Below are 144,179 nucleotides of genomic sequence, written 5' to 3'. Positions count from 1 at the left end.
GCAACCTGGATCTGTGGGGCATGCCCAGGGCCCAGGAGGCCACATCTAGCTGTGAGAGGGCTCACTCAGCTTGGGGCCAGAATCCAGGGCTGGCCAGGACCTTGGGGGCCTGGATCCCATTAGTCTTTGTGTTGGGCCTGGGAGGAGCTCAAATCAACCTAGCCCCCACAGAGCACAGAGCCAGGTCAGCCCAGGTCACTCTGGGTTAGGGCCTGGTGTCCTGTGCAGGGTGTGCCGCCCTCCAGGAGGGACAGTGGGCGGAGACAGGGCCCAATGTGTCCTCTGCACCACTCACCCAGCCTTTCGGGGATTGCTGCCTTCTCTCCTCCCTGCAATCTCTGGGTTCTCTATGGGACAATCGGGCTTCTGATGGGAGCAGGGTATCCAGAGAACCCCGGGGAGGCTGAGCATGTCCCACAGGGGGCAGCTGCACTGGGTCCTTGCTGGGGGCCGATGGTGTGGGGGTGGATGTTGTGGGGTAGGGATATGATGGTGGTGGTATATTAGGAAGGTACAAATATTATCCTTGAATCAATATTAAAATATTCGCATTAACCAAAGACCATACTTTATTCAGATTTCCTTAGTTTTTGCTAAGTTACCATCCCTCATATCACATTCCATTTGTACTCATGTTTTCTTAGGCTCCTCTGGATTGTGAAGTCTTTCAGCCTTTCCTTGTTGTCGTTGAACTGGAACACTTTGAGAAGTAGAGTATTTTGTAAAATTTACCTCAGTTGGGAAATGTCTGTTGTTTATCTCATGATTGAACTCTTTTTGTGGATTATATACAGATATATAATGCCATTTTTAGTATATCATATAAAGGATAGATATTATCAACATGATTTATCAGTCTTGGTATCGATCTGATCATCTTGCTGAGGTAGTGTTTGTCAGCTTTCTCCGTAGTAAAGTGATTCCTATTAGTATTATTAGTATTATTACTATATTATCATTTTTATATAAATATTTTCATATTATATTTTGTAGAAGGAAGTTACTATGTGTATTCCATACATAAGATTGGGAGGCTATGCTAATCAACTTGAGGATGGAATGTCTGCACAACTTCTTTGAAATTCTTCTACATGGGAGATTTCTCTTCCTTCTGAGTTTGTTTCTTTTAAAAGATGTCATTTATTTATTTGAAAGAGAGAGGAGAGATAAACCATGAGTGAGAGAGGCAGATGGAGAGGGAGAATCAGGTTCCCTGCTGAACAGGGAGCCTGCCTTGGGACCTGGATCATGATCTGAGCCTAAGGCAGAAGCTTAACTGACTGAGCCACACAGATGCCACTTTTTCTTTCCTTTTTTTTTTTAATAATAAATTTACTTTTTATTGGTGTTCAATTTGCCCACATACAGAATAACACCCAGTGCTCAGCCCGTCAGTACCCATCATGGATTCACCCCACCCCCGCCCTCCTCCCCTTCCATCACCCCTAGTTCATTTCCCAGAGTTAGGAGTCTTTATGTTCTGTCTCTATTTCTGATATTTCCCACACATTTCTTCTCCGTTCCCTTATATTCCCTTTCACTCTTATTTATATTCCCCAAGTGAATGAGAACATGCAATGTTTGTTCTTCTCCGATTGACTTACTTCACTCAGCATAATACCTTTCAGTTCCATCCACTTTGAAGCAAATGGTGAGTATTTGTCCTTTCTAATGTCTGAGCAAGGCCCACCTTTTCTCTCTTCATCTTTTGAGTCTCCTATGATATGAATGTTATTGATTTATAAGTGGCTGGCATCCCTACGTCTGTCTCTGTGGTCCATAACCTTTCTTGTTTTGAAGGCTTCCACTTGGGACAGCATCTCAGTTATAGCATTTTTAACATTGGCCTGACTAGATTTTAGTTCTTTTATTTCTACAGTAAGGGATTCTCTAGTTTTGTTCTGTGCTCTTTTTCCAGCCCAGCTGCTATCTTTATAATCATTGTTTTAAACTGTAGTTAGACATCATATATGTGTATTGATGAACTTCCTGGCTGTGAGTAGAACCTCATGTTATTTTATGGAGGTGAATTTCTCCATCTCATTATTTTTTCCAGAAAAGAAAGAAGGAAGAAAAAGAAAAAACAAGAAAAACAATAGCAACTGCCCCCCCCCCCAAAAAAACCCCACCAGATTATTTTGGCCTGCTTGTTAAAGATTCTAAATCCCGAAGTAAAAAAAGCAATTAAAGTACCATGAAAGTAAATATAAGAAATATATAAGATACATACATAAAAATTAAAATAAGGCAATTTATAAAATGGAATCAAAGAAAATACATGAAAATAAAGCACAAAGTACAAAGGAAGCTAGACCCTACTTTCCAGGCAGAGCTGAAGCTCTGCAGCCTCTGTGGTCCGACAACTTGGTGGCAGCGAAGGGTCTGTGCAGTGTCTCGGGATGGGTCTTGGTGCTGATTCTCAGGTGCACATCTGCGTGGTAGATGCACCTGTGGGGTCAGAGGCAGGGTGGGCGTCAGCGCCTCTGGCCTCCAGTGGGTGGCGCTGTGCTGCTCCCTGAGTCTCCCTGCTGATGGGCGGGATGCGGGTGGGGACGCTGGGTCCTCTGGCGCTGGGGCTGAGCATCCCATCCCCCTATCTGCAGGGGGCCTCGACAGAAGAGCCCCCAAGCCCCCGGGTCTCTGCTGCTTCTCTCAGAACCCTGCTTTTACTCTGCCTGCGTCCGAGCTTCTTTTGGTTTTGTTTTTTTATCTCAGACTGTTGTGCCCAAGATTGCGAATCTGAGAAACCACCGAGAAGCCGACACCAATGCAAACACACGAGGGTTTATTTACAAGCTCGAGCTTGTGTCCAAGTACACCCGACATAGCGGAGCAGGGACTTGGACCCCAACATGGGTTTTAGCTTAGTTTTAAGGGCTCGTCTCAGGGACCTCCAGGAGGGCTGGAGCAATTCCTCAAGTTCTGTTTACATTTTGATATGGGGCCTTCTAGGGCATTGAGCTCTGTTCTCATTCTAATAGGGGCTTCCTGCCCTTGGCCTGAACTCAGTTTTGATTCTATTGTGGGGATTTCTAGGACATTAAGATGTAAACAGTAAAGGTTCCACAACTGGAAGGGGAACTCACACTGTCCCTATATGCTGAAGACGTGGTACTACAAACAGGAAACCTGAGAGCCTCCACCAAAACCTGTTAGAAATAAGGAGTGAGTTCAGTAAAGTCAGGGGACACAAACTGACCCTACAGAGCAGAGTAGCCTTGCTGTGTCCTGACAATGAGCACTCGGGAAGGAAATGAAGGACGTGACTCCCTTCTCAGAAGCATCACAGAGAATAAATAATGAGACAGAACCAAAGGAGCACAAGACTTGTGCACTGAGCCATACCAGTCACTGGGAGGCCTTCCTGGGCTCGTGGGGTGGGAGCCTCATCTTGTGAAAATGTCCACAGTTCCTGAAGCGACCCTCAGTTTCAATGTCATTCGTATCAAAATCATGGTGGCAGGTCTTAGAAATAGGAAAAAAAAACCCATAACATCTATCCGCCCCCACAAATGACCCTGGACAGCAAATCAGTATTGGAGAAGCAGGACAGAGCGGGACACAGCACTTTCCTATTTCAAACGATGTCACAGAGACACAGGATATAGCAGTGTTGTTCTGGGACCCCTGGCTGGCTCTGTTGGTTAAGCATTCGACACCTGACCTCACCTCCCGTCCTGATCTCGGGGTCGTGAGTTCTAGCCCTGGGCTGGGCCATGGACGAGGTGTGGAGCCTACTTAAACAAACCAGACCCATGGGGGGTGGTCCCGGCATAAGCTGAAGGAGCAGAACAGAGAGTCCAGAAGGAATTGTGCTCTGATACCACTGATTTTTTTAACTTAATTTAATTTAAACCCAATAATTAACGTATAGTGTATTATACTTTCAGAGGAAGAATTCAGGGATTCACCAGTTGGAGATAACAGCAGTGCATGTGACATCACGTGCCCTTCTACATGCCAGTCTCCTGTTATCCCCTTGCCCGTCCCCTACCCTCCAGCGACCCTCAGTTTGTTCCCTATAATTAAGAGTTGGTATTTCCTGCATCTGTTTTCATCTTATTTGTTTTTCCTTCCCTTCACGGATGTTCATCTGCTTTGCTTCTTTAATTCCACCTATGAATGACACCACACGGTCATTCTCATTCCCGACTGACTTATTTCACTTAACATGATTTCTCTAGTTCTATCCACGTCATTTCAAATGGCAAGATTTCCTTCTCTTTGATAGCTGAGTACCATTCCTCTCTCTATGACCATCATCTATCTCCCATCCTCTTTATCCATCATCTGCCTGAGAGCACCGAGACTCCTCCCACAGTGTGGCTACTGTGGACCCGGCCTTTGTGGACATTTGGGTGCTGGTGTCCCGAGTCTCACTGCATCTGTATCTTTGGAGTCAGCACCAGGCCCTGCACCTGCTAGTCGCAGGGTGGCTCTATTTGTAACTTCCTGAGGAGCCTCCACACTGTTTCCAGGGCGGCTGCACCAGCCCGTGGTCCCGCCCACAGTGGAAGAGGGTTGAATGAGTTTTGCAGGACATGGTAAAAGTCTGGTCCACATTTCATTTTGCAGTCTGTGGGCTCCAATTCCTTGTCCTTAAGTATTTCTAGGGAAGCAGGGTGTTGGGCTCTATTTCAGTGAGACGTTTCCGATGCTAACAGGCCACAGCTGGAGCCTGGAAGGAGGCAGGTGCTGCGCCCTGCACCAGCAAGCTGCCTCCTGCACAGCCTCCTGCAGCGCCTAGTGGCCCGAAGGGGGCGCCGGAGCCCAGGCCCCACCCAGGGGGCCTGCATGTGCAGTAGGCCTCCTCTGCCTGCACTAACAGGAGCCAGCCTGTGCTGGGAAGGCCTGAGGAGGACATGGGGACGCGTCCACCCTGATGAGCCACAGCCTCCTCAGGATGCGCAGGAATCTAAAGGGGGACATTGGGCCACGTTCACGCTGATAGGAGCCCCAGTATCCTCAGGACACGCGGTGAGGCTTCAGGAAGATGTGGGCCCGCATACACCCTGATAGGAGACCCTGGGCTGCCTCAGGACCCACGGGGATGATTCAGAATATTGTGGGCCCACATCCATGCTGACAGGAGCCCCTGGGCCGCCTCAGGATCCGCGGGGAGGCATCAGGAAGATGTGGCACCGCGTCCACACTGACAGGACCCACTGGGCCACCTCAGGACCCGCGGGGAGGCTTCAGGAAAATGTGGCACCGCGTCCACTCTGGTAGGAACTCCCAGGCCCATCAGGATATAAGTTGAGGCTTCTGGAAGCTGGGGGCCGCATTCAGGGTGACAGGAGCTGCGGCCTCCTCAGAACCCTCGGTGACAATTTGGGAGTACGTGTGGTCACATCCACACAACAGGACGCTGACTTCCTCAGGACCCCTGGTGTAGTCTTCAGGAAATATGGGGATGCGTTCATGCGGACAGAAGACCCCAGCCTTGTCAGGGCCTCTGGTGAGGCTTAAGAAAGATGTGGGTGCCTCATGCACACTGACAGGAATCTCTAGCCTCCTCAGGACACACTGTGAAGGTTTGGGAAGATTTGGGGCCACATCCATGCTGACAGGAGCCCCCAGCCTCCTCAGGTCTTATGGTGAGGCTTGAGGAAAATGTGGGGCCGCGTCAACACTGACAGGACACCCGTCCTCCTCAGGATCTGCACTTCGGCTTTGGGATATATGGGGCTGGGTCTATGCTGACAGGAGCCCACAGCCTCCTCACGACCCACGGTGAGTTTTCTGGGGGACGTGGGGTCATGTCCAGGCTGACAGGAGCCCCTGGCCTCCTGAGGACCTGCTGTGAGGCTTCCAGAGGATGTGAGACATAGTCCACAGTGACAGGAGACCCGGCGTCCTCAGGACCCGCTGACTATGACTCAGGAACACGTGGGGCCATGTCCGCACTCACAGAGCCCGGCTTCCTCAGGACCCCCTGGAGGACTCTGGAGGTGCCGTTGGGGGCCACGTCCATATCAGAAGGGACTTCTCAGAACCACAGGGTAAGTGAATGGGTAGAATGAATGGTAGGGTCAGGGGAGTGGAGGCAGTTGGTGGTTAGCCTTAGGTTAGATGTTAGGTGTTAGTGATTATGCTTATGGTTATGGATTAGAGGTTAGAGTGAGGGATAAAGTAAGGGTCAGTGGTTAGGAGTTAGGATGTGGGTTAGGGGTAGGGGCAGGATTTAGTGTTAGTGTTAGGGTTTAGGCTTTAGGGATTAGGGCAGGAGGTTCGGAGTTGGGGTTAGGGTTATGGTTAGAGTTAGGGTTGTGATTAGGTTTGCAGTTAGGGTTAGGGATTAGGGTGTGAGTTAGGGTTAGGGATTAGACTTAAGGGTTAGAGTTAAAGTTAGGGCTAGGTTTAGGGTTAGGGTGAGGGTTAGGATTAGGATAGGGGTTAGGGCTAGGGGTAGTGTTAGTGTTTAATTAGGGGTTAGGGTCAGTCAGGGTCAGTGTACGGTTTTGGAAAAGGGTAAGATATAGGGTTAGGGATTGGGTTAGGGGTTGGTTTTAGGGTACGGGTTAGGGTACAGTTTGTGGTATGAGATAGGATTAGTATTAGAGGGTTAGGGTTAGGGTACAGATTAAGGTTAGGAATAGGATTTGAGTACATTAAGTTAAGTTTAGGTTTAGAGGTTAGAGTTAGGGTTAGATTTAAGGTAGGGGTCGGGGTTAAGGGCTTAGAATAGGTTTAGGATTTAGGGTGAGGCTTGGCAGGAAGGTTTGGTGCACGTGTTTTGGTCTTGGGTTTGTGTTTGGTTTTCGATTAGTGATAGTTCTTGTTTAAGGTTTAGGTTAACATTAGGCTGAAGTGTAGGGTTAGGCTTATGTCTGTGTATGGGTAGAGTATCGGTCTTGGCATGTGCCTGCACTGGGACTCCTAATATCTTGGGCAGTTTAGTTTTATGAACTCTATTTATGTTTTGGGTTAAAGGTAGCCTGACTCCACCAAGTCTGTGGCCTCCCCAGAGAATCAAAATCCAGGCTTCTGCTTGGGTGAGAATAGGCATGGCAGTCTTCTACTGAGCTGAGCTAAGGAGGGGTTTTGTGGCTCTAAATGCTCTTTATTTAGATTTTCAGTTGCCTTTCTGATTTTATCTCTAGTGCGCTCATGTTTCATCAATACTACCAATTATTATTTTAAAGTTTTACTTGAATTCCTCTTTGTAAACATAGTATGATATAGTTTCAGGTTTACCACATAGTGATTCAACCCTTGGATACAACGCCTGGTAGTGGTCAGAGGTGACTTCCACTATCCCAAACCCCTGATTCCCCTTCCCCCCCACCTTCCTCTGGTATTGATTAGTTTATTCTCTGTGGTTAAGAGTGTGTATCTTGGTTTGCTTCTCTCATCCCCCCCCCTCCGCCCCTTTGTCAGTTTGTTTGGTTTCTTAAAATTCACATGTGAATGCAATTGTATGGTATGTGGTATCTGTCTTTCTCTGACTGAGTTCATTTAGCATAAGTCTTTACAATTCTCCCACGTCATTGTAAATGGCTTCATTTCATCCCTTCTGATGACCCAGTGATGTCGCAGTGTGTATATTTACCACATCATCTCTGCCCATTCATCTGTCGATGGACATTTGGGCTGTATCCACAGATTGGCTGTTGTTGATAACGCTGCTACCAACACTGGGCTGCGTGTCCCTCTTTGAATCTACTAAACTACTTTTGTATCCTCAGGGTAAATACCTAGCTGTTTAATTTTTGAATCAGAGGGTAGCTCTATTTTTAACTTCTTTTTTCAAATTATTTTTATGATAGTCACACAGAGAGGCTGAGACACAGGCAGAGGGAGAAGCAGGCCCAATGTACCGGGATCCCAATGTGGGATTCGATCCCGGTTTTCCAAGATCACGCCCTGGGCCAAGGCAGGCACCAAACCGCTGCGCCACGAGGGATCCCCTATTTTTAAATTTTTGAGGACCCTCCACACTATTTTCCACAGTGGCTGCACATTTTCGCATGCCCAGCAGGAGTGTAAGGGGGCTCCCCCTCATCCATAGCCTCACCAACACCTGTTGTTTCTTGTGTCGTTAATTTTAGCCATTATGACGGCTGTCAGGTGACATCTCATTGTGGTTTTGGTTTGCTTTTCCGTGCTGATGAGTGACGCTGATTGTCTTTCTGTGTGTGGTGGCCATCTGGATGTCTTGACAGAGACAAAGTCCATTCATGTCTTCTGCCCATCTGCAGTTGGATAATTTGTGTTTAGGATGCTGAGATTTATATTTGCTTTATGTATTTTGGATACTAAATCTATATTGGATGTGTTGTTTACAAATGTCTCCTCTCATTTTGTATGTTGCCTTTTAGGTTTGGTTGTTTCCTTCACTCTGTGGAAGCTTTTTCAATTTGATGAAGTCCCAGTAGTATTTTTGCTTTTGTTCCCTCACCTCAGAGGCATATCTAGAAAGAAGATCCAATGGCCAATGTCAACGACGTTGCTGCCTATCTTTTCTTCTTTGATTGGTTTCAGGTCTCACATTTAGGTCTTTCATCCATTTTGAATTCATTTTTTATATATATGGTGTAAGAAAGTGGTCCAGTTTCATTCTTCTGCATGTGGCTTCCTGGTTTTCCCAACACCATTTGTTCTTATCCTGGGGTCAGGGTTAGGGTTTGTTGAAGAGACTGTCTTTGTGCCATTGGATATTCCTTCCTGCCTTGTTGTCGATTAATGGATCATAGAGTTACAGGTTTGTATCTTGTTTCGGATTTCCATTCTGTTCTATTGATCTAAGCGTCTCCTGTTGGGAGATCCTTGATTGCTGATTCAATTTTGTTGCTGGTTATCTGTCTGTTCAAGTTTCTTATTTCTTCATCATTTTTGCTATGTTATATATTTCTAGGAATTGATCTATTTCTTCCAGGTTCTTGGTTGCTGGCATATAATTTTTCATAACGTTCTCTTATAGTCATTTGTATTTCTGTAGTGTTGGTTGTTATTTCTCTTTTCTCATTTGTGATTTTATTTGGGTCCTTTCTCATCTTTTTATCTTTTTTCTTTTTTTAAGTTTTTATTTATGTTTTCATGAGAGACACACAGAGGCAGAGGTATAGGCAGAGGTTAAATGAGGCTCCATGCAGGGAGCCTGATGTGGGACTTGATCCTCCAGGACCCTGGGTTCATGACCTGAGCCAAAGCAGATGCTCAACCACTGAGGCGCACAGGTGCCTTGCTGATTCAATTCCTTTGCTACTTATGGGTCTGTTCACATTTTCTATTTCTTCCTATTTCAGTTTTGCTCGTTTGCACATTTCTAGGGATTTGTCCATTTCCTCCAGGTCTCCCAGTATGTTAGCGTATAATCTTTCATAGTATTCCCTTATAATTGTCTAATTTTTCTGGTGTTGATTGTGATCTCTCTTCTCTCTTTTGTGATTTTATTTATTTAGGTTTTCTCTTTTCTCGTTGATAAGGCTGTCTAGGGCTTGATCCATTTTATTAATTATTTTGAAGAACCAGCTCTTAGTTTCATTATTCCCTTCTACTGTTTTGTTTTTTCTGTATTGCTTATTTCTCCTCTCATCTTTATTTTTTCCCTTCTTCTGCAGGCTTTAGGCTTTGTTTGCTATTCCTTTTCCAGCCTCTTTAGGTGTAGGGTTAGGTTGTGTATGGGAGACATCTTGTTTTTGAGGTAGGCCTGTATTGTTGTATACTTCCCTCATAGGACTGCCTTTGCTACATCCTAGAGGTTTGGAGAAACATGTTTTCATTTTCATTTGTTTTAAATTTCCTATTTAATTTCCTGGTTGCTGCATTCATTCTCTAGTAGGATGTTCATAATCTCCATGTATTTTTAGTCTGTCCAAATTTTTTCATACTTTTGACTTAGCGTTTCATAGCATCATGGTCCGAAAATGTACATGGTGTGATTTCAGTCTTCTTGTACCTCTTGTACCTGTTGAGGGGTGATTTGTGGGCCATGATATGATCTGTTCTGGTGAATGTCCCATGTGCACTTGAAAAGAATGTGTATTCTGCTTTAGGAAGAAATGTTCAGAGTATATCTGTTGAGTGCCTTTGGTCCAGTGTGTCAAGGTTATTGTTCCCCTGTAGATTTTCTGCATAGATGATTGGTTCATTGCCATAAGTGGGTGTTAAAATCCCCTGTCATTGTATTATTATCAGTGAGTTTCTGTTCGTTTGTTGTTAATTGGTTTGTATATTTAGTTACTCCCATGTTGGCAGCATAAATATTTAGTTGTTTGATCTTGATAGAGAGTCTTTTTAATTATGAAATAATGCCCTTCTTCATCGCTTCTTAAAGTATTTGTTCTTTCTTTTTTGAAATGTAAATATTTTATTTATTATTCATGAGAGATACACAGAGAAGCAGAGGCAGAAATATATGCAGAAGGAGAGGCAGGCTCCCCAAAGGGAGGCCGATGTGGGACTCGATCCTGGGATCCCAGGATCACCCCCTGAGCCGAAGGCAGATGCTCAACCACTGAGCCAACAGGTGTCCCCCAGGGTTTCATTTCAAATCTAGTTAGTCTGATATATAAGAAAGCTGGTCCTCCAGCTTTTGTTTGATATCCATTACATTTATAGATGGTTTTCCATCCCCTGACTTTCAATTTCCCGGTGTCTAAAGGTCTAACGTGAGCATCTTGTAGGCAGCATACAGATGGATCTTGTTTTTTTAATAATGATTTTATTTATGAGAGAGAGAGATAGAGAGGCAGAAAATTAGGCAGAGAGAGATTCAGGCTCCCCACCAGGAGCAGAATATGGGACTTGATCCCAGACTCTAGGATCACACCCGGAGTCAAAGGCAGAGGCTCAACCCCTGAGCCACCCAGGCATCCCGGATCCTGTTTTTTAAGCTACTCTGATACCCTATATCTTTTGATTGGATCATTTAGTCTATCAGAATTCATAGTGATTATTGAAAGATATGAACTTATTGCCTTTGTGTTACCGGTAGAGTTGGTGTTTCCAGTGATGTTCTCTTGTCCTTTCTAGTCTTTGTTGCTTTTGGTCTCTTTTTTTCGCCCACTGGAACAGTCCCTCTTAAAATTCCTTACTGGACTGGTTAAGTAGTCCTGAACTCCTTTATATTTTGCCTGTCTGGGACAATCTGTCACTCTCCTTCTATCCTGAATGACACCCTTGCTGAAGAAAGAATTCATACAAATTGGACTCCAATAAAAAGAAATTTAAAAACATAAAATAAATTTTTGCTATTATGATTGTGGAAAATGGCGTTTAGGTGGAAAACTAGAAGCTGAAAGGGAGGAGGACAGATTTCACCATCCATAGCCTTCACAGGGACCTGGTATCCTTTCCTAGGAGGGCCCCCCCCCTCCGTACGATGCTTCCTTCCCCTCTGTGCTCCTTGTTGGAACCCATCAGGCACATCTCCATACCTCCGGGACCTCTGCAGTCGTGGTTTATACTGCCTTCCATGGATCCTATAGGGGACCACAGCGTCATGTATGGAATCATGTAGCTGCTTTTTGACAACAATGGGAGGATTCTGACTTTTGTTGGTTTTGGGGTGTGTGTGTATATCACATGCAGCTATCATGTGAATCTATCGGATCCTCTGGCTGGGTCACCCAAATGCCGAAATGGTTGGCACAACATTTCTGTTGCTGGAGCTGGGCGGCTAGCTGGGGTCTCCTGGCCGACCCGGTGCTCGCTCGTGCAGTGACTTTCCACTGGAGGGTCAGCAGAGCTGGAAGGTCCAGCTCGGCCACATTCTCATGTCGGGCAGTGGGGCCCGCCATGTGCTGGCTGATTCTCTTCTCCCCGATGCCTCTCCAGTAGGGAGCCAGATATCAGGGCCACCCTGGGGAGGCCCTCAATGCCCCAGGCACACAGTCACAGGGATGATGGGTGGAGGAAGGGCCCCGGAACACAGCCAGCCCAGGCCCGCTGGACAGAGGGAGCACAGACCTCCAGGTGGCTTTGCACAGATCCTGGTGACCTGAGGCTTCCTGGCTGTCACTCTGTCCCAGCCCCTCCTGCCCTGCGGGGCACAGCCTGAGTCCCAGTAAAGTCTGTCAGGTCCTGACCCTGGCATCTGGCTGCCCCTGGAAGGCACATGGGGACATCAGCTGGGTATGCATGGTGGCGCCCCTTTCAGGGGCTGATGGGGCCTGGTTGGTGCCCCCTCCTCCTCTCTGGGGGTCTCTCCAAGCTCCGTGCACAGTGTTCTGGGAGACACAGAAATGGGCTGGCTGTGCATTTTCGCACCACAACACTTTATTGACTTTCTACAGCAAACGGGCTCAGCGCTGAGGGTGCGTGCCTTCCCATGGTGAGAGAGACCTTTCTGTCCTTTAGGGGGGAGGGCAAGAATGACACAGGTTGTGGGTGTGGGTGCTGGAGTCCCCCACCTGGGAGCATGTGTGGAATCTGGGTGGGGGCGTGTGTCTTGAGGTTTCAGCCTGAGAGACCGTTCTGAGGACAACAGAGCTGACCTGGACCTGCAGCTCATGGGCTCCTGTGCAGGGTCCCCACAGGGCAGCTGGACCCCAGCCTCGGGCTCCCTGGGGCCCCAGCACCTGGAACAGCCTGCCTCATGGTGTGGGTGCGGGTTTGGCCCACCGGCCTACCCCTGCTCTCCCTACCCTGGGGTGTCCCATGATCCAAAGAGTGCCCTAGGTCAGCGACCTGGTTCTGTGGGGTACACCCAGGGCCAAAGAGGCCACATCCAGCTTTGAGAGGGCTCACTCAGCCCGGGGCCAGAATCCAGGGCTGGCCAGGGCCATGGGGGGCTGGATCCCATTAGTCTTTGTGTTGGGCCTGGGGGGGGGGGGGCTCAAATCAACTGAGCCAGGTCAGCCCAGGTCCCTCTGGGTTAGGGGCTGGTGTCCTGTGCAGGGTGTGCCGCCCTCCAGGAGGGGCAGTGTGTGGAGGCAGGGCACGTTGCATCCTCTGCACCACTCATCTGCACCCACCCTGTCGGGGGCTCCATGTCTTTCCTCCTCCCTGCAACCCCTGGGTACTCTATGGGACACCTGGGCTTCTGATGGGATTAGGGTATGCAAAGAAAGCAGCGGAGGCTGAGCATGTCCCACAGGGGGCACCTGCACCGGGTCCTTGCTGGGGGTAAATCATGTGGGGGTGGATGGTGTGGGGGCAGGAGTATGATTCTGGTGGAGTGTGGGGGTTGGTGTAGGGGGGATGGTGTTGTGGTATAGTGTGTGTGGGAATTGTGTGAGGCTGTGTGGGTGTGAGGGGGATAGTGTAGGTGGGATGCCATTGGGGATGATGATGTAGGGGGATGATGTGGGAGTGGGGAATGAGGGGGGCCTGCGGACACAGGGTATCTCTTCCTCTAAGATGCACAAGGAAACGTCTACAATTAAAGGTGACCCCAGTCTGGGATTTGTTGTGACACCTGCCCCTGGGGCGCGGTGTGGTCATTGCAGGGTCTTGGCTGCACTGGGGGCATTATCTGGGGGTCATCATATTATGTGTGTTTACAAATTGCAAATTGTCTCAAATTAAATGCATAGAATTTAGAAATATATAAAGCACCGAGAGTGGGTGCCACTCTGACCCGTCCGACCCACATGGGGTCGATGTGTGTCCTGCTCCAGCCGCGGCCATGCCGCTTGGCCCCCAGGTCCGGTTCCTTCCCCCCACGTCCCCCACCCCGTCCCCTGCTTCTCAAGGGGCTGTCCCTCTCCCCAGTGGTGTTCAGCTCCCATGGCAACCCCTGGAGGCCCCATCCTAGTGGCCTCCTCATCCCTGAGGCCCGGGGGTGTGGGCATGGGAGAGATCCCAATCACCCTACCATGGAGGGGTGTGTTGTTGGCTGCTGTTTCTCCCCCCTGGCCTCAGAGTCCCCATTTTCCCTACCCAGAAGCCCCCAGGGCCCCAAAGCCCCCTGGCCCAGCAGCCTCACCCGGCCCTAGCAGTCATAAAACATGATGTGGCTGCCGAACGTCCTGTTGACCTCCAGGTCTACCTGTGTGATGTCCTAGGAGGAGACCAGGGCCTCCTCCTTCATTTCCTGTGGGAAAACCAGGAAGGAGGAGCAGGCGTCGGGAACACAGACCCCGACAGGTCACGAGCTGCCGTGCTGGACTGGAAGCCCTGTGGTCACCATGGGAGTGTGTCCTGCCGAAACCTCCTACCTTCCTCTGGGAGGCCAGTGACAGCGGGAGTGCTCACCGTGCTCGTGGGACCTGTGTGACAGCCTGTGCCCAGCTGTTGTGTGCGGGGAGGTGATTGAGTGTCACCCTGGGTGGGAGGGGATAAGGGTTCAGCCAAGGTGGGAGGGAACACGGGGGTGTTGTGACCAAGATTGCGAATCCCAGAAACCACAGAGAAGCCGACACTGATGCAAACACATGAGGGTTTATTTATAAGCTCAAGCTTGTGTCCAAGTATACCCAACACAGCGGAACAGGGACTTGGACCCCGAGGAGGGTTTTACCTTAGTTTTAAGGGCTGGTCTCAGGGACCTCCAGAAGGGCTGGAGCAATTCCTCAAGTTCTGTTTACATTTTGATATGGGGCCTTCAAGGGCATTGAGCTCTGTTCTCATTCTAATAGGGGCTTCCTGCCCTTGGCCTGGGCTCAGTTTTGATTCTATTGTGGAGCTTTCTAGGACATTAAGCTGTAAACTTTTGTTTTTTTCCTGTAACTGAAGTAATGTAAATTTCAGCTCTTCTTCACAGGGGCCTGGGATGGCTGGGCATGTGCTAACACTGAATTTTAATTGAAATGACCTTAATTCTCTCGGCCTCCATGCATCCTGTCCCATCCTATCCTAGCTAGGCCTCTTAGCTCCTTCCCCCTTCCCCAGAGCTCCTAAGAGATCAATTGCAAATGATCTCAGCGTGGCACCCTTGTTGGGGGACAGGCCCAGTGATTTGGAATCAGGAAACCTGGAGTGCGGGCATCCCAGCTGTGCAGCGGGATTCGGGATTCCATGCTGCAGACTTATTCCCTAAGGCTATCTTGACAACTGTACATAGACTGTACATATGACTTTGTACATAGAAAACCTCTCCTTTGTCTTTAAAAGATGAGAAGTGAGTCAAAGCGTTTTTTCTCTGCCCATCTGATTGCTCAGATTCCAATGTGAAACGTATTTCCTGTTAATAAGGATAATTTACTACTATCCGTAGTACTATGCTTAAAATATTCTGACACAAGTAGTTCAGAGGGATGAGGGTTTCTCATCTCTTTCTTCACAGTTCAGTCACTCATCAGGAAATGCATCTCTATGGATTTGGAAAGAACTGAGAGACATTATTATCAATGGTCCAATTATTGTGTGAAGGATTCTTCCCTGAGATTCTTCCCCTGTTTCAACTGACACTGAAACACTGTGAACTCTTTGGAAGACAAATGTCAAGGAAATAAATGTTATGCATTGCTAACTTTAAATGCACTTGCAATATGGTGTCTATTATACTAGAATTATTTTTATCTGATTTTTGCTATTTATTATCCGTTCCTGCTTTTCAGGTTGAGGAGGCATACGTGTTCATAAGTGTCTTTCTTTCCTTCTGATATGAAATTCTTACTTTGTTTCCATCAAAGGAACTCTTTAAGAATAAGGCAAAAGTTAATTCAACTATTCTTAAAATGTCTTCACACTTGGAGCCTGATTCATTTAAGTCAATTTTCAAAATAAATCTTATTTATTAGGAAAAAAACAAAGATTTATAGGGAAATTGAGAAGATATTACAGTGCATTCACATGCACTTGTACTCATTTTCTCCAATTATTGATATATTACTACGGTAGAAATATTAGCTAATGAATCAAATTTAAAATAGTCGCATTAACCAAAGACCATAGTTTATTCAGATTTCCTTAGTTTTTGCTAAGTTACCATCCCTCATATCACATTCCATTTGTCCTTCTGTTTCCTTAAGCTCATCTGGAATGTGACAGTCTTTCAGCCTTTCCTTGTTGTTGTTGAACTGGAACACTTTGGGAAGTAGAGTATTTTGTAAGCTTTCCGTCAGTTGGGACATGTCTGTCATTTATCTCATAATTGAACTGTTTTTGTGGATTATATACAGAGTTATACTGCCATTTTCATTATATCATATAAAGGATAGATACTATCAACATGATTTATCAGTCTTGGTATCGATCTGATCATCTTGCTGAGGTAGTGTTTGTCAGCTTTCTCTGTAGTAAACTGATTCTTTATTATTATCATTAATTTTTATTATTACTATTAAATTATCAATATTATTTTAACTTTTTCATATTATATTTTGTAGAAGGAAGTTACTATGTGTATTCCACACTTAAGAGTGGGAAGCTATGTCATGAACTTGACGGTGTAATGTCTGCACAAATTGTTTAAAATTCTTCTGCATGGGCGATTTCTCTTCCTTGTGGGTTTGTTTGTTTCTTTTTCAAAGATGTTTTTTATTTATTTGAGAGAGAGAGAGGAGAGAAAAACATGAGCGAGAGGGGCAGAGGGAGAGGGAGAAGCAGGTTCCCTGCTGAACAGGGAGCCTGACTTGGGACCTGGATCATGATCATGATCTGAGCCTAACGCAGAAGCTTAACTAACTGAGCCACACAGGTGCCACTCTTTCTTTCTTTCTTTCTTTCTTTCTTTCTTTCTTTCTTTCTTTCTTTCTTTCTTTCTGTTTTTTATAATAATTTTATTTTTTTATTGGTGTTTAATTTTCCAACCTACAGAAAAACACCCAGTGCTCATCCCATCAAGTGCCCCCTTCAGTGCCCATCACACATTCACCACCACCGTCCGCCCTCCTCCCCTTCCATCACCCTTAGTTCGTTTCCCTGAGTTAGGAGTCTTTATGTTCTGTCTCCCCTTCTGATATTTCCCACACATTTCTTCTCCCTTACCTTATATTCCCTTTCTCTATTATCTATATTCCCCAAGTGAATGAGAACATACAATGTTTGTCCTTCTCCGATTGAGTTACTTCATTCAGCATAATACCTTCCAGTTCCATCCACGTTGAAGCAAACGGTGGGTATTTGTCGTTTCTAATGTCTGAGCAAGGCCTACCTTTTCTCTCCCTTCATCTTCTGAGTCTACTATGACATGAATATTATTGTTTTAATAAGTGGTTGACTTCCCTACTTCTGTGTCTGTGGTCCCGAACCTTCCTTGTTTTTAAGGCTTCCACTTGGGACTGCATCTCAGTTATAGCATTTTTAACATTGGCCTGACTAGATTTTAGTTCTTTTATTTCTATAGGAAGGGACTCTCTAGTTTTCTTCTGTGCTCAGTTTTTATTCTATTGTTGGGCTTGCTGTGTCCTGACAATGAGCACTCAGGACAGAAATGATGGACGTGACTCCCTTCTCAGGAGCATCACAGAGAACAAATAATGAGACTGAGTCAAAGGAGCACAAGACTTGTGCACTGAGCCATACCAGGCTCTGGGAGGCCATCCTGGGCTCGTGGGTGGGAGCCTCATCTTGTGAAAATGTCCGCAGTTCCTGAAGCCACCCTCTATTTCAATGTCATTCCTGTCAAATCATGGTGGCAGATCCTATAAATAGGAAAAAAAAACCCTGTAACATCCCTCCGCCCCCACAAATGACCCCGGACAGCAAATCAATATTGGAGAATCAGGAGAGACCGGGATGCAGCACTTTCCTATTTCAAATGATGTCACAGAGACACAGGATAAAGCAGTGTGGTTCTCGGGCCCCTGGCTGGCTCCGTTGGTTAAGCATCCGGCTCCTGACCTCACCTCCGGTCCTGATCTAAGGGGTCGTGAGTTCTAGCCCTGGGCTGGGCCATGGATGAGGCATGGGGCCTATTTAGACAAACCACACCCACGGTGGGTGGTCTCGGTATAAGTTGAATGAGCAAAACTGAGAGTCTAGAAGGAAATGTGCTCTGATACAAATGATTTTTTAACTTAATTTAATTAAATTAATTAAGTAATGTATAGTGTATTATACTTTCAGAGGAAGAATTCAGGGATTCACCAGTTGGAGATAACAGCAGTGCACGTGATATCATGTGCCCTCCTTCAGGCTGGTCCCCTGTGATCCCCTCACCTGTCCCCTACCCTCCAGCGACCCTCAGTTTGTTTCCTATCATTAAGTGTCTGTATTTCCTGCATCTGTTTTCATGTTATTTGATTTCCTTCCTACACAGATGTTCATCTGCTTTGCTTCTTTAATTCCACCTATGAATGACACCACACGGTCATTCTCTTTTCCGACTGACTTGTTTCACATAACATGATTTCTCTAGTTCTATCCATGTCATTGCAAATGGCAAGATTTCCTTCTCTTTGATAGCTAGGTACCATTCCTCTCTCTATGACCATCATCTATCTCCCATCCTCTTTATCCATCATCTGCCTGAGGGCACCGAGATACTTCACACAGTGTGGCTACTGTGGACTCGGCTGTTGTGTACATTGGGGTGCAGGTGTCCCGAGTCTTACTGCATCTATATCTTTAGAGTCAGCTCCAGGTCATTCACCTACTGGTCGCAGGGCGGCTCTATTTGTAACTTCCTGAGGAGCCTCCACACTGTTTCCAGGGTGGCTGCACCAGCCCGGGGCCCCGCCTACAGTGGAAGAGGGTTGAGTGAGTTTTTCAGGACTTGCTAAAGTCCAGTCCACATTTCATTTTGTGGTCTGTGGGCTCCAATTCCTTGTCCTAAGTATTTCTGGGGAAGCAGGGTGTTGGGCTCCGTTTCAATGAGATATTTCCGATGCTAACAGGCCCTAGTGCGCACATGTTTCATCAATACTACCAATTATTATTTTAAAGATTTACTTGAATTCCTGTTTGTAAACACAGTATGATATAGTTTCAGGTTTACCACATAGTGATTCAACCCTTGGATACAACGCCTGGTACTGGTCACAGGTGCCCTCCACTATCCCCATCCCCTGATTCCCCATCCCCCCCACCTTCCTCTGGTATTTATTAGTTTATTCTCTGTGGTTAATAGTGTGTTTTTTTGTTTGATTCTCTCATCCCCCCCTCTGCCCCTTTGCCAGTTTGTTTGGTTTCTTAAAATTCACATGTGAATGCAATTGTATGGTATTTGGTATCTGTCTTTCTCTGACTGACTGAGTTCATTTAGCATAAGACCTTTCCACTTCTCCCACGTCATTGTAAATGGCTTCATTTCATCGCTTCTGTTGACCCAGTGATGTCGCAGTGGGTATATTTACCACATCGTCTCTGCCCATTCATCAGTCGATGGACATGTGGCCTGTATCCACAGTTTGGCTCTTGTTGATAATGCTGCTACAAACACTGGTCTGCGTGTCCTACTTGGAATCTACTAAACGAGTTTTGTATTCTCGGGGTAAATACCTAGCTCTGCAATTTTGCAATCATAGGGTAGCTCTATCTTTAACTTCTTTTTTAAATTTTTTTTATGATAGTCACAGAGAGAGAGACAGAGACACAGGCAGAGGGAGAAGCAGGCTCCATGAACTGAGAGTCCAGAGTGGGATCCGATCCCGGGTCTCCAGGATCACGACATGGGCCAAAGGCAGGTTCCAAACCACTGCACCACCCAGGGATCCCCTATTTTTAACTTCTCAAGGACTCTCCACAGTGTTTTCCACAGTGGCTGCACCTGTTCGCATGCCCACCAGGAGTGTAAGGGGCTCCCTCTTCTCCATAGCCTCACCAACACCTGTTGTTTCTTGTGTTGTTAATTTTAGCCATTCTGACGGCTGTCAGGTGACATCTTATTGTGGTTTTCATTTGCATTTCCCTGATGATGGGTGACGTTGAGTGTCTTTCCCTGTGTCTGGTGGCCATTGGATGTCTTGACAGAGACAAAGTCCATTCATGTCTTCTGCCCATCTGCAGTTGGATAATTTGTGTTTAGGATGCTGAGATTTATATTTGCTTTACGTATTTTGCATACTAACTCTTTATTGGATGTGTTGTTTACAAATATCTCCTTTCATTTTGTATGTTGCCTTTTATTTTTATTTATTTATTTTTTATTTATGATAGTCACAGAGAGAGAAAGAGAGAGAGGCAGAGACATAGGCAGAGGGAGAAGCAGGCTCCATGCACCGGGAGCCCGATGTGGGATTCGATCCCGGGTCTCCAGGATCGCGCCCTGGGCCAAAGACAGGCGCCAAACCGCTGCACCACCCAGGGATCCCTATGTTGCCTTTTAGCGTTGGTTGTTTCTTTCACTTTGCAGAAGCTTTCAATTTGATGAAGTCCCAATAGTATTTTTGCTCTTGTTTCCCTCAACTCAGAGGCATATCTAGAAAGAAGATCCAATGGCCAATGTCAAAGATGTTGCTGCCTATCTTTTCTTCTTTGTATGGTTTCAGGTCTCATATTTAGGCCTTTCATCCATTTTGAATTTATTTTTTATAAATATGGTGTAAGAAAGTGGTCCAGTTCCATTCTTCTGCATGTGGCTGCCTGGTTTCCCAACACTATTTGTTCTTATCCTGGGGTCAGGGTTAGGGTTTGTTGAAGAGACTGTCTTTGTGCCTTTGGATATTCCTTCCTGCCTTGTTGTCTTTTAATGGATCATAGAGTTACAGGTTTGTATCTTGTTTCGGCTTTCCATTCTGTTCTATTGATCTTAGGGTCTCCTGTTGGGAGATTCTTGATTGCTGATTCAATTTCTCTGCTGGTTATCTGTCTGTTCAAGTTTCTTATTTCTTCCTTTTTCATTTTTGCTATGTTATATATTTCCAGGAATTGATCTATTTCTTCCAGGTTCTAGATTGCTGGCATATAATTTTTCATAATGTTCTCTTGTAAACATTTGTATTTCTGTAGCGTTGGTTGTTATTTCTCTTTTCTCATTTGTGATTTTATTTGGGTCCTTTCTCATCTTTTTATCTTTTTTCTTTTTTAAATATTTTTATTTATGGATTCATGCGAGACACAGAGAGGCAGAGGTCAGGCAGGGGAAAACTGAGGCTCCATGCAGGGAGCCTGATGTGGGACGTGCTCCCCCAGGACCCCGGGATCATGACCTGAGCCAAAGCAGATGCTCAACCACTGAGGCACCCAGGTGCCTTTCTGATTAAATTCCTTTGCTATTTATGGGTCTGTTCACATTTTCTATTTCTTCCTCTTTCAGTTTTGCTCATCTGCGCATTTCTAGGGATTTGTCCATTACTTCCAGGTCTTCCGCTTTGTTAATGTATAATCTTTCATAGTATTCCCTTATAATTGTCTTATTTTTCTGGTGTTGATTGTGATCTCTCTTCTCTCATTTGTGACTTTATTTATATAGGTCTTTTCTCTTTTCTCATTGATAAGGCTGGCTAGGGCTTGATCCATTTTATTAATTATTTTGAAGAATCAGCTCTTAGTTTCATTATTCCCTTCTACTGTTTTGTTGTTTCTGTATTGTTTATTTCTCCTCTCATCTTTATTTTTTCCCTTCTTCTGCAGGCTTTAGGCTTTGTATGCTTTTCCTTTTCCAGCCTCTTTAGGTGTAGGGTTAGGTTGTGTATTGGAGACATCTTGTTTCTTGAGGTAGGCCTATATTGTTATATAGTTCCCTCGTAGGACTGCCTTTGCTACATCCTAGAGGTTTGGAGAAACATGTTTTCATTTTCATTTATTTTAAATTTCCTCTTTAATTTCCTGGTTGCTCCATTCATTCTCTAGTAGGATATTCATACTCTCCACGTATTTTTGGTCTGTCCAAATTTTTTCTTACTGTTGACTTTGCATTTCATAGCCCCGTGGTCCGAAAATGTACATGGTGTGATTTCAACCTTCTTGTACCTGTTGTACCTGTTGAGGGCTGATTTGTGGGCCATGATATGATCTGTTCTTGAGAATGTCCCATGTGCACTTGAAAGGAATGTGTATTCTGCTTTATGAAGAAATTCAGACTATATCTGTGGAGTCCCTGTGGTCCAGTGTGTCAAGGCTATTGTTCCCCTATATATTTTCTGCATAGATGATCAGTTCATTAACATAAGTGGTTGTTAAAATCCCCTGTCATTGTATTATTATCAGTGAGTTCCTGTATGTTTGTTGTTAATTGGTTTCTATATTTAGGTACTACCATGTTGGCAGCATAAATATTTAGTTGTTGGAACTTTTTTTTTAATAAATTTATTTTTTATTGGTGTTCAATTGCCCAATGTACAGAATAACACCTAGTGCTCATCCCGTCAAGTGTCCCCCTCAGTACCCGTCAAATATTCACCCACACCCCCGTCCCCCTCCCCTTCCACCACCCCTAGTTCCTTTCCTAGAGTTAGGAATATTTATGTTCTGTCTCCCTTTCTGATATTTCCCACACGTTTCTACTCCATTCCCTTATATTCCCTTTCACTATTATTTATTTTCCCCAAATGAATGAGAGCATACACTGTTTGTCCTTCTCCAATTGACTTACTTCACTCAGCATAATACCCTCCAGTACCATCCACGTTGAAGGAAATGGTTGGTATTTGTCGTTTCTAATGGCTGAGTAATATTCCATTGTATACATAAACCACATCTTCTTTATCCATTCATCTTTCAGTGGACACAAAAGCTCGTTCCACAGTTTTGCTATTGTGGACTTTCCTGCTATAAACATCAGGGTTCAGGTGTCCCAGCGTTTCATTGCATCTGAATCTTTGAGGTAAATCCCCAACATTACAATTGCTGGGTCGTAGGGCAGGTCTATTTTTATCTCCTTGAGGAACCTCCACACAGTTTTCCAGAGTGGCTTTATCAGTTCACATTCCCACCAACAGTGTAAGATGGTTCCCTTTTCTCCACATCCTCTCCAAAATTTGCGGTTTCCTGCCCTGTTAATTTTCCCCATTCTCCCTGGTGTGAGGTGGTATCTCATTGTGGTTTTGATTTGTATTTCCCTGATGGCAAGTGATGCAGAGCATTTTCTGATGTGCATGTTGGCCAAGTCTATGTCTTCCTCTGTGAGATTTCTCTTCATGTGTTTTGCCCATTTCATGATTGGATTGTTTGTTTCTTTGGTGTTGAGTTTAAGATGTTCTTTATAGATCTTGGAAACTAGCCCTTTATCTGATACGTCTTTTGCAAATATCTTCTCCCATGCTATAGGTTGTCATTTAGTTTTGTTCACTGTATCCTTTGCTGTGCAAAAGCTTCTTATCTTGATGAAATCACAATAATTCATTTTTGCTTTTGTTTCTTTTCCATTCGTGGATGAATCTTGCAAAAAGTTACTGTGGCTGAGTTCAAAAAGTGTATTGCCTTTGTTCTCCTCTAGGATTTTGATGGACTCTTGTCTCACATTTAGATCTTTCATCCATTTTAAGTTTATCTTTGTGTATTGTGAAAGTGAGTGGTGTAGTTTCATTATTCTGCATGTGCATGTCCAATTTTCCCAGCACCATCTATTGAAGAGACTGTCTTTCTTCCAATGGATAGTCTTTACCCCTTTATCGAATATTAGTTGACCATAAAGTTAGGGTCCACTTCTCGGCTCTCTATTCTGTTCCATTGATCTATGTGTGTTTTTGTGCCAGTACGACACTGTCTTGATGACCACCACTTTGTAGTACAACCTGAAATCTGGCATTGTGATGCCCCCAGATATGTTTGTCTTTTTTAAAATTCCCCTGGCTATTCGGGGTCTTTTCTGATCCCACACAAATCTTTCTTTTTAATGATACTCACATTCAGAGAGAGAGAGAGAGAGGCAGAACACAGGCAGAGGGAGAAGCAGGCTCCATGCACCGGGCGCCTGACATGGGATTCGATCCTTGGTCTCCAGGATTGCGCCCTGGGCCAAAGGCATGCACCAAACCGCTGTGCCACCCAGAGATCACGATTCCACACAAATCTTAAAATAATTTGTTCTAACTCTCTGATGAAAGTCCATGGTATTTTGGTAGGGTTTGCATTAAAAGTGTACATTGCCTGGGTAACATTGACATTTTCACAATGTTAATTCTGCCAATCCATGAGCATGGAATATTTTTCCATCTCTTTGTGTCTTCCTCAATTTCTTTCAGAATTGTTCTATAGTTTTTTGTTGTTGTTGTTCTATAGTTTTTAAGGTATAGATCCTTTACCACCTTGGTTAGGTTTACTCCTCGGTATCTTATGCTTTTGGGTGCAATTGTAAATGAGATTGACTCCTTAATTTCTCTTTCTTCAGTATCATTGTTAGTGTATAGAAATGCCATTGATTTCTGGGCATTGATTTTGTATCTGGCAATGCTACCAATTGCTGTATGTGTTCTAGCAATCTTGGGGTGTAGGATTTGGGTTTTCTAGGTAGAGAATCATGTTATCAGTGAAGAGGGAGAGTTTGACTTCTTCTTTGCCAATTTGAATACCTTTAATGTCTTTTTGTTGTCTGATTGCTGAGGCTAGGACTTACAGTACTATGTTGAATAGCAGTGGTGAGAGTGGACATCCCTGTCTTGTTCCTGATCTTAGGGGAAAGGCTCCCAATGCTGCCCCATTGAGAATGATATTTGCTGTGGGATTTTCGTAGATGGCTTTTAAGATGTCGAGGAATGTTCCCTCTATCCCTACGCTCTGAAGTGTTTTGATCAGGAATGGATGCTGTATTTTGTCAAATGCTTTCTCTGCATCTAATGAGAGGATCATATGGTTCTGGGTTTTTCTTTTGCTGATATGATGAATCACATCGATTGTTTTACGAGTGTTGAAGCAGCCTTGTGTCCCGGGGATAAATCCTACTTGGTCATGGTGATTAATTTTCTTAATGTACTGTTGGATCCTATTGGCTAGTATCTTGTTGAGAATCTTTGCATCCATGTTCATCAGGGATATTGGTCTGTAATTCTCCTTTTTGGTGGGGTCTTTGTCTGGTTTTGGAATTAAGGTGATGCTGGCCTCATGGAACGAATTTGGAAGTACTCTATCTCTTTCTATCTTTCCAAACATCTTTAGTAGGAGAGGTATGGTTTCTTCTTTAAACGTTTGATAGAATTCCCCTGGGAAGCTATCTGGCCCTGGACTTTTGTGTCGTGGGTGGTTTTGGATGGCCGCTCAATTACCTCCCTGGTTATTGATGCCTGTTTAGGTTTTCTATTTCTTCCTGTTCCAGTTGGTAGTTTGTGGCTTTCTAGGATTGCGTCCATTTCTTCTAGATTGCCTAATTTATTGGTGTATAGCTGTTCATAATATGTTTTTAGAATCGTTTGTATTTCCTTGGTGTTGGTAGTGATCTCTCCTTTCTCATTCATGATTTTATTAATTTGAGTCTTCTCTATCTTCTTTTTAATCTGGTTGGCTAATGGTTTATCTATCTTATTAATTCTTTCAAAGAACCAACTCCTGGTTCTGTTGATCTGTTCCACATTTCTTCTGGTCTCGATTTCCTTGTGTTCTGCTCAAATTTTAATTAAGTCTCCTCTTCTGTTGGGTGTAGGATATATCTGCTTTTTTTTTCTAGCTCCTTTATGTGTAAGGTTATCTTTTGTATTTGAGTTCTTTCCAGTTTTTGAATGGATGCTTGTATTGCGATGTATTTCCCCCTTAGGACTGCTTTTGCTGCATCCCAAAGATTTTGAATGGTTGTATGTTCATTCTCATTAGTTTCCATGAATCTTTTTAATTCTTCCTTAATTTCCTGGTTGACACTTTCATCTTTTAGCAGGATGATCCTTCACCTCTACGTGTTTGAGGTCCTGCCAAACTTCTTGTTGTGATTTAGTTCTATTTTCAAGGCATTATGCTCTGAGAGTATGCAGTGGATGATCCCAGTCTATTGGTATCGGTTCAGACCCGATTTGTGTCCCAGTATGTGGTCTATTCTGGAGAAAGTTCCAGGTGCACTTGAGAAGAATGTGTATTCAGTTGAGTTTGGATGTAAAGTTCTATATATATCTGTGAAATCCTCTGGTCAGTGTATCATTTAAACTTCTTGTTTCTTTGGAGATGTTATGCTTAGAATAACTATCAAGTATACAATGGGCTAGATTGAAGTCACCAAGTATATGGTAAGTATTATCAAAGTATTTCTTCACGTTGGTTATTAATTGGTTTAAATATTTGGCAGCTCCCACATTTGGGGCATATATATTGAGGATCGTTAAGTCCTCTTTTTGGATAGATCCTTTAAGTATGATGTGTCTCTCTTCATCTCTCATTACAGTCTTCGGGGTAAACTTTAGTTTATCTGATAGAAGGATGGCTACCCCTGCTTTCTTTTGAGGACCATTTGAATGGTAAATGGTTCTCCAAACTTTTATTTTCAGGCTGTAGGTGTCCTTCTGTCTAAAATGAGTCTCTTGTAGACAGCAAATAGATGGGTCCTGCTTTTTTATCCAGTCTGAAACCCTGCGCCTTTTGATTGGGTCATTAAGCCTCTTCACGTTCAGAGTTACTATTGACAGATATGAGTTTAGTGTCATCATGATATCTATTCAGTCCTTGTTTTTGTGGATTGTTCCACTGAACTTCTTCTTAAAGGGGAATTTTAAGAGTCCCCCTTAAAATTCCCTGCAGAGCTGGTTTGGAGGTCACATATTCTTTCAGTTCCTGCCTGTCTTGGAAGCTCTTTATCTCTCCTTCCATTTTGAATGAGAGCCTTGCTGGATAAAGTATTCTTGGTTGCATGTTCTTCTCATGGAGGACCCTGAATATATCCTGCCAGCCCTTTCTGGACTGCCAGGTCGCTGTGGAGTGGTCTGCTGTTACTCTAATGCTCCTCCCCATAAATGTCAGGGATTTCTTGTCTGTTGCTGCTTTAAGGATCTTCTCTTTATCTTTGGAATTTGCAAGCTTCACTATTAAATGTCGAGGTGTTGGACAGTTTTTATTGATTTTAGGGGGGAATCTCTCTATTTCCTGGATCTGAATGCCTGTTTCCCTTCCCAGATTAGGATTGTTTTCAGCTAGGATTTGTTCAAATACATATTCTGGCCCTCTGTCCCTTTTGGCGCCCTCGGGAACCCCAATTACAAGTAGGTTTTTCTTCCTCAGGCTGTCGTTTATTTCCCTTAATCTGTCTTCCTGGTCTTTTAATTGTCTGTCTCTTTTTACCTCAGTTTCTCTCTTTGCCATCAACTTGTCTTCTACATCACTCCCTCATTCTTCCACCTCGTTAACCCTCGTCATTAGGACTTCTAGTTTGGATTGCATCTCATTCAATTGATTTTTAATTTCTGCCTGATTGGATCTAAATTCTGCAGTCATGAAGTCTCTTGAGTCCTTTATGCGTTTTTTCTAGAGCCACCAGTAGCTGTATAATCGTGCTTCTGAATTGCTTTCTGACATTGAATTGTAATCCAGATTTTGTAACTCTGTGGGAGAGAGGATTGTTTCTGATTCTTTCTTTTGAGGTGAGGTTTCCTTCTAGTCATTTTGCTCAGTGTAGAGTGGCCAAAAACAAGTTGAATTGGGAAAAGGAGAAAAAGAGACGAGAGAAAGAATGAAAGAAAAGAGAAAAGGAAAAAAGGAAGAAAAAAAGGAAGAAAGAGAATAAATAGAGAAAGAAAAATAAAGAAAGGGGGAAAAAAGTCTGGGGGAAGCAATCAGAAATAAAAAAAAAAGAACATGGGGGAGTATCTTCTGTTTCTGCATACTTTAAGTCCCTTGACTTCCCCTGGAACTTGTCCGTCTAGCTGGTCTCCTGGGTGAGGGGCCTGTTGTGCTGATTTTCAGGTGTTAGCACTTGGGGGAGCTTCTCTGTCCCCTGCCTGGTGCATGGCTCAGTGGGGGTTGTTTACCCCGTGAGGCCCCAGGAGGAACAACCCCAGTGATAGCAGCCAGCTCTGGAAACCTGGATTCAGCCCCTGCAGTAACTCCTGAGCAGACAGTCTGCAGGGTCTGGAGGCTCTGGAGCTGGTTTCTGATCTGCTCAGCTCTGGGCAGGAGCGTCTTTGCTGTCCTGGGCCCTCCCGGCTTCTGCCTGTCCCGCGGAGGCCGAATCCTTGGCTGTGTCCCAGCGCCCTGTGCTCCAGGGCCTGCGCTATTGGATTTGCACTCCTGGCCATGAGGCTGCCTCTCCCTGGAGCTGCCGCCCAGCCCATCAGAGCTGCTCCCGGCCTCGCAGCCCCCTCAGGGATCCACCGCCTGAGCACCTCCGAGTTGCTCTTGGAGCCGCACAGCCCCCTCCGTACGGAGCCTCTTCCTCTGCTGGAGGCACCGCTGCCAAGCTGCTCCCGGGGCATGCAGCACCCTCTGTGCAGAGCCGCTGCCCGAGCCCCTCTGAGCTGCTCCCAAGTCAGTGCATGTGCCCTGCAGCCCTTAGGGAGTTTGGAGCACTCTCCTGGGAGTGCAGGTGTCTCTTAGTGTCCCAGGGAGCCCGAGGACATCCCCGCCCTCCTGGGGTCCTGCTCTGACTCCCTGCAGGCACCATTCTACCCAGGAAGATTGGTGCAGAACCTGCTTCTCCGAGACAGAGCTCTCCTGTCCTGGGGACACTCGCCCCGGCCTTAGCCCGGCTCCTCATGGGGCCCCTCCCCCTTGGATGCCTTTTGTTTCTTTATTTCTTTTTCCCCGTCTTCCTACCTTGATAGAAGCGCGAACTTTTCTCACTGTAGCATTCCAGCTGGTCTCTCTTTAAATCACAGGCAGAATTCGAAGATTTTCAGGATGATTTGAAGGTTATCTAGGTAATTTGGAGGTGACAGGTGACTTGGGGACCCTACTCTTCCGCCATCTTGCCCCTCCCCCTGTATGTTGCCTTTTAGATTGGTTGTTTCCCTCACTTTGCTAAAGCTTTTCAATTTGATGAAGTCCCAATAGGATTTTTGCTTTGTTTCCCTCACCTCAGAGGCATATCTAGAAAGAAGATCCAATGGCCAATGTGAAAGTTGTTGCTGCCTATCTTTTCTACTTTGTATTGTTTCAGGTCTCACGTTTAGGTGTTTCATCCATTTTGAATTTATTTTTTATATATATGGTATAAGTAAGTGGTCCAGTTTCATTCTTCTGTATGTGGCTCCCTGGTTTTCCCGCACCATTTGTTCTTATCCTGAGGTCAGGGTTAGGGTTTGTTGAAGAGACTGTCTTTGAGCCTTTGGATATTCCTTCCTGCCTCGTTGTTAATTAATGGATCATAGAGTTACAGGTTTGTATCTTGTTTTGGCTTTCCATTCTGTTCTGTTGATCTTAGGGTCTCCTGTTGGGAGATTCTTGGTTGCTGATTCAATTTCTTTGCTGGTTATCTGTTCAAGTTTCTTATTTCTTCCTTTTTCATTTTTCTGTTATATATTTCCAGGAATTGATCTGTTTCTTCCAGGTTCTAGGTTGCTGGAATATAATTTTTCATAAGGTTCTCTTATAATCATTTGTATTTCTCTAGTGTTGGTTGTTATTTCTCTTTTCTCATTTGTGATTTTATTTGGGTCCTTTCTCATCTTTTTATCTTTTTTCTTTTTTAAAGATTTTATTTATGGATTCATGCGAGACACAGAGAGGCAGGGGTATAGGCAGAGAGAAAATGAGGCTCCATGTGGGGAGCCTGAAGTGGGATTTGATCCCCCAAGACCCCAGGGTCAAGACCTGAGCCAAAGCACATGCTCAACCACTGAGGCACACAGGTGCCTTGCTGATTCAATTCCTATGCTAGTTATGGGTCTGTTCACATTTTCTATTTCTTCCTCTTTCAGTTTTGCTCATTTGCACATTTCTAGGGATTTCCCAATTCTTCCTGGTTTCCCAGTTTGTTAGCGTATAATCTTTCATAGTATTCCCTTATAATTACCTTATTTTCTGGTGTTGATTGTGATCTCTCTTCTCTCTTTTGTGATTTTATTTATTTAGGTCTTTTCTCTTTTCTCGTTGATAAGGCTGACTAGGGCTTGATCCATTTTCGTAGTTATTTTGAAGAACCAGTGTTTAGTTTCATTATTCCATTCTATTGTTTTGTTGTTTCTGTATTGTTTCTTTCTGCTCTCATCTTTAATTTTTCCCTTCTTCTGTTGGCTTTAGGCTTTGTTTCTTATTCCTTTTCCAGCTCCTTTAGGTGTAGGGTTGGGTTGTGTATTGGAGACTTCTTGTTTCTTGAGGTAGGCCTATTTTGCTATCTACTTCCCTCTAAGGACTGCCTTTGTTACATCCTAGAATTTTGAAGAAACATGTTTTCATTTTCATTTGTTTTAAATTTCCTCTTTAATTTCCTGGTTGCTCCATTCATTCTCTAGTAGAAAAGTCATAGTCTCCACGTATTTTTGGTCTGTCCAAATTTTTTCTTACTGTCGACTTTGTGTTTCATAGCCTCATGGTCTGAAAATGTACATGGTGTGATACCAACCTTCTTGTACCTGTTGTACCTGTTGAGGGCTGATTTGTGGCCCATGATATGATCTATTCTGGAGAATGTCCCATGTGCACTTGAAAGGAATGTGTATTCTGCTTTAGGAATAAATGTTCAGACTATATCTGTGGAGTCCCTGTGGTCCAGTGTGTCAAGGCTATTGTTCCTCTGTTGATTTTCTGCATAGACGATCGGTCCATGACATAAGTGGGTGTTAAAATCCCCTATCATTGTATTATTATCAGTGAGTTCCTGTATGTTTGTTGTTAATTGGTTTCTATATTTCGGTACACCCATGTTGGCAGCATAAATATTTAGTTGTTTGATCTTTTTTTAAAAATAAATTTATTTTTATTTTTTTTATTTATTTATGATAGGCACACAGTGAGAGAAAGAGCGAGGCAGAGACACAGACAGAGGGAGAGGGAGAAGCGGGCTCCATGCACCAGGAGCCCGACGTGGAACTCAATCCCGGGTATCCAGGATCGCGCCCTGGGCCAAAGGCAGGCACCAAACCGCTGCACCACCCAGGGATCCCAAATTTATTTTTTGTTGGTGTTCAATTGGCCAACATACAGAATAACACCCAGTGCTCATCCCGTCAAGTGTCCCCCTCAGTGCCCGTCACCCATTCACCCCCACCCCCCACCCTCCTCCCCTTCCAGCACCCCTAGTTCATTTCCCAGAGTTAGTAGTCTTTATGATCTGTCTGCCTTTCTGATATTTCCCACACGTTTCTTCTCCATTCCCTTATATTCCCTTTCACAATTATATTCCCCAAAGGAATGAGAACATACACTGTTTGTCCTTCTCTGATTGACTTACTGCACTCAGGATAATACCCTCCAGTTCCATCCACTTCGAAGCAAATGTTGGGTATTTGTCGTTTCTAATGGCTGAGTAATATTCCATTGTATACATAAACCACATCTTCTTTATCTATTCATCTTTCGATGGACTCCATGGCTCTGTCTGCAGTTTGGGTATTGTGGACCTTCTGCTATAAACATCGGGGTGCAGGTGTCCCAGCTTTGAATTGCATCAGAATATTCGGAGTAAATCCCCAACACTGCATTTGCTGGGTCATAGGGAAGGTCTATTTTTAACTCTTTGAGGAACCTCCACACAGTTTTCCACAGTGGCTGCACCAGTTCACATTCCCACCAACAGTGTAAGAGGGTTCCCTTTTCTCTGCATCCTCTCCAACATTTGTGGTTTCCTGCCTTGTTAATTTTCTCCATTCTCACTGATGTGACATGGTATCTCATTGTGGTTTTGATTTGTATTTCCCTAATGGCAAGTGATGCAGAGCATTTTTTCATGTGCATGTTGGCCATGTCAATGTCTTCCTCTGTGAGATTTCTCTTCATGTCTTTTGCCCATTTCATGATTGGATTGTTTGTCTCTTTGGTGTTGAATTTAAGAAGTTCTTTATAGATCTTGGAAACTAGCCCTTTATCTGATACGTCTTTTGCATATATCTTTTCCCATGCTGAAGGTTGTTTTTAGTTTTGTTCACTGTATCCTTTGCTGTGCAAAAGCTTCTTATCTTGATGAAGTCACAATAGTTCATTTTTGCTTTTGTTTCTTTTGTCTTCATGGATGTACCTTGCAAAAACTTGCTGTGGCCATGTTCAAAACGGGTGTTGCCTGTGTTCTCGTCTAGGATTTTGATGGACTCTTCTCTCACATTTAGATCTTTCATCCATTTTGAGTTTATCTTTGTTTATGGTGAAAGAGAGTGGTCTAGTTTCATTCTTCTGAAGTTGGATATCCAATTTTCCCAGAACCATCTATTGAAGAGACTGTCTTTCTTCCAATGGATAGTCTTTCCTCCTTTATCGAATATTAGTTGACCATAAAGTTCAAGGTCCACTTCTCGGTTCTCTATTCTGTTCCATTGATCTATGTGTGTTTTTGTGCCAGTACCACACTGTCTTGATGACCACAGCTTTGTAGTACAACCTGAAATCTGGCATTGTGATGCCTCTAGATATGGTTTTCTTTTTTAAAATCCCCCTGGCTATTTGGGGTCTTTTCTGATTCCACACAAATCTTAAAATAATTTGTTCTTACTCTCTGAAGAAAGTCCATGATATTTTGATATGGATTGCATTAAACGTGTACATTGCCTGGGTAACATTGACATTTTCACAACATTAATTCTGCCAATCCATGAGCATGGAATATTTTTCCATCTCTTTGTGTCTTCCTCAATTTCTTTCAGAAGTTTTCTATAGTTTTTAGGGTATATATCATTTACCTCCTTGGTTAGGTTTATTCCTAGGTATCTTATGCTTTTGGGTGCAATTGTAAATGAGATTGACTCCTTAATTTCTCTTTCTTCAGTTTCATTGTTAGTGTATAGAAATGCCATAGATTTCTTGGCAGTGATTTTGTATCCTGCAACGCTACCAAATTGCTGTATGAGTTCTAGCAATCTTGGCGGGGGAGGGGTTTTGGTTTTCTAGGTAGAGTATCATGTCATTGGTGAAGAGTGAGAGTTTGACTTCTTTACCAATTTGAATGCCTTTAATGTCTTTTTGTTGTCTGATTGCTGAGGCTAGGACTTCCAATACTACATTGAATAGCAGTGGTGAGAGTGGACATCCCTCTCTTGTTGCTGATCTTAGGGGAAAAGCTCCCAGTGCTGCCCCATTGAGAATGATATTTGCTGTGGGATTTTCGTAGATGGCTTTTAAGATGTCGAGGAATGTTCCCTCTATCCTTACGCTCTGAAGTGTTTTGATCAGCAATGGATGCTGTATTTTGTCAAATGCTTTCTCTGCATCTAATGAGAGGATCATATGGTTCTTGGTTTTTCTCTTGCTGATATGATGAATCACATCGATTGTTTTACGAGTGTTGAAGCAGCCTTGTGTCCCGGGGATAAATCCTACTTTGTCATGGTGAATAATTTTCTTAATGTATTGTTGGATCCTATTGGCTAGGATCTTGTTGAGAAATTTTGCATCCATGTTGATCAGGGATATTGGTCTGTAATTCTCCTTTTTGGTGGAGTCTTTGTCTGTTTTTGGAATTAATTTGATGCTGGCTTCATAGAACGAATTTGGAAGTACTTCATCTCTTTCTATCTTTCCAAACAGCTTTAGTAGGAGAGGTATGGTGTCTTCTTTAAATGTTTGATAGAATTCCCATGGGAAGCCATCTGGCCCTGGACTTTTCTGACTTGGGAAGTTTTTGATGACTGCTTCAATTTCCTCCCTGGTTATTGGTCTGTTCAAGTTTTCTATTTCTTCCTGTTCCAGTTTTGGTAGTTTGTGGCTTTCCAGGAATGCGTCCATTTCTTCTAGATTGCCTAATTTATTTCCGTATAGCTGTTCATAATATGTTTTTAGAATCGATTGTATTTCCTTTGTGTTGGTAGTGATCTCTCCTTTCTCGTTCATGATTTTATTGAGTCTTCTCTCTCTTCTTTTTAATAATACTGGCTAACGGTTTATGTATGTTATTAATTCTTTAAAAGAACCAACTCCTGGTTTTGTTGATCTGTTCCACATTTCTTCTGGTCTCGATTTCCTTGAGGTCTGCTCGAATTTTAATTAACTCTCTTATTCTGTTGGGTGTAGGATCTAGCTGCTGTTTTTTTCTCTAGCTCCTTTATAAGTAAGGTTAGCTTTTGTATTTGAGGTCTTTCCAGTTTTTGAATGGATGCTTCTATTGTAATGTATTTCCCCCTTAGGACTGCTTTTGCTGCATGCCAAAGATTTTGAACGTTTGTGTCTTCATTCTCATTAGTTTCCATGAATCTTTTGAATTCTTCCTCAATTTCCTGGTTGACCCTTTCATCTTTTAGCCTTATCGTCCTTAACCTCCACGTGTTTGAAGTCCTTCCAAACTTCTTGTTGTGATTTAGTTCTAATTTTAAGGCATTATGGTCTGAGAATATGCAGCGGACGATCTGAATCTTTTGTTATCAGTTCAGATGCGATTTGTGACCCAGTATATGGTCTATTCTGGAGAAAGTTCCATGTGCACTTGAGAAGAATGTTTATTCAGTTCAGTTTGGATGTAAAGTTCTGTAGATATCTGTGAAATTTATTTGCTCCAGTGTATCATTTAAAGCTCTCCTTTCTTTGGTGATGTTGTGCTTAGAAGACCTATTGAGGGTAGAAAGATCTAGATTGAAGTCACCAAGTATAAGATAATAATTATCTAAGTATTTCTTCACCATCGTGATTAATTGGTTTAAATATTTGGCAGCTCCCACATTCGGGGCATATATATTGAGGATTGTTAAGTCCTCTTGTTGGATAGATCCTTTAAGTATGATTTAGTTTCCGTCTTCATCTCTCACTACAGTTATCGGGGTAAATTTTAGTTTACCTGATATAAGGATGGCTACCCCTGCTTTCCTATGAGGACCTTTTAAATGGTAAATGGTTCTCCAACCTTTTATTTTCAGATTGTATGTGTCCTTCTCTCTAATATGAGTCTCTTGTAGACAGCAAATAGATGGGTACTGCTTTTTTATCCAGTCTGAAACCCTGCGCCTTTTGATGCGGTCATTAAGCCCATTAATGTTCAGAGTTACTATGGACAGACATGAGTTTAGTGTCATCATGATATCTATTCAGTCCTTGTTTTTGTGGATTGTTCCACTGAACTTCTTCTTAAAGTGGAATTTTAAGAGTCCCCTTTAAAATTCCCTGCAGAGCTGGTTTGGAGGTCACATATTCTTTCAGTTCCTGCCTGTCTTGGAAGCTCTTTATCTCTCCTTCCATTTTGAATGAGAGCCTTGCTGGATAAAGTATTCTTGGTTGCATGTTCTTCTCATGGAGGACCCTGAATATATCCTGCCAGCCCTTTCTGGACTGCCAGTTCTCTGTGGAGTGGTCTGCTGTTACCCTAATGCTCCTCCCCATAAAAGTCAGGGATTTCTTGTCTGTTGCTGCTTTAAGGATCTTCTCTTTATCTTTGGAATTTGCAAGCTTCACTATTAAATGTTGAGGTGTTGGGCGGTTTTTATTGATTTTAGGGGGGAATCTCTCTATTTCCTGGATCTGAATGCCTGTTTCCCTTCCCAGATGAGGAAAGTTTTCAGGTATGATTTGTTCAAATACATATTCTGACCCTCTGTCCATTTTGGTGCCCTCTGGAACCCGAATTACACGTAGGTTTTTCTTCCTCAGGCTGTCGTTTATTTCCCTTAATCTGTCTTCCTGGTCTTTTAATTGTCTGTCTCTTTTTACCTCAGTTTCTCTCTTTGCCATCAACTTGTCTTCTACATCACTCCCTCATTCTTCCACCTCGTTAACCCTCATCATTAGGACTTCTAGTTTGGATTGCATCTCATTCAATTGATTTTTAATTTCTGCCTGATTGGATCTAAATTCTGCAGTCATGAAGTCTTTTTAGTCCTTTATGCTTTTTTCTAGAGCCACCAGTAGCTGTATAATGGTGCTTCTGAATTGGCTTTCTGACATTGAATTGTAAATCAGATTTTGTAACTCTGTGGGAGAGAGGACTGTTTCTGATTCTTTCTTTTGAGGTGAGGTTTTCCTTCTAGTCATTTTTCTCAGTGCAGAGTGGCCAAAAACAAATTGTATTGGGAAAAGGAGAAAAAGAGAGGAGAGAAAGAAGGAAAGAAAAGAGAAAAAGAAAAAAGAATAAAGGAAGAAAGAAGAAAAAAGGGAATAAAAGGAGAAAGAAATAGAAAGAAAGGGGGAAAAAGGGTGGGGGAAGCAATCAGAAATAAAAAAAAAACATGGGGGAGTATCTTCTGATTCTGTATACTTAAAGTCCCTTGACTTCCCCTGGAACTTGTCCGTCTAGCTGGTCTTCTAGGGGAGGGGCCTGTTGTGCTGATTTACAGGTGTTAGCACTTGGGGGAGCTGCTCTGTCCCCTGCCTGGTGCAGGGCCCAGTGAGGGTAGTTTACCCTGTGAGGCCCTAGGAGAAACAACCTCAGTGGCAGCAGCCAGCCCTGGAAACTTGTATTCAGCCCCACAGTAACTCCAGAGCAGTCCATCTGCAGGGCTTGGAGGCTCTGGGGTGGGGCCGCTGGTCTGCTCAGCTCTGGGCCGGAGCATCCTTGTTATCCTGGGCCCTCCGTGCCTCTGCCTGTCCCAGGGGAGGTCAAATCCTGGGCTATGTCTGGCACCCTGTGCTTTGGGGCCTGTGCTGTTGGATTCGTGCTCCTGGCCACACAGCTGTCTCTCCCCAGAGCTGCTGCCCAGCCCCTCTGAGCTGCTCCTGGTCACGCAGCCCCCTCAGGGAGCCGCCGCCTGAGCACCTCCCAGTTGCTCCTGGAGCCACGCAGCCCCCTCTGCACGGAGCCCCTTCCTCTGCCAGAGACACCGCCGCCAAGCTGCTCCCGGGGCATGCAACCCCCTCCACGCAGAGACCTGCCCGAGCCCCTCTGAGCTGCTCCCAAGTCAGTGCATGTGCCTTGCAGCCCTTAGGGAGCTTGGTGTACTCTCCTGGGAGTGCAGGTGTCTGTTAGTGTACCAGGGAGCCCGTGGGTATCGCCGCCCTCCTGGGGTCCTGCTCTGAATCCCTGCAAGAGCCATTCCGCCCAGGAAGATTGGTGTAGATCCTGATACTCTGGGACAGAGCTCTCCTGACCGTGTGGTACTTGGCCTGGTCTTAGCCTGGCTCCTCATGGTGCCCCTCCCCCTTGGATGCCTTTTGTTTCTTTATTTCTTTTTCCCCGTCTTCCTACCTTGATAGAAGCGTGAACTTTTCTCACTGTAGCATTCGATCTGTTCTCTGTTTAAATCTCAGGCCGAATTCCTAGATTTTCAGGATGATGTGAAGGTTATCTAGGTAATCTGGTGGGGACAGGTGACTTGGGGACCCTACTCTTCCGCCATATTGCCCCTACTCCTGTATGTTGCCTTTTAGGTTTGGTTGTTTCCTTCACTTTGCAGAAACTTTTCAATTTGATGAAGTCCCAATAGTATTTTTGCTTTTGTTTCCCTCACCTCAGAGGCATATCTAGAAAGAAGATCCAGTGGCCAATGTCAAAGACGTTGCTGCCTATCTTTTCTTCTTTTAATGTTTTCAGTTCTCACATTAGGGACTTTCATTCATTTTGAATTTATTTTTTATATATATGGTGTAAGAAAGTGGTCCAGTTTCATTCTTCTGCATTTGGCTGCCTGGTTTTCCCAACACCATTTGTTCTTATCCTGGGGTCAGGGTTAGGGTTTGTTAAAGAGACAGTCTTTGTGCCATTGGATATTCCTTCCTGCTTTGTTATCCATTATGGGTCATAGATACATGTTTGTATCTTGTTTCGGCTTTCCATTCTGTTCTATTGATCTAAGCGTCTCCTGTTGGGATAACCTTGATTTCTGATTCAATTTCTTTGCTGGTTAACTGTCTGTTCAAATTTCTTATTTCTTCATTTTTCATTTTTGCTATGTTATATATTTCTAGGAATTGATCTATTTCTTCCAGGTTCTAGGTTGCTGTCATGTAATTTTTCTTTTTTTTTTAATTTTTAAAAAATTTTTATTTATTTATGATAGTCACAGAGAGAGAGATAGAGAGGCGCAGAGACACAGGCAGAGGGAGAAGCAGGCTCCATGCACTGGGAGCCCAATGTGGGATTTGATCCCGGGTCTCCAGGATCGCGCCCTGGGCCAAAGGCAGGTGCCAAACCGCTGCGCCACCCAGGGATCCCCTGTAATTTTTCATCATATTCTCTTATAATTGTTTGTATTTCTCTAGTGTTGGTTGTTATTTCTCTTTTCTCAGATGTGATTTTATTTGGGTCCTTTCTCATCTTTTTATCTTTTTTCTTTTTTAAAGATTTTATTTATGTATTCATGAGAGACACAGAGATGCATAGGTATAGGCACAGGGAAAATGATTCTCCATGCGGGGAGCCTGATGTGGGACTTGATTCTCCAGGACCCCGGGATCATGACCTGAGCCAAAGCACATGTTCAACCACTGAGGCACACAGGTGCCTTTCTGATTCAATTCCTTTGCTAGTTATGGGTCTGTTCATATTTTCTATTTTTTCCTATATCAGTTTTGCTTGTTTTCACATTTCTAGGGATTTGTCCATTTCTTCCAGGTCTCCCAGTTTGTTAGCATATAATCTTTCATTGTATTCCCTTATGATTGTCTTATTTTTCTGGTGTTGATTGTGATCTCTCTTCTCTCATTTGTGATTTTATTTATTTAGGTCTTTTCTCTTTTCTCATTGATAAGGCTGGCTCGGGCTTGATCCATTTTATTAATTATTTTGAAGAACCAGCTCTTAGTTTCGTTTTTCCATTCTACTGTTTTTTCTTTTTATTTCTGTATTGTGTATTTCTGCTCTCATCTTTATTTTTTCTCTTCTTCTGTAGGCTTTAGGCTTTGTTTCCTATTCCTTTTCCTTTAGGTGTAAGGTTAGGTTGTGTATTAGAGACTTCTTGTTTCCTGAGATAGGCCTGTATTGCTATGTACTTCCCTCTTTGGACTGCCTTTGCTACATCCCAGAGGTTTGGAGAAATATGTTTTCATTTTCATTTGCTTTAAATTTCCTCTTTAATTTCCTGGTTGCTCCATTCATTCTCTAGTAGGATGTTCATAATCTCCACGTATTTTTGGTCTGTCCAAATTTTTCTTACTGTCGACTTCGAGTTTCATAGCGTCGTGTTCGAAAATGTACAGGGTGTGATATACCTTCTTGTACCTGTTGTACCTGTTGAGGGCTGATTTGTGGCCCATGATATGAACTGTTCTGGAGAATGTCCCATGTGCACTTGAAAGGAATGTGTATTTTGCTTTAGGAAGAAATGTTCAGACTATATCTGTTGCATCCCTGTGGTCCAGTGCGTCAATGCTATTGTTCCCCTATTGATTTTCTGCATAGACGATCGGTCCATTGCCATAAGTGGGTAGGTGTTAAAATCCCCTGTCTTTGTATTATTATCAGTGAATTCCAGTACGTTTATTGGTAATTGGTTTTTATGTTTAGGTACTCCCATGTTGGCAGCATAAATATTTAGTTGTTTGATCCTGATAGAGAGTCTTTTTAACTATGAAATAATGCCTTTCTTCATCACTTCTTACAGTATTTGTTCTTTCTTTTTTGAGATTAAATATTTTATTTATTTATTCATGAGAGATACACAGAGAAGCAGAGGCAGAAACATAGGCAGAGGGAGAGAGGTTCCCCAAATGGATGCCAATGTGGGACTCAATCCTGGGATCCCAGGAACACACCTTGAGCCGAAGGCAGATGCTCAACCACTGAGCCTCCAGGGGACCCCCAGGGTTTGGTTTCAAATCTAGTTTGTCTAATATAAGTATTGGTCCTCCAGCTTTCTTTTCATAACCATTAGCGTGATAGATGATTTTCCATCCCCTGACTTTCAATCTGCTGTTGTCTATAGGTATAAGGTGAGCATCTAGTAGGCAGCATACCTACGGACCTTGTTATTTTAATAACAATTTTATTTTTGAGAGCATGAGAGAGAGAGAGAGAGAGACAGATACAGAGACAGAGATAGAGGCAGAAAATTAGGCCAATAGAGAAGCAGGCTCCCCACCGGGACCCCAATATGCGACTCGATCCCAGACTCCAGGATCACACCCTGAGTCAAAGACAGAGGCTCAACCCCTGAGCCACCCAGGCATCCCAGATCCTATTTTTTAAGGCACTCGATGCCCTCTATCTCTTGTTTGGAGCATTTAGTATCAGCATTCAGAGTGCTTATTCAAAGATATGAACTTTGTGCCTTTGTGTTACCGGTAGAGTTGGTGTTTCTGGTGACGTTCTCTGGTCCTTTCTAGTCTTTGTTTCTTTTGGTCTCTTTTCCCCCACTAGAATAGTCCCTCTTAAAATTCCTTACTGGACTGGTTTAGCAGTCATGAACTCCTTTATATTTTTCCTTTCTGGGAAAATCTTTCTCTCTATCCTGAATGACACCCTTGCTGAAGAAAGAATTCATACAAATTGGACTCCAATAAAAAGAAATTTAAAAACATAAAATAAATTTTTGTTATTATGATTGAGGAAAATGGCATTTAGGAGGAAAAGCAGAGGCTGAAAGAGAGAAGGAAAGATTTCACCCTCCGTAGCCTTCACAGGGACCTGGTGTCCTTTCCTAGGAGGGCCCCCCCCCCCCCCGTAGGATGCTTCCTGCCCCTCTGCGCTCCTTTTTGGAACCCAGCAGGCACATCTCCGTGCCTCCAGCACCTCTGCAGTCATGGTTTATAGCGTCTTCCAGGTATCCTATTGGGAACCACGGAGTCATGTATGTAACCATCCAGCTGCTGTTTGACAACATGGGGGGATTCTGACTTTTGTTGGTTGTGGGGTGTGTGTGTGTCTATCACATGAATCTAAAACGTGCAGCTATCGGATCCTCTGGCTGGGTAACCCAAATGCCGAAATGGTTGGTACAACATCATTCTGGTGCTGATGCTGGGTGGCTAGCTGGGCTCTACTGGCTGATCCGGGGCTCGCTCCTGTAGTAAATTTCAGCCGGAGGGTCAGCTGAGTTGGAAGGTCTGGCTCGGCCATATTCCCATGTCTGGCAGTGGGTCTTGCCGAACGCCGGCTGCTTCTCTTCTCCCCGATGCCTCTCCAGATGGGATTCCGACCTCAGGGCCGCCCTGGAGGGAGCTCCTGAGGACCCGGGTGCCCATGGCGGGGAGCCCAGAGGCTGCCTGTGCATGGAGGTTGGGGTAGGGACGGGGCTGGGGTTCCTCAGACCCTGTGCTGCCTGGCTTTCAGGCCGAGCCCCATGCTCACCCAGCCCCTACTCACTAGGTTGAGGAGGGTGTCCTCCACACGCTGCTGTGATAGATCCAACACCTCAAGGTGCACACGCTGAGTCCACCTTGTGATCGTTGCCCAGGTGCGCGAGCTGCAAGTTGGGACACAGGAAATTTAACAAAAATCCCCTACCCCTGGACAAGCAGAGCAGGACTGATTCCATTTTGTGCTACACCCGCCACCTCCCCTATGACCCCCACATGACCAGCTTATGGCTTAAGGCGCTGCCCCACCCAAGTCAAGCTGCTGGGCACACCCTAATTGGAAATCGGCTCATAACAATATAACCCTACTTTGTGTCCCCCAAAACTGCGCACCGATTCTGACCAAGGTAATAGGTCAGCTCAAGTGGATACTATAGTGTAAGGTATAATACAATCAGCCACCTGCGTGTGGACTGACATGACTGTGCAAATTTCTGCATCTCCCACGGTCCACTGACCGTATAAAGCTGCTATGTCTCTTAGTCTCGGGGTCCAAGTCCCTGCTCCACTGTGTCGGGTGCACTTGGACCCATGCTCCAGCTTGTAGAGAAACCCTCGGGAGTTTCCACCGGTGTCAGCTCCTTGGTGGTTTCTCAGATTCGCAGTCTTGGGCACAACACAAGGGCCTGCTGTCCTGACATCCCTTCCAGGGCCACGCTGAGCGCCCCACAGGCCCTCTGTGCCCCAGGCACACTGGCATGGGGATGTAGGGAGGGTAGTATGTGCCCCGGAACCAGGCCAGCCCTGGCCTCCTGGACAGAGGGAGCACAGACCTCCCAGGTCGCTTTGCACAGACCCTGGTGACCTGAGGTTCCCTGGCTGTCACTCTGTCCTAGCCCATTCTGGCCTTCGGGGCACAGGATGAGTCCTAGTATAGTCTGTGGGGTCATGACCCTGGCGTCTGGCCGCCCCTGGAAAGCATGTGGGGACATCAGCTATGTGTGCCTTGCGGTGCCCCTGCAGGGGCTGTTTGGGGCCTGGGTGATGCCCCCTCCTCCTCTCTGTGGGTCTCTCCATGCCCCGTGCACCGAGTTCTGGGAGACACAGAAAAGGGCTGGCTGTGCATTTTTACACCACAACACTTTATTGACTTTCTACAGTAAACGGGCTCAGAGCCGTGGGTGTGCGCCTTCACCTGGGGAGGGAGACATTTCTGTCCTTTATGGGAGGACAAGAATCACATGGGTTGGGGGTCGAGTGCTGGAGTCCCCCACCTGGGAGCATGTGTGGACTCCGGGTGGGGGCGTGTGTCCTGAGTTTTCAGCCTGAGAGACGGTTCTGAGGACAGCAGAGCTGAACTGGACCTGTAGCTCATGGGCTCCTGCGCTGGGTTCCCGCAGGGCAACTGGACTGCAGCCTCAGGCCCCCTGGGGCCCCAGTATCTGGAGGAGCTTGCCTCCTGGTGTGGGTGCGGGTGGGGCCCACCGGCCTACCCCTGCTCTCCCCACCCTGGGGTGTACCGGGATCCTCAGGGCTGCCCTAGGTCAGCGACCTGGATCTGTGGGTCACGCCCAGGGCCCAGGAGGCCACATCCAGCTGTGAGAGGGCTCGCTCAGCGTGGGGCCAGAATCCAGGGCTGCCCAGGACCATGGGGGGCTGGAACCCATTAGTCTTTGTGTTGGGCCTGGGGGGGGGCCCAAATCAACCCAGCCTCCACAGATCCTTGTGCCAGGGCAGCCCAGGTCCCACTGGGTTAGGGGCTATTGTCCTTTGCAGGGTGTGTCGCCCTCCAGGAGGGAGAGTGGGCAGAGGTAGGGCACAGTGGGTCCTTTGCACCACCCACCTGCACCCACTCTGTTGGGGACTCCGTGCCTTCCCTCCTCCCTGCCACCCCTCTGTGCTCTATTGGACACCAGGTCTTCTGATGGGAGCAGGGTATCCAGAGAACCCCAGGGAGGCTGAGCATGTCCCACATGGGCACCTGCACTGGGTTTGCTGGGGGCCGATGGTGTGGGGTAGATGGTGTGGGACCAGGGGCATGATGGTGTTGGAGTGTGGGGGATGGTGTAGTGGGGATGGTGTTGGGGTGTAGTGTGGGTTAGGATTGTGTGGGGCTGTGTGGCTGTGAGGAGGATAGTGTTATGTGGAATGCCATTGGGGATGATGATATAGGGGGATGATGTGGGGGTGGGGAATGAGCAGGATGGCATGGGGCCCTGTGGACACAGGGCATCCCCTTCCTCTAAGATGCACAAGGAGATGTCTACAGTTAAAGGCGACCCCAGTCTGGGTTTGCTGTGACACCTGCCCCTGTGGCGCCGTGTGGTCAGTGCAGGGCCCTGGCTGGACCGGGGTCATTATCTGGGGGTCATCATACTATGTATGTTTTCAAATTGCAAATTGTCTCAAATGAAATGCATAGAATTTAGAAATATATAAAGCACCGAGAGTGGGTGTCACTCTGACCCGTCCGACCCTCATGGGATTGATGTGTGTCCTGCTCCAGCCGTGGCCATGCCTCCTGGCCCCCAGGTCTGGTTCCTGCCCCCAACGTCCCCCACCGCATCCCCTGCTTCTCAGGGCGCCATCACTCTCCCCTTTGGGGTTCAGTTCCCATGGCAACCACTGGAGGCCCCATCCAATTGGCCTCCTCATCCCAGAGTCCCCGGGGTTGGGGGCATGTGGGTCATCCCCATCACCCTACCATGGAGCGGTGTGTTCTTGGCTGCTGTTGCTCCCCCAGGCTTCAGAAGCCCCGTTTTCCCTGCCCAGAAGCCCCCAGGCCTCCCCTGGGGCCCCTCAGCCCCCTGGCCCAGCAGCCTCACCCGACCCCCTTAGCAGTCCCAAAACAGTGTGGCTGCCGAACGTCCTGTTGACGTCCAGGTCTACCTGCGTGATGTCCCTGGAGGAGACCAGGGCCTCCTCCTTCATTTCCTGTGGGAAAACCGGGGAGCAGGAGCCCGCGTCAGGGACACAGACCCCGACCTGTCACGAGCTGCCATGCTGGGCAGGGAGCCCTGGGGCCACCATGGGGATGGGTCTGCTGAAAGCTCCTGCCTTGCCCTGGGAGGCCGGGGATGGCGGGAGTGCCCACCGAGCCCATGGGACCTGTGTGAGGGCCTGTTCCAAGCTGTTGTGGGCGGGCAGAAGACTGAGGGTCAGCCTGGGGGGGAGGGGACAGGGGGTCAGCCCAGGTGGGGAGGGGACATGGAGGTGTTGTGCCCAAGATTGCAAATCCGAGAAACCACTGAGGAGCCAACACTGATGCAAACACACGATGGTTGATTTCCAAACTCGAGCTTGCGTCCAAGTACACCCGGCACAGCGGAGCATGGACTTGGACCCTGAAGTGGGTTTTAGCTTAGTTTTAAGGGCTTGTCTCAGGGACCTCCAGAATGGCTGGAGCAATTCCTCAAGTTCTGTTTACATTTTGATATGGGGCCTTCAAGGGCATTGAGCTCTGTTCTCAGTCTAATATGGGGCTTTCTGGGACCTTAAGCTGTAAGCCGTTTTTATTCTTTTTTTCCTGTAACTGAAGTAATGTAAATTTTAGCTCTTATTCACAGGGGCCTGGGATGGCAGTACTTGTGCTAACAGTGAACTTAAAGTGGAACTGCCTCAATTTTGTCAGCCTCCTCACAGACAAGTTACTGAAGTTTAAATCTCCAAATTTTAGGGGCTGCCCTGGTGGAGACCTGTGCTCTTCCTGCCCCGGAGTGTGTCCTCACACTCCTGGCCTTTGCTGGTCTTCCCAGGAACGCGTCCCCATGACTGCACAGGGGTTTTCAGCTTATGGCCACACAGGGCAGACAGCTGGCCCGAGTCCTGCTGCTCTCAGCCGCATTCCCACTCCTGTGCCTGGGAACAGTTGGTACCACCATCCTTGGGTCCCATGGGATCCTGAGCCCACCCTGTCGCTCCAGGGACTGTCCCTTACTTCTCCACCTGAACACCTTAAGGCTGGTGTGTCCCCCACTCTAGGAGACTTCTGAAAGTTCACATTTTGTGTTCTGCTGCATATAATACTGTGAGTAGAACCATCAGCTGGCTCCCTGCCCTTGTGGGATCCGGGGCAATGTCTCCCCAAGATAAACTGATTGATATTTTTTAAGATTTTATTTTTCTGTAATCTCTACAGCCAACATTGGGCTTGAACATGCTACCCCAAGAACAAGAGTCCCATGTTCTTACGAACCACACTGAGCGAGTTAGGCTCCCTTTGATTGATTGATACATGTTAATTGAAGCAGGGGTCTTGCATGTGTCAGGGCAGAAACTGAGCTCACGCTTTGAGGTGTGGTGGAGTCATTTGGACCTTGATCAATGTTAAAGGAACCATAGCTTCCCTGGGAGCCCAGGGAGCAGGGACCACATACGTGAAAATTTGATAATTTCCTTTACTGTAGTAGTTATCTTACTGACTATTTATTTAAAGTGCTATTCAATGGTAAATGTCAATCTAGGATTGGGATACAGTGAGAACGTTCTAGGATTCGGAGGTTACTAAAGCTCCCCGTCAAGGACTCAATATTCCAGTTCGATGCAGAGATAGGCAAGGAAGCAAAGAGTTATGAAACATGGCACTGGGGTGCCTGGCTGGCCTGGTTGGGGTATCTTGAACTCAGTGTTATGAGTTTGAACACCGTGTTGGGTATAGACAGGACATAAAATTAAAATATTTAACAAATAATAAATGGATGACCAAATAAAGCTTGATATCAAAGGTAAGTGCTTGCTTATGTCTCACCTGCGACCTATTATTGATCACCCCACTTGCACTACTTGGCCCAGATGACGTCCTCCACAAGGGACAGTCCCGCCCGAGTGGAAGTGGGTGTCTTTCATTGTAAGACCTGTGGTGCCCCTCGTTCTGTAGGGAGAGAGGAGCCATGAAGGCAGAGTTCGGGGGATCAGCATACACCTAGAAAATGATTGTTTCTGAACCCTGTAGCCAGAGCTCAGCCTCCTTTTAGGACAGGATATCATAAAGAAGCCTCTTTGGTCATTGGTTTGGATGCAGGGTGGAGGGTAAACTAGAATTAGGAAGAACAAAGGAGGAGGAAATCCAGAAGCTGAAGGAGAGGAGGAAAGATTTCACAATCCATAGCCTTCACAGGGACCTGGTGTCCTTTCCTAAGAGGGGCCCCCCCATTGAAGTATGCTTCCTTCCCCCTGCTCTCCTTGTTGGAACCCAGCAGGCACATCTCCATGCCTCCAGCACCTCTGCAGTCGTGATTTATAGCATTTTCCATGTATCCTACTGGGGACTATAGCATCGTGTATGTAACCATTCGACTGCTGTTTGACAACATTGGGGGATTCCGACTTTTGTTGGTTTCGGGGTGTGTGTGTGTCTATCACATGCAGCTATCACGTGCAGCTATCGGATCCTCTGGCTGGGTCACCCAAACACCGAAATGATTGGCAGAACATCATTTCTGGTGCTGGTGCTGGGCAGCTAGCTGGACTCTCCTGGCCGACCCGGGGCTGGCTCGTGCAGTGACTTTCCGCTGGAAGGTCAGCTGAGCTGGAAGGTCCGGCTCGGACACATTCCCATGTCTGGCAGTGGATCCCACTGAGCGCCAGCTGCTTCTCTTCTCCCCGATGCCTCTCCAGCAGGGAACCGGACCTCGGGGCCGCCCTGGGGGGATCTCCAAGGCGCCAGGTGCCCATTACGGGGAGCCATGGGGCAGCCTGTGTGTGGGAGTAGGGGTGATGATGGGGCTGGGGTTCCTCGGTCCCCTGTGCTGCCTGACCTTCATGCCGAGCCCCATGCTCACCCAGCCCCTACTCACTAGGGCGAGGAGGGTGCCATATACAGGCTGGTGTGAGAGATCCAGCACCACAAGGTGTGCACACTGAGTCCACCTGGTGAGGGTGGTCCAGGTGCATGAGCTGCAAGTGTGGGACCCAGGAAATTTAACAAAAATCCCTTACCCCTGGATAAGCAGAGCAGGACTGATTCCATTTTGTGCTACACCTGCCACCTCCCCTATGACCCCCACATAACCTGCTTATGTCTTAAGGCGCTGCCCCAACCCAGTCAAGCCGCTGGGCACACCCTAATCGGAAATCGGCTCATAACAATGTAACCCTGCTTTGTGCCCACCAAAACTGCACACCGATTCTTACCAAAGTAATAGGCCAGGTCAAGTGGATCCTATAGGGTAAGGTGTAATTCAATTGGCCACCTGCTTGTGGACCGTCACGACTGTGCAACTTTCTGTGTATCCCATGGGCCACTGGCCCCTTTAATAATCATTGTTTTAAACTGTAGTTAGACATCATGTATTTATATTGATGGACTTCCTGGCTGTGAGTACTACCTCATGTTATTTTATGGAGGTGAATTTCTCCATCTCATTATTTTTTGCCAGAAAAGAAAGAAGGAAGAAAAAGAAAAACCAAGAAAAACAATAACAACTGCCCTCCCAAAAAAACCACCAGATTATTTTTGCCTGGTTGTTAAAAGATTCTAAATCCCAAAATAAGAAACAAAATTAAAGTACCATGAAACTAAAAATGAGAAATATATAAGGTACATACATAAAAATTAAAATAAGGCAATTTATAAAATAGAATCAAAGAAAATAAATGAAAATAAAGCCCAAAGTACAAAGGAAGCTAGAGCTACTTTCCAAGCAGAGCTGAAGCTCTGCAGCCTCCATGGTCCGACACCTTGGTGGCAGCGAGTGGTTTGTGCGGGTTCTGGGGATGGCCATGGCGCTGATTGTCAGGTGCACATCTGCCTGGGAGATGCATCTGCGGGGGTCAAAGCGGGGTGGGCGTCAGCGCGTCTGGTCTCCAGCGGGCGGCGCTGTGCTGCTCCCTCACACCCGGCCCAGATGGGCGACAATGTGGGTGGCTCTCTGGGTCCTCTGGCTCTGGGGCTGAATATCCTGCCCCCCAGTCTGCAGGGGCCTCCACAGAAGAGCTCCCAAGCCCCCGGGTCTCCGCCGCTTCTCTCAGAATCCTGCGTTCACTCTACCTGCTTCCGAGCTTCTTTTGGTTTGTATTTTTATCTCAGACTGTTGTGCCCAAGATTGCGAATCCGAGAAACCTCTGAGAAGCCAACAGTGATGCAAACACACGAGGGTTTATTTACCATCTCAAGCTTGTGTCCAAGTATACCCGACACAGTGGAGCAGGGATTTGGACCCTGAGGTGGGTTTTAGCTTAGTTTTAAGGGCTGGTCTCGGGGACCTCCAGAAGGGCTGGAGCAATTCCTCAATTTCTGTTTACATTTTGGTATGGGGCCTTCAAGGGCATTGAGCTCTGTTCTCATTCTAATAGGGGCTTCCTGCCCTTGGCCTGGGCTCAGTTTTGATTCAATTGTGGGGCTTTCTAGGACATTAAGCTGTAAACAGCAAAGGTTCCACACCTGGAAGGGGGACATCTCACTGTCCCTATATGCTGAAGATGCGGAACTAGAAACAGGAAACCCCAGAGCCTCCACCAAAACCTGTTAGAACTAAGGGGTGAGTTCAGTAAACTCACGGGACACAAACTGACCCTACAGAGCAGAGTAGCCTTGCTGTGTCCTGACAATGAGCACTCAGGAAGGAAAGGAAGGACGTGAAGGCCTTCTCAGGAGCATCAAGGAGAAATAATGAGACTGAACCAAAGGAGCACAAGACTTGTGCACTGAGCCATACCAGGCTCTGAGAGGCCGTCCTGAGCACGTGGGGATGGAGCCTCATCTTGTGAAAATGTCCGCAGTTCCTGAAGGCACCCTCAGTTTCAATGTTATTTCTATCAAAATCGTGGTGGCAGAACTTAGAAATAGGGAAAAAAAAAACCATAACATCCATCCTCCTCAACAAATAACCCCGGACAGCAAATCAGTATTTGAGAAGCAGGACTGAGTGAGACGCAGCACTTTCCTATTTCCCCTGTTATGCCCCCACCCCTCCAGCGACCCTCAGTTCGTTTCCTATCGTTAAGAGTCTGTATTTCCTGCATATGTTTTGATCTTATTTGTCTTTCCTTCCCTTCACAGTAGTTCATCTGCTTTGCTTCTTCAATTCCACCTATGAATGACACCACACGGTCATTCTCTTCCCCGAGTGACTTACTTCACTTAACATGATCCCTTTAGTTCTATCCACATCATTGCAAATGGCAAGATTTTCTGCTCTTTGATAGCTGAGTACCATTCCTCTCTCTATGACCATCATCTATCTCCCATCCTCTTTATCCATCATCTGCCACAGGGCACCGAGGCTTCTCTCACAGTGTGGCTACTGTGGACCCGGCTTCTGTGGACATTGGGGTGCAGTTGTCCCACGTCTCACTGCATCTGTATCTTCGGAGTAAGCTCCAGGCCATTCACCTGCTTGTCGCAGGGCGGCTCTACTTGTAACTTCCTGAAGGGCCTCCACACTGTTTCCAGGGCGGCTGCACCAACCCGTGGTCCCGCCCACAGTGGAAGAGGGTTGAATGAGATTTGAAGGATGTGGTTAAAGTCTGGTCCACATTTCATTTCGCATCCTGTGGGCTCCAATTCCTTGTCCTTAAGTATTTCTGGGGAAGCCGGGTGTTGGGCTCCTTTTCAGTGAGATGTTTCCGAAGCTAACAGGCCCCAGGTGGAGCCTGAAAGGAGGCAGGTGGGGCCCATGGAGCACCCGCTGCCTCCTGCACAGCCTCCTGCAGCGCCTGAGTGTCCCGCAGGGGGCGCCCGCGCCCAGGCCCCTCCCATGGGGCGTGCTTGTGCAGTAGGCCTCCTCTGCCTGCACTAACAGGAGCCAGCCTGTCCTGGGGAGGCCTGAGGGGGATGTGGGGACGCATCTACGAGATGAGCTGAAGCCTCCACAGGACCCGCGGGAAGTCTTCAGGGGGAAATTGGGTCGCGTTCATGCTGACAGGAGCCCCGGTCTCCTCAGGATCCGCGGGGAGTCTTCAGGAAGATGTGGGTCCACATCCACACTGACAGGAGCCCTGAGCCACCTCATGATCCGCTGGGAGGTTTCAGGAAATTGTGGGCCTGCATCCACGCTGACAGGAACCCCTGAGCAGCCTCAGGACCCGTGGGGAGGCTTCAGGAAGATGTGGTGCCACGTCCACTCTGGCAGGAGCTCCCAGGCCCCTCAGGACATAAGTTGAGGCTTCTGGAAGCTGGGGGCCGCATTCATGGTTACAGGAGCCCCGGCCTCCTCAGAACCCTCGGTGACGCTTCGGGAGGACTTGGGGCCACATGGACACAACAAGACCCTGACTTCCTCAGGACCCCCGGTGTAGACTTGGGGAAATATGGGGATGCGTCCATTTGGACAGAAGACCCCAGCCTTGTCAGGGCCTGTGGTGAGGCCTAAGAAAACTGTGGGTGCCGCATCCACACTGACAGGTGTCTCCAGCCTCCTCAGAACCCACTGTGAAGGTTTAGGAAGATTATGGGCCACATCCATGCTGACAGGAGCCCCGAGCCTCCTCAGGTCTTATGGTGAGGCTTGAGGAAAATGAGGGGCCATGTCAACCCTGACAGGACACCCGTCCTCCTCAGGACCAGCACTTTGGCTTCAGGACATATGGGGCTGCGTCTATGCTGACAGGAGCCCACAGCCCCCTCAGGACCCACGGTGAGTTTTCTGGGGGACGTGGGGCCATGTCCATGGTGACAGGAACCCCTGGCTTCCTGAGGACCTGCTGTGAGGCTTCCAGAGGATATCAGAAATAGTCCACAGTGACAGGAGACCCGGCGTCCTCAGGACTCACTGACTATGGCTCAGGAACACTTTGGGCCATGTCCACACTCACAGGAGCCCAGCTTGCTTGGACCTCCTGGAGGACTCTGGAGGAGTCGTTGGGGGCCACGTCTACATCAGAAGGGACTCCTCAGAACCACATAGTAAGTGAAAGGGTAGAATGAATGGTAAGGTTAGGGGAGGGGAGGCAGTTGGTGGTTACCCTTAGGTTATATGTTAGATGTTAGTGATTATGCTTATGGTTACGGATTAGAGATTAGGTGAGGCATAAGTGTAATGGTCAGTAGTTAGAGTTAGGATGGGGGTTAGGGTAAGGGACAGGATTTAGTGTTAGTGTTAGGGTTTAGGCTTTAGGGATTAGGGCAGGAAGTTAGGAGTTGGGATTAGGGTTATGGTTAGAGTTAGGGTTGGGCTTAGGTTTGCAGTTAGGGTTAGGGGTTATGGTGTGAGTTAGGGTTAGGGTTTAGGGTAGGGGTTAGGGTTATAGTTACGGCTAGGTTTAGAATTAGGGCGAGGGTTAGGATTAGGATAGGGGTTAGGACTAGAGTTAGGGTTATTGTTTGGTTAGGGGTTAGGGTTAGGGACACGTCAGGGTCAGGGTACGGTTTTGGAAGAGGGTAAGAGATACATTTAGGGAGTGGGTTAGGGGTTAGTTTTAGGGTACGGGTTAGGGTACAGTTTGGGGTATGAGATAGGATTAGTAATAGAGGGTCGGGTTAGGGTACAGGTTAAGGTCAGGAATAGGATTTGAGTACATTAAGTTAAGTTTAGGTTTAGAGGTTAGGGTTAGGGTTAGATTTAAGGTAGCGGTCAGGGTTAAGGGTTTAGAATAGGTTTAGGAGTTAGGGTGAGGGTTGGCAGGAAAGTTCAGTGAATGTGTTTTGGTCTTGGGGTTTGTGTTTGGTTTTTGATTAGTGATAGTACTTGTTTAAGGGTTAGGTTAACATTAGGCGTAAGTGGAGGGTTAGGCTTATGTCTGTGTATGGTTAGAGTTTGGGTCTTGGCCTGTGCCTGCACTGGGACTCCTAGTATCTTGGGCAGTTTAGTTTTCTGCACTCTATTTAGGTTTTGGGTTCAAAGATAGCCTGACTCCACCAAGTCATGGCCTCCCCAGAGAATCAAAATACAGGCTTCTGCTGGGGTCAGAAAAGACTTGGCAGGCTTCTCCCGAGCTGAACTAAGGAGGGGATTTGTGACTCTAAAGACTCTTTATTTGGATTTTCAGTTGCCTTTCTGATTTTATCTCTTGTGCGCACATGTTTCATCAATACTATCAATTATTATTTTAAAGTTTTACTTGAATTCCTCTTTGTAAACACAGTATGATATAGTTTCAGGTTTACCACATACTGATTCAACCCTTGGATACAATGCCTGGTACTGGTCACAGGTGCTCTCCACTATCCCCATCGCCTGATTCTCCATCCCCCCCACCTTCCTCTGGTATTTATTAGTTTATTCTCTGGAGTTAATAGTATGTTTTTTTATTTGCTTCTCTCATCCCCCCTCCGCCCCTTTGCCAGGTTGTTTGGTTTCTTAAAATTCACATGTGAATGCAATTGTATGGTATTTGGTATCTGTCTTTCTCTGAGTTCATTTAGCATAAGTCCTTTCCATTTCTCCCACGTCATTGTAAATGGCTTCATTTCATCCCTTGTGATGACCGAGTGATGTCGCAGTGTGTATATTTACCACATCGTCTCTGCCCATTCATCTGTCGATGGACATCTGAGCTGTATCCACAGTTTGGCTCTTGTTGATAATGCTGCTACAAACACTGGGCTGCGTGTCCCTCTTCGAATCTACTAAACAACTTCTGTATCCTTGGGGTAAATACCTAGCTGTGCAATTTTGGAATCGTAGTGTCGCTCTATTTTTAACTTCCTTTTGTTAAATTTTTTTTTATGATAGTTACAGATAGAGAGGCAGAGACACAGGCATAGGAAGAAGCAGGCTGCATGCACTGTGAGTCCGACGTGGGATTCGATCCCGGGTCTCCAGGATTGCGATATGGGCCAAAGGCAGGTGCCAAACCGCTGAGCCACCCAGGGTTCCCCTATTTTCAACTTCTCGAGGACCCTCCACAGTGTTTTCCACAGTGGCTGCACCTGTTCGATGCCCACCAGGAGTGTAAGGGGCCTCCCTCTTCTCCATAGCCTCAATGACACCTGTTGTTTATTCTGTTCTTAATATTAGCCATTATGATGGCTGTCAGGTGACATCTCATAGTGATTTTGGTTTACATTTCCCTGCTGATGGGTGACGCTTAGTGTCTTTCTGTGTGTCCCATGGCCATCTGGATGTGTTGTCAGAGACTGTGTCCATTCATGTCTTCTGCCCATCTGCAGTTGGATAATTTGTGTTTAGGATGCTGAGATTTATTTTTCCTTTATGTATTTTGGATACTAAATCTTTATTGGATGTGTTGTTTACAAATATCTCCTCTCATTTTGTATGTTGCCTTTTAGGTTTGGTTGTTTCCTTCATTTTGCGGAAGCTTTTAAATTTGATGAAGTCCCAATAGTATTTTTGCTTTTGTTTCCCTCACCTCAGAGGCATATCTAGAAAGAAGATCCAGTGGCAAATGTCAAAGACGTTGCTGCCTATCTTTTCTTCTTTGTATGGTTTCAGGTCTCACATTTAGGTCTTTCATCCATTTTGAATTTATTTTATATATATGGTGTAAGAAAGTGGTCCAGTTTCATTCTTTTGCATGTGGCTGCCTGGTTTTCCCAACACCATTTGTTCTTATCCTGGGGTCAGGGTTAGGGTTTGTTGAAGAGACTGTCTTTGTGCTTTGGATATTCCTTCCTGCCTCATTGTAGATTAATGGATCATAGAGTTACAGGTTCATATCTTGTTTCAGCTTTCCATTCTGTTCTATTGATCTAAGCGTCTCCTGTTGGGAGATTCTTGATTACTGATTCAATTTCTTTTCTGGTTATCTGTCTGTTCAAGTTTCTTATTTCTTCCTTTTTCATTTTTGTTATGTTGTATATTTCTAGGAATTGATCTATTTCTTCCAGGTTCTTGGTTGCTGGCATATAATTTTTCATAACGTTCTCTTATAATCGTTTGTATTTCTCTAGTGTTGGTTGTTATATCTGTTTTCTCATTTGTGATTTTATTTGGGTCCTTTCTCATCTTTTTATCTTTTTGCATTTTTTAAAGATTTATTTATGGATTCATGAGAGACACAGAGAGGCAGAGGTATAGACACAGGGAAGTTGAAGCTCCATCAGGGAGCCTGATGTGGGACTTGATTCCCCAGGACCCCGGGATCATGACCTGAGCCAAAGCACATGCTCAACCACTGAGGCACCCAGGTGCCCTGCTGATTCAATTCCTTTGCTAGTTATGGGTCTGTTCACATTTTCTATTTCTTTCTATTTCATTGCTCATTTGCACATTTCTGCGGATTTGTCCATTTCTTCCAGGTCTCCCAGTATGTTAGCGTATAATCTTTCATACTATTCCCTTATAATTGTCTTATATTTCTGGTGTTGATTGTGATCTCTATTCTCTAATTTGTGATTTTATTTATTTAGGTCTTTTCTCTTTTCTCATTGATAAGGCTGGCTAGGGCTTGATCCATTTTTTTTTGATCCATTTTCTTAATTATTTTGAAGAACCATCTTTTTGTTTCGTTATTCTATTCTACTGCTTTGTTGTTTCTGTATTGTTTATTTCTCCTCTCATCTTTATTTTCCCCCTCTTCTATTGGCTTTAGGCTTTGTTTGCTATTCCTTTTCCAGCTCCTTAAGATGTAGGGTTAGGCTGTGTAGTGGAGACTTCTTCTTTCTTGAGGTAGGCCTGTATTGCTATGTACTTCCCTCTAAGGACTGCCTTTGCTACATCCCAGAGGTTTGGAGAAACATGTTTTCATTTTCATTTGTTTTAAATTTCCTCTTTAATTTCCTGGTTGCTCCATTCATTCTCTAGTAGGATGTTCATAATCTCCACGTATTTTGGTCTGTCCAAATTTTTTCTTACTGTCGACTTTGAGTTTCATAACGTCGTGGTCCAAAAATGTACAGGGTGTGATATCAACCTTCTTGTACCTGTTGTACCTGTTGAGGGCTGATTTGTGGGCCATGATATGATCTGTTCTGGAGAATGTCCCATGTACACCTGAAAGGAATGTGTATTCTGCTTTAGTTTGAAATGTTCAGACTATATCTCTTGAGTCCCTGTGGTCCAGTGTGTCAAGGCTATTTTTCTCTTGTTGATTTTCTGTATAGATGATCGGTCCATTGCCATAAGTGGGTGTTAAAATCCCCTGTCATTGTATTATTATCAGTGAGTTCTTGTACGTTTGTTGTTAATTGGTTTCTATATTTAGGTACTCCCATGTTGGCAGCATAAATTTTTAGTTGTTTGAACTTTATTTAAAAATAAATTTATTTTTTATGGTGTTCAATTTACCAACAAACAGAATAACACCCAGTGCTCATCCCGGCAAGGGACCCACTCAGTGCCGTTCACCCATTCACCTGCAACCCCCACCCTCCTCCCCTTAAAGCATCCCTAGTTCCTTTCTCAGAGTTAGGAGTATTTATGTTCTGTCTCCCTTTCTGATATTTCCCACATGTTTCTTCTCCATTCTCTTATATTCCCTTTCACTATTATTTATATTCTCCAAATGAATGAGAACATACACTGTTTGTACTTCTCCGATTGACTTACTTTACTCAGCAAAATACCCTCCAGTTTCATCCATGTTGAAGCACATGGTGGGTATTTGTCGTTTCTAATGCCTAAATAATATTCCATTGTATACATAAACCTCGTCTTCTTTACACATTCATCTTTCAATGGACACCAAGGCTCCTTCCATAGTTTAGCTATTGTGGACATTCTGCTATAAACATCGGGGTGCCGGAGTCCCAGCATTTCCTTGCATCTGAGTCTTTGGGGTAAATACCCAAAGGTGCAATTGCTGGGTCGTCGGGCAAGTCAATTTTTATCTCTTTGAGGAACCTCCACTCAGTTTTCCAGAGTGGCTGCACCACATCACATTCCCACCAACAGTGTAAGAGTCTACCCGTTTCTCCGCATCCTCTCCAACATTTGTGGTTTCCTGCCTTTTAATTTCCCCCATGCTCACTGGTGTGAGGTGGTATCTCATTGTGGTTTTGATTTGTATTTCCCTGATGGCAAGTGATGCAGACATTTTTTCATGTGCATGTTGGCCATGTCAATGTCTTCCTCTGTGAGATTTCTATTCATGTCTTTTGCCCATTTCATGATTGGATTGTTTTCTTGGGTTTGAGTTTAAAAAGTTCTTTATAGATCTTGGAAACTAGCCCTTTATCTGATACGTCTTTTGCATGTATCTTCTCCATTCTTTAGGTTGTCTTTTAGTTCTGTTGACTGTATCCTTTGCTGTGCAAAAGCTTCTTATCTTCATGAAGTCCCAATAGTTCATTTTTGCTTCTGTTTCTTTTGCCTTTGTAGATTTATCTTGCAAGAAGTTACTTTGGCCAAGTTCAAAAAGGGTGTTGCCTGTGTTCTCCTCAAGGATTTTGATGGACTCTTGTCTCACATTTAGATCTTTCATCCATTTTGAGTTTATCTTTGTGTATGGTGAAAGAGAGTGGTCTAGTTTCGTTCTTCTGACTGTGGATGTCCATTTTCCCTGCACCATATATTGTAGAGACTGTCTTTCTTCCAATGGATAGTCTTTCCTACTTTATTGAATATCAGTTGACCATGAAGTTCAGGGTCCACTTCTGGGTTCTCTATTCTGTTCCATTGATCTATGAGTCTGTTTTTGTGCCAGTACCACACTGTCTTGATGACCACAGCTTTGTAGTACAACCTGAAATCTGGCATTGTGATGCCCCCAGATATGGTTTTCTTTTTTAAAATTCCCCTGGCTATTCGGGGTCTTTCCTGATTCCAAACAAATATTAAAATAGTTTGTTCTAACTCTCTGAAGAAAGTCCATGGTATTTTGATAGGGGTTGCATTAAACGTGTACATTGCCCTGGGTAACATTGACTTTTTCACAATATTATTTCTGCCAATCCATGAGCATGGAATATTTTTCCATCTCTTTGTGTCTTCCTCAATTAGTTTCAGAAGTGTTCTATAGTGTTTATGGTTGAGATCCTTGACCTCCTTGGTTAGGTTTATTCCTAGGTATCATATGCTTTTGGGTGCAATTGTAAATGAGATTGCCTCCTCAATTTCTCTTTCTTCAGTCTCATTGTTAGTGTATAGAAATGCCATTGATTTCTGGGCATTGATTTTGTATCCTGCAACGCTACCAAATTGCTGTATGAGTTGTAGCAATCTTGTGGGGGAGGGTTTTGGGTTTTCTAGGTAGAGTATCATGTCATCGGTGAAGCGGGAGAGTTTGACTTCTTCTTTGCCAATTTGAATGCCTTTATTTCTTTTTGTTCTCTGATTGCAGAGGCTAGGACTTCCAGTACTATGTTGAATAGCAGTGGTGAGAGTGAACATCCCTGTCTTGTTCCTGATCTTAGGGGAAATGCTCCCAGTGCTTCCACATTGAGAATGGTATTTTTTGTGGGCTTTTCATAGATGGCTTTTAAGATGTCGAGGAACGTTCCCTCTATCCCTACGCTCTGAAGTGTTTTGATCAGGAATGGATGCTGTATTTTGTCAAATGCTTTCTCTGCTTCTAATGAGAGGATCATATGGTTCTTTTTTTTTCTCTTGCTGATATGATGAATCACATCGATTGTTTTACGAGTGTTGAAGCAGCCTTGTGTCCCGGGGATAAATCCTACTTGGTCATGGTGAATAATTTTCTTAATGTATTGTTGGATCCTATTGGCTAGGATCTTGTTGAGAATTTTTGCATCCATGTTCATCAGGGATATTGGTCTGTAATTCTCCTTTTTGGTGGGGTCTTTGTCTGGTTTTGGAATTAAGGTGATTCTGGCTTCATAGAATGAATTTGGATGTACTCCAACTCTTTCTATCTTTCCAAACAGCTTTAGTAGGATAGGTATGGTTTCTTCTTTAAAAGTTTGATAGATTCCCCTGGGAAGCCATCTGGCCCTGGACTTTTGTGTCTTGGGAGGTTTTGGATGACTGCTTCAATTTCCTCCCTGGTTATTGGTCTGTTCAGGTTTTCTATTTCTTCCTGTTCCAGTTTTGGTAGTTTCTGGCTTTCCAGGAAAGCGTTCATTTCTTCTAGATTGCCTAATTTATTGGCGTATAGCTGTTCATAATATGTTTTTAAAATCGTTTGTATTTCCTTGGTGTTGGTAGTGATCTCTCCTTTCTCATTCATGATTTTATTAATTGGAGTCTTCTCTCTTTTCTTTTTAATAAGACTGGCTAATGCTTTAGGTGTCTTATTAATTCTTTCAAAGAACCAATTCCCGGTTCTGTTGATCTGTTCCACATTTCTTCAGGTCTCGATTTCCTTGATTTCTGCTCAAATTTTAATTAACTCTCTTCTTCTGTTGGGTGTAGGATCTATCTGCTGTGTTTCTCTAGCTCCTTTATGAGTAAGGTTAGCTTTTGTGTTTAGTTCTTTCCAGTTTTTGAATGGATGCTTGTATTGCGATGTTTTTCCCTCTGAGGCCTGCTTTTGCTGCATTCCAAAGATTTTGAAGGGTTGTATCTTCATGCTCATTAGTTTCCATGAATCTTTTTAATTTTTCCTTAATTTCCTATGACGCTTTCATCTTTAGCAGGATGGTCCTTCACCTTCACGTGTTTGAGGTCCTTCTAAACTTCTTGTTATGATTTAGTTCTAATTTCAAGGCATTATTGTCTGAGAATATGCAGGGGACGATCCCAATCTTTTGGTATCAGTTCAGACTCGATTTGTGACCCAGTATGTGGTCTATTCTGGAGAAAGTTCCATGTGCACTTGATATTGAAAAGAATGTGTATTCAGTTGAGTTTGGATGTAAAGTTCTGTAGATTTCTGTGAAATCCATTGGGTCCAGTGTATCATTTAAAGCTCTCATTTCTATGGAGATGTTGTGCTTAGAAGACCTATCAAGTATAGAAAAGGTTAGACTGAAGTCACCAAGTATAAGTGTATTATTATCTAAGTATTTCTTCACTTTGGTTATTAATTGATTTAAATTTTTGGGAGCTCCCACATTCTGGGAATATATGTAGAGGATTGTTATGTCCTCTTGTTGGATAGATCCTTTAAGTATGATGTAGTGTCACTCTTCATCTCTCACTACAGTCTTCGGGGTAAATTTTAGTTTATCTGATATAAGGATGGCTACCCCTGCTTTCTTTTGAGGACCATTTAAATGGTAAATGGTTCTCTAACCTTTTATTTTCAGGCTGTAGGTGTCCTTCTGTCTAAAATGAGTCTCTTGTAGACAGCAAATAGATGGGTCCTGTTTTTTTTATCCAGTCTGAAACCCTTCGCCTTTTGATGGGGTCATTAAGCCCGTTCACATTCAGAGTTACTATTGAGAGATATGAATTTAGTATCATCATGATATCTATTCAGTCCTTGTTTTGTGGATTGTTCCACTGAACTTCTTCTAAAAGGGGAATTTTAAGAGTCCCCTTTAAAATTCCCTGCAGAGCTGGTTTGGAGGTCACATATTCTTTCAGTTCCTGCCTGTCTTGGAAGCTCTTTATCTCTCCTTCCATTTTGAATGAGAGCCTTGCTGGATAAAGTATTCTTGGTTGCATGTTCTTCTCATTTAGGACCCAGAATATATCCTGCCAGCCCTTTCTGGACTGCCAGTTCTCTGTGGAGTGGTCTGTTACCCTAATGCTCCTCCCCATAAAGGTCAGAGATTTCTTGTCTCTTGCTGCTTTAAGGATCTTCTCTTTATCTTTGGAATTTGCAAGCTTTACTATTAAATGTCGAGGTGTTGGACGGTTTTTATTGATTTTAGGGGGGGGATCTCTAGATTTCCTGGATCTGAATGCCTGTTTCCCTTCCCAGATTAGGAATGTTTTCAGGTATGATTTGTTCAAATACATATTCTGGCCCTCTGTCCCTTTCAGCGCCCTCGGGAAACCCAATTACAAGTAGGTTTTTCTTCCTCAGGCTGTCGTTTATTTCCCTTAATCTGTCTTCCTGGTCTTTTAATTGTCTGTCTCTTTTTGCTGGGTTTCCATCTTTGCCATCAACTTGTCTTCTACATCACTCACTCGTTCTTCCACCTCCTTAACCCTCGTCGTTAGGACTTCTAGTTTGGATTGCATCTCATTCGATTGATTTTTAATTTCTGCCTGATTGGATCTAAATTCTGCAGTCATGAAGTCTCTTGAGTCCTTTATGCTTTTTTCTAGAGCCACCAGTAGCTGTATAAGTGCTTCTGAATTGGCTTTCTGACATTGAATTGTAATCCGTATTTTGTAACTCTTAGGAGAGAGGACTGTTTCTTTCTTTTGAGGTGAGGTTTTCCTTCTAGTCATTTTGCTCAGTGCAGAGTGGCCAAAAAAAAATTGTATTGGGAAAAGGAGAAAAAGAAAGAGAAAGAAGGAAAGAAAAGAGAAAAAGAGAAAAGGAAGAAAAAGAAGAAAAGAGAAAAAGAGAAAGGAAGAAAAAAAGAAAAGAGAAAAAGAGGAAGAAAAAGAAAAAAAGGAATAAAGGGTGGGGGATGCAAATAAATAAAGAAAGAAGAAAAGAAGAGAAGAGAAAAGAAAAGAAAAAACCACGGGGGAGTATCTTCTGATTCTGTATACTTTAAGTCCGTTGACTTCCCCTGGAACTTGTCCGTCTAGCTCGTCTTCTGGGGGAGGGGCCTGTTGTGCTGATTTTCAGGTGTTAGCTCTTGGGGGAGCTGCTCTGCCCTGTGCATGGTGCAAGGCTCAGTGGGGGTTGTTTAACCCGTGAGGCCCCAGGAGGAACCTTCCCAGTGACACCGGCAGTCTGGAGCCCTGGATTCAGCTCCCACATTAACTATGGAGTTCTCCCTCTCCAGGACCTGGAGGTGCCAAGGCAGGGACGCTGATCTGCTCAGCTCTGGGCAGAAGTGTCCTAGCTGTCGTGGGCCTTCCCGGGGTCTGCCTGTCCCAGGGGGAGGCCAGATCCTGGGCTGTGTCCTGGCAACCTGTGCTCCAGTGCCTGCACTGTTGGATTCCCCCTCCAGGCCACACTGCCGCCTCCGCGGCGCCGCCGCTCGAGCCCCTCTGAGCTGCTCCCAGAGCCCCACAGCACTCTCTGCAGGGATCCTCTTCTTGTGCCAGAGCCCCCTCCGAGCTGCTCCTGGCCTCACAGCCCCCTCCATGCGGAGCCGCCGCCCGAGCCCCTCCGAGCTGCTCCGAGTTCAGCCGTGGGCCCTGCAGTCTTTTAGGGAGCTCGGCCGCGGGGTATGGTGCAGTCTCCTGGGTGCGCAGGTGTCTGTTAGTGTTCCAGGGAGCCTGAGTGCATCCCCACCATCCTGGCATCCTGCTCCAACTCCCTGCGGGTGCCTTTCCACCCAGGAATATTGGTGAAGCTCCTGCTTCTCTGGGACAGAGCTTTCCTGTCCTGGGGGCACTCGCCCTGGCCTTAGTCTGGCACCTCGTGGGGCCCCTCCCCCTTGGATGCCTTTTGTTTCTTTATTTCTTTTTTCCCCTCTTCCTACCTTGATAGAATTGTGAACTCTTCTCACTGTAGCATTCCAGCTGGTCTCTCTTTTTAAAGAGAGAGATTTTCAGGATGATGAATATTATCTAGGTAATTTGGTGGGGACAGGTGATTTGGAGACCCTCCTCTTCCGCCATCTTGCCCCTCCCTCCACTTTCCTATTTCAAACAATGTCACAGAGACACAGGATAAAGCAGTGTGGTTCTCGGACCCCGGCTGGCTCCATTGGTTAAGCATCCGACTCCTGACTTCACCCTTGGTCTTGATCTCGGGGTCATGAATTCTAGCCCTGTGCTGAACTGTGGACGAGTCATGGAGCCTACTTAAACAAACCAAACCCACAAGGGTGTGGTTCTGGCATAAGCTGAAGGAGCAGAATAGAGAGCCTGGAAGAAAGTGCACTCCGATACCGTCAACTGATTTTTTAAACTTAATTTAATTTAAACCCAATTCATTAAGAGTATAGTGTATTATACTTTCAGAGGTAGAATTCAGGGATTCACCAGTTGGAGATAACACCAGGGCTCATGACATAACGTGCCCTCCTTCATGCCCATCTACCAGTTACCCTGTCCCTCCACTCCCCTCCCCTCCAGCAACCCTCAGTTTGTTTCCTGTGATTGAGTCTATTTCCTCCATGTCTGTTTTCATCTTATTTGTTTTTCCTTCCCTTCACAGATGCCCATCTGATTTGCTTCTTCAATTTCACCTATGAATGCAATGATACGGTAATTTTCTTTCCTGACTGACTTATTTCACTTAACATGATCCCTCTAGTTCTATCCACGTCATTGCAAATGGCAATATTTTCTTCTCTTTGATAGCTGAGTACCATTCCTATCATCTAACTATCTATCATCTATGACCATCATCTATCTTCCATCTTCTTATCCATCATCTGCCTGAGGGCACCAAGGCTCCTCCCACAAGGTGGCTACTGTGGACCCGGCTGCTGTGGACATTGGGGTGCAGGTGTCCCCGAGTCTCATGCATCTGTATCTTCGGGGTGAGCTAAGGCCGCGCACCTGCTGGTCACAGGGCGGCACTATTTGTAACTTCCTAAGGAGCCTCCACACTGTTTCCAGGGTGGCTGCAGCAGCCTGCGGTTCCGCCCACAGAGGAAGAGGGTTGAGTGAGTTTTGCAGGACGTGGTTAAAGTCTGGTACACATTTCTTTTTGTGTCCTGTGGGCTCTAATCATTGTACTTAAGTATTTCTGGGGAAGCCAGGTATTGGGCTCCATTTCAGTGAGTCGTTTCCGAAGCTCATAGGCCTCAGCTGTAGCCTGGAAGGAGGCAGGTGTGGCCCTGTGTACGGGGACGCTGCCTCTTGCATGGCCTCCTGCAGTGCCTGAGTGTCCTGCAGGAGGCGCCCGAGCCCAGGCCCTGCTCAAGGGCTGGGAAGGCTCAGTAGGCCTCGTCCACCTGCACTAACAGGAGCCCACCTGTGCTGGGGAGGCCTGAGGAGGACATGGGGACGCATCCACGCTGATGAGCCCCGGTCTCCTCAGGAACCGCGGTGAGGCTTCAGGAAGATGTGGGCCCGCATCCACCCTGCAGGAACACCTGGGCCGCTTCAGGACCTTCAGGGAGGCTTCAGGAAGCTGTGGTGCCACGTCCACTCTGGCAGGAGCTCCCGGGCCGCTCAGGACATAAGTTGAGGCTTCTGGAAGGTGGGGGCCGCATCCACGGTGTCAGGAGCCCTGGCCTCCCAGAACCCGCAGTGACGTTATGGGAGGACATGGGGCCACGCCCACACCACAATGCTGACATCTTCAGAACCCCCGGTGTAGACTTCGGGAAATATGGGGATGCTTCCATGCAGACAGAAGACCCCAGCCTTGTCAGGGTCTGTGGTGAGGTGTAAGAAAGATGTGGGTGCCGAATCCACACTGCAGGAGTCTCTGGCCTCCTCAGGACCTGCCCTTTGGCTTCGGGATATATGGGGCTGTGTTTATGCTGACAGGAGCCCTCAGCCCCCTCAGGACCCGCGGTGAGTTTTCTGGGGGCCATGGGGCCATGTCCAGGCTTACAGGAGCCCTCGGCCTCCTGAGGACCTGCTGTGAGGCTTCCAGAGGATGTGAGGCATAGTCCACAGTGACAGGAGACTCGGCGTCCTTAGGACCCACTGACTATGACTCAGGAACACGTGGGGCCACGTCCACACTCACAGGATCCTGGCTTCCGCAGGACCCCCTGGAGGACTCTGGAGGCACCATTGGGGGCCACGTCCACATCAGAAGGGACTCCTCAGAACCACAGGGTAAGTGAATTGGTAGAATGAGTGGTAGGGTCAGGGGAGGGGAGGCAGTTGGTGGTTAAGTTAGGTTAGATGTTAGGGTTTAGTGATTATGCTTATGGTTACGGATTAGAGGATAGCATGAGGGATAAGGGTAAGGGCGAGTGGTTAGGAGTTGGATGGGGGTTAGGGATTAATGAAAGGGGTTAGGGTTAGTGTTAGGGACAGGATTTAGAGTTACGGTTAGGGTTTAGGCTTAGGGATTAGGGCAGGATGTTAGGAGTTGGGGTTAGGGTTATGGTTAGGGTTGTGATTAGGTTTGCAGTTAGGGTTAGGTGTTAGGACGTGAGTTAGGGTTAGTTGTTAGGGTTAGGGTTTAGGGTTAAAGTTAGGGCTAGGTTTAGAGTTAGGGTGAGCAGGAGGGTTAGGATAGGGGTTAGGATTAGGGTTAGTGTTTGTTTAGGGGTAATGGTCAGGTCAGGGTCAGGGTAGGGTCAGTGTACGGTTTTGGAAAAGGGGAAGAGATAGGGTTAGGCAGTGGGTTAGGGGTTAGTTTTAGGGTATGGGTTAGGGTACAGTTTGGGGTATGAGATAGGGTTAGTATTAGAGGGTTAGGGTTAGGGTACAGGAAAAGGTTAAGAATAGGATTTGAATACATTAAGTTAAGGTTAGGGTTAGAGTTTAGGGTTAGGGTTAGATTTAAGGTAGGGGTCAGGGTTAAGGAAACCTAAGAATAGGTTTAGGAGTTAGGGTGAGGCTTGGCAGATAGGTTCAGTGAATGTGTTTCAGTCTTGGGGTTTGTGTTTGGTTTTTGATTAGTGATAGGTCTTGTTTAAGGTTTAGGTTAACATTAGGCTTAAGTGTAGGGTTAGGGATATGTCTGTGTATGGTTAGTGTTTGGTTCTTGGCCTGTGCGTGCACTGGGACTCCTAGTATCTTGGGCATTTTAGTTTTATGCACACTATTTAGGTTTTGGGTTCAAAGATAGCCTGACTCCAACAAGTCAGTGGTCTCTCCAGAGAATCAAAATACAGGCTTCTGCTGGGGTCAGAAAAGACATGGCAGGCTTCTCCCAAGCTGAGCTAAGGAGGGGATTTGTGGCTCTAAATTCTCTTTATTTGGATTTTCAGTTGCCTTTCTGATTTTATCTCTTGTGCGCATGTTTCTTCAATACTAACAATTATTATTTTAAACTTTTATTGAATTCCTGTTTGTAAACACAGTATGATATATTTTCAGGTTTGCCACATACTGATTCAACCCTTGGATGCAACGCCTGGTACTGGTCACAGGTGCCCTCCACTATCCCCATCGCCTGATTCCCCATCCCCCCCACCTTCCTCTGGTATCTATTAGTTTATTCTCTGTGGTTAAGAGTGAGTTTCTTGGTTTGCTTCTCTCATCCCACCCCATCGATCCTCTTGCCAGTTTGTTTGGTTTCTTAAAATTCACATGTGAATGCAATTGTATGGTATTTGGTATCTGTCTTTCTCTGACTGACTGAGTTCATTGAACATAAGTCCTTTACAATTCTCCCACGTCATTGTAAATGGCTTCATTTCATCCCTTGTCATGACCGAGTGATGTCGCAGTGTGTATATTTACCACATCCTCTCTGCCCATTCATCTGTCGATGGACATCTGGGCTATATCCACAGTTTGGCTGTTGTTGATAACGTCGCTACAAACTCTAGGCTGCGTGTCCCTCTTTGAATCTAAGAGACTACTTTTATATCCTCGGGATAAATACCTAGCTGTGCAATTTTGGAATCATAGGGTACTTCTACTTTTAACTTCTTGAGGACCCTCCACACTGTTTTCCACAGTAGCTGCACCTGTTCACATGACCACGAGGAGTGTAAGGGTGCTCCCCCTTCTCCATAACCTCACCAACACCTGTTGTTTCTTGTGTTGTTAATTTTAGCCATTCTGTCGGCTGTCAGGTGACATCTCATTGTGGTTTTGGTTTGCATTTCCCTGATGATGGGTGACGCTGAGTGTCTGTCCGTGTGTCTGGTGGCCATCTGGATGTCTTGACAGAGACAAAGTCCATTCATGTCTTCTGCCCATCTGCAGTTGGATAATTTGTGTTTAGGATGCTGAGATTTATATTTGCTTTACGTATTTTGCATACTAACTCTTTATTGGATGTGTTGTTTACAAATATCTCCTCTCATTTTGTATGTTGCATTTTAGCGTTGCTTGTTTCCTTCACTTTGCAGAAGCTTTTCAATTTGATGAACTCCCAATAGGATTTTTTCTTTTGTTTCGCTCACCTCAGATGCATATTTGGAAAGAAGATCCAATGGCCAATGTCAAAGATGTTGCTGCATATCTTTTCTTCTTTGTATGGTTTCAGGTCTCACATTTAGGTCTTTCATCCATTTTGAATTTATTTTTTATACATATGGTGTAAGAAAGTTGGCCATTATCCTTCTTCTGCATGTGGCTGCCTGGTTTTCCCAACACCATTTGTTCTTATCCTGGGGTCAGGGTTAGGGTTTGTTGAAGAGACTGTCCTTGTGCCATTGGATATTCCTTCCTGCCTTGTTGTCGATTAATGGATCATAGAGTTACAGGTTTGTATCTTCTTTCGGCTTTCCATTCTATTCTATTGATATAAGCATCTCCTGTTGGGAGATTCTTGATTGCTGATTCAATTTCTCTGCTGGTTATCTGTGTGTTCAAGTTTCTTATTTCTTCCTTTTTCATTTTTGCTATGTTATATATTTCTAGTAATTGATCTATTTCTTCCAGGTTCGGGGTTGCTGGCATATAATTTTTCATAATGTTCTCTTATAAACGTTTGTATTTCTGGTGTTGGTTGTTATTTCTCTTTTCTCATTTGTGATTTTATTTGGGTCCTTTCTCATCTTTATATCTTTTTCTTTTTTAAAGATTTTATTTATGTATTCATGGGAGATGCAGAGAGGCAGAGGTATAGGCAGAGGGAAAATGGGGCTCCATGTGGGCAGCCTGATGTGGGACTTGATGCCCCAGGATCCTGGGATCGTGACCTGAGCCAAAGCAGATGCTCAACCACTGAGGCACCCAGGTGCCTTGCTGATTCAATTCCTTTGCTAGTTATGGGTCTGTTCACATTTCTATTTCTTCCTATTTCTGTTTTGATTGTTTGCACATTTCTAGGGATCTCTCCAATTCTTCCTGGTCTCCCAGTTTGTTAGCGTATAATCTTTCATAGTATTCCCTTATAATTGTCTTATTTTTCTGGTGTTGATTGTGATCTCTCTTCTCTCATTTGTGACTTTATTTATATAGGTCTTTTCTCTTTTCTTGTTGATAAGGCTGGCTTGGGCTTTGTCTATTTTACTAATTATTTTGAAGAACCCGCTCTTAGTTTCGTTATTCCATTCTACTGCTTTGTTGTTTCTGCATTGTTTATTTCTTCTCTCATCTTTATTTTTTCCCTTCTTCTGTAGGCTTCAGGCTATGTTTGCTATTCCTTTTCCAGCTCCTTTAGGTGTCGGGTTAGGTTGTGTATTGGAGACTTCTTGTTTCTTGAGGTAGGCCTGTATTGCTATGTACTTCCCTCTTAGGACTGCCTTTGCTACATCCCAGAGGTTTTGAGAAACATGTTTTCATTTTCATTTGTTTTAAATTTCCTATTTAATTTCTTGGTTGCTCCATTCATTCTCTAGTAGGATGTTCATAATCTCAACGTATTTCTGGTCTGTCCAATTTTTTTTCTTACTGTCCACTTCAAGTTTCATAGCAGCGTGGTCCAAAAATGTACAGGGTGTGATATCAACCTTCTTGTACCTGTTGTACCTGTTGAGGGCTGATTTGTGGGCCATGATATGATCTGTTCTTGAGAATGTCCCATGTGCAGTTGAAAGGAATGTGTAGGGATCCCTGGGTGGCGCAGCAGTTTAGCGCCTGCCTGTGGCCCATGTTGTGATCCTGGAGACCCGGGATCCAATCCCCCGTTGGCCTCCCGGTGAATGGAGCCTGCTTCTCCTTCTGCCAATGTCTCTGCCCCTCTCTCACTCTCTCTCTCTCTGTGACTATCATAAATAATAAAGAAAGGAAGGAATGTGTATTCTGCTTTAGGATGAAATGTTCAGACTATATCTGTTGAGTCCCTGTGGTCCAGTGTGTCAAGGCTATTGTTCCCCTGTTGATTTTCTGTATAGACGATTGGTCCATTGCCATAAGTGAGTGTTAAAATCCCCTGTCACTGTATTATTATCAGTGAGTTCCTGTACGTTTGCTGTTAATTGGTTTCTATATTTAGGTACTCCCATGTTGGCAGCATAAATATTTAGTTGTTTGATCTTGATAGAGAGTCTTTTTAATTATGAAATAATGCCCTTCTTCATCTCTTCTTATACTATTTGTTCTTTCTTTTTTGAAATTTAAATATTTTATTTATTTATTCATGAGAGATACACAGAGAAGCAGAGGCAAAACATAGGCAGAGGGAAACGCAGGCTCCACAAAGGGAGGCTGATGTGGGACTCGATACTGGGATCCCAGGATCACCCCTGAGCCGAAGGCAGATGCTCAACCACTGAGCCAACAGGTGTCCCCCAGGGTTAGGTTTCAAATCTCCTTTGTCTGATATAAGTATGGGTCCTCAAGCTTTCTTTTGATATCCATTAGCGTGATACATGACTTTCCATTCCCTGACTTTCAATCTCCTGGTGTCTATAAGACTAATGTGAGCATCTTGTAGGCAGCATACAGATGGATCTTGTTTTTTTAATAATGATTTTATTTATGAGAGAGAGAGAGAGAGAGAGAGAGGCAGAAAATTAGGCAGAAAGAGAAGCAGGCTCCCCACCAGGAGCAGAATATGCGACTCGATCCCTGACTCCAGGATCACACCCTGAGTCAAAGGTAGAGGCTCAACCCCTGAGCCACCGAGGCATCCCGGATCCTGTTTTTTAAGCCACTCTGATACCCTATACCTTTGATTGGAGCATTTAGTCTATCAGCATTCAGAGTGATTATTCAAAGATATGAACTTTGTGCCTTTGTGTTTCCGGAAGAGTTGGTGTTTCCAGTGACGTTCTCTGGTTCTTTCTAGTCTTTGTTTCTTTTGGTCTCTTTTTTCCCCCACTAGAAGAGTCCCTCTTAAAATTCCTTACTGGACTGGTTAAGTGTTCATGAACTCCTTTTTATGTTGCCTGTCTAGGAAAATCTTTATCTCTCCTTCTCTCCTGAATGACACCCTTGCTGAAGAAAGAATTCATACAAATTGGACTCCAATAAAAAGAAATTTAAAAACATAAAATAAATTCTTTCTTATGATTGAGGACAATGGCATGTAGGAGGAAACCCAGAAGCACAAAGAGAAGAGGAGAGATTTCACCCTCTGTAGCGTTCACAGGGACCTGGTGTCCTTTCCTAGGAGGTGCCCCCTGTCTGTGCTCCTTGTTGGAACCCAGCAGGCACATCTCCGTGCCTCCAGCACGTCTGCAGTCATGGTTTATAGCGTCTTCCATGAATCCTATTGGGGATCACAGCGACTTGTATGTAACCATCTGGCTGCTGTTTGACAACATTGGGGGCATTCTGACTTTTGTTGGTTTTGGGGTGAGTGTGTCTCTATCACATGCAGCTATCACATGCAGCTATTGGATCCTATGGCTGGGTAACCCAAAACCCCGAAATGTTTGGCAAAACCTCATTTCTGGTGCTGGCGCTGGGTGGCTAGCTGGGCTCTCCTGTCCACCCCGGGGCTTGCTCATGCAGTGTCTTTCCACTGGAGGGTCAGCTGAGCTGGAAGGTCCGGCTCGGACACATTGCCATGTCTGGCAGTGGGTCCTGCCAAGCGCTTGCTGCTTCTCTTCTCCCCAATGCCTCTCCAGCAGGGAGCCAGACATTTGGGCCACCCTTGCGGGGAGCTCCTGAGGAGCCGGCTGCCCATGGCGGGGAGCCATGTGGCTGCCTGTATGTGGGAGTCAGGGTGGGTATGGGGCTGGGGTTGTCGGTCCCCTGTCCTGACTGGCCTTCAGGCCGAGCCGCATTCTCACCCACCCCCTACTCCCTCGGGCAAGGAGGGTGCCCTCCACACATTGGTATGAGAGATCCAGCACCAAAAGGTGTGCATGCTGGGTCCACCTGGTGAGGGTGGCCCAGGTGCATGAGCTGTAAGTGTGGAACCAGGAAATTTAACAAAAATCCCTTACCCCTGGACAAACAGAGCAGGACTCATTCCATTTTGTGCTACCCCTGTCACCTCCCCTATGACCCCCAAATGACCTACTTATGGCTTAAGGCGCTGCCCCACCCTAGTCAGGCCTCTGGGCACACCCTAATTGGAAATCGGCTCATAACAATGTAACCCTGCTTTGTCCCCGCCAAAATCATGCACCAATTCTGACCAAAGTAATAGACCAGCTCAAGTGGATACTATAGGGTAAGGTGTAATTCAGTCGGCCAACCACATGTGGACTGACATGACTGTGCAACTTTCTGCGTATCCCATGGTCCACTGGTCCACGAGCTGCCTTGCCTCTTAGTCTCAGGGTCCAAGTCCCTGCTCCAATGTGTCTGGTGCACTTGGACCCAAGCTCCAGCTTGTTAAGAGACCCTCAGGAGTTTCATCGTTGTCGACTCCTTGGTGGTTTCTCGGATTCACAATCTTGGGCACAGCACAAGGGCCTGCTGTCCTGATATCACTTCCACGGCCACGCTGACCACCCCGCAGGCCCTCTGTGCCCAAGGGAACCAGGCACGGAGATGCGGGGAGGGGAGGAAGTGCCCCAGAACCCGGCCAGGCCCGGCCCCCTGGACAGAGGGAGCAGTGACCTCTCAGGTCACTTTGCACAGACCCTGGTGACCTGAGGCTCCCTGGCTGTCACTCTGTCCCACCCATTCTGGCACACAGGGCACAGGCTGAGTCCCAGTAAAGTCTGTGAGGCCTGACCCTGGCGTCCGGCCACCCCTGGATGGCACGTGGGACGTCAGCTGTGTGTGCCTAGCAGCGCCCCTGCATGGGGTGGTTGGGGCCTCGGTGGTGCCCCCTCCTCCTCTCTGGGGGTCTCTCCACTCCCTATACTCAGAGTTCTGGGAGACACAGAAACAGGCTGGCTGTGCATTTTCACACCACAACACTTTATTGACTTTCACAGTAAACGGGTTCAGAGCCGTGGGTGCGTGCCTTCACCTGGGGAAGGAGACATTTTTGTCTTTAGGGGAGGGCAAGAATCACATGGGGTGGGGGGGTGAGTGCTGGAGTCACCCACCTGGGAACATGTGTGGACTCTTGTTGGGGGCGTGTGTCCTGAGGCTTCAGCCTGAGTGACGGTTCTGAGGACAGCAGAGCTGACCTGGACCTGCAGCTCATGGGCTCCTGTGCTGGGTCCCTGCAGGGCAGCTGGACCCCGGCCTTGGGACCCCTGGGGCCCCAACACCTGTAGCAGCCTGCCTCCTGGTGTGGGTATGGGTGAGGCCTACTGGCCTACCCCTGCTCTCCCCACCCTGGGGGGTACCGGGATCCCCCGGTCTGCCCTAGGTCAGCGACCTGGATCTGTGGGGCTCGCCCAGTGCCCAGGAGGCCACATTCAACTGTGAGAAGGCTCGCTCAGCCTGGGGCCAGAATCCAGGCCTGGCGATGGCCATGGGGGGGCTGGATCCCATTAGTCTTTGTGTTGGGCCTCGTGGGGGCTCAAATCAACCCAGCTCCCCAGAGCCTGGTGCCCAGTCAGCCCAGGTCCCTCTAGGTTAGGGGCTGGTGTCCTGTGCAGGGTGTGCCATGCTCCAGGAGGGAGAGTGGGTGGAGGCAGGGCACAGTGGGTCCTCTGTACCACTCACCTGCACACACCGTGTCGGGGGCTCCCTGTATTCCCTCCTCCCTGCAACCCCTGGGTACTTTATGGGACACCCAGGCTTCTGATGGGAGCAGGGTATCCAAAGAACCCCGGGGAGGCTGAGCATGTCCCACAGGGGGCAGCTGCACCGGGTCCTTGCTCAGGGCCAATGGTGTGGGGGTGGGTGGTGTGGGGGCATGCGTATGATGGTGGTGGAGTTGGGGGCTGGTGAAGGGGGGATAGTGTTGAGGTATAGTGTGGGTGGGGATTGTGTGGGGCTTTGTGTGTATGAGGGGGATGGTGTAGGGGCAAGGCCATGGGGGATGATGATGTAGGGGGATGATGTGTTTCTGGGAAATGGGGGGATGGGGTGGGGGGCTGGTAGACACACGGCAAACCCTTTCTCTAAGATGCATGGGGAGATGTCTACAGATAAAGGCGACCCCAGTCTGGGGTTTGCTGTGACACCTGCTCCTGGGTTCCCGTGTGGTCAGTGCAGGGCCCTGGCTGGACTGGGGGCAATATCTCGGGTCATCATACTATGTATGTTTACCAATAGCAAATTGTCTCAAATTAAATGCATAGAATTTAGAAATATATAAAGCACCGAGAGGGGGTATCACCCTACCCGTCCGACCCTCATCGGATCGATGTGTGTCCTCCTCCAGTCACAGCCATACCCCCAGCCCCCAGGTCCCCTTACTGCCCCCCACGGCCCGCAACCCCACCCCCTGCTTTTCAGAGGGCCGTCCCTCACACCTTTGGGGTTCAGCTCACATGGCAACCCCTGGAGGCCCATCCTAGTGGCCTCCTCATCCCTGAGAACACAGGGGAGGGGGCACGGGGTACATCCCCAGCACCTTACCATGCAGCTGTGTGTTGCTGGTGGTGTTCTTCTCCCGGCCTCGGAAGCCCTGTGTTCCCGACCCAGAAGCCCCTGGTCCTCCCCTGGAGCCCGATCCCCCCTGGCCCCTCAGGCTCACCCTACCCTGTAGTAGTACCAAAACATGATGTGACTGCTGAATGTCCTGTTGACGTCCAGGTCTACCTGCGTGATGTCCGAGGAGGAGACCAGGGCCTCCTCCTTCATTTCCTGTGGGAAAACCGGGGAGGAGGAGCAGGCATCAGTGATACAGACCTTGACCTGTCACGAGCTGCTTTGCTGGTCAGGGAGCCCTGGGGCAACCATGGGAGTGTGTCCTGCAGAAACCTCCTTCCTTCCTCTGGGAGGCTGGGGATGGCGGGAGTGCCCATCGTGCCCGTGGAACTGCGTGAGGGCCTGTGCCCAGCTGTAGTGGGCAGGGTGGTGACAGAGGGACAGCCTGGGTTGGAGGGCATAGGGGTTCAGCTCAGGTGGGAGGGGACATGGGATGTTGTGCCCAAGATTGCGAATCTGAGAAACCACTATGGATTTGACACCAATGCAAACAAATGAGGGTTGATTTCCAAACTCGAGCTTGCGTTCAAATACACCCGAACCCAACACAGTGGAGCAGGGACCTGGACCCCGAGTTGGGTTTTAGCTTACTTTTAAGGGCTTGTCTCACGGACCTCCAGAAGGGCTGGAACAATTCCTCAAGTTCTGTTTACATTTTGATATGGGGCCTTCAAGGGCATTGAGCTCTGTTCTCATTCTAATAGGTGCTTCCAGCCCTTGGCCTGGGCTCAGTTCTTATTCTATTGTGGGGCTTTCCAGGGCAATAAGCTGTAAACTTTTGTTTTTTTCCTGCAACTGAAGTAATGTAAATTTCAGCTCTTCTTCACAGGGGCCTGGGATGGCTTGATGTTTTCGAACGCTGAACTTAAAGTGGAAAGGCCTTCATTTTCTCGGCCTCCTTGAGTTCATTTCCATCCTAGCTAGCTCCTACCCCCTTCCCAGGAGCTCCTAAGAGAGCAATTGCAAATGACCTCAGCCTGGCAGCGTGTGTTGGGGGACAGGCCCTGGGATTTGGAATCAGGAAGACCTGGCTCCTGGGCGTCCCAGTTCTGCAGCGGGATTCGATGCTCAGACTCTTACTCCCTGAGGCTATCTTAACAACTGACTTTGTACATAGAAAAGCTGTCCTTTGTCTTTATAAGATGAAGAGCGAGTCAAAGTGTTTTTTCTCTGCACTTCTGATTGCTCAGATTCCAATCTGAGATGTATTTCCTGTTAATAAAGATAATTTACTATCCGTAGTACTATGGTTAAAATATTCTGACACAAGTAAATCAGAGGGATGAGGGAATGTCTTCTCTTTCTTCACAGCTCAGTCACTCATCAGGAAATGCATCTTTATGGATTTGGAAAGAACTGAGAGACATTATTACCAATGGTCCTATTATTATGTGAAGGATTCTTCCCTGAGATTCTTCACCTTTTTCAACTGACACTGAAACACTGTGAACTCTCTGGAAGACAAATGTCAGGGAAATAAATGTTATACATTGCTAATTTTAAACGCACTTGCAATATGGTGTCTATTATACTAGAATTATTTTTATCTAATTTTTGCTGTTTATTATCCTTTCCTGCTTTTCAGGTTGAGGAGGCATTATACGTGTTCCTAAGTGTTTTTCTTTCCTTCTGATCTAAAATTATTTGTTCCCATTTAAGGAACTCTTTAAGAATAAGGCAAAATTAATTCAACGATTCTTTTTTTTTTTTTTTTTTTTATTTATTTATGATAGGCACACAGTGAGAGAGAGAGAGGCAGAGACACAGGCAGAGGGAGAAGCAGGCTCCATACACCGGGAGCCTGACGTGGGATTTGATCCTGGGTCTCCAGGATCGCGCCCTGGGCCAAAGGCAGGCGCTAAACCGCTGCGCCACACAGGGATCCCTAATTCAACGATTCTTAAAATGTCTTCACACTTGGAGCCTGATTCATTTTAGTCAATTTTCAAAATAAATCTTATTTATTAGGAAAAAAACAAAGATTTATAGGGAAATTGAGAAGATAGTACAGAGCATTCGCATGCACTTGCACTCAATTTCTCCAATTATTGATATCTTATATTAGTATGGTACAAATATTAGCTAATGAATCAACATTAAAATATTCGCATTAACCAAAGACCATACTTTATTCAGATTTCCAAAGTTTTTGCTAAGTTACCACCCCTCATATGACATTCTATTTGTCCTCCTGTTTTCTTAGACTCCTCTGGATTGTGACAGTCTTTCAGCCTTTCCTTGATTTGTTGAACTGGAACACTTTGAGAAGTAGATTATTTTGTAAAATTTCCCTCAGTTGGGACATGTCTGTTGTTTATATCATGATTGAAATATTTCTGTAGATTATATACAGAGATATACTGCCATTTTCATTATATCATACAAAGAATAGATACTATCTACATGATTTATCAGTCTTGGCATCGTTCTGGTCATCTTGCTGAAGTAGGGTTTGTCAGCTTTCTCCGTAGTAAACTGATTATTTATTATTATTATTATTATTATTATCATTATTATATTATCATTATTATTTTAAGTTTTTCATAATATATTTTGTAGAAGGAAGTTACTATGTGTATTGCACACATAAGAGTGGGAAGCTATGCTCATGAACTTGACGGTGGAATGTCTGCACAAATTGTTTGAAATTCTTCTACATGGGAGATTTCTCTTCCCTCTAGGTTTGTTTGATGGTTTTTTTTCAAAGATATTATTTATTTTTTTGAGAGAGTGAGGAGAGAAAAAGCATGAGCGAGCGGGACAGAGGGAGAGAGAGAAGCAGGTTGTCAGATGAACAGGGAGCCTACCTTGGGACCTGGATCATGATCCAAGCCTAAGACAGAAGCTTAACTGACTGAGCAGCCCAGGTGCCACTCTTTGTTTCTTTCTTTTTTTTAATAATAAATTTACTTTTTATTAGTGTTCTATTTGCCAGCATACAGAATAACACCCAGTGCTCATCCCGTCAAGTGCCCCCCTCAGTGTCCGTCACCCATTCACCCCCACCCACCGCCCAATTCCCCTTCAATCACCCCTAGTTCTTTTCCCAGAGTTAAGAGTCTTTATGTTCTGTCTCCCTTTCTGATATTTCCCACTCATTTCTTCTCCCTTCCCTTATATTCCCTTTCACTATTATCTATATTCCCCAAATGAATGAGAACATACAATGTTTGTCCTTCTCCGATTGACTTACGTCACTCAGGATAATACCTTCCAGTTCCATCCATGTTGAAGCAAATGGTGGGTATTTGTCGTTTCTAATGGCTGAGCAAGGCCCACCTTTTCTCTCTCTTCATCTTCTGAGTCTCCTATGATATGAATGTTATTGTTTTAATAAGTGGCTGAGTTCCCCAAATCTGCCTCTATGGTCCATAACGTTTCTTGTTTTTAAGGCTTCCACTTGGGACTGCATCTCAGTTATAGCATTTTTAACGTTGGCCTGACTAGATTTTAGTTCTTTTATTTCTACAGTAAGGGATTCTCTAGTTTTGTTCTGTGCTCTTTTTCCAGCCCAGCTGCTATCTTTATAATCATTGTTTTAAACTGTAGTTAGATATCATATATGTGTATTGATGAACTTCCTGCCTGTGAGTACTACCTCATGTTATTTTATGGAGGAGAATTTCTCCATCTCATTATTTATTCCAGAAAAGAAAGAAGGAAGAAAAAGAAAAACCAAGACAAACAATAACAACTGCGCTCCCCCCAAAAAAAAACCCCAGATTATTTTGGCCTGTTCATTAAAAGATTCTAAATCCCAAAATAAGAAATACAATTAAAGTACAATGAAAGTAAAAATAAGAAATATATAAGGTACATACATAAAAGTTAAAATAAGGCAATTAATAAAATAGAATCAAAGAAAATAAATGAAAAAAGAGCACAAACTACAAAGGAATGTAGACTCTACTTTCGAGGCAGAGCTGAAGCTCTGCAGCCTCTCTCGTCTGACAACTTGGTGGCATCAAATGGTCTGTGTGGGGTCTGGGCATGGGCCTTGGCACTGATTGTCAGGTGCACATCTGCCTGGGAGTTGCACCTGTGGGGGTCAGAGGCTGGGTGGGCGTCAGCGCCTCTGGTTCCAGCAGGTGGCGCTGTGCTGCTCCCTGAGCCCAGGCCCTGATGGGCGGGATGCGGGTGGGGTCTCTAGGTCCTCTGGCTCTGGGGCTGAGCATCCTGCCCCCCAGTCTCCTGGGGCCTCCACAGAAGAGCTCCCAAGCACCCGGGTCTCCGCCGCTTCTCTCAGAACCCTGTGTTCACTCTACCTGCGTCCGAGCTTCTTTTGGTTTTTTTTTGCATCTCAGACTGTTGTGCCCAAGATTGCAAATCCGAGAAACCACCGAGAAGCTGACACTGATGCAAACACACAAGGGTTTATTTACAAGCTCGAGCTTGTGTCCATGTATACCCGACACAGCGGAGCAGGGACTTGGACACCGAGGTGGGTTTTAGCTTAGTTTTAAGGGCTGGTCTCGGGGAACTCCCGAAGGGCTGGAGCAATTCCTCAAGTTCTGTTTACATTTTGATATGGGGCCTTCAAGGGCATTGAGATCTGTTCTAATAGGGGCTTCCTGCCCTTGGCCTGGGCTCAGTTTTTATTCTATTGTGGGGCTTTCTGTGTCCTGACAATGAGCACTCAGGAAGGAAATGACGGATGTGACTCCTTTCTCAGGAGCATCACAGAGAATAAATAATGAGACTGAACCAAAGGAGCACAAAACTTGTGCACTGAGCCGTACCAGGCTCTGGGAGGTCGTCCTGGGCTCGTGGGGTGGGAGCCTCATCTTGTGAAAATGTCCGCAGTTCCTGAAGCCACCCTCTATTTCAATGTCATTCCTGTCAAATCATGGTGGCAGATCCTATAAATAGGAAAAAAAAAAACCCATAACATCCATCCGCCCCACAGATGACCCCGGAGAGCAAATCACTATTGGAGAAGCAGGACAGAGTGGGACGCAGCACTTTCCTATTTCAAACGATGTCACAGAGACACAGGATAAAGCAGTGTTGTCCTCGGGACCCCGCCTGGCTCCGTCGGTTAAGCATCCGACTCCTGACCTCACCTCTGGTCCTGATCTCGGGGTCGTAGTTAGATACCAGCCCTGGGCTGGTCCATGGACGAGGCCTGATGCCTACTTAAACAAACCAGACCCACAAGGGTTGGTCCCAGCATAAGCTGAAGGAGCAGAACCGAGAGTCCAGAAGGAAACGTGCTCTGATACAACTGATTTTTTAACTTAATTTAATTTAAACCCAATTAATTAATGTATAGTGTATTATACTTTCAGAGGAAGAATTCAGAGATTCATCAGTTGGAGAAAACCGCAGTGCTCGTGACACCACGTGCTCTCCTTCATGCCAGTCCCCTGTTATCCTCTCCCCTGTCCCCTCCCTTGCAGCAACACTCAGTTTGTTTTCTATAATTAAGAGTCTGTATTTCCTGCATCTGTTTTCATCTTATTTGTTTTTCCTTCCCTTCACAGATGTTCATCTGCTTTGCTTCTTTAATTCCACCTATGAATGACACCACACGGTCATTCTCTTTTCCGACTGACCTATTTCACTTAAGATGATCCCTCTACTTCTATCCACGTCATTGTAAATGGCAAGATTTCCTGCTCTTTGATAGGTGAGTACCATTCCACTCTCTATGGCCATCATCTATCTCCCATCCTCTTTATCCATCATCTGCCAGAGAGCACCAAGGGTCCTCCCATATTGTGGCTACTGTGGACCTGGCTGCTGTGGACATTGGGGTGCAGTTGTCCCACGTCTCACTGCATCTGTATCTTCGGAGTGAGCTCCAGGCTTTACACATGCTGGTCGCAGGTCGGCTCTATTTGTAACTTCCGGAGGAGCATCCACACTGTTTCCATGGTGTCTGCACCAGCCCGCGGTACCGCCCATAGTGGAAGAGGGTTGAGTGAGTTTTACAGGACGTGGTAAAAGTCTGGTCCACATTTCATTTTGCGTCCTTTGGGCTCCAATTCTTTATCCTTAAGTATTTTTGGGGAAGCTGTGTGTTGGGCTCCTTTTCAGTCAGACATTTCCGAATCTAACAGGCCACAGATGGAGCCTGGAAGGAGGCAGAGGTGGGCCCCGGGATGGGCACGTGCCTCCTTCACAGCCTCCTGTAGTGCCTGAGGATCCCGCAGGGGGCGCCCAAGCCCAGGCACCGCCCAAGGGGCACGCATGTGCAGTAGGCCTCATCTGCCTGCACTAACAGGAGCCAGCCTGTGCTGGGGAGGCCTGAGGAAGACGTGGGGACATGTCCATGCTGATAAGCCACAGCCTCCTCAGAATATGCGGGGAGTCTTCAGGGGAATATTGTACAGCGTTCACGCTGACAGGAGCCCCGGTCTCATCAGGACACACGGTGAGGCTTCAGGAAGATGTGGGCCCACATCCACCCTGACAGGAGCCCTTGGGCCGCTTCAGGACCTGCGGTGAGGCTTCAGGGAATTGTGGGCCCGCACCCACCCTGACAAGAACCCCTGGGCTGCCTCAGGACCTGCGGGGAGGCTTCAGTAAGATGTGGGCCCCCATCCACGCTGACAGGAGCCCCTGGGCCGCCTCAGAACATGTGGGGAGGCTTCTGAAAGATGGTGCACCGCGTCCACTCTGGCAGGAGCTAACTGGCCCCTCAGGACATAAGTTGAGTCTTCTGGAAGGTGAGGGCTGCATCCACAGTGACAGGAGCCTCGGCCACCTCAGAACCTGCGGTGATGCTTCGGGAGGACGTGGGGCCATGTCCACACAACCAGTCGCTGATGTCCTCAGGACCCCCGGTGTAGTCTTCGGGTAATATGGAGATGCGTTCATGCGGACAGAAGACCCCAGCCTTGTAAGAGCCTGTGGTGAGGCCTAAGAAAAATGTGGATGCCGAATCCACACTCACAGAAGTCTCCGGCCTCCTCAGGACACGCTGTGAATGATTCGGATGATTTGGGGCCACGTCCATTCTGACAAGAGCCCCCAGCCTCCTCAGGTCTTATGGTGAGGCTGAGGAAAATGTGGGGCCACGTCAAGACTGAGAAGACCCGCGTCCTCCTTAAGACCTGCACTTTGTCTTCGGGACACATGAGGCTGCGTCTAGGCTGACAGGAACCCACAGCCTCCTCAGGACCGCGGTGAGTTTTCAGGGGACGTGGGGCCATGTCCAGGCTGACAGGAGCCCACGGCCTCCTGAGAACCTGCTGTGAGGCTTCCAGAGGATGTGAGGCATCCAGAAGGATGTTCCTCCTCCTTCCAGAGGAGGCATACTCCACGTTGAGAGGAGACCCGGAGTACTCAGGACCCACTGACTATGACTCTGGAACACGTGGGGTCACGTCCGCATTCACAGGAGCCCGGCTTCCTCAGGACCCCCTTGAGGACACTGGAGGTGCTGTTGGGGGCCATGTCCATGTCAGAAGGGACTCCTCAGAACCATAGGGTAAGTGAATGGGTAGAATGAATGGTAGGGTCAGGGGAGGGGAGGTGGTTGGTGGTTAGGCTTAGGTTAGATGTTAGGGGTTAGTGATTATGCTTATGGTTACAGATTAGAGGTTAGGGTGAGGGATAAGGGTAAGGGTCAGTGGTTAGGAGTTAGGATGGGGGTTTGGGTTAGGGACAGGAGTTAGAGTTACGGTTAGGGTTTAGACTTTAGGGATTATGGCAGAAGGTTAGGAGTTGGGGTTTGGGTTATGGTTAGAGTTAGGGTTCGGCTACGTTTGCAGTTAAGGTTAGGGGTTAGGGTGTGATTTAGGGTTAGGGGTTAGTGTTAGGGGTTAGAGTTAAAGTTAGGGCTAGGTTTAGGGTTAGGGCGAGGGTTAGGTCATCTTCACCAGAGACGTTTGTCAGAAGCTTGTGACACGCAAGTGGAATAATGCAGGCCTGGAAGGTGTCTCCAGGTGCAGTATAGTGGTATTCTTCGAACCTCCTGAGTTAGAAAACTGCTATGGTCTCAGGGCCATTAGAATGCAGCGAGTTGAAAGCTGACTTCTAGGCAAGCTCTCTTGTGAGAGGTGAGCTCAGGGCAGGACCCTCCCGCATCCTGCCTGCCCACCCTCATAGTTGCTAACATCCTTACGTGAAGGGCTGGAAGAGATTGGAGAAATGCGAGTGGAAGTGTCAGGACTGTACTCACGTGTATCTCAGTTCAATACAGCGATTGCCAACGTCCTTGTTCAATTAGAGTGTAGCTCGGGTATACCTCGCCTCGCCAAGTGTCTAGCAGACATCGGTCTGCAAAGCATACACAATTCTGCAAGTTGAGCTTGTGGCCTGTACCTCCGCCATCCTGAGCCTGTACGTTACTGTTCCACACCATTTCATTTATGCGGGACAGTACCGGAGTGAAAACCAAGTGTCTGCCTTGTCAATTTCGAGCCTAGCGGACAGCTGTCTCCAAGGCATGCACACTCCTTTGGATTGAACTTATGTCTTGTACCTCAACATGCTGACCGCCTGTACGCTTCACTTCCAAAGGATTTCGTTCGATACAGGCGCAAGTTTTGCAAGAGGCAAGTGTCTCTTAGTTCTATCCAGTGACTTCCTAGGAATTCCTCCCTCTGATGGGATCTACATCCTAACTTGAAACCTGAGTACCTAGCTGAAGGCTCTCTCTCTGGGGAATTTCCTTCTGCGAGATGAGCTGACACGCGGTCCTTCCCAGTTCCACACTGCCTGCAGATGCAGTTACGAACATCCTCACTAGACATGTTTGTCAGAAGCTCATGGGACGCAAGGGCCAGCTGCAGGCTTCAATGGTTGTGTCTCCAGGTGTAGTAGAGCGGTATTCATGGAACGTCCCACCTTACAATGCTGCTACGTTCTCACGGACATCAGAAGGAGCTAGTAGAATGCTGGCTTCTAGGCTTGCTTCCTTGTGAGAGCTGAGCTCAGGGCAGGACCCTCCCGCATCCTGCCTGCCCATAGACGTAACTGCTAATATCCTTATGTTAGGTGCTGGGAGAGGGCGGCGAAATACATGTGGAAGTGTCAGGCCTATACTCCCGCTTATGTGAGTTGAATACAGCGATTTCAAACGGCCTTCCTCAAAGAGTGTATCTAGTTTCTAATTCCAATGTCCGAGTGGGTAGCAGACATCTGCCTCCAAGGCGTACACACTTTTGAGAGTTGAGCTTATGGCCTGTACTTCCCACATCCTGCCTGCAGGTACACTTCGCTGCTAACAGGCGTAGGCTCGATGCGTGACTGAAGTGTTGTGAGAGGTAAGTGGAAAGTCCCGGCACACAGACTAGTGCCTCCAAGCTTAATCCAGCAATTTCCTAGTAATTCCTGTCTTAGACAGGTGCTACATACTAAGTTCCATATGTGAGAAGCTAGCTGAACCCCGAGTCCAAAAGCATCTCTCTTCCGAGAGTTGAGCTCACACCCAGTCCCTCACAGTTCCCACTGCCTGCAGAATGAGTTTTGAACATCTTCACCAGAGACGTTTGTCAGAAGCTTGTGAGATGCAAGTGGAATACTGCAGGCCTGGAAGGTGTCTCCAGGTGCAGTAGAGTGGTATTCTTCGAACCTCCTGAGTTAGAAGACTGCTATGGTCTCACGGCCATTAGAACGCAGCTAGTTGAAAGCTGACTTCTAGGCATGCTCTCTTGTGAGAGGTGAGCTCAGGGCAGGACCCTCTCTCATCCTGCCTGCTCATAGTCATAGCTGCTAACATCCTTACGTGAGGTGCTGGGAGTGGTTGGAGAAATGCGAGTGGAAGTGTTAGGACTGTACTCACGTGTATCTGAGTTCAATAGAGCGATTGCCATCATCCTTGTTCAATTAGAGTTTAGCTCGGGTATACCTCGCCTCGATAAGTGTCTAGCAGACATCAGCCTGCAAAGCATACACATTTCTGAGAGTTGAGCTTATGACCTGTACCTCCCCCAAACTAACTGCCTGTATGTTCTGCTTCCACAGAATTTCGTTGTATGCGGGAGAGTAGCGGAGTGAGGACCAAGTGTCTACCTTGTCTATTTCACGCCTAGTGGACAGCTGCCTCCAAGGCATGCACACTCCTTTGGTTGAGCTTATGGCTTGTAAAGCCCACATGCTGACCGCCTGTACGCTTCACTTACAAAGGACTTCGTTCGATACGGGACGCAAGTTTTGCGAGAGGCAAATGTGTCTTAATTCAATCCAGCAACTTCTGAGGAATTCCTCCCTCAGATGGGAGCTATATACTAACTTCCAAACCTGAGTACCTAGCTGAAAGCTCTCTCTCTGGGGAACTTCCCTCTCGGAGATGAGCTGAAACGTGGTCCTTCCCAGTTCCACACTGCCTGCAGATACAGTTACAAACATCCTCACTAGACATGTTTGTCTGAAGCTCATGGGATGCAAAGGGCAAGCTTCAGACTTCAAGGTTGTGTCTCCAGGTGCAGTAAAGCAGTATTCATGGAATATCCTGAATTACAATGCTGCCACGTTCTCATGGCCATCAGAACGCAGTTAAGAGAAAGCTGGCTTCGAGGCATGCTCCTTTTGAAAGCTGAGCTCAGTGCAGGACCTCCCGCATCCTGCCTGCCCATAGTCGTAGCTGCTAACATCCTTATTTTAGGTGGTGGGAGAGGTTGGAGAAACGCAAGTGGAAGTGTCAGGACAGTACTTATGTGAATCTGAGTTCAATACAGCGATTGCCAACGTCCTTGTTTAATTAGAGTTTAGCTCGGGTATACCTCCCCTCGATGTCTAGCAGACATCGACCTGCAAAGCATACACACTTCTGAGACTTGAATTTATGCCTTGTACCTCGCACATGCTGACTGCAGATACACTTCGCTCCTATCAGGCTTAGGCTCGATGCGTGACAGAAGTTTTGTCAGAGGTTAGTGGAAGGTGCTGGCCCACACGACTAGTGTCTCCATGCCCAATCCAGAGATATGTGAGGAACTGCTCTCTTAGATTGGTGCTACATACTAAGTTCCATACATGAGAAGCTAGTTGAACACAGTGTCCAAAGGGTACTTGCCTCTGAGACTTGAGCTCACCTCCAGTCCCTCACAGTTCCACTCAGCCTTCAGATGGAATTTCGAACATCCTCACTAGACATGTTTGTCAGAAGCTCATAGGACACAAGGAGCTAGCTGCTGGCTTCAATGCTTGTCTCTCCAGGTGCAGTAGCGCGGTATACATGGAACGTCCTGACTTACAGTGGGGCTACGTTCTCAAGGCCATAACAACGCAGCTAGTAGAAAGCTGGCTTTGAGGCATGCTTCCTTTTGAGAGCTGTCTCAGGGCAGGACCCTCCCGCATCCTGCCTGACTGTAGATGTAGCTGCTAACATTCTTGTGTTAGGTGCTAGGAGTGGTTGTGAGAAAAGCATGTGGAAGCGTCAGGCTTGAACTCACGAGTATCTGAGTTGAATACAGCGATATCCAACGGACTTCTTCAAGCAGAGCGTAGCTATGTTCTAACTCCCATGTACGAGCGGTTAGCAGAAATCTGCCTCCCAGGCATACACACTACTGAGAGTTGAGCTTATGATCTCTACCTCAACATCCTGCCTTCAGGTACACTTCGCTTCTAAAAGGCCTAGACTCGATGCGTGATGGAAGTGTGGTGAGAGGTAAGTGGAATGTTCCGTCACACAAGACTAGTGCCACCAAGGTCAATCCAGCGACTTCCTAGTAATTCCTGTTTTAGACTGGTGCTACATACTAAGTTCCATAGGTGAGAAGCTAGCTGAACACCTTTTCCAAAAGCAACTTAGTTTTGAGAGTTGAGCTCGCACTCAGTCCCTCATGGTCTGATACAGCCTGCAGAATGAGTATCAAACATCTTCACCATAGAATTTGTCAGAAGGTTATGAGACGCAAGTGGAACAATGCAGACCTGGAAGGTATCTCCAGGTGCAGTAGAGTGGTAGTCTTGGAACCTCCTGAATTAGAATACTGCTACATTCTCACTGCCATAAGAACGCAGCTAGTTGAAAGGTGACTTCTAGGCATGCTTCCTTGTAAGAGCTGAGGTCAGGGCAGGACCGTCCCGCATCCTGACTGCCTGTAGACTTAGGTCCTAGCATCTTTATGTTAGGTGCTGGAAGAGGTTGTGTGACAAGCATGTGGAAGTGACAGGCCTGTACTCACATGTATCTGAGTTCAATACAGCGATTGCCAATGTCCTTGTTCAATTAGAGTATACCTCGGTTCTAGCTCCCATCAATAACTGTCTAGCATACATCTGCCCGTAAAGCATACACACTTCTGAGAGTTGAACTTATTCCCTGTACCTCCCACATGCTGACTGCAGGTACAGTTCTCTCCTATCAGGCCTAGGCTTGCATCGTGACAGAAGGGTTGTGAGAGGTTAGTGGAAGGCGCCGGCCCACACGACTAGTGTCTCCAAGCCCAATCCAGAGATATGTGAGGAACTGCTCTCTAGGATTGGTGCTACACACTAAGTTCCATACATGGGAAGCTAGTGGAATGCAGTGTCCAAAGGGTACTTTCTTCTGAGACTTGAGCTCACCCCCAGTCCCTCACAGTTCCACACGGCCTTCAGATGAAATTTCGAGCATCCTCACTAGAAGTGTTGGTCAGAAGCTCATAGGGCAAAAGGAGCTAGCTGCAGGCTTCAATACTTGTGTCTCTAGGTGCAGTAGAGTGGTATACATTGAACCTCCTGATTTACAATGTAGCTACATTCTCACGGCCATATGAACGCAGCTAGTGGAAAGGTGCATTTGAGGCATGCTACTGAGGATCAGAGTCACCCGTTCCAATTGAGGCCTAGTGGGGATTAGAGGAACCATGTCCTGATCATGCCCAGGTAGGGACCAGAGTCACCAGGTCCAGATGAGGCCCAGGTGGGGAACATATTCACTAGGTCCAGGTGAGGCCCAGTTGAGGACCTGAGTCACCAGGTCTGGTTGAGTCCTAGAGGGGTACCAGAATCACCTGGTCCAGGTGACATCCAGATGGGGACGAGAGTCACCAGGTCAGTGTGAGGCCCAGAGGGATTCCAGAGTCATCATGTCCAGGTGAGGCTCAGGTGTGGAACAGAGTAACCGGGTACCAATGATGCCGAGGTGAGGACCAGAGTCACCAGATCTGGGTGAGGCCCAGATAGGATCAGAGTCACCAGTTCCAGGTGAGGCCAAGAAGGAGGCCACAGAATCAGGTCCAGGTGGGGAACAAAGTCACCAGGACAGGTTGAGGCCCAGTTGGGGACCACATTCACCAGGTCCAGGTGAGGCCCAGGTGGTGACCAGAGTCACCAGGTCAGGGTGAGGACCAGGTAAGGACCAGATTCACCAGGTCCAAGAGGCCCACGTGGGGACCTGACTCACCAGGTATGGGTGAGGCCCAGGTGACAACCCCACTCACCAGGTCCAGGTGAGGCCAACCTGCAGGCCAGAGTCACCAGATCCAGGTGAGGCCCTGGTGGGGACTGGAGTCACCAGGTAAATGTGAGGCTAGAAGGACACCACAGTCACCAGGTCCAGGTGTGGCTCATGTGGGAACGAGAGTCACCAGGTCCAGGTGAGCCCCAAGTGGGGACCACAGTCACCAGGTCCAGATTGAGGACTAAGTGGGTGGCCCAGAGTCATCAGTGTTAGGTGAGGCCAAAGTGTGGAGCAAAGTTATTGGGTCCAGGTGAATCCATGGTGGGGAACAGAGTAACCATGTCCCATTGATGCCCAGGTGGGACCAGAGTCACAAGCTCCAGACGAGGCCTGAGTGAGGAGTAGATTCACCAGGTCCTATTGAGGCCCAGTTGAGGATCAGAGTCCCCAGCTCCGGGTGAGGCCCAGAGGAGGACCAGAGTCACCCGGTCCAGGTGATATCCAAGTGGGGACTAGAGTACCACGTCAGGGTGAGGCCAAGAGGGGGACGAGAGTCCCTAGGTCCAGATGAGGTCCCGATGTGGAACTGAGCAACCAGGTCCTATGATGCCCATGTGAGCAGCAGATTCACCAGGTCCAGGTGAGTTCCCTGTGGGAACCAGTCACCTCTTCCAGGTGAGGCCCAGGTGGGACCACAGTCACCAGGTCAGGGTGAGGTCCAGAGGGTGACCAGAGACACCAGGTCCAGGGGAGGCCCAGGTATAGAAGAGAGTAACCAGGTCCCAATGATGCCCAGGTAAGGACCAGAGTCACCAGGTCCAGGTGAGGCCCAAATATGGATCAGAGTCATGTTGTTCCAGGTGAGGCCAAAGGAGACCACAGGAACGAGGTCTAGGAGAGCCCCATATGTGAACCAGAACCACCAGATCTAGGTGAGATCCAGGTGGGGACAACAGTCACAAGGTCCAGGTGATGCCCAGGTGGCAATAAGACTCACCAAGTCCAGGTGAGACCCAGGTGGTGACCAGAGTCACCAGGTCCAGGTGAGGTCCAGGTAAGGACCAGATTCACCAGGTACAAGTGAAGCCCAGGGAGAGACCAGAGTCACCAAGAAAGGGTGAGGCCCAGAGGGGGAACCCGAATAACCAGTTAAGTTTGAGGCCCAGAGTTGGACCAGAGGTCCCCAGTCAAAGTGAGGCTAGGTGTGGAACAGAGTATCCAGGTCCCAATAATGCCTAGGTGAGGACCAGAGTCACTAGGCCCATGCAGGGCCCAGATGGAGATCAGAATCACCAGGTCCTGGTGAAGCATAGAAGAAGACCACAGTCACCAGTATCAGGTGGGTCCCATGTGGGAACCAGAGCTACTCTATCCAGCTGAGTCCCAGGTCCATGTGAGGCCCACGTGAGGACCAGATTCATCAGGTCGAATTGAGGCATAGCTGGGGACAAGGGTCACCAGGTCTGGGTGAGGCCTAGGTGGGGACAAGATTCACCAGGTCTGAGTTAGGTCACAATGGGGACGAGAGTCACCAGGTCCGAGTTAGGTCACAGTGGGGATGAGAGTCATCAGGTCCAGGTGAGGTCAAACTGAGGACCTGAGTCACCAGATCCAGGTGAGGTCCATGTTGGAAATAGAGTCACCAGGTCCAGGAGAGGTCCAGGTGGGGACCAGAGTCACCAGATCCAGATGAGGCCCAGGTGAGTACCAGAGTTACCAGGTACACGTGAGGCCCCGGTGGGGATCAGAGGCAGCAGGTCCATGTGAGACCGGCTGTGGAACATGGTCAACAGGTCTACGTGAGACCCAAGTGTGGAACACAGTAACCAGGTCCAGGTGAGTCCCAGTTGGTGACAACAGTCACCACGTCCAGGTGAGGCCCAGGTGGGGACCAGGATCACCAGGTACAGGGGAGGCTCTTGAAAGAACCAGAGTCAACAGTTCAAGGTGAGGTGCAGGTGGCAACCAGAGTCAGCAGGTCCAAGTCAGGCCAAAGCGGAGTTCACAGTCACCAGGACAGGGTGAGACCCAGAGGGAGACCAGAGTCACCTGGCCCAGGTGAGGTCCAGTTGTGGAGCACAGTAGCTGGGTCTCAATTATGCCCGGTTGAGAACCATGGTCAATAGGGCCAAGTGTGTCCCAGATGGGGATCAGAGTCACCAGGTTCAAGTGATGCCCAGGATCACCAGGTACAGGGGAGGCCCTTGAAAGAACTAGAGTCAACTGTTCAAGGTGAGTCACAGGTGGCAACCAGAGTCAGCAGGTCCAAGTCAGGACAAAGTGGAGTTCACAGTCACCAGATCAGGGTGAGACCCAGAGGGGGACCAGAGTCACCTGGTCCAGGTGAGGTCCAGTTGTGGAACACAGTCACCGGGTCCCAATTATGCTCAGTAGAGAACCATGGTCAACAGGGCCAGGTGAGGCCCAGATGGGGATCAGAGTCACCAGGTTCAAGTGAGGCCCAGGTGGGGACCACAGTCACCAGATCCAGGGGAGTCTCAGGTGCAGACCAGAATCACCAGGTCCAGGTGAGTTGCAGGTGGCAACCACACTCACCAGGTCCCGGTGAGGCCCTGGAGGAGACAAGAGTTACCAGGTACATGAAAAGCTAGAAACACTGCAGCCACCAGGTCCACATGAGGTCCATGTGGGAACGAGGGTCACCAGTTACAGGTGAGGCTCAGGTGGGGATCAGTATCACCAGGTACATGTGAGACCCAGGTGGGAACCAGTGTCACCATCCAGCTGTGGCCCAGGTGAAGACCAGAGGTAACAGGTCCAGGTGGGTCCCTGTTAAGGAACAGTGTAACCCTGTCCTGATGCTACCCAGGTGGGTACCAGAGAAACCAGATTCAGGTGAGGCCCAGGTGGGGACCAGAGACATGAGGTCCAGTTGAGGTCCCGGTGGGAACTACAGTCACCAGGTCAGGTGAGGCCATGCTGAGGATCGGAGTCACCAGTTCCAGGTGAGGCCCAAATGGGGCCAGAGTCACCTGGTACAGAAGAGGCCAAAGTGAGGACCAGAGTTACCGGTTCCAGGTGAGTCCCAGTGGGGAATAGAGTAACCATGTCCTGATGATGCCCAGGTAGGGACCAGAGTCACCAGGTCCAAATGAGGCCCAGGTGGGGAACATATTCACTAAGTCCAGGTGAGGCGCAGTTGAGGACCAGCGTCACCAGGTCTGGTTGAGACCTAGAGGGGTACCAGAATCACCTGGTCCAGGTGACATCCAAATGGGGACCAGAGTCACCAGGTCAGTGTGAGGCCCAGAGGGGTTCCAGAGTCATCATGTCCAGGTGAGGCTCAGGTGTGGAACAGAGTAACGAGGTCCCAATGATGCCCAGGTGAGGACCAAAGTCACCAGATCTGGGTGAGGCGCAGATACGATCAGAGTCACCTGTTCCAGGTGAGGCCAGGAAGGAGTCCGCAGCAATCAGGTCCAGGTGGGGAACAAAGTCACAGGACTGGGTGAGGCCCAGATGGGGACCAGATTCACCAGGTCCAGGTGAGGCCCAGGTGGTGACCAGAGTCACCAGGTCGGGTGAGGACCAAGTAAGGACCAGATTCACCAGGTCCAAGTGAGTCCCATGTGGGGCCTGAGTCACCAGGTATGGGTGAGGCCCAGGTGGCAACCCCACTCACCAGGTCCAGGTGTGGCCACCATGCAGGCCATAGTCACCAGATCCAGGTGAGGCCCTGGTGGGGACCTGAGTCACCAGTTAAATGTGAGGCTAGAAGGACACCACAGTCACCAGGTCCAGGTGTGGTTCATGTGGGAACGAGAGTCACCAGGTCCAAGTGATCCCCAGGTGGGGACCACAGTCACAAAGTCCAGATTGAGGCCTAGGTGGGTGGCCCAGAGTCATCAGGGCCAGGTGCGCCCAAAGTGTGGAGCAAAGTTATCAGGTCCAGGTGAGTCCCAGGTGGGGAACAGAGTAACCATATCCCATTGTTTCTGAGTTGGGACCAGAGTCACAAGGTCCAAATGAGGCCTAAGTGAGGAGTAGATTCACCAGATCCTGTTGAGGCCCAGTTGAGGACCATAGTCCCCAGCTCCGGGTGAGGCCCAGAGGAAGACCAGAGTCACCCAGTCCAGGTGATATCCAGGTGGGGACAAGAGTCACCACGTCAGGGTGAGGCCCAGAGGGCAACGAGAATCACTAGGTCCAGGTGAGGCCCCGATGTGGAACTGAGTAACCAGGTCCCATGATGCCCATGTGAGGACCAGATTCACCAGGTCCAGGTGAGGTTTCTGTGGGAACCATTGACCTCATCCAGGTGAGGCCCATGTGGGACCACAGTCACCAGGTCAGGGTGAGGTCCAGAGGGTGACCAGAGTCACAAGGTCCAGGTGAGGCCCCGGTATAGAAGAGAGTAACCAGGTCCCAGTGATGCCCATGTAAGGACCAGAGTCACCAGGTAGAGGCGAGGCCCAAATATGGATCAGAGTCGTGTTCCAGGTGAGGCCAGAAGGAGACCACAGGAACCAGGTCCAGGAGAGCCCCATATGGGAACCAGAGCCACAAGATCCAGGTGAGGTCCAGGTGGGGACCACAGTCAAAAAGTCCAGGTGAGGCCCAGGTGGCAACAAGATTCACCAAGTCCAGGTGAGACCCAGGTGGTGAGCAGAGTCACCAGGTACAGGTGAGGACCCGGTAATGACCAGATTCACCAGGTCCAAGTGAAGCCCAGGGAGGGACCAGAGTCACCAGGTAAGGGTGAGTCCTAGAAAGGGAACCAGAGTAACCAGTTTAGTTTGAAGCCCAGAGTTGGACCAGAGGTCCCTGGGAAAAGTGAGGCCCAGGTGTGGAATAGAGTATCCAGGTCCCAATGATGCCTAGGTGAGGACCAGAGTCACTAGGGCCATGCAATTCCCAGATGAGGGTCAGAATCACCAGGTCCTGGTGAGGCATAGAAGGAGACCACAGTCACCAGTATCAGGTGAGCCCCATGTCAGAACCAGAGCCACTCTATCCAGCTGAGTCCCAGGTCCATGTGAGGCCCACGTGAGGACCAGATTCATCAGGTCGAATTGAGGCATAGCTGGGGACAAGAGTCACCAGGTCTGGGTGCGGCCTAGGTGGGGCAAGATTCAGCAGTTCTGAGTTAGGTCAAAGTGGGGACGAGAGACACCAGGTCCAGGTGAGGCCAAACTGAGGACCAGAGTCACCAGATCCAGGTGAGGTCCATGTTGGAAAGAGAGTCACCAGGTCCAGGAGAGGTCCAGGTGGGGACCAGAGTCACCAGATCCAGGTGAAGCCCAGGTGGGGACCAGAGTCACCAGATCCAGGTGAAGCCCAGGTGGGGACCAGAGTCACTAGGTCCAGATGAGGCCCAGGTGAGTACCAGAGTTACCAGGTACAAGTGAGGCCCCGGTGGGGATCAGAGGCAACAGGTCCATGTGAGGCCGGCTTGGGGACCATGGTCAACAGGTCTACTTGAGACCCAGGTGTGGAACACAGTAACCAGGTCCAGGTGAGTCCCCGGTGGTGACAAGAGTCACCACGTCCAGGTGAGGCCCAGGTTGGGACCAGGATCACCAGGTACAGGGGAGGCCCTTGAAAGAACCAGAGTCAACAGTTCGAGGTCAGACGCAGGTGGCAACCAGAATCAGCAGGTCCAAGTCAGGCCAAAGGGGGGTTCACAGTCACTAGGGCACGGTGAGACCCAGAGGGGGACCAGAGTCACCTGGCCCAGGTGAGGTCCAGTTGTGGAACACAGTCACCGGGTCCCAATTTTGCCCAGTTGAGGACCATGGTCAACAGGGCCAGGTGAGGCCCAGATGGGTACCGGAGTCCCCAAATCCAGGTGAAGCCCAGGTGGGGACCACAGTCACCAGATCCAGGGTAGTCTCAGGTGCAGACCAGAATCACCAGGTCCAGGTGAGGTGCAGGTGGCAACCACACTCACCAGGTCCCGGTGAGGCCCTGGTGGGGATCAGAGTCACAAGGTACATGAGAAGCTAGAAACACTGCAGCCACCAGGTCCACATGATGTCCATGTGGGAACGAGAATCACCAGTTACAGGTGAGGACCAGGTGGGAACCAGTGTCACCATGTCCAGGTGTGGCCCAGGGGAAGACCAGAGTTAATAGGTCCGGCTGGGTCACTGTTAGTGAACAGTGTAACCATATCCTGATGCTACCCAGGTGGGTACCAGAGACACCAGGTCCTGGTGAGGCCCAGGTGGGACCAGAGACATGAGGTCCAGGTGAGGTCCCAATGGGAACCACAGTCACCAGGTCAGGTGAGGCCATGCTTAGGATCAGAGTCACCAGTTACAGGTGAGGCCCAGGTGGAGCCAGAGTCACCTGGTACAGAAGAGGCCAAAGTCAGGACCAGAGTTACCAGGATCAGGTCAGTCCCAGTGGGGAATAGAGCAACCATGTCCCGATGATGCCCAGGTAGAACCAGAGTCACCAGGTCCAGATGAGGTGCAGGTGGGGAGCATATTCAATAGGTCTCGGTGAGGCCCAGTTGAGGACCAGCGTCACCAGGTCTAGTTGAGGCCTAGAGGGGTACCAGATTCACCTGGTCTAGGTGGCATCCAGATGGGGACCAGAGTCACCATGTCAGGCTGAGGCCCAGAGGGGATCCAGAGTCATCATGTCCAGGTGAGGCTCAGGTGTGGAACAGAGTATCCAGATCATAATGGTCCACAGGTGAGGACCAGAGTCACCAGATCTGGGTGACGCCCAGTTAGGATCAGAGTCACCAGTTCCAGGTGAGGCCAAGAAGGAGTCCACAGCAATCAGGTCCAGGTGGGGAACAAAGTCACCAGGACTGGGTGAGGCCCAGATGGGGACCAGATTCACCAGGTCCAGGTGATTCCCAGGTGGTGACCAGAGTTACCAGTTCCGGGTAAGGACCAGGTAAGGACCAGATTCACCAGGTCCAAGTGAGGCCCACGTGGGGACCTGTGTCACCAGGTATGGGTGAGGCCCAGGTGGCAACCCCACTCACCAGGTCCAGGTGAGGCCAACCTGCAGGCCATGCAGAGGAACCATGTCCCGATGATGCCCAGGTAGGGACCAGAGTTACAGGTCCAGGTGAGGCCAACCTGGAGGCCATGCAGTGGAACCATGTCCCGATGATGCCCAGGTAGGGACCAGAGTCACCAGGTCCAAATGAGGCCCAGATGGAGCATATTCACTAGGTCCAGGTGAGGCCCAGGTGGTGACCAGAGTCTCTGGGTCTGGGAGAGGACCAGGTAAGGACCAGATTCACCAGGTCCAGGTGAGGCCCACGTGGGGACCTGAGTCACCAGGTATGGGTGAGGCCCAGGTGGCAACCCCACTCACCAGGTCCAGGTGAGGCCAACCTGCAGGCCAGAGTAACCAGATCCAGGTGAGGCCCTAGTGGGGACCGGAGTCACCAGGTAAATGTGAGTCTACAAGAACACCACAGTCACCAGGTCCAGGTGTGGTTCATGTGGGAACGAGAGTCACCAGGTCCAGGTGAGACCCAGGTGGGGACCACAGTCACCAGGTCCAGATTGAGGCCTAGGTGGGGGGACCAGAGTCATCAGGACCAGTTGAGGCCAAAGTGTGGAGCAAAGTTATCATGTCCAGGTGAGGCCCAGGTGGGGAACAGAGTAACCATGTCCCATTGATGCCAGGTGGGACAAGAGTCACAAGGTCCAGAGGAGGCCTAAGTGAGGAGTAGATTCACCAGGTCCTGTTGAGGCCCAGTTGAGGACCAGTGTCCCCAGCTCCGGGTGAGTCCCAGAGGGGGACCAGAGTCACCCGGTTCTGGTGATATCCAGGTGGGGACCAGAGTCACCACGTCAGGGTGAGGCCCAGAGGGGGACGAGAATCACTAGGTCCAGGTGAGGCCCCGATGTGGAACTGAGAAACCAGGTCCCATGATGCCTATATGAGGACCTGAGTCACCAGGTCCAGGTGAGGTCCCTGTGGGAACCAGTCACCTCGTCCAGGTGAGGCCCAGGTGGGACCACAGTCACCAGGTCCAGGTGAGGCCCAGGTATATAAGAGAGTATCCAGGTCCCAATGATGCCCAGGTAAGGACCAGAGTCAACAGGTCCAGGAGAGGCCCAAATATGGATCAGAGTCATTTTGTTCCAGGTGAGGCCAGATTAAGACCACAGGAACCAGGTCCAGGAGAGCCCCATATGGGAACCAGAGCCACAAGATCCAGGTGAGGTCCAGGTGGGACCACAGTCACAAGGTCCAGGTGAGGCGCAGGTGGCAACAGGATTCACCAAGTCCAGGTGAGGCCCAGGTGGCGACCAGTCACCAGATTCAGGTGAGGACCAGCTAAGGACCAGATTCACCAGGCCCAAGTGAAGCCCAAGGGGTGACCAGAGTCACCAGGTAAGGGTGAGGCCCAGAGGGGGAACCAGAGTAACCAGTTTAGTTTGAGGCCCAGAATGGGACCAGAGGTCCCTGGTCAAAGTGAGGCCCAGGTGTGGAATAGAGTATCCAGGTCCCAATGATGCCTGGGTGAGGACCAGAGTCACTAGGGCCATGCAGGCCCAGATGGGGAACAGAATCACTAGGTCCTGGTGAGGCATAGAATAAGACCACAGTCACCAGTATCAGGTGAGCCCCTTGTGGGAACCAGAGCCACTCTATCCAGCTGAGTCCCAGGTCCATGTGAGGCCCACGTGAGGACCAGATTCATCAGGTCGAATTGAGGCATAGCTGGGGACAAGAGTCACCAGGTCTGGGTGCGGCCTAGGTGGGGCAAGATTCAGCAGTTCTGAGTTAGGTCAAAGTGGGGACGAGAGACACCAGGTCCAGGTGAGGCCAAACTGAGGACCAGAGTCACCAGATCCAGGTGAGGTCCATGTTGGAAAGAGAGTCACCAGGTCCAGGAGAGGTCCAGGTGGGGACCAGAGTCACCAGATCCAGGTGAAGCCCAGGTGGGGACCAGAGTCACCAGGTCCAGATGAGGCCCAGGTGAGTACCAGAGTTACCAGGTACACGTGAGGCCCAGGTGGGGACCATGGACAATGGTCTACGTGAGGCCCAGGTGTGGAACACAGTAACCAGGTCCAGGTGAGTCCCAGGTTGGGACCAGGATCACCAGGTACAGGGGAGGCCCTTGAAAGAACCAGAGTCAACTGTTCAAGGTGAGGCACAGGTGGCAACCAGAGTCAGCAGGTCCAAGTCAGGCCAAAGTGGAATTCACAGTCACCAGGTCAGAGTGAGACCCCAAGGGGGACCAGAGTCACCTGGTCCAGGTGAGGTCCAGTTGTGGAACACAGTCACCGGGTCCCAATTATGCCCAGTTGAGGATCATGGTCAACAGGGCTAGGTGAGGCCCAGATGGGGATCAGAGTCACCAGGTCCAAGTGAGGCCCATGTGGGGACCACAGTCACCATATCCAGGGTAGTCTCAGGTACAGACCAGATTCACCAGGTCCAGATGAGGTGCAGGTGGCAACCACACTCACCATGTCCCTGTGAGGCCCTAGTGGGGACCAGAGTCACCAGCTACATTAGAAGCTAGAAACACTGTAGCCACCTGGTCCACATGAGGTCCATGTGGTAATGAGAGTCACCAGTTACAGGTGTGGTCGAGGTGGGGATCAGACTCACCCGGTCCAGTTGAGACCCAGGTGGGAACCATTGTCACCATCCAGGTGTGGCCCAGCTGAAGACCAGAGGTAACAGGTCCAGGTGGGTCCCTGTTAGGGAACAGTGTAACCATGTCCTGACGCTACCCAGGTGGGTAACAGAGACAACAGGTCCAGGTGAGGCCCAGGTGGGCACCAGAGACATGAGGTCCAGGTGAGGTCCCGGTGGGAACCACAGTCACCAGGTCAGGTGATGTCATGCTGAGGATCAGAGTCAACAGTTTCAGGTGAGGCCCAGGTGTGTCCAGAGTCACCTGGTACAGAAGAGGTCAGAGTGAGGACTGAGTTACCAGATCCAGGTGAGTCCCTGTGGGGAATATAGTAACCATGTCCCGATGATGCCCAGGTAGGGACCAGAGTCACAGGTCCAGATGAGGCCCACCTGGGGAGCATATTCACTAGGTGCAGGTGAGCCCCAGTTGAGGACCAGTCATCAGGTCTGGTTGAGGCCTAGAGGGGTACTGGAATCTCCTGGTCCAGGTGACATCCAGATGGGGACCAGAGTCACCAGGTCAGGGTGAGGCCCAGAGGGGTTGCAGAGTCATCATGTCCAGGTGAGGCACAGGTGTGGAACAGAGTAACCAGGTCCCAATGATGCCCAGGTGAGGACCAGAGTCACCAGATCTGGGTGTGGCCCAGATAAGATCAGAGTCACCTGTTCCAGGTGAGGCCAAGAAGGAGTCCACAGCAATCAGGTCCAGGTGGGGAACAAAGTCACCAGGACTGGGTGAGGCCCAGATGGGGACCAGATTCACCAGGTCCAGGTGAGGCCCAGGTGGTGACCTGAGTCACCAGGTGTGGGCGAGGACCAGGTAAGGACCAGATTCACCAGGTCCAAGTGAGGCCCACGTGGGGACCTGAGTCACCAGGTGTGGGTGAGGCCCAGTTGGCAACCCCACTCACCAGGTCCAGGTGAGGCCAACCTGCAGGCCAGAGTCACCAGATCCAGATGAGGCCCTGGTGGGGACCGGAGTCACCAGGTAAATGTGAGGCTAGAAGGACATCACAGTCACCAGGTCCAGGTGTGGTTCATGTGGGAACGAGAGTCACCAGGTCCAGGTGAGACCCAGATGGAGACCACAGTCTCCAGGTCCAGATTGAGGCCTAGGTGGGGCCCAGAGTCATCAGGGCCGGGTGAGGCCAAAGTGTGGAGCAAAGTTATCAGGTCCAGGTGAGTCCCAGTTGGGAACCAGTCACCTCGTCCAGGTGAGGCCCACAAGAGTAGTGCCTCCAAGCTCAATCCCGCGATTTCCTAGTAACTCCTGTCTTAGACTGGTGCTACATACTAAGTTCCGTACTAGCTAATTGAACCCTGCATCCAACGGCAACTTACATCCGAGAGTTGGGCTCACACGCAGTCCCTCAGAGTTCCACACTGCCTGCAGAATGTGTTTCCAATGTCTTCACCAGGGATGCTTGTCAGAAGCTTGTGAGACGAAGTGGAATAATGCAAGACTGGAAGGTGTCTCCAGGTGGAGTAGAGTGGTATTCTTGGAACCTCCTGAGTTAGAATACTGCTGCGTTCTGAGGGCCAGAAGAATGCAGCTAGTTGAAATCTGGCTTCTAGACATGCTTCCTTGTGAGAGTTGAGGTGAGGGCAGGACTCTCGCGCAACCTGACTGCCTGTAGACATAGGTCCTAACCATGTTAGGTGCTGGAAGAGGTTGTGAAAAGCATTTAGACGTTTCAGGCTTGTAGTCACGTGTAACTGAGTTCAATACAGCGATTTCCAACAGCCTTGTTCAATTAAACTGTAGCTGGGTTCTAACTCCCATAAAAGAGTGGCTAGCAGACATCTGCCTGCAAAGCAAACACGCTTCTCAGAGTTGAGCTTATGGCCTGTACCTCCCACAATCTGACGGCCTGTACGGATCGCTTCCACAGCATTCCGTTCTATGCGGGACAGTAGTGGAGTGAGAACCAAGTGTCTGCATTGTCAGTTTCACGACTACCGGACACCTGCCTCCAAGTGATGCACACTCTTTTGGATGAGCTTATGGCTTGTTCCTCCCACATGCTGACCGCCTGTACCTTTCACTTCGAAAGGACGTCGTTCCATATGGGATACAAGTTTTGTGAGAGGCAAGTGTCTCCTAGCCCAATCCAACAACTTCTGAGTAATTCCTCCCTCAGAAGGGAGCTACATACTAACTTCCCAACCTGAGTACCTAGCTGAAAGCTCTCTGTCTGGGGAATTTCCTTCTGCGAGATGAGCTGACACGCGGTCCTTCCCAGTTCCACACTGCCTGCAGATGCAGTTACGAACATCCTCACTAGACATGATTGTCAGAAGCTCATGGGACGCAAGGGGCAAGCTGCAGGCTTCAACGGTTGTGTCTCCAGGTGCAGTAGAGCTTTATTCATGGAACGACCTGACTTCCAATGCTGTAAATTTTGGGTTAGGTTACGGGTTAGGGTTAGGGTCCTGTTTAAGCTTAGGGTTAGGGTTAGGGTTAGGGTTCAGGTTAGGGTTAGGGGTAGTTTCAGCGTTAGGGGTAGGCTACAGTTTAGGGTTAGGGTTAGGTTACCGTTTAGGTTATGGGTTAGGGTACGGGTTAGGTTACAGTTTAGGATACGGGTTAGTGTTAGGGTTAGGGTACGGGTTAATGTTAAAGTTAGGGTACTGTTTAGGGTTAGGGTTAGGGTTAGGTTACGGGTTAGGGTTAGGGATAAGGTAAGGGTTAAGGTTAGGATTAGGTTAGGGTTAGGCTTATGGTTAGGATTAGGGATTGGGTTTCGTTACGTTTAGGGATGGGGTAAGGTTAGGGTTAGGGTACGGGTTAGAGTTTGGGTTAGGGTACGGGTGAGGGTTAGGGTAAGCATTAGGGTACAGGTTAGGATTAGGGTACGGGTTAAGGTTAAGTTTAGAGTTAGGTTTAGGGTTAGGATATGGGATAGGTTTAGGTTTAGGGTACTGTTTAGCCTTAGGGTTAGGGTTAGGGTTAGGTTACAGGTTAGGGTTACGGTTAGGGTTAGAGTACGGGTTAGGGTTAGAGTTAGAGTTCGGGTTATGTTTAGGGTTCGGGTTAGGGTTAGGCTACGGGTTAGGGTTAGTGTTAGGGTTATGATTAGGGTTCGGTTTAGGCTTAGGTTTAGGGTACAGATTAGGGTTAGGGTAAGGGTTAGGGTTAGGGTTAGGGTATGGTTTAGAGATATGGTATGGATTACAGTACGGGTTAAGGTATGTGTTAGGGTACTGGTAACGGTTAGGGTTTGGGTTAGGTTTAGGGTACGGGTTAGGGTTAGGTTTAGGGTTTGGGTTAGGGTACAGGATAGGGTTAGGTTTAGGGTTAGTGTTAGGGTTCAGCTTAGGGAACGGGATAGGATTAGGGTTTGGGTACGGGTTAGGGTACAGGTTAGGTTACGGTTTAGGGTTAGGGTATGGGTTAGAGTTAGGGTTCAGGTTAGGGTTGGGGTTAGGGTTAGGTTTAGGTTATGGGTTAGGTTTAGGGTTACGGTATGGCTTAGGGTACGGATTAGGGTTAGGGTTAGGGTATGGGTTAGGGTTAGGGTACAGGAGAGTTAGAGTTAGGGTATGGGTTTGGGTTAGGGTTAGGGTTAGGGTATGGCTTAGGGTTAGGTTTAGGGTTAGTGTTAGGTTTAAGGTATCGTTAGGGTTAGGGTTAGGGTACTATTTAGGGATATGGTTAGGGTTAGGTTTAGTTTACGGGTTAGGGTTAGGGATAGAGTTAGTTTACGTGTTAGGGATAGGGTTAGGGTGAGGTTTAGGGTTAGGTTAGGGTTAGGGTTAGGGTTAGGTTTAGAGATAGGGTTAGGGTTGTGATTAGTGTTAGGGTTAGGTTAGGGGTAGTTTTAGTGTGAGGGTACTGGTTATGGTTAGGGTTAGGGTAGGGTACGGTTTTGGGTTAGGGTACGGTTTAGGGGTAGTGTTAGGGTTAGGAGTTAGGGTTTGGGTTAGGGTTAGTGTTAGGGTTAGCTTTAAGGGTTAGGGTTAAGGATTAATGTTAGGGTTAAGGGTTAGGGTTTTGGGTTCGGGTTAGGGTTAGGGGTTAGGGTTAGGGTTAGGGGTTAGGGTTAGGGTTAGGGTTATAGTTAGGTTTAGGATTTAGGTTTAGGGTTTGGGTTAGGGTACGCCTTAGGTTTAGGTTTAGGGTTAGGGTTAGGGTTAAGGTACACGTTAGGGTTAAGGTACTGTTTAGGGTTAGGTTTAGGGTTAGGTTTAGTTTATGGGCTAGGGTTAGGGTTAGGGTTAGTTTACATGTTAGGGATATGGTTCGGGTGAGGGTTAGGGTTAGGTTTATAGATAGGGTTAGGGTTATGATTAGAGTTAGGGTTAGGTTTAGGGGTAGTTTTAGTGTTAGGGTACGGGTTATGGTTAGGGTTAGTGTAGTGTACGGTATAGGGTTAGGGTACGGGTTCGGGTTTTAGGGTTAGGATTAGTGTACAGGCTAGGGTTAGTGTTAGTGTACCATTTAGGGTTAGTGTATGGGTTAGCTTTAGGGTTGGGGTTAGCGTAAGTTAGGGCACGGGTTAGGATTAGCGTTACGGTATTGTTTGGGTTAGGGTCAGGGTTAGATTTAGGTTATGTGTTAGGGTTCGGGTACGGTTTAGGGTTAGGGTACGGGTTAGGGCTAGGGTACGGGTTAGGGTTAGGGTACAGGTTAGGGTACGGGTTAAGGTCAGTGTTAGGGTTAGGGTATGGGTTAGGGTTAGGATACGGGTTAGGTTTCGGGTACAGGATAGGGTTAGGGTTACGTTTAGGGTATGGGTTAGGGTTAGGGTACGGGTTAGGGTACGGTTTAGGGTTAGGGTTAGGTTTAGGGTACGGGTTAGATTTAGGGTACATGTTAGGGTTAGGTTTAGGTTACGGGTGAGTGTTAGGGTTAGGGTATGGGTTAGTGTATGGGTTAGGTTTCAGGTTAGGTTTAGGGTTATGTTTAGAGTTAGTGGTTAGGGTAGTGTTAGGGTTAGGTTTAGGGTTAGGGTTAGGATTAGGGTTAAGTGTTAGGTTAAAGGTAAGGGATACGGTTAGGTTTAGGGTTAGGGGTTAGGGGTAGGGTTAGGGCTAAGGGTTGGTGTTAAGGGTTAGGGTTAGGGGTTAGGGGTTAGGGGTAAGGGCTAGGGTTAGGGGTTAGGTGTTAGGGTTAGTGTTAGGGTTAAGGTTAGTGGTTAAGTTTAGGGTTAAGGTTTAGGGTTAGGGTTTGGGTTAGTGTTAGGATTAGGGTTAGGGTTAAGGGTTAGGGTTAAAGGTTAGGGTTAGGTTTAGGGTTAGTGGTTAGGGGTTCATGTTAGGGTTAGGGGTAGGGGTTAAGGTTAGGGTTAGGGGTTAGGGTTAGGTTTTGGTTTAGGGTTAGGGTTAGGGGTTAGGGTTTAGGGTTAGGGTTAGGGGTTAGGGTTAGGGTTATGGTTAGGTACATGTTAGGGTTAGGGTTAGGGATTAGGGTTAGGGTTGTGGTTAGGTACGTTTTAGGGTTAGGTTTAGGATACGGGTTAGGGTACGGGTTAGTATTAGAGTACTGGTTAGTGTTAGGGTTAGGGGACCTGTTAGTGTACGGGTTAGGGTACGGGCTTAGGGTTAGGGTACGGGTTAGGGTAACCGGTTAGGGTTGGGGTACAGTTTAGTGTTAGGGTACCTGTTAGGGTTGGGTATGGGTTAAGTTTAGGCTTAGTGTTTGGGTTAGGGTTAGGGTTATGGTTTCGGTTAGGGTTAGGGTTAGGATAGGTTTAGTGTTAGGGTTTAGGGGTTAGGGGTTAGGGTTAGGGATTTGATTCGATTCGATTCTTTTCGATTCGATTCAATTCATTTCTTTTCGATTCAAATCGATTCGATTCAATTCTTGCAATTCGTTTCTTATCGATTCGATTCTTTTCAATTTGATAGATTCTTTTCTATTCGATTAAATTTGATTCGATTCGATTCTTTTCGATTTGATTTGATTCGAGTCTTTTTTATTCGATTCGTTTCGATTCGATTCTTTTCAGTTCGATTCGATTCAAATCTTTTCGATGCGATTCTATTTATTCTTTACAATTCGATTCGATTCTTTTCAATTTGACTCCATTTTTTTCGATTCGATTCGATTCTTTTCCATTCGATTTGATTCTATTCTTTTCGATACGATTCGATTCTATTCTCTTCGATTCGATTCCCTTTGATTCGATTCGATTCTATTCTTTTCGATTCGATTCTATTTTTTCGATTCGATTCGATTCCTTTCGATTCGATTCAATTCGATTCAAATCTTTCATTTCGATTCGATTCTTTTCAATTAGATTCGATTTTTTTCAATTAGATTCGATTATTTTCGATTTGATTCAATTCGATTCGAATCTTTTCAAATAAATTCTATTCTTTTCGATTCGATTCGATTTGATTCTTTTCGATTCTATTCGATTCTTTTCAATTTGATTCGATTCAGTTCTGTTGGATTCGATTTGATTCAATTCAATTTGATACTTTTCGATTCGATTCTTATCGATTCGATTCAATTCTTTTCAATTTGATTGATTCTTTTCAATTCGATTCGATTCGATTATATTTGATTCTTTTTGATTCGAGTCGATTATTTTTGATTCGACTCAATTCGATGGTTTGATTCGATTATTTTCGATTCGATTTGATTCGATGCTTTTCAATTCGATTCGATTATTTTCGATTTAATTCGATTCTATTCGAATATTTTTGATTCAATTCGATTGCATTAGATTCGATTATTTTTTATTCAATTCGATTCGATTATTTTTTATTTGATTTGATTCATTTAGGTTCGATTAGATTATTTTCAATTCGAATCAATTCGATTCTTTCCGATTCGATTCTTTTTGATTCGATTCGATTATTTTCGATTCGATTCGATTGTTTTCGATTCATTTTGATTCGATTATTTTCGATTCGATTCGATTTGATGCGAATCGATTATTTTCGATTCGATTCAATTATTTTCGATTCGATTCGATTATTTTCGATTCAGTTCGATTCAATTATTTTCGATTCGATTAGATATGAATCGATTATTTTCGATTCGAATCGATTCGATTCTTTTCAATTGGATTATTTTCGATTCGATTGGGTTATTTTAGATTCGATTGGATTATTTTTGATTCGATTCGATGCGAATCGATTTCGATTCAATTCGATTCGATGCGATTATTTTCGATTCGATTTGCTTTCAATTCGATTCGATTTCATTTGATTCGATTAATTTCGATTCAATTCGATTATTTTCAATTCAATTCAATTCAATTTGATTATTTTCGATTCGATTTGATTGGATTCAATTCGATTATTTTTATTCGATCCGATCATTTTTGATTTGATCTATTCTTTTTGATTCGATTCAATTATTTTCGATTTGATTTGATTCGATTATTTTTGATTCAATTTGATTCGATTCGATTATTTTCAATTCAATTCGATTGATTCAGTTAAATTATTTTTGATTTGATTCAATTCGATTCGATTATTTTGGATTCGATAAGATCACTTTCAATTCGATTATTTTCTATTCGATTTCATTATTTTCAATTCAATTCAATTCGATTATTTTCTATTCGATTCAATGCGAATCAATTATTTTCGATTAGATTCGATTCAATTATTTTCGATTTGATTTGATTCGATTATTTTCAATTCGATTCAATTTGATTATTTTCATTTCGATTCGGTTCGATTCGATTCTATTATTTTCGATTCGATTCATTTCGTATCGATTTGAATCGTTTTGATTCAATTCGATTATTTTCGACTTGAATCAATTCTTTTCGATTCGATTCGGTTTGATATTTTCGATTCGAATCGACTTGATTCTTTTTGATTCGAGTATATAAGATTCGATTCGATTCTTTTCGATTCAATTCAATTCGATTCGATACGATTGTTTTCGATTGTATTCGAATCGATTCTTTTCGGTTCTATTCGATTCGATTCTTTTCGATTCCATTCGATATGATTCGATTCTTTTCAATTCCATTCGATACGATTCGATTCTTTTCGATTCGATTCGATTCTTTTCATTTTGATTCGATTCGTTTCGATGCTATTCAATTCGATTCTTTTCGATTCGATTCAATTCGTTTCGATGCTATTCAATTCGATTCTTTTAGATTTGATTCGATTCTTTTCGATTCGATTTGATTCGATACTTTTCGATTCGATTCGATTCTTTTCGATTTGTTTCGATTCTTTTCAATGTATTCGATTCGATTCTTTTCGATTCGATTCGATACGATTCGATTTGATTCTTTTCGGTTCTATTAGATTTGATTCTTTTCAATTCAATTCGATATGATTCGATTCTTTTCGATTCAATGATACCATTCAATTCTTTTCGATTCGATTCGATTCCTTTTCGTTTCGATTTGATTCTTTTCGATTCGATTCTTTTCAATTCAATTGGATTATGTTCGATTGGATTCTTTTTGATTCAATTCGATTCGATTCTTTTCAATTCCATTCAATTAGTTTTGATTTGATTCGATTCTTTTCGATTCAATTAGATTCCATTCTTTTCGATTCAATTAAATACGATTCTATTCTTTTCAATTCGATTCAATTTGATTCTTTTTGTTCGATATGATTTGATTCGATTCTTTTCTATTTGATTCGATTCAATTCGATTCTTTTCAATTTGATCTTTTCGATCGATTCAATTTGATTCTTGTTTCGATTCGATTCTTTTCGATTCGATTTGATTCTTTACATTTCTATTCGAATCGATTCTTTTCGATTCGATTCGATTCTACTTGATTCATTTCGAATCGATTTGATTCTTTTTGATTCGATCTATTCGATTCTTTTCGATTCAGTTTGATTTGATTCGATTCTTTTTTATTTGATTCACTTCTTTTCCACTTGATCTGATTCGATTCGTTTTGATTTTTTTCGATTCATTTCAATTCGAATCTATTCGATTCTTTTCGAATCGATACGATTCGATTCGATTCTTTTCAATGCGAATCTATTCGATTTGATTCTTTTTGATTTGATTTGATTCGATTCGATTCTTTTAGATTTGATTCGATGCAATTCTTTTCAATTCGATTCTATTCGATTCGTTTTGATTCATTTCGATTCTCTTTGATTTTTTTGATTCGATCTTTTCAATCGATTTGATTCGATTCGATTCTTTTCAATTCAATTCTTTTCGATTCAATTTGATTCTTATCTATTCGATTCTTTTCTATTTGATTTGATTCTTTTCGATTCGATTCGATTCGATTCTTTTCGTTTAGATTCTTTTCGATTCGATTCAATTCGAATCTTTTCGTTTTGATTATATTCTCTACAATTAGATTCTTTGGATTTGACTCTTTTTGATTAGATTCGATTTGATTCTTTTCGATTCAATTCGATTCGATTCTTTTCAATTCGAATCGATTCAATACGATTCGATTCGATTACTTTTGGTTCGATGCAATTTGATTAGATTTTTTTCGAATTGATTTGATTCGATTCGATTATTTTCGATTCGACTCAATTTGATTCGATTTGATTATCGATTCCATTCAATTCCAATTATTCTTGATTCGATTCGATTCGATTATTTTTTATTCAATTCGATTCAATTATTTTCGATTCGATGTGATTTGATTCGATTCTTTTCAATTCAATCAATTCGATTTGATTCTTTTCAAATCGATTCAATTAGATTCTTTTCGATATGATTGCGTTCGATTCTATTTTCGATTCTTTTCGTTTCGATTTGATTCTTTTCAATACAATTCTATTCTTTTCGATTCTATTCTATTTGATTCCTTTCAATTCGATACGATTCGATTCTTTTTGATTCGATTTGATTCAATTCGATTCTTTTCAATTCGATCTTTTCGATTCGATTCGATTCGATTCTTTTCAATTCAATTCGATTCGATTCGTTTAGTTTCGATTTGATTCTTTTCTATTTTATTTGATTCGATTCATTTCAATTAGATTCGATACTGTTTGATTCGATTCTTTTCGATTCAATTCAATTGGAATCGATTCGATTCTTTTTGATTCAATTCCATTCGATTCAATATGATTCTTTTCGATTCGATTTTCGGTTCTGTTCGATTCGATTCTTTTCGATTCAGTTTGATTCAATTCTTTTTGATTCGATTCGATTCTTTTCGATTCAATATGATTCGATTCGTTTTGATTTTTTTCGATTCGTTTCTATTTGAATCTATTAGATTCTTTTCGATTCAATTCGATTCCATTGATTCTTTTCGATTCAATTCGATTCGATTCTTTTCGATTCGATTCAATTCTTTTCGATTTATATGATTCGATTAGATTATTTTCGATTCGACTCGATTTGATTTGATTCCATTCGATTATCGATTCAATTCCAATTATTTTCGATTCGATTCAATTATTTTTTATTCAATTCGATTCAATTATTTTCGATTCGATGCAATTCGATTCGATTCTTCTCGTTTCAATTCAATTCGATTCTTTTGAATTCGATTCGATTCGATTCTTTTCGATTCAATTCGATACTTTTCGATTTGATTCGATTCGATTCTTTTCAATTCGTTTTGATTCTTTTCGATGTATTTGATTTGATTCTTTTCGATTAGATTTGATACAATTAGATTCTTTTCGATTTGATTTGATTCGATTCTTTTCGGTTCTATTCAATTTGATTCTTTTCAGTTCAGTTCGATATGATTCGATTCTTTTCGATTCAATGATACCATTCGATTCTTATTGATTCGATTCCTTTTCATTTCAATTTGATTCTTTTCGATTCGATTCTTTTCAATTCAATTCGATTTTGTTCGATTGGATTCTTTTCGATTCAATTCGATTCGATGCGATTCTTTTTGATTCGATTTGATTCGTTTTGATTCGATTTGATTCTTTTCGATTCAATTCAATTCGATTCTTTTCGATTCAATTAAATACGATTCTATTCTTTTCAATTCGATTTTATTCTTTTTGATTCAATACGATTCAATTCGATTCTTTTCGATTTGATTCGATTCAATTCGATTTTTTTCAATTCGATCTTTTCGATTGATTCAATTCGATTCTTTTCGTTTAGATTCGATTCTTTTCGATTCGATTCGATTCTTTTCAATTCAATTTGATTCTATTCGATTCATTTCGAATCGATTCAATTCTTTTGGATTCGATCTATTCGATTCTTTTCGATTCAGTTCGATTCAATTTGATGCTTTTCGATTTGATTCAATTCTTTTCCACTCGATCTGATTCGATTCCTTTTGATTTTTTCGATTCGTTTCAATTAGAATCTATTCGATTCTTTTCAATTCCATACGATTCGATTCGATTCTTTTCGATGTGAATCAATTCGATTTGATTCTTTTTGATTCAAATCGATTTCATTCTTTTAGATTTGATTCAATACGATTCTTTTCAATTCGATTCGATTCGATTCATTTTGATTCGTTTTGATTCTCTTTGAATTTTTTGATTCGATCTTTTCAATTGATTTGATTCGATTGGATTCCTTTTGATTCAATTCTTTTCGATTCGATTTGATTCTTTTCTATTCGATTCTTTTCTATTCGATTTGATTCTTTTCGATTCGATTCGATTCTTTTTGTTTAGATTCGATTCTTTTCGATTCGATTCGAATCTTTTCGTTTCGAGTAGATTCTCTACAATTCGATTCTTTGGATTCGATTCTTTTTGATTCGATTTGATTTGATTCTTTTCGATTCGATTCGATTCTTTTCAATTCGAATCAATTCAATACGATTCGATTTGATTACTTTTGATTTGATGCAATTTGATTTGATTTTTTCGAATCGATTTGATTCGATTCGATTATTTTCGATTCGACTCGATTCAATTCGATTATCGATTCCATTCAATTCCAATTATTCTCGATTCGATTCGATTCGTTTTGATTATTTTTTATTCAATTCAATTCAATTATTTTCGATTCAATGCGATTCGATTCGATTCTTTTCGATTCAATCAATACGATTTGATTCTTTTCTATTCGATTCGATTTTTTTCGATTTTATTGCATTCGATTCAATTCTTTTCTATTCGATTCGATTCTTTTTGATTCGATTCGATTCGATTCTTTTCCATACAATTCAATTCTTTTCGATTCGATTCGATTTGATTCTTTTCGATTCGATACGATTCGATTCTTTTCGATTCTATTCGATTCAATTCGATTCTTTTCAATTCGATCTTTTCGATTTGATTCGATTCTTTCCGTTTCGATTCGATTCTTTTCGATTCGTTGCTTTTCGATTCGATTCAATTCGATTCTATTCAATTCAATTCAATTCCTTTCGTTTCGATTTGATTCTTTTTTTTATTCTTTTCTATTTTATTTGATTTGATTCATTTCAATTAGATTAGATACTGTTCGATTCGATTCTTTACGATTCAATTCGATTGGAATCGATTCAATTCTTTTCGATCCAATTCGATTCTATTCGATACAATTCTTTTCGATTCGATTCTTTTTGGTTCTGTTTGATTTGATTCTTTTCGATTCAGTTCGATTCAATTCTTTTTGATTCGATTAGATTCTTTTCGATTCGATATGATTCGATTCGTTTTGATTTTTTTAATTCGTTTCTATTCGAATCTATTCGATTCTTATCTATTCAATTCGATTCGATTGATTCTTTTCGATTCAATTCGATTCGATTCCATTCGATTCGATTCTTTTAGATTCGATTTGATTCTTTCTGATTAGATGCGATTCTTTTAGATTTGATTTGATGCAATTCTTTTCAATTTGATTCAATTCAACTCGTTTTGATTTGTTTCGATTGTCTGATTTTTTTGATTCGATCTTTTCAATCGATTTGATTCGATTCGATTCTTTTCGGTTCAATTCTTTCGATTCGATTTGATTCTTTTCTTTTTTTTCGATTTGATTCTTTTCGATTCGATTCTTTTCGATTTGATTTGATTGTTTTTGATTCGATTAGATTCGATTCGAATCGATTCAATATGATTCGATTCGATTACTTTTGATTTGATGCAATTTGATTTGATTTTTTTCGAATCGATTTGATTCGATTCGATTATTTTTGATTCGACTCGATTTGATTCGATTCGATTATCGATTCAGTTCAATTCCAATTATTCTCGATTCGATTTGATTCGATTCAATTATTTTTTATTCAATTCAATTCAAATATTTTCGATTTGATGTGATTTGATTCCATTCGATTCTTTTCGATTCAATCAATTCGATTTGATTCTTTTCAATTCGATTCGATTCTTTTTGATTTGATTGCATTCAATTCAGTGCTTTTCGATTAAATTCGATTCTTTTCGATTCGATTCGATTCTTTTCATTACAATTCAATTCGATTTGATTCTTTTCGATTCGATTTGATTCTTTTCGGTTCGATTTGATTCTTTTCGATTCGATTTGATTCGATTCTTTTCTATTCTTTTCAATTCGATTCGATTTGATTATATTTGATTAGATTCAATTCAATTCAATTCATTTTTTTCTAATCGATTCGATTCTTTTCGATTCCACTCCTTTCGACTCGATTTATTTGGATTCGATTCTTTTCGATTCGATTAGATTCTATTCTTTTTGATTCGATTCGATTCTTTTTGATTCGTTTCTTTTCGATTCTATTCGAATCTTTTCGATTCGATTAGATTCTTTTCAATTCAATTTGAATCGATTCGAAACTCTTAGATTCAATTCTTTTTTATTCGATTATATTAGATTCGATTTTTTTCGATTCGATTCGATTCGATTCTTTTCGATTCGAGTCTCTTCGATTCGAGTTTCTTTTCGAATCGATTTGATTCAATTCTTTTTTATTTGATTTGATTCGATTTGATTCGATTCTTTTCAATTCCATTCGATTTGATTCTTTTCGTTTTGATTAGATTCTCTTCGATTCAGTTCTTTTCGATTCGTTTCAATTTGATTCTTTTCGATTAGATTCGATTTCTTTTTGATTCGAGTCTCTTCGATTCGAATTTCTTTTTGAATCGATTTGATTCGATTCTTTTCGATTTGATTCGATTCGATTTGATTCTTTTTGAGTCAATTCGATTCTTTTTTAGTCGATTCGATTCGAATCAATTCGGTTTTTTTCAAATCGATTCGATTCTTTTCGATTCGACTCTTCGATTCGATTCTTTTCAATTCGATTCAATTCTTTTTGATTCGATCCTTTTCAATTCAATTCGATTCTTTTCAATTCAATTCGACTCGATTCTTTTCAATTCGATTTGATTCTTTTCGTTTCGATTCAATTCTTTTCTATTCTTTTCAATTCGATTCGATTCGATTATTTTCGATTCGATTCAATTCGATTCGGTTTTTTTTATTCGATTCTATTCTTTTCAATTTGATTCTTTTCGATTCGATTCGATTCGACTCTTGTCTTTTCGATTCTTTTTGATTTGATTCGATTCGATTCTTTTTGTTTCGATTAGATTCTCTTCGATTCGATTCTTTTCGATTCAATTCTTTTCGATTTGATTCTATTCGATTCGAGTCTTTATGATTTGACTCGATTCGATTCTTTTGGATTCGATTCGATAATGTTCCATTCGATTCTTTTCTATTCATTTCGATTCAATCCAATTCTTTTGGATTCAGTTGGATTATTTCTGATAATTTTTTATTCGATTCGATTCCTGTCGAGTCGATTCGATTCTATTCTTTTCGATTCGATTCAATTCGATCTTTTCGATTCAATTCGATTCTTTTCGCTTCGATTCGATTCTTTTCGATTCGATGCTTTTTGATTCGATTCAATTTGATTCTTTTCAATTCAATTCGATTCGTTTCTTTTCATTTTGATTCTTTTCAATCCGATTCGATTTGTTTCTTTTCGTTTCGATTAGATTCTCTTCGATTCAATTCCTTTTGATTCGATTCGATTTGATTCTTTTCGATTCGATTCGATTCTTTTCTACTCGATTCGATAAGATTCTTTTCTTTTGATTCTTTTCTGTTCGATTCTATTCTATTCGATTCGACTCTATTGTTTTCAATTCGATTCTATTCGATTCTTTTCGTTTCAATTCGATTCTTTTCGATTCGATTCTTTTCGATTTGATTCGATTCGATCATTTGGATTCGATTTGTTACATTTCAATTCGATTCTTTTCGATTCAATTCGATTAAATTCTTTTGGATTCTATTGGATTCGTTTAGATAATTTTTGATTCGATTAGATTCTTTTCACCTAGCTTCGATTTGATTCTACTCAATTCAATTCATTTCGATTCTTTTTGATTCGATTCTATTCGATTCTTTTTGATTCGGTTTGATTCTTTTCAATTCGATTCTTTTCGATTCGATTCGATATGATTTGATTCGATTATTTTTAATTCTATTCGATTTGATTCGATTGTTTTTGAATCTCTTTGATTTGATTCGATTATTTTCGATTTGACTCGACTTGATTTGATTTGATTCGATTATCGATTTGATTCAATTCCATTGATTTTCGATTCGATTCGATTCGATTATTTTTTATTCAATTCGATTCAATTATTTTCGATTCAATGCAATTCGATTCAATTCTTTCCGTTTCAATTCAATTCGATTTGATTCTTTTCAATTCGAATCGATTCAAATCTTTTCGATTCAATTTCATTCTATTCGATTCTTTTTGAATCGATTCGTTTCGATTCTTTTCGATTCAATTCGATTCTTTTTGATTCGATTCGATTCTTTTTGATTCAATTCAAAAGGATTCGGTTCTTTTCAATTAGATTCTATACAATTCTATTCTATTCTATTCGATTCGATTATTTTCGATTTGATTTGATTAGATTCGATTCTTTTCGATTCGATTCGATTCAATTCGATTCTTTTTGATTCGATTCGATTCTTTCCGATTCGATTCGATTCTTTTCGATTCAATTCGTTTCGATTCTTTTCTATGAATTTGATTTGATTCGATTCTTTTCAAATCAATTCTCTTCTATTCGATACTTTTCAATTCCATTCGATTTGATTCTTTTGATTCGGTGCAATTTGATTCGATTTTTTTCGATTCGATTCTTTTCGATTCGAGTTTGTTCGATTCGAATTGCTTTCTTTTTGAATCAATTTGATTCGATTCTATTGTTTTTGATTCCATTCGAATCGATTTTTTCAATTCAATTCTTTTAGGTTCGATTCAATTAGATTCTTTTCGATTCAAGTCTTTTCTATTCGAATGTCTTTCTTTTCAAATTGATTTGAATCGATTCTTTTCGATTCAATTCTTTTTGATTCAATTCGATATTTTTTGATTCGATTTGACTCAATTCTTTTCGAGTCTCTTCGATTTGGTTTTTTTGAATCGATTTGATTTATTCGATTCGACTCTTTGATTCGATTATATTGGATTTGATTCTTTTTGATTCGATTCCATTCTTTTTTTTTATTTTTATTTATTTATGATAGTCACACAGAGAGAGCGAGAGAGGCAGAGACACAGGCAGAGGGAGAAGCAGGCTCCATGCACCGGGAGCTCGATGTGGGATTCGATCCCGGGTCTCCAGGATCGCGCCCTGGGCCAAAGGCAGGCGCTAAACCACTGCGCCACCCAGGGATCCCGATTCCATTCTTTTCGATTCGATTCGATTCTTTTCGATTTGATTCGATTCGGTTCTTTCCTATTCTTTTCAATTCGATTCAATTATTTTCTATTCGATTCGATTCGATTCAATTCGATTCATTTTTTTCTAAACGATTCGATTCATTTCTTCTTTTTTTTTAAAGATTTTATTTATTTATTCATAGAGACACAGCTAGAGAGAGAGAGGCAGAGACACAGTTAGAGGGAGAAGCAGGCTCCATGCAGGGAGCCTGACGTGGGACTCGATCCCAGGTCTCCAGGATCACGCCCTGGGCTGCAGGCGGCGCTTAACCGCTGCGCCACCGGGGCTGCCCGATTCGATTCTTTTCAATTCCACTCTTTTCGACTCGATTCATTTGGATTCGATTCTTTTCGAATGGAATAGATTCGATTCTTTTTGATTTGATTTGATTCTTTTTAATTCGTTCCTTTTTATTTCATTTGAATCTTTTCGGTTCGATTAGATTCTTTTTGATTCAATTTGATTCGATTCTAAACTTTTCGATTCAATTCTTTTCGATTCGATTCCTTTCGATTCGATTAGATTCTTTTTGATACGATTCGATTCATTTTTTTATTCGATTTTTTTCTATTCGATTCTTTTTTATTTGATTTGTTTCAATTTATTTCAATTCGATTCACTTCAATTCGATGCGATTCGAACCTTTTCGATTCGATTGAATTCAATTCAAGTTTTTTTCGTTTCGATACGATAGTTTCCGATTTGTTCTCTTCGATTCTATTCGATGGGATTCTTTTTCCTTCGATTCGATTTGCATGTGGAAATGTCAGGCCAGTAATCACGATTATCTGAGTTGAATATACCGATTTCAAATGGCCTTCTTCAAAGAGTGTAGCTAGTTTCTAACTCCCATGTACGAGTGGGTAGCAGACATCTGCCTCCCAGGCATACACACTCTTGAAAGTTGAGCTTATGGCCTTTACTTCCCACATCCTCCTCCAGGTACACTTCGCTGCTAACACCTAGGCTCGATGCGTGACTGAAGTGTTGTGAGAGGTAAGTGGAAAGTCCCAGCACACAAGAATAGTGCCTCCAAGCTCAATCCAGCGATTTCCTAGTAATTCCTGTCTTAGACAGGTGCTACATACTAAGTTCCATACGTGAGAGCTAGCTGAACACCGAGTCCAAAAGCATCACTCTTCTGAGAGTTGAGCTCACACCCAATCTCTCACATTTCCACATTGCCTGCAGAATGAGTTTTGAACATCTTCACCAGAGACGTTTGTCAGAAGCTTGTGAGATGCAAGTGGAATAATGCAGGCCTGGAAGGTGCCTCCCGGTGCAGTGGAGTGGTATTCTTCGAACCGCCTGAGTTAGAAGACTGCTATGGTCTCACAGCCATTAGAACGCAACTAGTTGAAAGCTGGCTTTGAGGCATGGTCTCTTGTGAGAGCTGAGCTCAGGGCAGGACACACCCGCATCCTACCTGCCCATAGTCATAGCTGCTAATATCCTTACGTGAAGTGCTGGCAGAGGTTGTAGAAATGCGAGTGGAAGTGTCAGGACTGTACTCACGTGTATCTGAGTTCAATACAGCGATTGCCAACGTCCTTGTTCAATTAGAGTGTAGCTCGGGTATACCTTGCCTCGATAAGTATCTAGCAGACATCGGCCTGCAAAACATACACACTTCTGAGAGGTGAGCTTATGGCGTGTCCCTCCCCCATCTTGACTGCCTGTATGTTCTGCTTCCACAGCATTTCGTTGTATGTGGGAGAGTAGCGGAGTGAGAATCAAGTGTCTGCCATGTCAATTTCACGACTAGCGGACAGCTGCCTCAAAGGCATGCACTCTCCTTTGGATTGAGCTTTGGACTTGAACCTCCCACATGCTGATCGCCTGTACCTTCACTTCCAAAGGATTTCTTTCGATACGGGAAGGAAGATTTGCGAGTGGCAAATGTGTCTGAGTTCAATCCAGCAACTTCTGAGGAATTCCTCCCTCTGATGGGAGCTACATACTAACTTCCAAACCTGAGTACGTAGCTGAAAGCTGTCTCTCTGGGGAACTTCCTTCTCGGAGATGAGATGAAACATGGTCCATCCCAGTACCACACTGCCTGCAAATACAGTTACGAACATCCTCACTAGACATGTTTTTCAGAAGCTCATGGGACGCAAGGGGCAAACTGCAGGCTTCAAGGTTGTGTGTCCCGGTGCAGTAAAGCGGTATTCATGGAACATCCTGAATTACAATGCTTCCACGTTCTCATGGCCATCAGAACGCAGTTAGTAGATAGCTGGCTTCGAGGCATGCCTCCTTTTGAAAGCTGAGCTCAAGGCTGGACCCTCCCGCATCCTGCCTGCCCGTAGTCGTAGCTGCAAACATCCTTATATTAGGTGCTGGGAGAGGTTGGAGAAATGCAGGGGGAAGTGTCAGGACTTTACTCACGTGTATCTGAGTTCAATACAGCGGTTACCAATGTCCTTGTTCCATTAGAGTATAGCTCGGGTATACCTAGTGTCTAGCAGACATCGACCTACAAAGCATGCACACTTCTGAGAGGTGAGCTTGTGGGCTTACCTCCCCCACCCTGACTGCCTGTACATTCCTCTTCCACAGTATTTCGTTGTATGCGGGAAAGTAGTGGAGTGAAAACCAAGTGTCTGCCTTGTCAATTTTGCGCCTAGCCAACAGCTGCCTCCAAGGCATGCACACTCCTTTGGATTGACCTTAGGACTTGAACCTCCCACATGCTGACCACCTGTACGCTTCACTTCCAAAGGATTTCTTTTGATACGGGACGCAAGTTTTGCGAGAGGCAAAAGTGTCTTAGTTCAATTCAGCAACTTCTGCGGAATTCCTCCCTCAGATGGGAGCTACCTACTAACTTCCAAACCTGAGTACCTAGCTGAAAGCTCTCTCTCTGGGGAACATCCCTCTCGGAGATGAGCTGAAACGTGATCCTTCCCAGTTCCACACTGCCTGCAGATGCAGTTATGAACGTCCTCACTAGACATGTCTGTCAGAAGCTCATGGGATGCCAGGGGCAAGCTGCAGGCTTCAAGGTTGTGTCTCCAGGTGCAATAAAGCGGTATTCATGGAACATCCTGAATTACAATCCTGCCACGTTCTCATGGCCATCAGATCGCAGTTAGTAGAAAGCTGGCTTCAAGGCATGCCTCCTTTTGAAAGCTGAGCTCAGGGCAGGACCCTCCCGCATCCTGTCTGCTCGTAGTCGTAGCTGGTAAGAATCTTATGTGTGGTGCTGGCAGAGGTTGGAGAAATGCAGGTGGAAGTGTCAGGACTGTACTCACGTGTATCTGAGTTCAATACAGCGATTGCCAACGTCCTTGTTCCATTAGAGTAAAGCTCGGGTATACCTCGCCTCGATAAGTGTCTAGCAGACATCGGCCTGCAAAGCATAGACACTTCGGAGAGTTGAGCTTATGGCCTGTACCTCCCCCATCCTGACTGCCTGTACGTTCCTCTTCCACAGAATTTCATTGTATGCGGGACAGTAGCCGAGTGAAAACCAAGTGTCTGCCTTCTCAATTTCGCGCCTAGCGGACACCTGAATGCAAGACATGCACACGCCTTTGGCTTGAGCTAATGGCTTGAACCTCCCTCTTGCTGACCGCCTGTATGCTTCACTTCGAAAGGATTTCGTTCGATACAGACGCAAGTTTTGCGAGAGGCAAGTGTCCCTTAGTTCAATCCAGCGACTTCCGAGGAATTCCTCCCTCTAATGGGATCTACATACTAACTTCCCAACCTGAGTACCTAGCTGAAAGCTCTCTGTCTGGGGAATTTCCTTCTGCGAGATGAGCTGACACGCGGTCCTTCCCAGTTCCACACTGCCTGCAGATGCAGTTACGAACATCCTCACTAGACATGTTTGTCAGAAGCTCATGGGATGCAAGGGCCAGCTGCAGGCTTCAATGGTTGTGTCTCCAGGTGCAGTAGAGCGGTATTCATGGAACATCCCGCCTTACAATGCTGCTACGTTCTCACAGCCATCAGAAGAAGCTAGTAGAAAGCTGGTTCAAGGCATGCTTCCTTCTGAGAGCTGAGCTCATGGCAGGACCCTCCCACATCCTGCCTGCCCTTAGACGTAACTGCTAATATCCTTATGTTAGGTGCTGGGAAAGGGCGGCAAAATGCATGTGGCAGTGTAGGCTTGTACTCATGATCATCTGAGTTGAATACAGCGATTTCAAACGGCCTTCTTCAAAGAGTGTAGCTAGTTTCTAACTCCCATGTATGAGTGGGTAGCAGACATCTGCCTCCAAGGCGTACACACTTTTGAAAGTTGAGCTTATGGCCTGTACTTCCCACATCCTGCCTGCAGATACACTTCGCTGCTAACAGGCCTAGGCCCGATGCGTGACGGAAGTGTTGTGAGAGGTAAGTGGAAAGTTCCGGCACACAAGACTAGTGCCTCCAAGCTCAATCCAGTGATTTTCTAGTTATTCCTGTCTTAGACAGATGCTACATACTAAGTTCCATACTAGCTAATTGAACCGTGCATCCAACGGCAACTTACATCCGAGAGTTGGGCTCACACGCAGTCCCTCACAGTTCCACACTGCCTGCAGAATGTTTTTCCAACGTCTTCACCAGAGACGCTTGTCAGAAGCTTGTGAGACGCAAGTGGAATAATGCAGGCCTGGAAGGTGTCTCCAGGTGGAGTAGAGTGGTATTCTTGGAACCTCCTGAGTTAGAATACTGCTGCGTTTCAGGGCCAGAAGAATGCAGCTAGTTGAAAGCTGGCTTCTAGACATGCTTCCTTGTGAGAGTTGAGGTGAGGGCGGGACCCTCCCGCAACCTGACTGCCTGTAGACATAGGTCCTAACATCCTTATGTTAGGTGTTGGAAGAGGTTGTGAAAAGCATGTTTCAGGCTTGTAGGCACGTGTAACTGAGTTCAATACAGCGATTTCCAACAGCCTTGTTCAATTAAAGTGTAGCTAGGTTCTAATTCCCATAAAAGAGTGGCTAGCAGACATCTGCCTGGAAAGCATACACGCTTCTCAGAGTTGAGCTTATGGCCTGTACCTCCCACAATCTGACGGCCTGTACGGATCGCTTCTGCAGCATTCTCTTCTATGCGGGACAGTAGTGGAGTGAGAACCAAGTGTCTGCATTGTCAATTTCGTGACTACCGGACACCTGCCTCCAAGTGATGCACACTCCTTTGGATGAGCTTATGGCTTGTTCCTCCACATGCTGACCGCCTGTACCTTTCACTTCGAAAGGACGTCGTTCCATATGGGACACAAGTTTTGTGAGAGGCAAGTGTCTCCTAGCCCAATCCAACAACTTCTGAGTAATTCCTCCCTCAGAAGGGAGCTACATACTAACTTCCAAACCTGAGTACCTAGTTGAAAGCTGTCTCTCTGGGGAACTTCCTTCTGCAAGATGAGCTGACACGCGGTCCTTCCCAGTTCCACACTGCCTGCAGATGGAGCTACGAACATCCTCACTAGACATGTTTGTCAGACGCTCATGGGACGCAAGGGCCAGCTGCAGGCTTCAATGGTTGTGTCTCCAGGTGCAGTAGAGCTTTATTCATGGAACGACCTGACTTCCAATGCTGTAAAGTTTGATTTAGGTTACGGGTTAGGGTTAGGGTTAGGGTCCTGTTTAAGCTTAGGGTTAGGTTTATGGTTAGGGTTAGGGTTAGGGTTCAGGTTAGGGTTAGGGGTAGTTTCAGGGTAAGGGGTAGGCTATGGGTTATGATTAGAGTTAGGGTTAGGGTTTGGTTACGGGTTAGGTTACGGGTTTGGTTACGGATTAGGGTACGGGTTAGTGTTAGTGTTAGGGTTAGTGTACGGGTTAGAGTTCGGTTTAGGTTTATGGTTAGGGTTAGGGTTAGGGTACGGGTTAGGGTTAAATTTAGGGTGCTGTTTAGGGTTAGGGTTAGGGTTAGGTTATGGGTTAGGGTTAGGTAAAGGTTAAGGTTAGGATTAGGTTAGTGTTAGGGTTAGGATTAGGGATTGGGTTTCGTTAGGTTTAGGGTTGGGGTAAGGTTAGGGTTAGGGTACTGGTTAGAGTTTGGGTTAGGGTACGGGTGAGGGTTAGGGTAAGCGTTAGGGTACGGGTTAGGATTAGGGTACGGGTTAAGGTTAGGTTTAGGGTTAGGTTTAGGGTTAGTGTATGGGATAGGTTTATGTTTAGGGTACTGTTTAGCCTTAGGGTTAGGGTTAGGGTTAGGTTACAGGTTAGGGTTACGGTTAGGGTTAGAGTACGGGTTAGGGTTAGAGTTAGAGTTCGGGTTATGTTTAGGGTTTGGGTTAGGGTTAGGCTACGGGTTAGGGTTAGTGTTAGGGTTATGATTAGGGTTCGGTTTAGGCTTAGGTTTAGGGTACAGATTAGGGTTAGGGTTAGGGTATGGTTTAGAGATATGGTATGGATTACGGTACGGGTTAAGGTATGTGTTAGGGTACTGGTAACGGTTAGGGTTTGGGTTAGGTTTAGGGTACGGGTTAGGGTTAGGTTTAGGGTTAGGGTTAGGGTACAGGATAGAGTTAGGTTTAGGGTTAGTGTTAGGGTTTGGGTTAGGGGACAGGTTAGGGTACGGGTTAAGGTTAGGTTAGGTTACGGTTAGGGTTAGTGTTAGGGTTAGGTTTCGGTTAGTGTTAGGGTTAGGGGTAGGGTTAGGGTTTAGGGTTAGGGCTAGGGTTATGGTACTGTTTAGGGTTAGGTATAGTGTTAGGTTTAGGTTATGGGATAGGGTTAGGGTTAGGGTTAGGTTATGGGTTAGGGTTAGGGTTCAGGTTAGTGTATGGGATACGTTTACGGTTAGGGTTAGGGAACGGGTTAGGTTTAGGGTTGGGGATAGGGTTAGGCTTAGGGTACGGGTTCAGGTTAGGGTTAGGGGTAGGGTATGGGTTTGTTTATGGGTTAGGGTACGGGTACGGTTACGGGTTAGTGTACAGGTTAGTGTTAGGGTTCGGGTTAGGTTTAGGGTCACGGTACAGGTTAGGGTATGGATTAGGGTTAGGGTTAGGGTTAGGGTACGGGTTAGGATTAGGGTCCGGGAGAGTTAGAGTTAGGGTATGGGTTTTGGTTAGGGTTAGGGTTAGGGTACGGCTTAGGGTTAGGTTTAGGGTTAAGGTTAGGGTTAAGGTACACATTAGGGTTAGGGTTAAGGTACTATTTAGGGTTAGGGTTAGGGTTAGGTTTAGTTTACGGTTTAGGGTTAGGGTTAGGGTTAGTTTACGTGTTAGGGATAGGGTTAGGGTGAGGTTTAGGTTTGGGTTAGGGTTAGGGTTAGGGTTAGGTTAGAGATAGGGTTAGGGTTATGATTAGTGTTAGGGTTAGGTTAGGGGTAGTTTTAGTGTTAGGGTACGGGTTATGTTTAGGGATAGGGTAGGGTACGGTTTAGGGTTAGGGTGGTTTAGGGTTAGTGTTAGGGTTAGGAGTTAGGGTTAGGGTTTGGGTTAGGGTTAGGGTTAGGTTTAGGGTTATGGTTAAGGGTTAGGGTTAAGGGTTAGGGTTAGGGTTAGGGGTTAGGGGTTCAGGTTCGGGTTAATGGTTAGGGTTAGGGTTAGGGGTTAGGGATTAGGGTTTGAGTTAAGGTTAGGGTATGGCTTAGGGTTAGGTTTAGGGTTAGGGTTTGGGTTAAGGTACATGTTAGGGTTAGGGTTAGGGTACTGTTTAGGGTTAGGGTCAGGGTTAGGTTTAGTTTATGGGTTAGGCTTAGGGTTAGGGTTAGGGTTAGTTTACGAGTTAGGGATACGGTTAGGGTTAGGGTTACGGTTAGGTTAGTGTTAGGGTTAGGTTTAGAGATAGGGTTAGGGTTATGATTAGAGTTACGGTTAGGTTTAGGGGTAGTTTTAGTGTTAGGGTACGGTTTATGGTTAGTGTTAGGGTAGGGTACGGTATAGGTTTAGGGTACAGGTTAGGGTTAGTTTTAGGGTTAGGATTAGGGTACGGGTTAGGGTTAGAGTTAGGGTACCATTTAGGGTTAGTGTATGGGTTAGCGTTAGGGTTGGGGTTAGCGCAAGGGTTAGGGCACGGGTTAGGATTAGGGTTAGGGTATTGTTTGGATTAGGGTCAGGGTTAGATTTATGTTACGTGTTAGGGTTAGGGTATGGGTTAGGGTTAGGATACGGGTTTGGGTTAGTGTACGGGTTAGAGTTGGGGTTAGGGTATGGTTTAGGGTTAGGGTACGGGTTAGGGATAGGGTATGGTTTATGGTTAGGGTAAGGGTTAGGGTTAGTGTAAGGGATAGGGGTGGTTACTGTACGGGATAGGGTTAGGGTTAGGGTACGGGTTAGGGTACGGTTTAGGGTTAGGGTTAGGTTCAGGGTACGGGTTAGAGTTAGGGTACAGGTTAGGGTTAGGTTTAGGTTATGGGTGAGTGTTAGTGTTAGGGTACGGGTTAGTTTATGGGTTAGGTTTCAGATTAGGTTTAGGGTTAGGTTTAGAGTTAGGGGTTAGGGTTAATGTTAGGGTTAGTGTTAGGGTTAAGGTTAGAGTGAAGGGTTAGGGTTAGGGGTTAGGGTTAGGGGTTAGGGTTAGGGGTTAGGGTTAGGTTTAGGGTTAGGGTTAGGGTTAAGTGTTAGGTTTAAGGGTTAGGGAGAGGGTTAGGGTTAGAGGTTAGGGGTTAGGGGTAGGGTTAGGGTTAAGGGTTAGTGTTAAGGATTAGGGCTAGGGGTAGGGTTAGGGGTTAGCGGTTAGGGGGTAGGGTAGGGTTAGGGGTTAGATGTTAGGGTTAGTGTTAGTGTTAGGGTTAAGGTTAGGGGTTAAGGTTAGGGTTAGGGTTTAGGTTTGCGTTTGATTTAGTGTTAGGATTAGGGTTAGGGTTAGGGTTAGAGTTAAGGTTTAGGGTTAAGGGTTAGGGTTAAGTTTAGGGTTAGTTTTTAGGGGTCAGGTTAGGGTTAGGGTTAGGGGTAGGGGTTAAAGTTAGGGTTAGGTGTTAGGGTTAGGTTTTTGTTTAGAGTTAGGGTTAGGGGTTAGGGTTTAGGGTAGGGTTAGGTGTTAGGTTTAGGGTTAGGGTTAGGGGTTAGGTTTAGGGTTATGGTTAGGTACGTGTTAGGGTTAGGGGTAGGATACGGGTTAGGGTACGGGTTAGAGTACGGGTTAGTGTTAGAGTACTGGTTAGGGTTAGGGTTAGGGTTGGGGGATGGGTTAGTGTACGGGTTAGGTTACGGGCTTAGGGTTAGGGTACGGGTTAGGGTACTGGTTAGGGTTTGGGTTAGCGTTGTGGTACAGGTTAGTGTTAGTGTACCTGTTAGGTTTAGGGTACGGGTTAAGTTTAGGGTTAGTGTTTGGGGTAGGGTTAGGGTTAGAGTTTAGGGTTACGGTTAGTGTTAGGGTTAAGGGTTAGGGTTAAGGGTTAGGGTTAGGATAGCTTTAGTGTTAGGGGTTAGGGGTTAGGGGTTAGAGTTAGGGATTTGATTCGATTCGATTCTTTTTTATTCGATTCTATTTGATTCAATTATTTTTCGATTCGATTCGATTCAATTCTTTCAATTCGTTTCTTATCGATTCGATTCTTTTCGATTAGATAGATTCTTTTCTAGTTGATTTAATTTGATTCGATTCTCTTCTTTTCGATTCGATTTGATTCGAGTCTTTTTGATTCGATTCGTTTCAATTTGATTCTTTTCAGTTCGATTCAATTCAAATCTTTTCGATGCGATTCAATTCGATTCTTTACGATTCGATTCTTTTCAATTCGACTCGATTTTTTTCGATTCGATTCGATTCTTTTCCATTCGATTTGATTCGATTCTTTTCAATACGATTCGATTCTATTCTTTTCGATTCGATTCTCTTCGATTCGATTCTATTCTTTTCGATTCAATTTGATTTTTTTGATTCAATTTGATTCCTTTCAATTCGAATCAATTCTATTCAAATCTTTCGTTTTGATTCGATTCTTTTCGATTCGATTCGATTTTTTTCAATTTGATTCGATTCTTTTCGATTTGATTCAATTCAATTTGAATCTTTTCGAATCAATTCTATTATTTTCGATTCGATTCGATTCTTTTCGATTCGATTTGATTATTTTCGATTCGATTGTTTTCGATTCAATTCGATTCAATTCTGTTCGATTCAATTCGATTCGATTCGATTCTTTTTGATTTGATCGATTCTTTTCAATTCGATTCGATTCGATTCAATTTGATTCTTTTCGATTCGATTCAATTATTTTTGATTCGACTCAATTCGATGGTTTGATTCGATTCTTTTTGATTCGATTTAATTGGATTCTTATCGATTCGATTCGATTATTTTTTATTCAATTCGATTCTATTCGAGTATTTTTGATTCGATTCGATTGCATTAGATTCGATTATTTTTTATTCAAATCGATTCGATTATTTTTGATTCGATTCGATTCATTTCGGTTCAATTCGATTATTTTCGATCCGAATCAATTCGATGAGAATCGATTATTTTCAATTCGATTTGATTCGATTCATTATTTTTGATTCGATTTATTCGATTCGATTCTTTTCGATTTGATTCGATTATTTTTGATTCAAATCAATTCGATTCGTTTCGATTCGATTATTTTCGATTCAATTCGGTTCGATTCGAATCGATTATTTTCGATTCAATTTGATTTGTTTCGGTTCGATTATTTTCGATTCGATTCGATTCAAATATTTTCGATTCAATTTGATTCGATTCGATTCGATTATTTTCGATTCGATTCGATCGATTACTTTCAAATCAATTCGGTTCGATTCGATTCGATTCAATTATTTTTGATTCAATTCGGTTCGATTCGATTAGATTATTTTAGATTCAATTCGGTTCGATTCGGTTCGATTCTTTTCGATTTGATTCGATTGGATTAGTTTAGATTATTTTCGATTCGATTCGAATCTTTTCAATTCAATTCGATTATTTCCGATTCAATTCGATGTGAATTGATTATTTTCAATTCGATTACATTCGATTCGATTCGATTCGAATCTTTTCAATTCGATTCAATTCTTTTCAATTCGATTCGATTCTTTTCGATTCGATTCAATATTTATGATTCAAATCGAATTGATTCTTTTCGATTCGATTATTTTAGATTCGATTCGATTGTTTTCTATTCAATTCGATTCGATTCGATTCGATTATTTTCGATTCACTTCGATTATTTTCGATTCCATTCGTTTCGATTATTTTCGATTTGATTCGATGTGAATCGATTATTTGTGAATCGATTCGTTTTAATTCGATTCGATTTGATTCAATTCGATTTGAGTATTTTCGATTCGATTCAATTATTTTCGATTTGATTCAATTCTTTTCGATTCGTTTCGATTATTTTCCATTCGAATCGATTCGATTATTTTCGATTCGATTATTTTCAATTAGATTTGATTATTTTCGATTCAATTTGATTATTTTCGATTCAATTCAATACGATTATTTTCAATTCGATTCGATTCGATACGAATCGATATTTCGATTCGATTCTATTCGATTACCTTCTATTAGATTCGGTTTGATTATTTTTGATTCATTTCGATTTGATTCGATTATTTTCAATTCGATTCGATTCTTTTCGATTCAATTCGATTGTTTTCATTTCCATTCTATTTGATTGTTTTCGATTCGATTGATTCGATTCGATTATTTTCGATTTGATTCGATTCTCTTCAATTCCAGTCTTTTTGAATCGATTCGATTTATTCTTTTCGATTCGATTCGATTCATTCGAATAATCGAATCGAATCGAACCGAATTGAAAAGATTTGATTTGAATCGAATAGAAAAGAATCGAATCAAAAAGAATGGAATCAAATAGAATCAAATCGAAAATAATCGAATTGAATCAAAAAGAATCAAAACGAATTGAAAAAAATCGAATGGAATCAAAGTGAAAAGAATCAAATTGAATCAAATCAAAAAGAATCTAATCAAATCGATAAAAATCGAATCGAATTGAATCGAATCGAACAGAATCGAATCGAATGACATCAAAAAGAAGCGAATCGAAAAGAATCGATCCAGTTGAAAAGAATCGAATTGAATTGAATCAAATCGAAAAGAATCGAATCAAATAAAAAAGAATCGAAACGAATTGAACAGGATTCGATTCGATTCGATTCGATTAATTTCGATTCAATTCGATTATTTTTGATTCGATTCGATTCTTTTGGATTCGATTCGATTTTCGATTCGAATCGATTCAATTCCTTTCGATTTGATTATTTTAGATTCGATTCGATTATTTTCGATTCGATTCGATTATTTTTGATTCAATTTGATTAGATTAATTTCGATTCGATGCGAATCGATAATTTTTGATTCGATGATTTGATTCGATTATTATCGATTCGATTTGATTCAATTCTTTTTGATTCGATTCAATTATTTTCGATTCGATTATTTTCGATTCGATTCGATTATTTTCGATTCGTTTCGATTATTTTCAATTCACTTTGATTAGATTATTTTCGATTAGATTTGATTCGATACGAATCGATAATTTTCGATTCCATTCGGTTTGATGATTCAATTCAATTATTATCGATTCGATTTGATTCTATTCTTTTCTATTCGATTCGATTCTTTTCTTTTCGATTCAATTGCATTCGATTCGATTCTTTTCGATTCAATTCGATTCGATTATTTTTGGTTTGATTCGATTATTTTCGATTCGATTATTTTCGATTTGAATCGATTCGATTCTTTTCGATTCCATTATTTTAGATTCGATTTGATTATTTTAGATTCAATTCAATTCAATTATTTTCGATTCGATTCGATTAGATGCGAATCGATTATTTTAGATTCGATTCGATTATTTTTGATTGGAATCGATTCGATTCTTTTCGATTGGATTATTTTCGATTTGATTGGAATATTTTAGATTCGATTCGATTATTTTCAAATCAATTCGATTGGATTATTTTCGATTTGATTCGATGCGAATCGATTATTGTCTATTCAATTCGATTCGATGTGATTATTTTCAATTCGATTCGATTTGATTCGATTGATTAATTTCGATTTGATTCGATTATTTTTTATTCATTTCAATTCAATTTGATTATTTTTTATTCGATTTGATTGGATTCGATTCGATTATTTTTGATTCGATCCGATTATTTTTTATTCGATCGATTCTTTTCGATTCGATTCGATTATTTTCGATTCGATTCGATTCGATTATTTTCGATTCAATTCGGTTCGATTCGATTCGATTATTTTCAACTCAATTCGATCGATTCGGTTCAATTATTTTCGATTTGATTTGATTTGATTCGATTATTTTCGATTCGGTAAGATTACTTCCGATTTGATTATTTTCGATTCGATTTCATTATTTTCAATTCAATTCAATTCGATTATTTTCGATGCGATTCAATGAGAATAGATTATTTTCGATTAGATTTGATTCAATTATTTTTGATTTGATTTGATTCGATTATTTTCAATTCGATTCAATTTGATTATTTTCATTTCGATTCGGTTCGATTCGATTCTATTATTTTCGATTCGATTCTTTTCGTATCGATTCGAATCGTTTTGATTCAATTCGATTATTTTCGATTCTTTTCTTTTCGATTCGATTCTTTTCGATTTGGTTTGATATTTTCGATTCGAAACGACTCGATTCTTTTTGATTCGAGTATATAAGATTCGATCCGATTCTTTTCGATTCGATTCTATATGATTCTTTTCGATTGTATTCAATTCGATTCTTTTCGGTTCTATTCGATTCGATTCTTTTCGATTCCATTCGATATGATTCGATTCTTTTCGATTCTTTTCGATTCAATTCTTTTCGTTTAGATTCGATTCTTTTCGATTTGATTCAATTCGATTTGAATCTTTTCGTTTCGATTAGATTCTCTACAATTCGATTCTTTGGATTCGATTCTTTTTGATTCGATTCGATGTGATTCTTTTCTATTCGATTCGATTCAATTCGATTCTTTTCAATTCGAATCGATTCAATACGATTCAACTCAATTACTTTTGATTTAATGCAATTTGATCCGATTTTTTTCGAATCGATTTGATTCGATTCGATTATTTTCGATTCGACTCGATTTGATTCGATTCCATATCGATTCCATTCGATTCCAATTATTCTTGATTCGATTCGATTCGATTATTTTTTATTCAATTCGATTCAAAAATTTTCGATTCGATGTGATTCGATTCAGTCAATTCGATTTGATTCTTTTCAATTTGATTTGATTAGATGCTTTTCGATTTGATTGCATTCGATTCAATTCTTTTCGATTCGATTTGATTCTTTTCGATTCGATTCGATTCTTTTCAATACAATTCTATTCTTTTGAATTCGATTCAATTCGATCTTTTCGATTCGATTTGATTCTTTCCATTTGATTCGATTCTTTTTGATTTGTTGCTTTTCGAATCGATTCAATTTGATTCTTTTCAATTCAATTCGATTCGATTCTTTTCGTTTTAATTTGATTCTTTTCTATTTTATTTGATTCGATTCATTTCAATTAGATTCGATACTGTTTGATTCGATTCAATTTAATTGGAATCGATCGATTCTTTTTGATTCAATTAGATTCGATTCGATACAATTCTTTTCGATTCAATCCTTTTCGGTTCTGTTCAATTCGATTCTTTTCGATTCAGTTCGATTTGATTCTTTTCGATTCGATTTGATTCTTTTTGATTCGATATGATGTGATTTGTTTCGATTTTTTTCGATTCGTTTCGATTCGAATCTATTCGATTCTTTTCGATTCAATTCGATTCGATTGATTCTTTTCGATTCAATTCAATTCGATTTGAATCGATTCCATTTGATTCGATTCTTTTTGATTCGATTAGATTCTTTTCAATTCGATACGATTCGATTCTTTTTGATTCGATTCAATTCTTTTCGATTCTTTTCGAATCGATTTTTTCGATTCTATTCTTTTCAATTCGATTTGATTCTTTTCAATTTGATTCTTTTCGATTCGATTCGACTTGACTTGTTTCGATTGATTCTTTTTGATTCAATTCGATTCTATTCTTTTCGTTTCGATTAGATTCTCTTCGATTCGATTCTTTTCGATTCAATATGATTTGATTCGATTCTTTTCGATTCGATTCAATTCGATTCGATTCTTTTCGATTCGATTCAATTCAATTCGATTCTTTTCAATTCGATTTTTTCGATTTGATTCTTTTCAATTCGATTCGATTCTTTTCAATTTGATTCTTTTTTATTCGATTCAATTCAACTCTTGTCGTTTCGATTCGATTCTTTTTATTCGAGTCTATTTGATTCTTTTCATTTCGATTACATTCTCTTTGATTCGATTCTTTTCATTTCGATTCGATTCTTTTCGATTCGATTCTTTTCGATTTGATTCGATTCGATCATTTGGATTCGATTTGTTACATTTCGATTAGATTCTTTTCGATTCGATTCGATTCAATTCTTTTGGATTCAATTGGATTCGTTTAGATAATTTTTGATTCGATTTGATTCTTTTCCCCTAGCTTAGATTCGATTCTACTCGATTCGATTCATTTTGATTCTTTTTGATTCGATTCTTTTCGATTCGGTTTGATTCTTTTTGATTCAATTCGATTCTTTTTGATTCGATTTGATTCGATTGTTTTTGAATCTATTTGATTCGATTCGATTATTTTCGATTCGACTCGTTTTGATTTGATTCGATTCGATTATCGATTTGATTCAATTCCAATTATTTTTCGTTTCGATTCGATTCGATTATTTTTTATTCAATTTGATTCAATTATTTTCGATTCAATGCAATTTAATTAGATTCTTCTCATTTCAATTCAATTCAATTCTTTCGAATTTGATTCGATTCGATTCTTTTCGCTTTGATTCGATTCGATTCTTTTCCACTCGATCTGATTTGATTCATTTTGATATTTTTTGATTCGTTTCAATTCGAATCTATTTGATTCAATTCGATTCGATTATTTTTGATTCAATTCGATTCGATTCAATTCGATTCGATTCGATTCTTTTTGATTCGATTCGATTCTTTTCGATTCGATACGATTCGATTCTTTTCGTTGTGAATCAATTCGATTCGATTCTTTTTGATTCGATTCGATTCGATTCTTTTGATTCGATACGATTCTTTTCAATTCGATTCAATTCAATTCGTTTTGATTCGTTTCGATTCTCTTTGATTTTTTGATTCGATCTTTTCAATCGATTTGATTCGATTCGGTTCTTTTCGATTCAATTCTTTTGGATTCGATTTGATTCTTTTCTATTCAATTCTTTTCGATTCGATTTGATTCTTTTCAATTCGATTCGATTCTTTTCGTTTAGATTCGATTCTCTTCGACTCGATTCGATTCGATTCGAATCTTTTTGTTTCTATTAGATTCTCTACAATTCGATTCTTTGGATTCGATTCTTTTTGATTCGATTCAATTTGATTTTTTCAATTCGATTCGATTCGATTCTTTTCAATTCAAATCGATTCAATACTATTCAATTCGATTACTTTTGATTCCATGCAATTTGATTCAATTTTTTTCGAATCAATTTGATTTGATTCGATTATTTTTTATTCGAATCGATTCAATACGATTCGATTCGATTACTTTTGATTCGATGCAATTTGATTCAATTTTTTCAAATCGATTTGATTTGATTCGATTATTTTCGACTCGACTCGATTAGATTGGATTCGATTATTGATTCAATTCCAATTATTCTTGATTCGATTCGATTAGATTCGATTATTTTTTATTCAATTCGATTCAATTATTTTTGATTCGATGCGATTCAATTCAATCAATTCGATTCGATTCTTTTCAATTTGATTCGATTCTTTTCAATACATTTCTATTCTTTTCGATTCGATTTGATTTGATTCTTTTCGATTCGATACAATTCGATTTTTTTCGATTAGATTCGATTCAATTCGATTCTTTTCAATTCAATCTTTTCGATTCAATACGATTCTTTCCGTTTCGATTCGATTCTTTTCTATTCGTTGCTTTTCGATTCGATTCAATTAGATTATTTTCAATTCAATTCGATTCGATTCTTTTCATTTTGATTTGATTCTTTTCTATTTTATTTGATTTGATTCATTTCAATTAGATTCGATACTGTTTGATTCGATTCTTTTCGATTCAATTCGATTGGAATCGATTCGATTCTTTTCGATTCAATTCGATTCGATTCGATACGATTCTTTTTGATTCAATTCGATTTGATTCTTTTCGGTTCTGTTCGATTCGATTTTTTTTTATTCAGTTCGATTCAATTCTTTTCGATTCCATTCGATTCGATTCTTTTCCATTCGATATGATTCGATTCGTTTCGATTTTTTTGATTCATTTCGATTCAAATCTATTCGATTCTTTTCGATTCAATTCGATTCGATTGATTTTTTTCGATTCAATTCGATTTGATTCCATTCGATTCGATTCTTTTCGATTTGATTTGATTCTTTTCTATTCGATACAATTCGACTCGATTCTTTTCGATTCGATTCAACTCAACTCGATTCTTTTCATTTCGATTTTTTTGATTCGATTCTTTTCTATTCAATTCGATTCTCTTCGATTTGATTTTTTCATTTCGATTCGATTCGATTCTTTTCAATTCGATTCGATTCGATTCTTTTCGTTTCAATTAGATTCTTTTCGATTTTATTTGATTCAATTCTTTTCTATTAGATTTGGAACTCTTCAATTTGTTTCTTTTCGATTCAATTCCATTGGAATCGATTCTTTTCGATTCAATTTGATTCGATTCGATACGATCCTTTTCGATTGTATTCGATTCGATTCTTTTCGGTTCTATTCGATTCTTTTCAATTCAATTCAATATGATTCGATTCTTTTCGATTCCATTCGATACAATTCGATTTTTTCGATTCAATTTGATTCGATTCTTTTCCATTCGATTCGATTCTTTTCCATTCGATTCAATATTTTCGATTTGATTCTATTCTTTTTTATTAGATTTTTTTATTCTTTTCGATTCGATTCTTTTTGATTTGATTTGATTCTTTTCTATTCGATACAAATTGATTCAATCCTTTTTGATTCGATTTGATTCTTTTCGATTCGATTCGATTCGATCTTTTTCCATTCAATTCGATTCTCTTCGATTCGATTCGATTCGATTTTTTATTTCGTTTCAATAGTTTTCTATTCGTTTCTTTTCGATTCGATTCGTTTTGATTCTTTTCGATTCAATTCGATTCGATTCTTTTCGATTCGAGTCTTTTTGATTCGAATTTCTTTCTTTTCGAATCGATTTAATTTGATTCTTTTCGATTCGATTCGATTCTTTTTGACTCGTTTCGTTTCTTTTCGATTCGATTCTTTTCAGGTTGATTCGATTCGGTTCTTTTCGAATCGATTCAATTCTTTTCGATTCTACTCTTCGATTGGATTCTTTTGGATTCGATTCGATTCTTTTCGATTCGATTCTTTCCGATTCGATTCGATTCTGTTCGATTCAATTCGATTCGATTCTTTACAATTCGGTTTGATTCTTTTCGATTGGATTCGATTCTTTTCTATTCTTTTCAATTCGATTTGATTCGATTATTTTCTATTCGATTCGTTTTTTCTAAACGATTCGATTCTTTTCGATTCCATTCCTTTCGACTCGATTCATTTGGATTCGATTCTTTTTGATTCGATTCGATTCTTTTTGATTCGTTTCTTTTCGATTCTATTGGAATCTTTTCGATTTGATTAGATTCTTTTCGATTCAATTCGATTTGATTCGAAACTCTTTGATTCAATTCTTTTCAATTTGATTCGATTCGATTGTTTTCGATTCGATTCAATTCTTTTCGATTCGACTCGATTCTTTTCAATGCGATTCGATTTTTTCTATTCGATTCTTTTTTATTTGATTTGTTTCGATTATTTTCTATTCAATTCGATTCTTTTCGATTCGATTCGATTCTTTTTGATTCGTTTTGAATGGTTTCGATCCTTTTTGATTCGATTCGATTCGATACGATTTTTTTCGTTTCGATATGATAGTTTTCTATTCGTTTCTTTTCGATTCTATTCGATTCGATTCTTTTTGTTTCGATTCGATTTGATTCGAATCTTTCGATTCGAGTCTTTTCGATTCAAATTCCTTTCTTTTAGAATGGATTCGATTCGGTTCTTTTCGATTCGATTCGATTCGATTCTTTTCACTTACATTTGATTTGATTTTTTTGATTCGTTGCGATTCAATTTGATTTTTTATTCCACTCTATTCGATTCTTTCGATTCGATTCGATTCGATTCTTTTCGATTCGAATCGATTCTTTTCAATTCGATTCAATTCTATCTTTTCGATTCGATTTCTTTTCATTTCTATTCGATTCTTTTTGATTTGATTCTCTTTGATTTTATTCGATTATTTTCACTTCATTTCGATTCGATTCTTTTCAATTCGAATCGATTCAATACGATTTTGATTCGTATATTTTTGATTCGATGTAATTTGATTCGATTTTTTCGAATCGATTTGATTCGAATCGATTATTTTCGATTCGACTCGATTTGATTCGATTTGATTATCGATTCAATTCAATTCCAATTATTTTTGATTTGATTCGATTCGATTATTTTTTATTCAATTCAATTATTTTCGATTCGATGCGATTCGATTCTTTTCGATTCAGTCAATTCGATTTGATTCTTTTCAATTCGATTCGATTCAATTCCTTTCGATTTGATTGCATTCGATTCAATTCTTTTCGATTCGATTCTTTTCAATAGTATTCTATTCTTTTCGATTAGATTTGATTCTTTTCGTTTCGATTAGATTCTCTTCGATTCGATTCTTTTCGATTCAATTATTTTCGATTCGATTCGATTTGATTCTTTTTGATTCGATTCAATTCTTTTCGATTCGATTCGATAAGATTCTTTTCGTTCGAATCATTTCTGTTCAATTCTATTCTATTTGATTCGATTTGATTCTTTTCAATTCCATTCTATTCGATTCTTTTCGTTTTGATTCGATTCTTTTCGATTTGATGCGATTCGATCAATTGGATTCAATTTGTTACATTTTGATTTGATTCTTTTCGATTTGATTCGATTCTTTTGGGTTCAATTGGATTTGTTTAGATAATTTTTGATTCGATTCGATTCTTTTTGCCTAGCTTCGATTCGATTCTACTCGATTCGATTCATTTTGATTCTCTTTGATTCGATTCTATTCGATTCTTTTCAATTCGGTTCTTTTCTTTTCAATTCAATTTGATTATTCTCGATTCGATTCGATACGATTCGATTCGATTATTTTTAATTCGATTCGATTTGTTTAGATTGTTTTTGAATCTATTTGATTCGATTCGATTCTTTTCGATTCGACTCGATTTGATTTGATTCGATTCAATTATCGTTTCAATTCAATTCCAATTATTTTCGATTCGATTCGATTCGATTATTTTTTATTCAATTCGATTCAATTATTTTCGATTCAATGCAATTCAATTCGATTTTTTTCGTTTCAATTCTATTCGATTTGATTCTTTTCAATTCGAATCGATTCAATTCTTTTCGATTCAATTTCATTCGATTCGATTCTTTTCGAATCGATTCGTTTCGATTCTTTTTGATTCGATTCGATTATTTTTAATTCTTTTTGAGTCAATTTGATTCGATTATTTTCGATGCGATTCTTTTCGATTCGATTCTTTACGATTTGATTCGTTTCGATTCTTTTCGATTCGATTCTTTTCAATTCAATTCAATGTGATTCGGTTCTTTTCAATTAGATTCTATACGATTCTATTCTTTTCGATTCAATTCGATTCGATTCTTTTCAATTCGATTCGATTCGATTCGATTCTTTTTGTTTCGATTCGATTCTTTTCGATTTTATTTGATTCAATTCTTTTCAATTCGATTCGATTCTTTTCTATTTTATTTTATTCGATTCATTTCAATTAGATTCGATACTGTTCGATTCGATTCTTTTCGATTCAATTCGATTGGAATCGATTCGATTATTTTCTATTCAATTCGATTCGATTCGATATGATTCTTTTCAATTCAATTCGATTCGATTCTTTTCATTTTGATTCGATTCTTTTCCATTCGATATGATTCGATTCGTTTCAATTTTTTCGATTCGTTTTGATTCGAATCTATTCGATTCAATTCGATTTGATTGATTCTTTTCGATTCCTTTCGATATGATTCCATTCAATTCGATTCTTTTCGATTAGATTCGATTCTTTACTATTCGATACGATTCGACTCGATTCTTCTCGATTCGATTCAACTCAACTCGATTCTTTTCGATTCAATTTTTTCGATTCGATTCTTTTCTATTCGATTCTATTCTCTTTAATTTGATTCTTTTCGTTTCGATTCGATTCTTTTCAATTCGATTCCATTCGATTCGATTCTTTTCGCTTCAATTAGATTCTTTTTTATTTTATTTGATTCGATTCTTTTCAATTCGATTCAGTACTGTTCGATTCGATTCTTTTCGATTCAATTCAATTCGATTGATTCTTTTCGATTCCTTTCAATTCTATTCCATTTGATTCGATTCTTTTCGATTCGATTCTTTTCTATTCGATACGATTTGACTGGATTCTTTTCGATTCAACTCAACTCGATTCTTTTCGATTCAATTTTTTCGATTCGATTCTTTTCTATTTGATTCGATTCTCTTTGATTTGATTCTTTTCGTTTCGTTTCGATTCGATTCTTTTCAATTCAATTCGATTCTTTTCCATTCGATCTAATTAGATTCGTTTCGAATTTTTTCTCGATTCGATTCTTTTCGATTCAATTCGATTCGAATTCCTTTCTTTTCGAATCGATTTGATTCGATTTGATTCTTTTTGATTCCATTCGAATCGATTTTTTCGATTCAATTCTTTTAGATTCGATTCAATTCAATTTTTTTCAATTCGATTCGATTCTTTTCAATTCGATTTGATTCGATTCAATTCGATTTGAATCTATTCGATTAGATTCTTTTCAATCCGATTCTTTTCGATTTGATTCGATTCAGTTCTTTTCAATTCGATTCTGTTCTTTAAGTTTCAATTCGATTTTTTTGATTCAATTCGATTCTTTTCGATTCGATTCCATTCTTTTCGATTCGAATTGATAGTTTTCTATTCTTTTCGATTCCTTTCGATTCGATTCAATTCTTTTCGATTCAATTTTTTTCGATTCGATTTGATTCTTTTAGATTCGATTCTTTTCATTTCGATTCGATTCCTTTCGATTCAATTCGATTCGATTCTTTTCGATTCGATTCTTTTCCATTCGATTCGATTCTTTTCCATTCGATTCGATATTTTTTATTCGATTCTTTTTTATTAGATTTTTTTTATTCTTTTCGATTCGATTCGATTCTTTTCGGTTCTATTTGATTTGATTCTGTTCAATTAGATATGATTCGATTCTTTTCAATTCAATTCGATACCATTCAATTTTTTTCGATTCGATTAAATTTGATTCTTTTCGATTTGATTCGATTTGATTGTTTACGATTTGATTCGATACAATTGGATTTTTTTCGTTTTAATTCGATTCTTTTTGATTCGATTCTTTTCGATTTGATTCGATTCGATTCTTTGGATTTGATTAGATACTGTTCGATTCGATTCAATTGTTTTGGATTCGATTCGATTCGATTCGAATCTTTTCACTTCGCTTCGATTCGATTCTACTCTATTCATTTCAAATCGATTCGATTCTTTTTGATTCGATCTATTTGATTATTTTTGATTCTATTCAATTCTTTTCGATTCGATTCGATTCTTTTCCATTCGATCTGATTACATTCGTTTCAGATTTTTTCGATTCGATTCGATTAGAATCTATTCGATTCTTTTCTATTCAATTCGATTCGAATTCCTTTCTTTTCGAATCAATTTGATTCGATTCCATTCTTTTTGATTCCATTCGAATCGATTTTTTCGATTCAATTCTTTTAGATTCGATTCAATTCGATTTTTTCAATTCGATTTGATTCTTTTCAATTCGATTCTTTTCTATTTGATTCGATTCGGTTCTTTTCTGTTCGATTCGATTCTTTTCGATTCGATTCGATTCTTTCGGTTCAAGTCGATTTTTTTATTCAATTCGATTCTTTTCGATTCGATTCTTTTCGATTTGATTTGATTGTTTTCCATTCGATTCTATATTTTCGATTCAATTTGATTCGATTCTTTTTTATTAGATTTTTTCGATTCTTTTCTATTCGACTCGATTCGATTCTTTTCGATTTGATTTGATTCTTTTCTATTCGATATGATTCAATTCGATCCTTTTTGACTCAATTCGATTCTTTTCGATTCGATTCGATTCGACTTTTTTCGTTTTGAGTCAATAGTTTTGGATTTGATTCGATTCAAATCTTTCGATTGGAGTCTTTTCGATTCGAATTCCTTTCTTTTCCAAACGATTTGATTCGATTCGATTCTTTTCGATTCGATTTGATTCTTTTCGATTCAATTGGATTATTTTCGTTGCGATTCGATTCGATTCGATTTTTTTCGATTCAATTCGATAGTTTTCTATTCGTTTCTTTCGATTTGTTTTGATTCGATTCGAATCTTTCGATTCATTTCTTTTCGATTCGATTCTTTTTGATTTGATTCTTTTCAAATCGATTCAATTCTTTACACTTCCATTCGAATCGATTCTTTTGATTTGGTGCGATTCGATTAGTTTTTTTCTATTCGATTCAATTGTTTTCGATTCGAGTCTCTTCTATTCGAATTTCTATCTTTTCGAATTGATTTGATTCGATTCTTTTTGATTTGATTCGATTCGATTCTTTTCGATTCAATTCGATTCTTTTCGATTCAATTCGATTCGATTCTTTTCAATTCGATTCTATTCTATTCAATTTGATGCGATCCTTTTCGATTTGATTCGATTCTTTTTTATTTGATTTGATTCTTTTTTATTCGATACAATTCGATTCGATCCTTTTCGATTCGATTTGATTCTTTTCGATTCGATTCTTATATTCGATTCGATTTGATCTTTTTCGATACAACTCGATTCTCTTCGATTCGAATCAATTCAATTTTTTCATTTCCATTCGATAGTTTTCTATTCGTTTCCTTTCTATTCGATTCGATTATATTCTTTTCTATTTGATTCGATTCGATTCGAATCTTTCTATTCGAATGTTTTTGATTTGAATTCCTTTCTTTTCGAATCGATTCGATTCTTTTGGATTCGATTCGATTCGATTCTTTTGGATTTGATTCGATTTGATTCAATTATTTTCATTTCCATTCAATTCGATTCTTTTGATTCGGTGTGATTCGATTCGATTTTTTTCGATTCGATTTGATTCTTTTCGATTCGAGTCTTTTCTATTCGAATGTCTTTCTCTTCAAATTGATTCAATTCGATACTTTTTGATTCGATTTGATTCTTTTTGATTTGATTCGATTCGATTCTTTTCGAGTCTCTTTGATTCGGTTTTTTTGAATCGATTCGATTATTTTTGACTCAACTCTAAGATGCGATTATTTTGGATTCGAATCTTTTCGATTAGATTCGATTCTTTTCGATTAGATTCGATTCTTTTCGATTCGATTTGATTCTTTTCGATTTAATTCAATTCGATTCTTTTCGATTCGATTTGATTCTTTTCGATTCAATTCGATTCGGTTCTTTTCTATTCTTTTCAATTCGATTCGATTCAATTATTTTCTATTCGATTCGATTCAATTCAATTCGTTTTTTCTAAACGATTCGATTCTTTTCGATTCCACTCTTTCAACTCGATTCATTTGGAATCGATTCTTTTCGATTCGATTAGATTCGATTTTTATCTATTCGAATTGATTTATTCTTTTCAATTCGTTTCTTTTTGAGTCCATTCGAATCTTTTCGGTTTGATTAGATTCTTTTCGATTCAATTCGATTAGATTCGAAACTTCGATTAAATTCTTTTCTATTTGATTCGATTGGATTCGATTCGATTGTTTTCGATTCGATTCGACTCAATTCATTTCATTCAATTCACTTCGATTCAATTCGATTTTTTTCTATTCGATTCTTTTTTATTTGATTTGTTTCGATTATTTTCAATTCGATTTGATTTGATTCTTTTCGATTCAATTCAATTCCATTCGTTTTTTTTGAAAAAATTCGATTCTTTTCGATTCCACTCTTTTCGATTAGATTCATTTGGATTCGATTCTTTTCAATTCGATTTGATTAGATTCTTTCGATTCGATTAGATTAGATTCTTTTTGATTCCTTTCTTTTTGATTCCATTTAATCTTTTCGGTTCGATTAGATTCTTTTGATTCAATTCGATTCAATTCGAAACTCTTCGATTGAATTCTTTTCGATTCGATTCTTTTTGATTCGATTAGATTAGATTAAATTCTTTTCAATTCGATTCGATTCATTTCTTTAGGATTAGATTTTTTCTATTAGATACTTTTTTATTTGATTTGTTTCAATTATTTTCGTTTTGATTCGATTCGATTTTTTTCATTTCGGTACGATAGTTTCCGATTCGTTCCTTTCGATTCTATTCGATGCGATTCTTTTTGTTTCGATTCGATTTGCATGTGGAAGTGTCAGTCCTGTACTCACGATTATCTGAATGAATGAACCGATCTGAAACAGCCTTCTTCAAAGAGTGTATCTAATTTCTAACTCCCATGTACGAGTGGGTAGCAGACATATGCCTCCCAGGCATACACACTTTTGAGAGTTGAGCTTATGGCCTGTACTTCCCACATCCTCCTGCAGGTACACTTCGCTGCTAACAGGCCTAGGCTCGATTCGTGACTGAAGTGTTGTGAGAGGTAAGTGGAAAGTCCCGGCACACAAGACTAGTGCCTTCAAGCTCAAACCAGCGATTTCCTAGTAATTCCTGTCTTAGACAGGTGTTACATACTAAGTTCCATACGTGAGAGCTAGCTGAACACCGAGTCCAAAAGCATCTCTCTTCCAAGAGATGAGATCACACCCAGTCCCTCACAGTTCCACATTGCCTGCAGAATGAGTTTTGAACATCTTCACCAGACATTTGTCAGAAGCTTGTGAGACACTAGTGGAATAATGCAGGCCTGGAAGGTGTCTCCATGTACAGTAGAGTGGTATTCATTGAACCTCCTGAGTTAGAAGACTGCTATGGTCTCACGGCCATTAGAACGCAGCTAGTTGAAAGCTGGCTTAAAGGCATGGTCTCCTGTGAGAGCTGAGCTCAGGGCAGGACCATCCCGCATCCTGCCTGCCCATAGTCATAGCTGCTAACATCCTTACGTGAGGTGCTGGGAGAGATTGGAGAAATGCAAGTGGAAGTGTCAGGACTGTACTCACATGTATCTGAGTTCAATACAGCAATTGCCAACGTCTTGTTCAATTAGAGTGTAGCTCGGGTATACCTCGCCTCGATAAGTGTAGCAGACATTGGCCAGCAAAGCATACACACTTCTGAGAGTTGAGCTTATGACCTATACCTCCCCCATCCTGAATGCCTATACGTTCCGCTTCCACAGCATTTCATTGTATGCAGGAGAGTAGCGTAGTGAGAACCAAGTGTCTGCCTTGTAAATTTCATGCCTAGTGGACAGCTGCCTGCAAGCATGCACACTCCTTTGGATTGAGCTCATGGCTTGTACCTCCCACATGCTGACCGCCTGTACACTTCACTTCCAAAGGATTTCGTTCGATACAGGACACAAGATTTGCGAGAGGCAAGTGTGTCTTAGTTCTATCCAGCGACGTCTGAAGAATTCCTCCCTCAGATGGGAGCTACATACTAACTTCCAAGCCTGAGTACCTAGCTGAAAGCTCTCTCTCTGGGGAATTTCCTTCTGCGAGATGAGCTGACACGCGGTCCTTCCCAGTTCCACACTGCCTGCAGATGCAGTTACGAACATCCTCACTAGACATGTTTGTCAGAAGCTCATGGGATGCAAGGGCCAGCTGCAGGCTTCAATGGTTGTGTCTCCAGGTGCAGTAGAGCGGTATTCATGGAACGTCCCGCCTTACAATGCTGCTACGTTCTCACGGCCATCAGAAAGAGCTAGTAGAAAGCTGGCTTCTAGGCATGCTTTTTTCTGAGAGCTGAGCTCATGGCAGGACCCTCCCGCATCCTGCCTGCCCATAGACGCAACTCTAATATCATTATGTTAGGTTTTGGGAGAGGGAGGCGAAATGCATGTGGAAGTGTCAGGCCTTTACTCCCGATTCTCTGAGTTGAATACGGTGATTTCAAACGGCCTTCTTCAAAGAATGTATCTAGTTTCTAACTCCCATGTCCGAGTGGGTAGCAGACATCTGCCTCCCAGGTGTACACACTTTTGAGAGTTGGGCTTATGGCCTGTACTTCCCACATCCTGCCTGCAGGTACACTTTGCTGCTAACAGGCCTAGGCTCGATTCGTGACTGAAGTGCTGTGAGAGGTAAGTGGAAAGTCCCGGCACACAAGACTAGTGCCTCCAAGCTCAAACCAGCGATTTCCTAGTAATTCCTGTCTTAGGTGCTACATACTAAGTTCCTTCCATACGTGAGAAGCTAGCTGAACCCCGAGTCCAAAAGCATCTCTCTTCCGAGAGTTGAGCTCACACCCAGTCCCTCACAGTTCCACACTGCCTGCAGAATGAGTTTTGAACGTCTTCACCAGAGCCGTTTGTCAGAAGCTTGTGAGATACAAGTGGAATAATGCAGGCCTAGAAGGTGACTCCAGGTGCAGTAGAGTGGTATTCCTCGTACCTCCTGAGTTAAAAGACTGCTATGGTCTCACGGCCATTAGAACGCAGCTAGTTGAATGTTGGCTTCTAGGCATGGTCTCTTGTGAGAGCTGAGCTCAGGGCAGGACCCTCCCGCATCCTGCCTGCCCGTAGCCGTACCTGCAAACATCCTTATATTAGGTGCTGGGAGAGGTTGGAGAAATGCAGGGGGAAGTGTCAGGACTGTACTCACGTGTATGTGAGTTCAATACAGCGATTACCAATGTCCTTGTTCAATTAGAGTGTAGCTCGGGTATACCTGGTGTCTAGCAGACATAGGCCTGCAAAGCATGCACATTTCTGAGAGGTGAGCTTGTGGGATGTACCTCCCCCACCATGACTGCCTGTACGTTCCTCTTCCACAGTATTTCGTTGTATGCGGGAAAGTAGCCGAGTGAAAACCAAGTGTCTGCCTTGACAATTTCGCGCCTAGCCAACAGCTGCCTCCAAGGCATGCACACTCCTTTGGATTGACCTTAGGACTTGAACCTCCCACATGCTGACCACCTGTACGCTTCGCTTCCAAGGATTTCTTTTGATACGGGACGCAAGTTTTGCGAGAGGCAAAAGTGTCTTAGTTCAATCCAGCAACTTCTGAGGAATTCCTCCCTCAGATGGGAGCTACCTACTAACTTCCAAACCTGAGTACCTAGCTGAAAGCTCTCTCTCTGGGGAACATCCCTCTCAGAGATGAGCTGAAACGTGGTCCTTCCCAGTTCCACACTGCCTGCAGATGCAGTTATGAACGTCCTCACTAGACATGTCTGTCAGAAGCTCATGGGATGCCAGGGGCAAGCTGCAGGCTTCAAGGTTGTGTCTCCAGGTGCAATAAAGTGGTATTCATGGAACATCCTGAATTGCAATGCTGCCACGTTCTCATGGCCATCAGAACGCAGTTAGTAGAAAGGTGGCTTCGAGGCATGCCTCCTTTGGAAAGCTGAGCTCAGGGCAGGACCCTCCCGCATCCTGCCTGCTCATAGTCGTAGCTGCTAACGTCCTTATGTTTGGTGCTGGGAGAGGTTGGAGAAATGCAGGTGGAAGTGTCGGGACTGTACTCACGTGTAGCTGAGTTCAATACAGCGATTGCCAACATCCTTGTTCCATTAGAGTGTAGCTCGGGTATACCTCGCCTCGATAAGTGTCTAGCAGACATCAGCCTGCAAAGCATAGACACTTCGGAGAGTTGAGCTTATGGCCTGTACCTCCCCCATCACGACTGCCTGTACGTTCCTCTTCCACAGAATTTCGTTGTATGGGGGACAGTAGCCGAGTGAAAACCAAGTGTCTGCCTTCTCAGTTTCGCGCCTAGCGGACACCTGAATGCAAGGCATGCCCACGCCTTTGGCTTGAGCTAATGGCTTGAACCTCCCTCTTGCTGACCGCCTGTGTGCTGCACTTCGAAAGGATTTCGTTCGATACGGGACGCAAGTTTTGCGAGAGGCAAGTGTCCCTTAGTTCAATCCAGCGACTTCTGAGGAATTCCTCCCTCTAATGGGATCTACATACTAACTTCCCAACCTGAGGACCTAGCTGAGAGCTCTCTCTCTGGGGAATTTCCTTCTGCGAGATGAGCTGACACGCGGTCCTTCCCAGTTCCACACTGCCTGCAGATGCAGTTACGAACATCCTCACTAGACATGTTTGTCAGAAGCTCATGGGACGCAAGGGCCAGCTGCAGGCTTCAATGGTTGTGTCTCCAGGTGTAGTAGAGCGGTATTCATGGAACGTCCCGCCTTACAATGCTGCTACGTTCTCATGGCCATCAGAAAGAGCTAGTAGAAAGCTGGCTTCTAGGCATGCTTTTTTCTGAGAGCTGAGCTCAGGGCAGGACCCTCCCGCATCCTGCCTGCCCATAGACGTAACTCTAATATCATTATGTTAGGTGCTGGGAGAGGGAGGCGAAATGCATGTGGAAGTGTCAGGCCTGTACTCCCGATTCTCTGAGTTGAATACGGCGATTTGAAACGGCCTTCCTCAAAGAGTGTATCTAGTTTCTAACTCCCATGTCCGATTGGGTAGCAGACATCTGCCTCCCAGGCGTACACACTTTTGAGTGTTCAGCTTATGGCCTGTACTTCCCACATCCTGCCTGCTGGTACACTTCGCTGCAAACAGGCCTAGGCTCGATGCGTGACTGAAGTGTTGTGAGAAGTAAGCGGAATGTCCCGGCACACAAGACAATTGCCCCAAGCTCAATCCAGCGATTTCCTAGTAATTTCTGTCTGAGACTGGTGCTACATACTAAGTTCCATAGGTGAGAAGCTAGCTGAACGCCCTGTCCAAAGGCAACTTACTTCTGAGAGTTGAGCTCACACTCAGTCCCTCACAGTTCCACACTGCCTGCAGAATGAGTTTCCAACATCTTCACCATAGACGTTTGTCAGAGGCTTCTGAGACACAAGTGGAACAATGCCGACCTGGAGGGTATGTCCAGGTGCAGGAGAGTGGTAATCTTGGAACCTCCTGACTCAGAATACTGCTGCGTTCTCACTGCCATGAGAACGCAGCTGGTTGAAAGCTGCCTTCTAGGCATGCTTCCTTGTGAGAGCTGAGGTCAGGGCTGAACCCTCCCGCATCCTGACTGCCTGTAGACATAGGTCGTAGCATAATTACGTGAGGTGCTGGAAGGGGTTTTGTGAAAATCTTGTGGAAGTGACAGGCCTGCACTCTCGTGTATCTGAGTTCAATACAGCGATTGCCAATGTCCTTGTTCAGTTTGAGTGTAGCTCGGTTCTAGCTCCCCTGAATAAGTGCCTAGCAGACATCGGCCTGCAAAGCATACACAGTTTGAGAGTTGAGCTCATGGCCTTTACCTCGGCCACCCTGACCACCTGTACGGTCTGCTTCCACAGCATTTCGTTGTATGCGGGACAGTAGCGAAGTGAGAACCAAGTGTCTGCCTTGTCAGGTTCGTGCCTAGCAGACGGCTGCCTCCAAAGCATGCACACTCCTTTGGATTGAGCTTATGGTTTGTACCTCGCACACGTTGACCGCCTGTATGCTTCGCTTCCAAAGGATTTCGTTCGATATGGGACGCAAGCTTTGTGAGCGGCAAGTGACTCTTAGCTCAATCCAGCGACTTCTGAGCAATTCCTCCCTCAGAAGGGAGCTGCATACTAACTTCCAAACCCGAGTACCTTCTTGAAAGCTATCTCTCTGGGGAACTTCCTCCTGTGAGGTGAGCTGACACGCGGTACTTCCCAGTTCCACACTGCCTGCACATGGATTTACGAATATCCTCACTAGACTTGTTTGTCGGAAGCTCGTGGGACGCAAGGGCCAAGGTGCAGTCTTCAATGTTTGTGTCTCCAGGGGTGGTAGAGCGGTATTGACGGAACGTCCTGACTTACAATGCTGCTTCTTTTTCACGGCCATAACAACTCAGCTCGTGGAAAGCTAGCTTGCAGGCATGCTTCCTTTGGAGAGCAGAGCTCAGGGCAAGACCCTCCCGCCTCCTGCCAGACTGTAGACGTAGAGGCTCACATCCTTATGTAGGTGCTGGGAGATGTGGTGAGAAAAGCACGTGGAAGCGTTGGGCCTGAACTCACGCATATCTGAGTTGAATACAGCGATTTCCAACGGCCTTCTCTCAGCGTGTAGCTAGTTTCTACCTCCCATGTACGAGTGGATAGCCCACATCTGCCTCCCAGGCGTACACACTTTTGAGTGTTCAGCTTATGGCCTGTACTTCCCACATCCTGCCTGCTGGTACACTTCGCTGCAAACAGGCCTAGGCTCGATGCGTGACTGAAGTGTTGTGAGAGGTAAGCGGAATGTCCCGGCACACAAGACAAGTGCCTCCAAGCTCAATCCAGCGATTTCCTAGTAATTTCTGTCTGAGACTGGTGCTACATACTAAGTTCCATAGGTGAGAAGCTAGCTGAATGCCCTGTCCAAAGGCAACTTACTTCTGAGAGTTGAGCTCACACTCAGTCCCTCACAGTTCCACACTGCCTGCAGAATGAGTTTCCAACATCTTCACCATAGACGTTTGTCAGAGGCTTCTGAGACACAAGTGGAACAATGCCGACCTGGAGGGTATGTCCAGGTGCAGGAGAGTGGTAATCTTGGAACCTCCTGACTCAGAATACTGCTGCGTTCTCACTGCCATAAGAACGCAGTTGGTAGAAAGCTGGCTTCTAGGCATGCTTCCTTGTGAGAGGTGAGGTCAACGCAGTACCCTTCTGCATCCTGACTGCCTGTAGACATAGGTCCTAGCATCCTTATGTTCGTGCTGGAAGAGGTTGTGTGACAAGCCTGTGGAAGTGACAGGCCCGTACTCTCGTGTATCTGAGTTCAGTACAGCGATTTCCTACGTCTTTGTTCAATTCGAGTGTAGCTCAGTTCTAGCTCTCCTGGATAAGTGCCTAGCAGACATCGGCCTGCAAAGCATACACACTCCTGATCCTTGAGCTTATGGTTGCTCTTCCCCATCCTGACAGCCTGTACGGTCTGCTTCCACAGCATTTCGTTGTATGCGGGACAGGAGCGAGGTGAGAACCAAGTGTCTCCCTTGTCAGTTTTGCGCCTAGCAGACCCCTGCCTCCAAGGCATGCACACTCCTTTGGATTGACTTGTGGCTTGTACCTCCCCACAGCCCGAGGAGAAGGTGGAGGGTGACAGTTTAAGCTGAATGACCTGTGTCTTGAAGAAGTTGGCTTTCTTTATTTGGGAAAGATATCATGCCAAAAAAAATTAAAATGAAAGAAAAAGAAAAAAGTACCTATAATGTAAGAGTATTATCGCTGAGACATGTGTAGGAAGCTTTGCCACTGCCATCAAGGTGGGTGACACAAAAGGCAATCTGGAATGAAGAAGCAGGAACATGTTAACTGTCTATTTAATAAAATGCATTCATTATGCAAATCTCCTACTTCCTGCTACTTGGACTCTCATTCTTATAAATTAAGAGGAGGTTCCTCTCTTTCACAATTGCTGCTGAATCGTTTTGTATGAAGTATGGTCGTGCCTCCCCAACCCCCTGAAAACCATGAGCATCGATGTTGACTGCTGGATCTGTCACCTCAGCAAACTGGATGTGACTTGTGCCTTGTTGGATAGCCAGTATGTAGAAAGAAATGTACTGTTCTTTTTTTTTAACAATGTAATTGCTACTTGATAAGGACCGAATGTTATTTTAGTTTCATGTTTAATTTAAATTAAATATATTCTGTGGTTTAAAAAA

This window comes from Canis lupus, chromosome 5 (genome assembly GCF_048164855.1).
Source record: "Canis lupus baileyi chromosome 5, mCanLup2.hap1, whole genome shotgun sequence".
NCBI classification, from domain to species: Eukaryota; Metazoa; Chordata; class Mammalia; order Carnivora; family Canidae; genus Canis; species Canis lupus.
This window is presented reverse-complemented; position numbering follows the sequence as displayed.